General features: G+C 35.8%; 13 protein-coding genes and 1 pseudogene across 18 annotated transcripts; 7 read left to right on the top strand and 7 right to left on the bottom strand.

Annotated features, from left to right (window-relative positions):
• Window positions 1–6,411: 6,411 nt before the first annotated feature.
• Window positions 6,412–11,900, top strand: LOC106422226. Of its 2 annotated transcripts, XM_048756618.1 has the most exons (8): window positions 6,412–8,443; window positions 8,726–8,999; window positions 9,397–9,511; window positions 9,585–9,876; window positions 9,974–10,085; window positions 10,157–10,314; window positions 10,389–10,509; window positions 10,599–11,900. In XM_048756618.1, exons 4-8 carry the CDS (start codon window positions 9,815–9,817, stop codon window positions 10,935–10,937), a joined length of 792 nt encoding a protein of 263 aa, XP_048612575.1. In that variant the 5' UTR covers window positions 6,412–8,443; window positions 8,726–8,999; window positions 9,397–9,511; window positions 9,585–9,814; the 3' UTR covers window positions 10,938–11,900. The 2 variants fall into 2 exon arrangements, with proteins under 2 accessions (XP_048612575.1, XP_048612574.1); XM_048756617.1 differs by having other exon boundaries at window positions 8,726–9,511.
• Window positions 11,901–15,403: 3,503 nt separating this feature from the next.
• On the top strand, window positions 15,404–20,691 carry LOC106454010. Its single transcript, XM_048757565.1, has 5 exons — window positions 15,404–15,611; window positions 15,660–17,726; window positions 17,832–19,244; window positions 20,161–20,182; window positions 20,535–20,691. Exons 1-5 carry the CDS (start codon window positions 15,404–15,406, stop codon window positions 20,689–20,691), a joined length of 3,867 nt encoding a protein of 1,288 aa, XP_048613522.1.
• Window positions 20,692–28,994: 8,303 nt separating this feature from the next.
• On the top strand, window positions 28,995–32,247 carry LOC106452121 (jacalin-related lectin 34-like; the record flags this gene model as incomplete). The annotated part of the gene is given in 15 exon segments (NM_001316044.1): window positions 28,995–29,026; window positions 29,646–29,805; window positions 29,916–29,997; window positions 30,000–30,035; window positions 30,038–30,060; window position 30,063; window positions 30,066–30,071; window positions 30,074–30,078; window positions 30,081–30,638; window positions 30,727–30,912; window positions 30,915–30,942; window positions 30,945–30,953; window positions 30,956–31,185; window positions 31,290–31,745; window positions 31,833–32,247. Coding segments are annotated over 14 exon segments (2,016 nt in total). The 3' UTR covers window positions 32,085–32,247.
• Window positions 32,248–32,305: 58 nt separating this feature from the next.
• LOC106452123 (jacalin-related lectin 35-like) lies at window positions 32,306–34,508 on the bottom strand. Its single transcript, XM_048756616.1, has 5 exons — window positions 34,400–34,508; window positions 33,911–34,120; window positions 33,369–33,830; window positions 32,829–33,275; window positions 32,306–32,721 (listed from the first exon to the last, which is right to left on the bottom strand). The coding sequence occupies exons 2-5, from the start codon at window positions 34,103–34,105 to the stop codon at window positions 32,473–32,475; spliced, it is 1,353 nt and encodes a 450-aa protein (XP_048612573.1). The 5' UTR covers window positions 34,106–34,120; window positions 34,400–34,508; the 3' UTR covers window positions 32,306–32,472.
• Window positions 34,509–54,889: 20,381 nt separating this feature from the next.
• LOC106454008 lies at window positions 54,890–57,416 on the top strand. The gene is made up of 2 exons (XM_013896193.2): window positions 54,890–55,513; window positions 55,568–57,416. The coding sequence occupies exons 1-2, from the start codon at window positions 54,890–54,892 to the stop codon at window positions 57,365–57,367; spliced, it is 2,424 nt and encodes an 807-aa protein (XP_013751647.1). The 3' UTR covers window positions 57,368–57,416.
• Window positions 57,417–64,144: 6,728 nt separating this feature from the next.
• Window positions 64,145–67,666, top strand: LOC106452120 (probable mitochondrial-processing peptidase subunit alpha-2, chloroplastic/mitochondrial). Its single transcript, XM_013894144.3, has 13 exons — window positions 64,145–64,347; window positions 64,770–64,988; window positions 65,059–65,355; window positions 65,733–65,900; window positions 65,987–66,154; window positions 66,239–66,316; window positions 66,385–66,451; window positions 66,565–66,662; window positions 66,738–66,807; window positions 66,914–66,984; window positions 67,068–67,117; window positions 67,180–67,292; window positions 67,381–67,666. Exons 1-13 carry the CDS (start codon window positions 64,309–64,311, stop codon window positions 67,425–67,427), a joined length of 1,485 nt encoding a protein of 494 aa, XP_013749598.1. The 5' UTR covers window positions 64,145–64,308; the 3' UTR covers window positions 67,428–67,666.
• Window positions 67,667–75,017: 7,351 nt separating this feature from the next.
• Window positions 75,018–76,976, bottom strand: LOC106454007 (protein IQ-domain 26). Its single transcript, XM_048759119.1, has 3 exons — window positions 76,282–76,976; window positions 75,902–76,084; window positions 75,018–75,819 (listed from the first exon to the last, which is right to left on the bottom strand). The coding sequence occupies exons 1-3, from the start codon at window positions 76,660–76,662 to the stop codon at window positions 75,301–75,303; spliced, it is 1,083 nt and encodes a 360-aa protein (XP_048615076.1). The 5' UTR covers window positions 76,663–76,976; the 3' UTR covers window positions 75,018–75,300.
• A 14,207-nt stretch (window positions 76,977–91,183) lies between these two features.
• On the bottom strand, window positions 91,184–93,180 carry LOC106452119 (auxin-responsive protein IAA26). Its single transcript, XM_013894143.3, has 5 exons — window positions 92,577–93,180; window positions 92,089–92,354; window positions 91,865–91,997; window positions 91,609–91,676; window positions 91,184–91,524 (listed from the first exon to the last, which is right to left on the bottom strand). Exons 1-5 carry the CDS (start codon window positions 92,876–92,878, stop codon window positions 91,490–91,492), a joined length of 804 nt encoding a protein of 267 aa, XP_013749597.1. The 5' UTR covers window positions 92,879–93,180; the 3' UTR covers window positions 91,184–91,489.
• Window positions 93,181–95,659: 2,479 nt separating this feature from the next.
• LOC106452117 (UDP-glycosyltransferase 88A1) lies at window positions 95,660–100,151 on the bottom strand. Of its 4 annotated transcripts, none has more exons than XM_013894139.3 (6): window positions 99,894–100,151; window positions 99,498–99,657; window positions 99,035–99,176; window positions 98,866–98,951; window positions 97,634–98,291; window positions 95,660–96,819 (listed from the first exon to the last, which is right to left on the bottom strand). In XM_013894139.3, exons 4-6 carry the CDS (start codon window positions 98,907–98,909, stop codon window positions 95,989–95,991), a joined length of 1,533 nt encoding a protein of 510 aa, XP_013749593.1. In that variant the 5' UTR covers window positions 98,910–98,951; window positions 99,035–99,176; window positions 99,498–99,657; window positions 99,894–100,151; the 3' UTR covers window positions 95,660–95,988. The 4 variants fall into 4 exon arrangements, with proteins under 4 accessions (XP_013749593.1, XP_048615074.1, XP_048615073.1 ...); XM_048759117.1 differs by having other exon boundaries at window positions 99,574–99,657; XM_048759116.1 differs by having other exon boundaries at window positions 98,866–99,176.
• Window positions 100,152–101,446: 1,295 nt separating this feature from the next.
• On the bottom strand, window positions 101,447–104,168 carry LOC106452116 (probable protein phosphatase 2C 40). Of its 2 annotated transcripts, XM_013894137.3 has the most exons (5): window positions 103,920–104,167; window positions 103,743–103,799; window positions 102,199–103,297; window positions 101,866–102,130; window positions 101,447–101,784 (listed from the first exon to the last, which is right to left on the bottom strand). In XM_013894137.3, exons 3-5 carry the CDS (start codon window positions 103,276–103,278, stop codon window positions 101,657–101,659), a joined length of 1,473 nt encoding a protein of 490 aa, XP_013749591.1. In that variant the 5' UTR covers window positions 103,279–103,297; window positions 103,743–103,799; window positions 103,920–104,167; the 3' UTR covers window positions 101,447–101,656. The 2 variants fall into 2 exon arrangements, with proteins under 2 accessions (XP_013749591.1, XP_013749590.1); XM_013894136.3 differs by lacking the exon at window positions 103,743–103,799 and having other exon boundaries at window positions 103,920–104,168.
• A 3,386-nt stretch (window positions 104,169–107,554) lies between these two features.
• Window positions 107,555–110,327, bottom strand: LOC106452115 (alanine--tRNA ligase). The gene is made up of 9 exons (XM_013894135.3): window positions 110,080–110,327; window positions 109,863–110,009; window positions 109,667–109,770; window positions 109,328–109,420; window positions 109,130–109,232; window positions 108,947–109,021; window positions 108,357–108,452; window positions 108,182–108,268; window positions 107,555–107,811 (listed from the first exon to the last, which is right to left on the bottom strand). Exons 1-8 carry the CDS (start codon window positions 110,161–110,163, stop codon window positions 108,209–108,211), a joined length of 762 nt encoding a protein of 253 aa, XP_013749589.1. The 5' UTR covers window positions 110,164–110,327; the 3' UTR covers window positions 107,555–107,811; window positions 108,182–108,208.
• A 2,551-nt stretch (window positions 110,328–112,878) lies between these two features.
• LOC106452114 (rapid alkalinization factor 23) lies at window positions 112,879–113,511 on the top strand. The gene has a single exon (XM_013894134.3). It carries the CDS (start codon window positions 112,891–112,893, stop codon window positions 113,311–113,313), a length of 423 nt encoding a protein of 140 aa, XP_013749588.2. The 5' UTR covers window positions 112,879–112,890; the 3' UTR covers window positions 113,314–113,511.
• Window positions 113,512–115,155: 1,644 nt separating this feature from the next.
• Window positions 115,156–116,973, bottom strand: LOC111198269 (annotated as a pseudogene).
• A 3,288-nt stretch (window positions 116,974–120,261) lies between these two features.
• On the top strand, window positions 120,262–122,773 carry LOC106452113. Its single transcript, XM_013894132.3, has 2 exons — window positions 120,262–120,701; window positions 121,055–122,773. The coding sequence occupies exon 2, from the start codon at window positions 121,330–121,332 to the stop codon at window positions 122,293–122,295; it is 966 nt and encodes a 321-aa protein (XP_013749586.1). The 5' UTR covers window positions 120,262–120,701; window positions 121,055–121,329; the 3' UTR covers window positions 122,296–122,773.
• Window positions 122,774–143,583: the final 20,810 nt, after the last annotated feature.

The following is a 143,583-nucleotide window of genomic DNA, read 5'->3' as shown; positions in this document are numbered from 1 at the left end:
TGTCCTCTGGGATACCTAAGTAAGTTCTCATTCCACCTTCATTTTGTATTTCCAGTGCATCTTTAATCTCTTGTTTAGTGGCTGCATTGATCCGCTTACCAAAGAGTAAGGACGATTTATCAAAGTTGATGTATTGACCTGATGCTTTACCATATTTCCTGACTACTTTCATTACTTCTTCACATTCACGGGGCTCCGCCTTACAGAAGAAAATGCTATCATCAGCAAAGAGAAGGTGGGATACCGAAGGACACGTGCGGGTGACGCGCATCCCCGTTATCTTCCCTTGATTCTCTGCATGATTGAGAAGGCTAACGAGCGCTTCCGTGCATAGAATAAAAATGAAAGGAGACAAAAGATCTCCTTGGCGTAAGCCTCTTCCTGGAACAATGTTTCCTCGTGGCAGTCCATTCATGAGTACCTTATATGACACAGATGTAACACATCGCATTATCCAGGTGATCCAAATTTCCGAGAACCCCATTTTGCGCATGACAGCTTCAATAAACGACCATTCCATCATATCATATGTTTTACTCATGTCTGTCTTGATAGCCATCCTTTTATTTCTTCCGCTCGGCTTAGTTCTCAGAGTGTGGAACATCTCCTGAGCGATCATTATGTTGTCTGAGATCTGTCTTCCAGCAACGAAGGCTGACTGAGTTTTCGATATCAAGCCTGGGAGGACTTTCCTTAATCTCTGGCATAAGACCTTAGAGATTATCTTGTAGCTGACATTACAAACTAATGGGTCTGAACTGAGCCATTTCATTTGGCTTTGTTGTCTTTGGAATGAGGCATATATTAGTATCATTCAGGCCAGCCGCCACAGACCCCTCAAAAAGGAATTTATTAACCATATGAGTTAAATCTTCCTTCACAATATCCCAAAACTTCTGGTAAAAAAGCGCAGTCATCCCATCTGGTCCTGGAGCCTTCTCTGGATGCATAGAAAAAAGTGCTAGTTTGACTTCCCATTCAGAGACCAGGGCTGTAAGATTATCATTCATTGCTCCAGTTATCGTCGTAGGAACCTGAGCTAGTGCCTCTTCGTTGTCCTCTGGGTTAGATGATTCAAAGATCTGCCGAAAATAGCTATTAGCAATGGCTATTATTCCTTCTTCATCCTCAACTATATTTCCATTTGCATCGATCAGCTGCGTAATTTTATTCCTTGCTCTCATTTGCTTGGTTAAGGCATGAAAAAATTCCGTATTCATGTCCCCTTCTCTCAGCCAAAACACACGACTCTTCTGTTTCCAGAACATTTCCTCTGCCTTAAGAGCATCAGATAGTTCCTTCAACGCTGCTGCAATGTCCTCAGTTGTGGCATTATCATCTGCGTACAGACCTTCCACTTTTTCTTTTAGTTCCTCCACTAATTTGGCGGAGTTCACATTATTTTGTCTCCTCCATTCACTTAAGGCTTTCCGGCAGCTGGAAATATGTTCCATAATAGTTGCATTGGGAGGAAGATCAGGTGATTTCCATCCCTCAAGAATGACTTGTCTTAGCTCCTCATTATCCAGCCATCTTTTGTCAAACTTGAATTTTTTTTCCTCCGCACTGGCTTTGTCAGTATATTCGCGAGAACCGGACGATGATCTGATCCCCATAGCCTCATATACTTCACATTCGAGTGAGGAAACTTTTCGTGCCAATCCGCATTTCCAACTGCTCTGTCTAGGAGACATCGAACGGTTGTTCTTCCGGCTCTCTTCCCTACCCATGAGAGCATGTTTCCTCCTGTGAAAGGAAACTCAAGCATCCCACAATCACTAAGCATCTGCTTGAAAGGCAGGAAAGAACTATCAGTACGTTGTCTGCCCCCTTCTTTCTCATTATGATCCGTGATTTCATTAAAATATCCTATCATGAACCAAGGTCCAGTTCTTGTTGTTGAGAAACGCGTAAGACGTTCCCAAACTTGATCTCGTCTTTCTAGTACAGGATCCCCATTAACAAATATCATATAGATTTTTATTCCATCTATGACTGCCTCAATGTCAATCATACGATTATTCGAAAATAAAACATTAACTTGAAATTCATCAATAAAAAATAACGCTAAACCTCCGCTGAGTCCAAGTGGCTCAACAGTAAACAAATGATCAAATCCTAAGTTGACCTGAATGTTTTGCAACAGCAGTCTCCTGTTCTTTGTCTCAGAAAGGAACACAAGTCCTGGGTGATGCTTCTGACACATCTCCGCGTCGAACTGTGAGGTCGTTCCCAATCCCTCGACAGTTCCAACTGAGCGTCCTCATGGATGATGTTTGGATGGGTTTTTGGATCCCACCAAACCATCACTCGTGTTGTCTGTTGTCTTTACTTTCTTAGAGCTGTGCCAACGCTGATATGTCATCTCAGAAGCAGATGGCCCATGAGGCCTAGCAGATCGTGGCTTTGGAGATCCTCGACGAAGGAACTCTGCTTTTTTTGTTTGAATGCCCAAAGGGATAGACAATCTGTTACTGCTCCTAGCAGCCTTGCTTCCGTTTGTACGCTCCTTTATAGTTGAAGAACAACGATGGATGTGTTGGAAACTTAGAAAGCACGTGTACATTAGAGCGACATCAATCCTAATCCTTTATACCTACACTTTTTCAATAAGTCATGAAGAGTGGTCTACACGGATAGTTCATATATATACTATACTTTTTTCTTAATCCTTTAAAAGCCAATATATACATACTCCAATCTGAATAAATCTAACTGTTTGGCCTAATTAAACCTTGAACTGAATATGCCTTGTGTGGAGCCCCGCATCACACAATCATAGTACTGCTCGGGATCATGGTTCAAATATGATATGACCGGTTAGACAAAAAAATCTGTTTTTTTAAGAAAAATATGATATATATTTTAAAAATTGGAAAGAAATCAACAACCAACAAGAAAATAGAATAAGTACAAAATAATCACATGTTTATTGTAACTTAAATACAACACAAATTATAAATACATCTTGGTATTTCTATAATAAATACATACAAAAGAAACAAAAATGTAATGAGAAATTGTTACAAGAAAAATGTATTGAAAAGAATTTCAAGCCCTAATTTCAATTTTCAACTGACACGATGAATCATACAAATCACGTAGCGCTTTATTTCACTATAATCCTACATAAAAGAGTGATTCTATCAAATATCACCACACATTTATAAAAAAATACCAACAAGGTTTTGGAGGGGGGGGGTAAACGATCTATTTCGACACTAAAATTATCATATAGTAGTAACAGTTCCACACGATCTTTCAACTTCGACCTAATTCCACTTATTAGAAGTATTAAAACCTATTTCTCTCCAGTCCAAAAGATCAAAACCCGTATCTCCATAATGTATTAAGTATGAACTAAAATCCACACAATTTGATTTAGATCGGTTTACTATTCAAAAATTTAAAACTTAACCAGTGGCTAACCTAATTGAATCGATACAATCTGATTTTAAAAATTTACCAAAGTCTGATTGGGAAGTTGGGTCGGGATTGTATTTGGATCTCAGGTTGGGTCGGGTTTTAAATTCGGTGCAAAACATACTAACTTGGTATGGTTTACGTTCAAACCATTTAAACCAAGTCAACCCTTCATTTATGGGGGTATGAGTTTTGATCTTTCTGATTGGGCAGAAATAAGTTTTAATACTTCTAATATGTGGAAATAGGTCGAAGTTGAAAGAGTGTGTGAAATTCTTACTATATGATACTTTTGGTGTGGAAATAAGTCGTTTTACATTAAAGTTCATGTGTTGAAGGTTTGAAGAAATGCGATGTATTTTCCGTAAGATGCATACAGAAAAAATATCTCGATGCCTGTAGATTATCACAAATAAAAGAGCATGCATTATATAAAAGGCTTTATTGTGAACTAGCCATAGTTTCAATACAAATTAAGTAAATGTCATTGATTTTGACATAATGTAGTTTCTAACATTTATGCCACAAAGTACCCGGTTTTATCCTTTCTCTTTACATGTATCAGGCAAATGTGTGGGGGAAATAACGTGGCCAATAGAATATAAGATCATGAACACCTGAAAAACTATTCCAAATAAAAGGAAGAAGAGCCATCCACGTAGACATTTATTGACCAGATGCATATGCACCGAGTGTTCTATTCCATATCATTGATGTAGTGTTGGATTATAACCCCACTTACAACCTCTCAATACTAAACATAACTGAACCCCAATCCTTAGATACTAAACTTTATCTCAATCTCACCCCAACCCCAAAATACTAAACCCTAAACCCTAATCAGTAAACCCTAAACCCAAATATTAACCATAAGCCCAAGTATAAAACTCTATACTCAAATAGAATGGAACGAAATAAATAACATAGCACATATTGGTGAAATTATGAAATGTCTATGATTGTATGGAAGAAGTTAATACTGACCCCAACCAAACTTCCTCACTTTCTAAATACTAAACCCTAAACCCAAATATCAAAATCTAAAAAGTACATAATATTATGTAATATTAAATATTATGTAATATTAAACTATACAGTATAGATTATAGTACAGTTTTTACAGGTTCAAAAACATATAACGATAGTTAGAGTTTAAGAAAGTTACAAACTATATTTCAAAACAAAATAAAGCACTTTTAGTAATCGTCAAATGGAATGGAACATGACAAAATAATATAGTAACAAAATATATCGCATTACATAATATATATGTCCATATAGAATACAACAAGAATCTGTCAATGGAATAGTAACGCCACTTAATTTCACTTCATGCGTGACTTCCATGTCTGTTGCAATACTCTTAGTGGGATCTCAGATATGGTGCAAGCATGTCATTCATATTTTAATTTGTCACCATCAACTAAATCACCTACGCTATTAGGAAGAATCAGTTCTAAACTTGGTTTTCAAATATTTAATTTACTATACTATTTTTCTATCAACTAGTTATCATTTCCATATTATAGTATTCTAATACCAATGTATCATCAATACCACAAAACTATAAATCAAGCAGAGCACCAGAACTTACAGAATTTGAGAAGGATCTTCGTCGAATCGGTGGTGTGGAAGCGAATCGGCCTGGGTGATGCTCCTCGCCGCTTCGGTTGTAACTGCGGTGGCGCTTTGGCGGTTTCGGAAACGGAGAAGGTTAGGACTTTTAGAGAAGTTTTTTATCACAAAATACTCCCGGAATTCAGACGGTGGTGACGATATTGATCTACTCCATGAGTGAGACCATGGCAATCATAGGAAGTTTCCAAGAAAATTACAAAAGGGAGAATGTGAATATCGAGTGGCCATGAATTACTTTTGACAGGTAATAGTTATTAATTTTTATTTTTTGTCTGTAGGCTTCATCGGTTGCTGAAAAGAAAAAATATAATTATTATAGAAAAGCCACAGTGTGTATAGGTGTATTAGGGAAATTGGACATCTTGCTAATTAGTGTTTTTTTCAGCGTTATAGAGCCCAATTTCCCTTATATAAACCGCCATGGTTCCCTTAATTTTTTTACTTTTGACGCCATCAAATTTCACGTTAAAATTTAAAAGTTAAAACCATGCAATACAATATTTCTTTTTCTTATAATCATTGGACTGGTTATTCTTCTAGGGTTAAGCCTTTTGTCAAAAAAAAAAGAAAGAGTTATTCTTCTAGGGTTTTACTTCCAACAAAAATACCTATAATCCGGTTCAACTCAATAACATGTCCACTTCGTTTTGAGTTGGGTTCTTTGATAAATGGGCTTATGAGAAGACACGAAAGAAGAGACAAACTGGCCCTTCGTCGACAAAAAGCCCACAAAGAAGAGTTAGACCTAGGGGTGGGCAAAAAAACGAACCAAACCGAGTCAAACCGAACCAACCGAACCAAAACCGATTCAAACCGAACCAAAATCTATTTCAAACCATTTGGTTGAATATTTTCTCAACCCGAATGGTTCGGTTTAAACCGAACCGAACCGAGAAACTGATAGATTTTGTAATTATTTAAATTAAAAATATTAGTAATACCAATATACTAAAATTCTAATACTATATCACGTATTTTCTTTTTTTCATTCATTAACATATATTTTTCTAATATAATATGTAATCTTCAAAATATTTGATTTAAACAAAAAATAGAAAAGTTTGTATGTTTATATTTTTGTATATGTAAATGTGGATGTTAAATCTAAATCTAAAACCTAAAGCAAATTTTATTTAAAACAAAAGTTCTTCTCCACAGCGTCACATGGAAGATGATTCATTACAGGCTTTTTAATAATGATATAAGAGACATTACTAATGATGTTGGTTTTTTTATTTTAGTTAGCTTTCATTTGTTTTAATTCTTATATACTTTTGGTGACTTTTTTTTTTTTTTTTTTTGACATCATACTTTTTGTGACTTTTAAAAAATATATGTTTCAGTTTTATATTGAATTTAGTTCACATAATTTATGTTTACATTTTAGAACATATATAATTTCTCTTAAAATATTAAACTAAGAAGAACCTAATTAAACTGATCCAAAAAACAAACCGAACCGAATACAAACCGAACCAAATATAAACCGAACCGAACACAAAGCAAACCAAACCGAACTAGCTATGGTTTATTTCAGTTGAAAAAATACTAGAACCGAACTAACCAAATCAAACCAAACCCGAACCGAGAAAATAACCGAAGTGCTCACCCCTAGTTAGACCATGTACACATACAGAGTTCATAGAACATTCTCTAACAAATGGACGCAAAGACATGTGACCACTCCTACTATTCCAGTCACTAATAACCGAAGTGCTCACCCCTAGTTAGACCATGTACACATACAGAGTTCATAGAACACTCTCTAACAAATGGACGCAAAGACATGTGACCACTCCTACTATTCCAGTCACTAATTCGCCAAAAGTTGCAATCGCATTCTCCGACATATATACCTTCTCCAATAAAGTTATCTTGAAGTTACCAATTCTATGATCATATGATACCTCGTTAACAATGTGTTTCGTTGTAATATGATACACTAGTTTATTAGTAATTGTAGTAGTCAAAGATAGCCAACTACTATTTCCGTTCTCGAAAATAAGATGTTTTAGATTTTTTACTTATTACACAGAGATGGATTTTCTATATGTTTAAGGTATTTTTTTATACTTCTAAGAAACATTAAATGAAAATATTTGAATTGATTAAATTTCATTGGTGAAAAGTTATCGAAAGTGTATAATAAAGTAAAAGAAAAATTAAATTATAAACATTTATTAAATTCTTATTAACCGTGAACACTTTAGAAAATCTTACTTTTACTTTTGGAAATACACGGAGTATCTTTTATAGAGTTAAGAATCGTCAACACAACCCAAAAACTAACTTTTATCAGACTCAAGAAAGCAAACACCCAAGAGAAATACGTTCCTCCCTCGGCCCAACCCAATAACCAACTTCCAGCTGCGATAGTACGGTCATTGACACGGCGCAGAGGAGCTTCTTCGGTTTGTCCGTTCTTGACAGATTCCAACTTAACATATTGAACACCCCTGCCTCCTGCTGCGGCCTGGATCCTGGTCACTTGGCCTCCTTGTGTTTCCACCTTTTTGGCATTTCTTTTGCTCACGCAATTCTACTTTTAATTATGAATACGAATTGTTTGTAATCAAAGTCAAAGAAATAATTATCAGAGATTGAGAGTTGACGTTAGAAGTTATGCTGAGTTAGTGAACAACTGTATTAATTGATCTGCGTCAATATAAGCCCATAAATAATCTAATCAACTCTATACTAAAAAGAACAAATAGAGTGTTTTAAGCCTATCCACGTAGGCAAATATATTCCCCCAATCAAAACATTTGATTAATCCACGTAGGATACCGGAGGCTTTCTTTTTCGATTTTAAGGTCGCATCTTTAACCTTATTGGGTCGGCGGACAAAACCAAACACAAAATCAAATGCTTTGGACACAAAATCACAATGGATCTGATAAGATATTGTCTGGGCTTGGTTAGGTTTATTGGGCTTGGTCTCAGTATATTAAAAAAAAAACACCACGCGAGGCGGAAACCTCGATGCTCCGCGCCTCCATCTCTTCGTCTTCACCCTTTGTTCTTCATCGTAACAGATTTTCCGATCCACATCTCTACAATCAATACCCCACGACATCTCCATCCATCAATTTCTCCTTTATGAGTTCGTTTCGGTTTGCCCTTTTCCTGCTCCTTTATATACTGTTCATCTCTTTTGAGTGGAAACCAAATCTCGAACTTCTCTCCTTAATCTATGGCGATCAAACCGAATGGAAAATCCCCTGTTACCTCCGATCACGATGACAAAATCATGCTTTTCCGCGATGTCACACCGGGTCCCCACGAAACCCAGCTGCGTTTCCGCTTGATTCATTTTTGGGAGGCTTGGAACCCTCTAAAGAAGACGCTTATTGGGGTTGAGATGCTGTTAATTGACGAGCAGGTATTTGTTTTCACCCAACATAGTTTTTAGCTTCGTTGTTATTTAGGTCGTTGTTAGAGTTGTTATTTACATCGTGATTAATTTTTAGCTTCGTTGTTATTTAGGTCGTCGTTAGAGTTTTTTTTTTGCTCCTGATTTTATATCGATAAGGTTCTTCGTTTTATCATATTCGATCGTTCTTAAATTTGTTATTAGATCCTGATTTATATAGTTAATTTTTACACTGTCCTTAGTTTTTACAAAACAAAAACAACTATTTATTGGTACTTTATTTTCTCGCAGGGATCTGTTATCCAAGGATTCATTTCGCCAAGCCGTATTGAGAGACATTTGTCTAAAATGAAGCCTGGATCACTTTACAAGCTCAACAATTTTTATGGATCAAGCAACAAAACCATGTATCGGGTTTCTGATCATGCTGTGACGGTGTCGTTCTCATGGAACTCGGAGCTCTCTGTTCTTGAAGACAGTCCCACTCCTTTTGATGAAGACAGATTCCGTTTTCATTCCTTTGAGGAATTTCAAGCTGGCTGTGATCGCAAAGGAGACCTCTACGGTAATCTCTGTTATCACACACACCATCTATGAGTTGCAATGCTTGATGATTAATCTAGAATTTTGCTTACAGTGCTATGCGTGTTTGGTTTTGTTTGCTCATGAGAAAGTAGATTACTTAGTGAGCACTATTCTTACTTTCACGGTTAATCTCGAATTTTGGTTTGTGATCACAGAACATTACAAATAAGATTTACTAATTTCGTTTGTACCCTGAGGAGGACTTTTTTAACTACACTCAGGGTGTTGGTTTTTTTTTTTTTTTTTTTTTTGTAGGATAGTTTGGTTAGGATCTGTTAGCCGGTTAAGGTCTATGTCTGGTTATTTTCTATGAAATTGTTGAAATGCTTTTCCATATTTAGTCTTCTTACTTACACGCTTAATGATTAATGGTATAGATGTTCTTGGGCACATGAAGCTGGTTAATGGTCAGTGTCTCACTGGGACCCCAGTTCTTGATGAAGTGGAAATAGCTAGGGCGAGGCATGTGTTGGTTCATGTGCAGTCGTACGAGTAAGTGTTTTATTATTTCTTAAACACTTTGTCTGTCTATTTATATTAACCATTTAGTGACAATATTTTGCAGTGGACCTGTGGTGAAGCTCTACCTTTGGGACCAGGCTGCAAGAGACTTCTGCAAAAAATTCAGATCATACGAAGGCACCCCCACCGTGTTATTGGTGACGACCGTTAACACCAAGAGTCTCGGAAGTTCAGTTTCTAACTTTAGAAAACTTTCTTACAATTAGTTATCTGCTCTTGCTGGTCTTTGAATGGGTGTTGCTTAATACAACAGGTACTCTGGCACTGACTACAATGTCCTCCTCACGTGTCTTTATGGACTGCGACGTCCAACCTACGGTCGACTACATTAGCTGGTAAATCTATATATATTTTCATTTTTATATTTAATCTTTAGCTGCCTCATCCCGTATCAATGAATGAATGGATCAAAATGTTACTACTCTGTCTCAGGTTGGGCTCTAACCCACAGAGTGCTGAGTTGGTTAATGCAGAAGTGGTTACTAAAAGGGAGACACTGACCATAGGAGAAATATACTCCTACATCAGGGATGGATCTAATAAGGTACGAATTGGTCCAATTATTTCTTAGTCATTTATTAAAAACTTTGAGTCTTATAGAGCTTTCCTGTCTAGGAGGCTTTTTTTGAGTGCACGGCTACGATTGATGATGTGGTCCATGGTTCAACCTGGTATTACATATCATGCAGTGGTTGCCATACTAAGGCTACGAAAGGCCCAACTTCTTTGATGTGTTCAAAATGTGGGAAAGTCAACATATCAGGAGTACCACAGTATTTATTCTAACTCACTTCTCAATTCTCAATAACAATTTGAATGGTATTAGCTTATTAATTTTTCATGGCAGGTACCGTGCACAGCTATCTGTCTATGACAACAGTGAGCAAGCTGTTTTTGTTCTTCTTGGTGATGCTGGTTTTGAGTTAACCGGGAAGCATGCAGCCGAGTTAGTCAGCAGCTATGTTGAGGTAAGTTTCATCACTCGGAACTCTTAGTGTTGGTACTCTCAATATTGGTCTTCACGTAAGAATTGAATATTGATAATCTTGAATTTCAGGCTAATGGAGACCAAGGAGTTACTCAAGAGGTGCCTTTCCCGGAAGCTTTAATTAGCACTATCGGTCAGAAACATAACTTTTGTGTAAAAGTTACAAAGCACAACTTAGATGGCAAGTCTCGATCTTTGACTGTGACCAAGATTCTCCCTCTGGAATCTCCACCAGTCACAGAAGCTTCGGGAGGAAACTACAACCCGATAACCTCAGAGGTCGGATTTGAGACTGGAACGAAGGTGTGTGAAGCTTCCAAAATCAGAGTGGATTCGGCAGAGGGAAGTAAGAGCAATGGTGACCTTGATGAGATGGGCAAAGCAAAACGCCTCAAGCGTGGGGTGTAGATCTTACGTGTGTTGTATCATGTCTTGCATGGGATTACGTCTAAAGTTTTTTTTTTTTTTGTTCACTCTGTTATTGACTTATGCTTTCTTAGAAAGTATTAACTTAGGGATAATATTAAAAGGTTGAAATTTGGTGGGATGGGGTGTAGTGATCGCCTTATAGGCATGTGTGTCGCTAGATATATTAATTGTATTTCTTAGGCCATAAACCAAGATATACATACAAATTGACACAAAAGGTTAATCAAATGTTAAACGTAACTTAAAAATAAAAGTTTATATAATATATATATTTCGGTACATAGAATAATACTTCCCAAGTATTATTAAATTATCTTCCCAAGTATTATTAAATTATAAAGATTTATTGAAACACAAAAATATAGATAAACTTAGTGTATTATTGTAGTTAATTTTTTTCATTTCCTAACAGATTATTTTGGCAAACCCAAAATTACAATCGTTATTAAATCCAAAGAGATTTTTTTCATAATTTTATGTTCTCAAAATTATTATAAGAGGATGGAAAGATCCAAAGAGAGAAAATACAACTATACAATTTTTTGATTCCAGTCTCTACTTTTTTAAAAAAATCTTCTTCCTCCTATATTAAGCACTTGCAAAAGCATTATATAACTTATTTGGTTACGATCTTCTACAAAAAACGTTTTTTTTAATTCACAAATCGAATTCACTCACACCTTCACGTCGCACCATTTTAAATCCAATATCTCACATAACAATAACTTAGATACATTGTCTAAAAAACTTCCGCTAACATAGAAATTTCAACGAAACTGAAACACTTTTAATAAAAAGCTCATAAATTAACGTTCAGTAATAAATGCTCATTCACACCAAAAAAATCATATATTTAAACTCGAGAAATTCTTGGGTTCACCCCCTAGGTGAACCTCTAGATTCACCAACCAATAGTGTTTGAGTATTTGATATTTGATATCTTTTAAAAAAGGAAACAAAATTGAATTTCCAAATAAGATTATATTTTTGAAATAAAACAATAAAAATACATAAAAATAGTTACAAAAAATAAATAAATAAATATTGATAAACTTTTAGCAAAATACTAAATCCTATACCCTAAATCCTAAACTCCAAACTCTAAATTATAAACCTTAAATCTTGGATAAACCGTAAACCATTAGAAAATTTTAAATTCTAAATCATACATTAAAAACTAAATCTTAATAACACTAAACCCTAAACCCTAATCACTAAACCCTAAACCCTTGGATAAACCCTGAACCCTTGGATAAATCATAAACTCTAAATCAAAAATATTTAAAATTAAACCCTAGAGTTTATGATTTATCCAAGGGTTCAGAGTTTACCCAAGGGTTTAGGGTTTACCCAAGGGTTTAGGGTTTACCCAAGGGTTTAGGGTTTAGTGATTAGGATTTAGGGTTTAGTGTTAGTAAAATTTAGTTTTTAATGTATGATTTAGGGTTTAAGATTTTCCAACGGTTTAGAGTTTATCCAAAGTTTAAGGTTTAACGTTTAGGGTTTAGGGTTTAGGATTTAGGGTATAGGGTTTAGTATTTTGCTGAAGATTTAACAATATTAATTAATTTATTTTTTGTAGCTATTTTTATGTATTTTTATTATTTTATTTTAAAAATATAATCTAATTTGGATATTCAATTTTATTTCTTTTTTTAAAAGATATCAAATATCAAATACTCAAACACTATTGGTTGGTGAACCTAAAGGTTCACCCTAGGGGGTGAACCCAAGAATTTCTCTTTAAACTCACTATATTTACCACATTTGACAAAGACTTCACCCCACACAATTACCTCAACAATGAGTGACATACCACTTATATCTCATCGAATCTCACATCAAAGAAGATCTACAGGTGGAAACCCGAAGCAAACCCTCCAAGTTTATTTGAATAAAAATTATTATATTTGAAATCACATGTTATTACACACTTAATATTTTTTAACATAAAATTCAATATTCTAATTTAAATTTTTAAATAAGAGATAAATTAATTTATTTTTGAACTGGAGACCAAATCCGTACAATAATGTTTCTATATTTTCTGTATTTATAATATATCATTAACCATATTTTGACTATTTCAAAAAAAGGCGCTGTCTAGATGTGATTGAGCAAGAAAAAGGAATAATGAAAGATGAAATTTCAAATATATGGAAAAATATAATTATATTTTTTAATTCCATAATAATTTTGTAAAGAAATAGTTAGTGTACAAATAAAACTAAATCAAATATGCTCAACACAAACACACATGAAAATAAGACATCATATTTGGATATATTTAAATAAATACTTTCAAATATATTATATTCTTGATAATTTGAAAATTAATTCAACAGAAACTAAATTATTAAAAAATAATATACAAATAAAACTAAATCAATGTTTTGTAACATCAAAATAATAATTGGATAAAAAATATATTATGTTAATAAATAGATCAAAGATTTTAAAGATTTCTAATTTATGTAATATTACAAAACTCCAAATTTGCTTATTACAATTAATATTCTACCATTAGATAGATTAAATTAATGTTCTATAACGTTATTCAACTGTCAGTTCTCAACTATTACACGTTAAAAAAATAGATTTTATAATTAGGAAAAATTAAGACCCACCTATATTTTATTTTAGTACGGAATTTTTTTAAAAATACTTGCTATTATGATTCCTATTATAGCTGGAAATATTAACTTCCCAAATCAATTTATTTTAAATACTACAAATACAACAGTAATTGTAAACCAATAATAAAAATTAAAATATATTAACATCACCATCACTATTAAGCCCATTTCCAAAATCGATTTATTTTGGGAACCATATTACCATTTCCTAGCTATTTATTCTACCCATTACTATTGTTATTAGTTTATTTAGATCATAGTTACATTGAGAGTAGAACATAAGAATATAGAAGTACATATATTAATACGTATAAATAAAAACGTGTATCACATAAAGATATCAAATTAGATTAATACTATACACGAAACAGTGTATTATGTTTTCATTATGAAATTGGATTAATACTATATTTAAAGGGATACTAATATTTTCAAATTTTAATCATAACTATAATATATAACTTAATATAACCAAGGAAATAACATAATCAAAACTACAGGAGGATCCACGCAAAAGCGGAAGCGAGGCCGACCACGTGGATCATTTAATAAACCAAAAGGTATATATTTACTACCCAAAATATCTAATCCTAAGACAAATTGTCTTATCCCAATGATTAAACTGTGTACATTTTCAGTTCATCTGGTAAATGACCGACCATCATTCAAACCAACATATTACGACTGTAAGTATATATGGATCATATTATTATATCTTAAACCAAACTTATTCATCAAACAAACTAACTTCCCAGACTTAATTTAACAGGTGGTTGTGATAACTGCGACTCTTACAGTAAGAAATAATCCTAAAATGTGTATCTATTATGCTATATTCTTTTAACCTAACCACTATTAATCTTAATAGTTAAGCAGAAAAATGCACGTAATATGAGAAATACCATTTTGCTATCCAAACGAACGTCGGCATCGTCACGAGGTACGCATAATGGCTGATAAAATCTATTACGATTTATTACATTTCTAATTCAAATTTACGTTGTTTCTATATAGATACAAACGCTCCACCAAATCCACAAGGAACGCGTCGCACTCAACCAAAAAAGAAAGGTGCATACTACTTAAGCCCCTATAGTTTCCCAGAAAAATATATATATATATATATATATATATATATATAGATATTTAATTTCTAAAATATATTTTTCAGCGTAATGGTGTTTCTAAAAATCAACTAAAATCAAATTTCGAAACTAATTCATTTTAACAAATAATTTTTTTTTAAAAAACAAAAAATACCGAAAAAAAAAAAAAACTTTTTTACCAAAATATAAAAAATAATAATTCCCAACCCTCTGTTAAACTCTTAAGATTTCAATAAACTATAATTTAACAATTCGTAATAAACATTTTCCAGAAAAAGGTTCAACATCCCGACTAGATGAAAACCGAATCGTACCATGCTCAAAATGTGGTGCATTAATGTGGACTTCTGAAAGCCCTGCTACAGACCCACGAACAGGTGAACCAACTTTCACCCTTTGCTGTAACCATGGCCAAATCAAGCTTCCACCGATCAACCAGCCGCCAGCCCTATTAGAAAAACTTCTTCAAACCAGATGGTTTCGAGATACTATCCGAGTCTATAATTCTGTCCTTGCTTTTACATCCGTTGGAATGAAAATGGATTATAGTGTCGTCCACGCACCTGGTCCTTATACTATACGGATCCAAGGTCAAACCCACCACAGAATTGGCTCGCTCATACCGCGACAAGGCTGTCTCCCAGAATATCTCCAGCTTTACATATTTGACACGGCCAACGAACTCAAAAACCGCCTAAACGCGATGGGGCAAACCTCAGCAGAAGGTAACCTCGATGAGCCAACGTTAGCCCTCCTCATCGAGATGATTGACGAGAACAATTGTCTAGCAAAGATCTTTCGTCGTGCACGAGACCACTACGAAAGCGTCGGGTCAGAGTTTACTATTAGGTTAGTCCAAGATAAAGGGAAGGGGAAAGAATATGATCTCCCAACTACAAGCGAGGTGGCAGGTCTTATCGTGGGGGATATAACATCAACAATTGGAGAATGAGATATAGTGGTTCAGTTTCAATCTGACACTTTGCAGCAGATACGTGACGATCACCCTCTATATATGAGCCTCCAATACCCTCTTTTGTTTCCATATGGTGAATACGGGTTTCACCCAGAAATTCCCCTGCATCTTGAGACAGGCACTTCAAGAACAAGGCAATTCGTGACCATCCGTCAATACTACGCTTCTCTAATCCAAACACGTCCTAACCAAGGAATGACGTTGATTAAAGGCGGTCGTCTCCTCCATCAGTTTATTGTGGACGTTTATACAGCAATTGAGGAAGACCGACTGAGGTGGGCGAGAAATAACCAAGAAATCTTGCGGGCTGAGCTATACAGCAATGTTCTTGATGCTGTAAGTAAAGGTGACACTGACGCTAAAATTATTGGCCAGAGATTTATACTGCCGCCAAGTTTCACCGGAGGCCCCCGGTACTTAGTTGAGAAATACCACGATGCTATGGCTATTTGCAGAGAATTCGGCAATCCAGATTTGTTTATCACGATGACGGCCAATCCAAACTGGAGCGAGATTAAAGAACATCTTCAGAAATGCGGTGGAGATTCTCCTAATGATAGACCGGACATTGAATGTCGGGTTTTTAAGATGAAGCTAGATCAACTGCTCAAGGATTTCAAAGCAGGAACTTTTTTCAAGCCATATAAGGCAGCTCTCCACCGAATAGAGTTTCAAAAAAGAGGTCTCCCTCATGCACATATATTATTGTGGTTAGGAAATTCTACCAGAACACCGAGTGCAGAAGAAGTGGATGAAATAATTTCGGCCGAGCTCCCCAACAAAGAGGAAGACCCAGCTGCTTACGACTTAGTCACGAAACACATGATCCACGGTCCATGTGGACACTTCAATCCGAAGTCACCATGTATGGAAAACAATGTGTGCACGAAAAAGTATCCTCGGCCGAATAACGACAACACTTCGATTGACAAATCCGGGTATGTGTTATATCGTCGACGCCGAAACAAAGATACGTGTACAGTAAAGGCTGGAGCTGTACTAGACAACACTTTCGTCGTACCTCATAACATTAAGCTTCTGAAGAAGTACGAAGCTCATATTATTGTTGAATGGTGTAATCGGACAAGCGCGGTGAAATACTTATTCAAGTACATAACCAAGGGCGTTGACCGAGCAACCGCTGTAATTGAGAAAGGAAATACAGCAACTACATCCGACGCGACAGGATCCGGAGGATCAAAGGAGAAAGTCCTAATGCAACGCAATGAGATCCAAGACTACATCGAAGCCCGATATTTATCAGCTTGTGAGTCCATGTGGCGGACTTTCGCCTTCCACATACACAAAAGAAAGCCATCAGTTGAAAAGCTTATCATTCACTTGGAAGGCAAACATAATATTACGGTTAAATCAACAGACAACCTCGGTCGTGTAATCCACAAACCGGGTATCGAGAAGACGATGTTCACAGAGTGGATGGTTTTATGCAGAAGGTCAGCGTTTGCCCGGACACTGACATATGTGCAGATTCCTGAATATTTTGTCTGGAACAACAGTGCTAAAATGTGGACTGAGCGTAAGAGAGGAAAAACCATTGGCCGAGTCGTAGCTGTCCATCCTTCAGCAGGCGATCGATACTACCTGAGGGTCCTCATTAATAAGATTAAGGGTCCTAGAAGTTACGACGAGCTAAAAACATACAACGGCGTGAAATACCCGGACTTTAAATCAGTTTGCCACGCACGAGGCCTTTTGGACAACGATGTTGAATGGCTCGAGAGTATGTCGGAGGGTGCTCGAACGGCCAGCCCATACCAGCTTCGTGATTTGTTCGTCACATTCCTAAACAACTGCTTCGTCGCAAGCCCTAAAGGACTATGGGAACACTCATGGAAATCAATGAGCGACGACATACTTCACAAGAGGCAAAGGATCTTAGGCCACGCGAATCTGGAACTGGACGATAATACCCTCGAGCAATACACATTGATAGAAGTTGAAAAGTTGATGCGCATGCAAGATCGCTCCTTAAACGATTTTAAGGATATGCCGAAGATCAATCCTGTTTTGCTCAAGGAATTGGGGAACAGTTTGTGGAACCAAGAAATGGATTACGATGTTGCGGAGTAAACACTAAGACATGACAAGCAATACAAATTGCTCAATGTTGAGCAACTTGCAATCTATGAATCAGTCTTACACTCGGTTGATAAGAAAGAAGGAAAACTTTTCTTTGTATATGGCGCAGGGGGCACAGGAAAAACATTCCTATACCAGACTATTATATCCAGACTTCGGTCAAGAAAACAAATTGTTCTACCAGTTGCTTCTTCGGGAATAGCCGCATTGCTACTACCAAACGGGAGAACAGCTCACTCTCGCTTCAACATTCCATTGAAGCTCGAGGAAGATAAGCTTTGCAACATCAAACCAGGTACAATGCTTGCTGAGTTAATTGAGGAAACAGACCTCATAATATGGGATGAGGCACCGATGACACACAAACATGCTTTCGAAGCATTAGACAAGTCGTTGAAGGATATTATGTCTATCAAAAATCCACCCGCAAAGAATCAGCCTTTTGGTGGCAAAACAGTTATGTTAGGTGGTGATTTCAGACAGATCCTACCAGTCATTCCGCAAGGTAGAAGAGCTGATACTGTACTAGCTTCGATAAGCCATTCATATCTATGGAATAGCTGCCACAAGTTCTCTTTAAAAACAAATATGCGAGTCAATCAGGATGAGAAAGAGTTTTCTGAATGGCTTCTCAGAGTCGGGGAAGGTCGTCTAGGAGAAGAACAAGAATATGAGGAGGATGGGTACCATGACCAACTCATACATATCGATGACTCATTGATTTGTCAGAGTTTTGTTGACCCATTGAAAGAAGTTGTTGATGCTGCATATGGACAAATCAGCAGCCATATGAATTCCAAGACTTCCTACACCGATAAAGCTATCCTCACACCCCGTAACGAAACCGTTGATGAAATCAATGCTTATACCATCTCACGGACCTACGGGGTATCAAGAGATTACTACAGCTCAGACAGCTTTGAATTATCAGATACTACATCAGATCTAAATGATACACTATACTCCATTGAGTATCTTAACTCATTGGAATTCTCGGGTTTGCCTTCGCACAAACTTACTCTGAAAGTTGGTGCCCCAGTTATGCTTCTCAGAAACATAAATCAGAAAAAAGGATTATGCAACGGTACTCGGATGATCCTAACCCACGTTGGTGAACGCGTTCTGAAGGCAGAGATCATCACTGGATCCCACATTGGAGAAGAGGTCTTGATCCCAAGAATTGTGCTTTTGTATGATGAAACGAAATTACCGTTCACATTACGTCGGCGGCAATTTCCTATCAGATTGTGCTACGCAATGACAATCAACAAAAGCCAAGGCCAAAGTTTAAAAGAGGTCATCTTATACCTGCCTAAGCCAGTCTTTTCTCATGGTCAACTTTACGTGGCCCTCTCCCGTGTCACAAGCAAAGCAGGATTAACGATCATCAAAACTGAAGATCCACACCAGCTGAAAGTGAAGAACATAGTCTACAAAGAAATATTCAAAGGCCTTCATCCCGAGACAGGTAATTTAAATAATTATTTTTTACTCTCATCTTTTTCAGAAATCTGATAACATATTATATTCACAGATTAACAACCTCGAAAATATCGACCAAGCGATGATACAAGCCAATAAAGAAGAGACTTACACATAGGTTTACCCCACCTACGCCAGGTACAAAACTTTTAATATAAAGAGCAATACCACTATATTCAACTAAACGTATGCTGACTAACTATTCTTATCCAATTTCAGGTCCTTTCTTTCTCATGACCCTCAAAAAATTCTGATCTGCGAAAGACTTAATCTGCTTCCTCCATTATCTACTTTACTTACAGCTTTTTTGGCTTTTAAACATTTGCGTAAACTCGATATACACAAATTTTCACACATATTATAACACACAATCCTTCCATCTCAAACAAAAATATTGATTACCAACAAACTTTTTGTGTTCAAACAAACAATACCTACATCTAATATGATATTTTGGATCAAAATTTTATTAGAAAATAACCCGGGCTAACTGACCTAGTAATACTAAAAACACAATAAGCTCAAAATCTAAAGTGTCCACCTAGAATTATTAATTCCAGCCAATGATATAGCTTCATCTCTCTACATCAGCATCATCAGTTCTGAAATCCTAGACGTATCGCTTCCCCTTCCCCCCCACTTCCGACTAAGAAACGTCTGTCGTTATGTCATTTAAGCTTCAAAACCCACTACTTCCTCTTTATTGCTTCTTAACTGCCTCTTCAAGGACGCGCACGACTTATGAAGAACGGGCACGGCATAGAGTATATAAATAGACAGCCTGAGAGTCTTCACAAGCATTCATATGCCCCTTCCATCATAGAACCCTAAATATCTCTCAGCACTCTCCAAGACGAGATCCATTTCTCTGAGCTACAGGTTTTTGTATCATGATGTTGAAGTACAATGGTGGAAAGCCGAGAGGTAGGTGAGAGTTTCAAGCTTTTCTGTCATCCACTTTTATGTCTTGATTAATTAATCTATTCTCAATTTTTTTTATTTTTTGCAGACCTAGCTTAAAAGTGCAGTCTAGATGCAATACCTATTTTAGATGCCAGAAGAATCTTTAGCTCCCCGTAAAGGTAGAACCCAAAACTCAACTCTTTTTTAATTGTCTAGCTATTCCTAAGTGTTGTTTAGCATCATAGTTTTTCATTAATGCACAGAGCCAAGAGAAATAAGGATTTCAAATGTGAATTGTAAACATTATTTATTGAAAAAAATTATGTTGACTTAACTCTTTACATCTTCTATACATGTCTGCCTAATATGCCAGGGGCTGGGGCTGTTGTTCCACAAATCATTCTGATAGTGTTGATGTTAGTGTACCTGTCAACAGCACTGGACTCGGTGCTGACATTGAACCTCCTGTAACCAGTACCGGTCTCTCTGGTGTGGCCATGGACGAAGGCATCCGACTCAAACACAATTGAGGAAGGTAGCCCCTCCGCAAAGAAGCCACGCAATGTCTAAAAACTCAACCATCAGACATCATTACGCTTCCGTGTAGTGTCACAACTACTCTTACTAACTTTTTTTCTTTAATTCCTCCAAATGAATTAAGTTTTCCTGCAGCACTGTGTTTCTGTGTTTTTGATGATCAAGTTTTAAAATTATTATATGAAGATTTTTGCAAGAAAATTTTGTTCTCTAATTCCATAGTATTCCTATGGACCTATGATTTAGAATGTATCTTATTAAGATTACTCCCAAAATTTTGAGTGGATGCCTTCACTACATAGTGAGCTAAACCGAGTAAATTAGAAGCCCACTTAGCAACAGTTAAATCGTCCTAGACTTTATAAAAGTTGCGGATTGTAAACATATAACATATACACATTGATAGTCTCACCCCCTGTTCGAAACTACGCTAGTCGGGCGGCAACCCCGGGTCTAGCGAGTTATCAAAAAATCGGAGATTAATCGGGGCCTAGTTTTTAATAGGATTTAATATATTTATAATATGTTTATGTAACAAATATGATAGTAAAAGTTTTATACATACTTATATATATACACATATACGAGACAAACAAATGTCGAAACATCATAGTCCAGTGGCTTGAGATGGTTATGTTATTCTAGGAGGTAGCGGGTTCGATTTCCCTAATTTGTGTCTTTGCCTTCTTTTTTATCAGTGCGAATATTTAAAAAAAAATTAAAAAACGCTTACATTTTGTCCCACATCGGTTAACAACGAGGAATAGTGGTCTTGGAGTCCCTTATAAATAGAAGAACAAAGTCTCAATAATTCTCAGACAAGCGGGCTTTGTTTTAAGGCCCACAATTTGTCAGTGCAAGACCAATTATTATGCGGAACTAATCGGTTAAATCCGATTTTTAAGCGCCTAGTCGGGTTTCTTACCGTTTAAACGGTTTTCCGATTTGTAGAGCCGATTTGGCTAAAATCGTGGCGGTTGGCTCTCGCCTAGCGCCTACTCGGACGAGTACTCGGCTAGGCGTCCGAGTTTTCGAACAGGGGTCTCACCCACTTATTTTAAAACGTATAGCGAATATTCTCTGTACCGCAATGGACTTATTTTAAAACGTATAGCGAATATTATTTCTGTACAACAATGGTCTATGATGCAAGGCATAACTAATGTATCATTGGAATTCAAATTACTATAAATTTTGTAGTATTCACTTTGTATGGAAGATGAAAACGCAAAATTAAGAACCACAATTTTTAAGACAAATTTTGGAATTCTAAGAATCTGAAAACATATAACACAAACTTAAAGAGTATAAAGTAATAGTCACAAACATAGACTATAAAGTAATAGTCTTTATAGGAATTTTAAGAAATGTGAATTTAATCCAAGGAAAGGAAAAAACAAACAAACCGAGGGAACCATTGTGCAAAATGGTCCCAGACCACAACCCAGAGCTAAAATTTTCTTAAGAAAAGCAACGATCCAACATAGTTCTCTAAAGCATTACTCTGTACTACCAAGTCCAACCATTCTGTCGCTATCAGGTCGCTCATATCGCCAGCGATCTTAAAATTAGCCAAACCATCACTAAGAATAGACGTTACTGGCAAAGATATCAAAGAAAATACCATCAGACATGTGTTTATATGAGCGTATTAATATACTTCAAAATCTTTACACTGGTTTTCTTATGCTAATTAAAATTTTAATGTCACGTCCTTGAACAACTGCAGTAGTGTTCATCAATGGTGGGCAGGAAACCTCTTGGAGAAGATCGACGCACCACAACACCTCATCATTCATCATCCATCATCCATCATAGCTCAAGACAAGAAACGTTCTTTCGACATCCTATGTTGCTTATCGTTGTATTCTAGAAACTCAACTTTTTAACTTACGAAATAACTATGCAGCTACTCTGGAAACACGGCCATGGTTACACTTTAGCTAGCTAGCCCTTAGGATGCAGCTGCGCCATCTCAAAGACGTTTCACCGCCAGAAGTCAGGCAAGTTATTCGGAACTAAACGTCCACCACCGCTCTGCTACCACGTTTTCACTCCTACATTTACTGCAATCTACATTTTACTTATCTTTCAGCTGCTGCCCAAAACACAATTACTAGAGTCTGGAAATGGACAAAGTAGCTAGTACTGGATGTCCACCAGAGTGGCACCTCAATCTCGATCTTCAATCCGTTAAAATTAAAATAATAGAGGGTGTTTCAAAAATGGACGTAAGATCAATGCTTATGCAATTATTTTGATTCAATAAGTCAACTGAAAAAAATTATCATGAAAAGAAAATTTAGTTAAGATCAAATAATTTTTTTATGTAAAGAAAAATAATTTTTTTCCTCATAACTAGCCAACGAAAATCTATGTAAAGAAGAATAATATTTTTCTCAAGTTGTATTGAATAAAGCACAAGAAAAAATGAAAAAGGAGTCAATTCTATTTTTTTTTCTTTTTGGATTACTAAACTCAAAAAATTGACAAAGTGATGGATAGCCAACTCTAAAAATAAATAAATAAATAATCAATTTATTCACCCGCCGTAGATCGGGTCAAACCCTAGTTTATATAACTACTATATAATCTCGTTATTCACGTGTCAGTAAAATATTAAAATGTTATGTTCTCAATAGTTGATATTAATGATCTAGTTTTAGTAGTAGTAGTAGTACACATCTCTTAATAGATAGTGATATTCTTTAAAGATGTAATAATCGTGCATACTACGTGGTGTACCGTGTAACCGTTTAACAATGATTATTCGTTACTGGTATTATTGACCGATGGCTTGTAATGTTTCAGCGTTTTAAGTCTTGTCCAGGATTTTGTGCTCCATTTTGTTTGAAATAAGTTTTGGGTACTTAACCCTACCGTCTTACTCTTATAGTTAGGAATGTTAGATTGTATATTTTGCTTCGTCTTTTACAAATCCAGCGGTGTGAGATAGTCCATTCCCGATGTGAGTAGTTATGTGTTACAAGGGTGGATTTAAAAAAAAAACGAGTTCCGTATCGTACGATAAAAGATAAACTTTTCATCACAATATATTAACTACCTCCATCACGTCGATTGAGTTTACAATATTAATCTTGGATCAGCCGCGTATAAGGAAGTGGAGATCTGATCCTAGCATACACGTTCCACGAGTTTAGACTTCGACGTGCCCTACTCAGAGTGCGATAGTATATTTTATTTGTAAAGCTTAACCAGTTATCATTATTGTCATGATAATATAAATAAATAATGACCACGAGAACCACGAGTGGCCATTTCTTTTATTTTAATTTCATGCCTTGATGAAAGAACAAAAAAAGTTAGCACAAAAAAAAAAAAAAAAAAAAAAGGTGTTTTCACGTTTTCGCCGGGAACCCAAGCAATGTAAATAGTCATTCCCAGCACGAATCGAATCCGGGTGGCGGAAGTTACAGCCGCAACCCCTTTTACCACCAGAGCTGACTCGTTCTGGTAAGTTAGCATTTCTTGAAAAATTAAGAAGATTCCCGAATATTTCCAACTCCAGTAAAAATTTTGTTTTAAAATAAATATCGTTTTATAATTCAATGTAAAATTTATTGGCAACTATTCTCTGATTTATTTTTCTAATGGTTGAAATATGGTTAGGTGTATAAGTAATGATATTTTTATTTTGAAAATATGCAAAATTAAACATTTTCTTAACATGCGTGCATGAACCTAAAATAACAAATAAAATGAAAAGGAGAAAATACTAAATTAAAAACTCAAGTTATTACGAGGGTTAGACTAGACATATCAGTAATTTTAGTACATATTGCTACAACAAAAACCGATTTCAAATGGAAAAAAATAATACAAAATACGATAAGAATCGATCGGTTACAACGATATGGGTATCAGGGAAATAAATAAACACAGGTGACAGGCTGACAGCCAAGCACTGTATTATATACTCCGTATTATTCAGGCATGCGATGCACGATCAATTCACGAGATAGTTAAGGAAATGATTGATCAAAAAGGTTCCATTGAATTTTAGTACCCAGTGTACTAAACAGAGGCCCGATAAGTATTCAATTCAAAAACATAATTTGGCTAATTTTACGTGTATAATCTAATTTAGGTAACGAAATAATTAAAGAGTTATACTTGGTTCACCCTCCCTCTAGGTGAACCTTCACCAACCAATAGGATTTCGTTATTTTAAATTTGATATCTTTTAAAAAATAAAACAAAATATTGGTAAGTTATATTATGTTTTTAAAATAAAAAAATAGTAGTTACAGAAAAAAGAATTAAAAAAAAAAATTTTAACGTCGTCAGCAAAACACTAAACCCTAAATCCTAATCCCTAAACCTTAAACCCTTGGGTAAATCCTAAACACTTGGGTAAACTCTAAACCCTTAGGTAAACCCTAAACCCTTGGATAAATCCTAAACTCTAAATAAAAACACTAAACCCTAAAACTCTAAACCCTAAACCCTAAATCCTAAACCCTAAACCCTTGAGTGATTTAGTGTTTAGTGATTTTGATTTAAAGTTTAAGATTTCCTAGAGTTTAGGGTTTACCCAAGGGTTTAGGGTTTAGGGTTTAGGGTTTCGGATTTAAGGTTTAGGGATTAGGATTCAGGGTTTAATGTTTTGCTGACGACGTTAAAAATATTTCTTTTTGTAATTACTACTATTTTTTATTTATTTATTTTTACATTTTAATTTTAAAAAAATAATATAATTTGACAATATTTTGTTTCCTTTTTTAAAAGATATCAAATTTGAAATAATGAAATCTTATTGGTTGGTGAACCTAGAGGTTCACCCTAGGGAGTGAACCCAAGAATAAGTCTTGATCCATGAGTTTAGAAACCACCAGGATTAGGTTAGGTGGAATTTCTAATGGTGTGAACTGATGTGCCCTGGTTCGTGGATCAGTCTATTGGACCCAACCAGCATGGAGATCAGGACGTTCTGAACAATTTGACCGAGGTTCGTTCATTCGACCGTACTGATCAGACTGACCGAGCCGTCCCGCGTGCGTCCCGATTGGAGCTTCGGCTGGAACCACGTCCAGACGACCTAACCGACCGAACCACAGCCCGTCTTCCCCGACCAACTCGACATTCTAAAACCCACGGTCGAGCCAGAATTAGCTTGGATCGTGAAGAAACCAAAGACGGACATGCATTCTTATCTGGCGGACCATCCGGACAGTCCCGCAAGCGTCCTTATCTTTACCCCGTGCATCCATCTGGTTCGGATGAACCTGGACAGTAGCCGAAGGGTTTCCTTGACCAGAACGTGGACCGAATTGTCATCTTTGACTAATCTGCATGGAAGACTGAGTCTTTGACTCATTAATAATATTCTAGTCAATGTTTCTATTTTCTATGCCTTGTTTTCCCACAATTCTCTTTAATTCTCTTTGACTACAAGTAGTATAAATATGTAGTCCCTTTGATGAATAAAATCAGTTCATTTTGGTTGTTTATTTTCGATTCTTCTTTTCTCTGAGTGAGAGAGAGAGTTCTTAGCTAGTTCATCGGTTTGAACCAGCTTGTTGATTTGGTGGTCAGCCAATCATCTTTTGTGTCGTTTGGTGGTTAGCCAACACACCTTCATCGTTTCTTAGGTGGTTAGCCTTAGATCGTGGTATATCAAGAGTCATTCCGCATCTCTTGACGATCCATTCATTCCATTCCAGTTCCAGAAGTGCCATCGCCTTCTCGGTTCATATCAAACACCCGGCCAAAGCCATCCTTCCCGTTTTGGGCGTATCAACTTGGTATCAGAGCCACTTTGGCTGGTTTGTTTTCTTTCATCTCTCATCTTCTCATCTCTCCACGTTTTTTTCTTTTCTTATTTCTTGGATCCGGGCTGTTCCTTTACTCCCTTGTGATCGCCTATTATAAAAAAAAAAAAAAAAATCGATAAAAAAAAAAAAAGTTTTGGCGTGAATCACTTCTGAAGAGAAATCCAGGGGGAGTGGTGGAAGAGAAACCCTGCTGGCTGAAGAGAAATCCAGCCTTAGGACAGTTAAGGCGGATCCATATCAAAAATCTCTTCATCTTACCTACTCTTTTCTTTTTCTCACAAAAGTTTGTTTTGGGTTTTGATTGCTGAATTTTGAGTGCCTATCATCCTTTGAACCAGTGAAAGAACTCTGAGTGACCATCTAAAAATCGTGAGCTAAACACTTTGAGAGTGTGAGGATTTTTATTTGCTAACTTTGTTAAGTGTTTCAGGATGTTTGGACTTCTCAAGAAATCAAAACCACTACAAGATGATGTCTACTTTCCTTTTAAAACTATTGTTGAAAAGAAGCAATTGATTTTTGACAAGAGACAGTTTGCTTCTAATGAATTTGATTTTGTGCAGAAACAAAGGAAGAGAGAAAACAGGTCCAATGATGAGAAGTGGGTCAGAAGTGGTGATCGTCTCTTCACCAAAACCAAGAGAAGCAACCGTGTAGTGCTTGATCAAAACGAGCTTCAAACTTATGCTAGTTTGGAGAAGATGTTGCATAAGGCAATTCATGCTATCCGACAGCTCAAAAGGAAGGGAAACACCAACACTTCTTCGGCACCAAAACAGCAATGTAAGTCTTCTTATCTTTCAAATTCTAATTTGAAAACTAATGAGATTTCTTTTGATAAAAGCAAAGCTGTGAAACCCACAAGCAAAGCTCATTCCACCAGGTGCTTCAAATGCCATAGGATCGGTCATTATGCTAACAAGTGTCAAAAGCAAAAACCGTTGGTGACTTTGGAGAATGAGAACCTTGAAACCGAGCCAGAAAAGGAAGAGCCTTTGCCAATTCAAATACCGGACCAAACTCAAGGTGAGCATTGTGCTGATTATGGTTTTTTTGCTTATAATCCTTTTCCTTTTAATGTTTCAGATTTGAGGACAAATCTTTTTGAAGAGGAAGGGAATGATGTGCCCTGGTTCGTGGATCAGTCCATTGGACCCAACCAGCATGGAGATCAGGACGTTCTGAACAATTTGACCGAGGTTCGTTCATTCGACCGTACTGATCAGACTGACCGAGCCGTCCCGCGTGCGTCCCGATTGGAGCTTCGGCTGGAACCACGTCCAGACGACCTAACCGACCGAACCACAGCCCGTCTTCCCCGACCAACTCGACATTCTAAAACCCACGGTCGAGCCAGAATTAGCTTGGATCGTGAAGAAACCAAAGACGGACATGCATTCTTATCTGGCGGACCATCCGGACAGTCCCGCAAGCGTCCTTATCTTTACCCCGTGCATCCATCTGGTTCGGATGAACCTGGACAGTAGCCGAAGAGTTTCCTTGCCAGAACGTGGACCGAATGGTCATCTTTGACTAATCTGCATGGAAGACTGAGTCTTTGACTCATTAATAATATTCTAGTCAATGTTTCTATTTTCTATGCCTTGTTTTCCCACAATTCTCTTTAATTCTCTTTGACTACAAGTAGTATAAATATGTAGTCCCTTTGATGAATAAAATCAGTTCATTTTGGTTGTTTATTTTCGATTCTTCTTTTCTCTGAGTGAGAGAGAGAGTTCTTAGCTAGTTCATCGGTTTGAACCAGCTTGTTGATTTGGTGGTCAGCCAATCATCTTTTGTGTCGTTTGGTGGTTAGCCAACACACCTTCATCGTTTCTTAGGTGGTTAGCCTTAGATCGTGGTATATCAAGAGTCATTCCGCATCTCTTGACGATCCATTCATTCCATTCCAGTTCCAGAAGTGCCATCGCCTTCTCGGTTCATATCAAACACCCGGCCAAAGCCATCCTTCCCGTTTTGGGCGTATCATGAACGTTATCATCAATTTGGGAGAACATCCGCGATGATGTTACCCAAAAAGGAGTTTTTAGAAAAAGTGTATTTTAATTTTTTAAGTATTATTTTTTTTTCTTTTTCAGATATAAAAAAAAAATATCAACCAATCGCGGGTCGCTACATGTCATGGAGACTCGCAAATAGTGCAAAGATTCACTAAAAAAAATCTTTATTTAAGAATTTTAAAAATTGAATCGTTAACTTTTGGGAAAATCCATTGATTATTTAATTATTTTTTTTAAGTACTCTCGTTGCATTGCAGATGCTTACATATCAACAAGGAAAAATGAGTCAACAAAATGGTTTATCTTTTCATGAGAAGGAAAGTTACAACTATTACATACTTGTGGACCCACGTTAATATTTTCGTAAAGGGCCCATGTGATGCGTATTATTGTTGTAATTAAATACACTAAATTATAACAAAGCTCGTTGTATATAAATCCTAGCATTTAGGCTCTCTTCTCCCACACCAAACCTTCATCCTCATCATCAGTTTCATAATCACTACAATCAGGTAATCCCTCTCTCACTGACTTCTCTCTCTCTTTGTATGTATTATATATGTTTTTACGAACAGAAGTATATATTAAAAAAAAAGTATATATAATACAGTGCTTGGCTGTATGTACTATACGTACCTGCTGTGCGAAAATAATCAGTTGATTCTTTTTATTTCTATCTCAGTCGCTTCTTTTTGAAAAAGAAAAACTAAGAGACCTATTTGACTTTTGATTAACCAATTCTCGAGATTATTATCATTTTGTAAAGACTTAGACATAGGCCGGTTTCATCACATGAGTTAGATGTTGAAGCTTCTCCGGAGGTTGACATGAATTTCTTATTTTAATATAAATGGTGGAAAGAAGGTGGGAAATTTTTGAGAATTTTATAGTACAAAAAGATTTACATGCCACTTGTGTCTTTGTTATTTGATTCACTTTTATTCTTAATTATATAATTTAATATTTTTTCTCAAAAGATACAGTATTATATTGGTGAGAGATGCGTTTAGATTAAGGAACCGGATTTATTAGCTTTGACTTGAGACTTTCATCTACACTACGGAGCAGTTCATTACATTTAGTCAAGAACAACAAAATTAAAATCTGTATTACTGTATAATATACGAACAGGTAATCGAAAGCGACAATGTCTTGGGACGATGGTAAGCACGCAAAGGTGAACAAAGTTCAGATTACTTACGATGACGTCATCTACTCAATCCAGGTCACGTACGCCGGAACCGCTCTTCAATCTCAGCGTCGTGGCTCCGATGGGCCCAAAACTGCCGAGGTTAGTTGAAAACAAACAAGTCTTTTATAGTTTCAGTTTTAATAGTAAAGCGTAATAATATAATGTTATGTAACACAATAGATTGAACTTTTTGTTTTGTTATGTAATAGTTCACTTTGGGTCCGGACGAGTACATAACGGCCCTGACTGCTTACGGCAAAACGCTGAGCACGCAAGACGTTATAACGTCGTTGACTTTCAAAACGAACAAGGGAACTTATGGTCCCTACGGAAACAAAACTGGTTACCAGATTTCTGCTCCGGAGGGTACCGGTAAACAGATCGCCGGTTTCCTTGGTACTAGCGGCAATGTTCTCAACTCCATAGACGTTCACTACGCTCCCATACCCACTGGAACCGGAACAGGAACCGGCGGGACTGGAACCGGTACAGGAGGAACCGAAACCGGAGGAACTGGTACGGGCGGAACCGGAACCGGAGGAACTGGTACGGGCGGAACCGGAACCGGAGGAACTGGTACGGGTGGAACCGGAACCGGTGGAACCGGTGGAACTGGTGGAACCGGAACAGGTGGAACCGGAACTGGGGGAACCGGAACCGGTGGTACTGGCACGGGAGGAACAGGAACTGGCACGGGAGGAACCGGAACCGGCGGATCAGGGACCGGTTCAGGGGTTGAAAAGTTGGATGCACAAGGTGGTACAGGAGGAACCGCATGGGACGACGGATCCGATCACGATGGCGTGGCAAAGATAACCGTAAGAACCGGTGGGGCAGGCGTTCAATACGTTCAGTTCGGTTATGTGAAAGCCGGACAACCGAAACAAGGAGCCCTCGGCGGTGTGCAAGGTAGTAGAGGTTCAACAAAAGAGGTAAGAAGCTAAGAAAAGGTTTAATAGAGTTTTTCACTTTGACCCACTAGGAGGATTTTTTTGGTACTGACATTATGAATCACTGCAGATTTTGATTAACCACCCGGACGAGCATCTAATTTCCGTGGAGGGTTGGTATGATTCCTCCAATATAATCATAGGAATCCAGTTCAAGACTAATCAAAAGACGTCTGATTACATGGGCTATGATTTCGATGGTAGTGGTACTAAGTTTACTCTCCAAGTTCAAGGCAAGAAGATCATCGGGTTTCACGGTTTCGCCAGCGACCATCTCAATTCAATTGGAGCGTATTTCGTTCCCGTGTCCACCTCCACCGACCCTTCTACCGTTCCCCCAAAGAAGCTTGAAGCTAAGGGTGGTGAGTCTGGAGCTGTATGGGACGATGGTGCTCACGACAATGTTAAAAAGGTCTCTGTTGGACAAGGCACAGATGGTATAGCAGCTGTCAAGTTTGAATACAGAAATGGTTCTTCAGTTGTTATTGGAGCTGAACGTGGGACACCAACATTGCTTGGTTACGAAGAGGTACGTTAAAACCGATATGTACTAGAGTTTCCCTTCTTTTATTTTTGAAAAAGCTATGTGAAAAAACTAGTTTCAATATTTTGTTATGCCTTTCTCTTGTGCAGTTTGAGCTTGCATCTGATGAATACATAACCATCGTGGAAGGCTACTACGACAAAATCTTAGGAAGTGATGGCCTGACGAGTCTCACTTTCCATACTAACAAGGGTACATATGGTCCGTATGGTCTCGAAGGTAGCACACACTTTGAATTCAAGGAGGACGGTCACAAGATTACAGGGTTCCATGGACGAGCTGGTGCGACTATTAGTGCTATTGGAGTTTACTTAGCTCCAGTAGGCACCATCCCCTTGACTCCTGCAACACAAACCAAGAAGCTAGAAGCTAAGGGTGGTGATGGAGGAACAACATGGGATGATGGTGCTTTCGACGGAATACGGAAAGTGTCTGTAGGACAAACCTATGATGGTATAGGAGCGGTTAAGTTTGTGTACAACAAAGGTTCTTCAGAAATCATAGGAGATGAACATGGAAAGAGTACTCTACTCGGATTCGAAGAGGTACTAGCTTAGTTCTTGCTTTCTTTTTCTTTCCATTTTTTAATATATGGACTAATTTCAGTTTGGTTTTGGTTACTTTGATTCCAGTTTGAGCTTAACTATCCAAGTGAGTACATCACGGAAGTACATGGCACATACGATAAAATCTCAGCGAGCAACTCTGCGATCGTTAACATGCTTACGTTCAAGACTAATAAGCCCGCAACATATGGTCCCTTCGGTCTTAACGCTGGCACACCGTTCGATCTCAAAGAGGAAGGCCACAAGATCGTTGGGTTCCATGGAAGTTCTGGTGATCTGCTTCACAAATTTGGAGTCCATGTTCTTCCCATCAACTAATCCTGGAGATGCTTTTGTGGTCTTTTCACGTTGAACTTTGAATAAGCTGATTGTGCTGTTTCTGTTTGTTTCATCTCTTCAGTGGTTTGAAGTGTTTTATTTGTGTTATTGTTCTGTCTTTGATGGTTTTATGATCCATTTTAATAAAAGAAGCTTGTTCCAATTGTTAATTTCTCTAGTTCCTTGAATCATACATTTGGCGCAAATAGATTTTATTGAAATAACAGTAGAAGAGTCCTCCTTTATTCAGATAGCCAAGAAACAACACACACATACATTAAGCTTGAGACAAACCAAATACAACAATAGACAATAGACCATACGACTCCAGATATACCCATAATAAACCTTATTCAAGCTCCTGGCATATTATAAGACTGGTTCTGCATCAGTTGGTTATGGGCGCCACTTTAACTCCAATCTTGTAAAGAAAGTTACCAGCTTGTCCATAGAAGCCAACGATCTTGTGGTCTTTCTTCTCCAACACGAATTCAGTTCCTGAGTCCATTCCATACGGGTCAGACGTTCTCTTGTTTGTCTTGAATTTAAGACAAAGGATCGCCGGTGCATCTACTCCATAAACCTTGTCATGGTAGCCTATCACACTTGTGATATATTCACCATCTTCAAGCACAAACTGCACGTTTTGCAACCAATTCAATACTCAAAAACTCAATGGTTGTAAATTAACAAAAAAAAAAAAAAAAAAAAAAAAACTAGTTTTGAAGAAACCAAGAAAACAACCTCTTCTGGGTCAAGCAATGTCTTCTTCCCATGATCACTTCCAAGGACAGGCTTTGAATCCTTTACATACTCAGCCTTGAAATAAGTCACACAAGAGTCACCTTGGCCTACATATATCTTCCTCACACCGTCATGAACACCATCGTCCCATGCAACTCCAGCATCTCCACCTTGTGCTGGAATAATATCGGAGGGAGTCACTGGTGTTGAAGTAGGAGCAATATAAACTCCAAGAGAATGGATCACGTCGCTTGCGCTTCCATGGAAGCCAACGATTTTGCCACCTCCTAGCTCAGCTTCTTGTCCAGAGGCCATTCCAAATGGCTGAGAAACTTTCCCCTTGAATGTGGTGAAAATAAGAGCCGTGATGATCTCTGTTGGTGTTCCAAAGAGTTTCTCGTAGTAAACTTTCACAGATGTTATGTAATCATCTGAATCAACCTCAAACTGCAAAACCATACAACAACTACTTCAATATTAGGAAAAGAGAGAGATATATACCTTTCTTGATCAAAATCAAGAATACAAATATCTATTTACCTCCTCTGGGTCAAGAAGTGTCTTCTTCCCATGTTCAAGTGATACAGTCTTCCCATCTTTTTCATAATCAAACTTGACATAAACCACACCAGAGTCACCTTGTCCAACATACACTTTCTTGACATTCTCGTAAACACCACCATCGTCCCAAAGCTCTCCTCCACGACCACCTTGAGCTTCCAGTTTGGTCGGACCACCTGACGCTGGTGGAGTCACCGGAGTAGTTGACGGAGATATATACGCTCCAAGAGAATGAATAGCATCACTCGCACTTCCATGGAATCCAACGATCTTGCCACCTCCAAGCTCAGCTTCTGTTCCAGAAGCTAATCCAAAAGGCTGAGAAACTTTGCCTTTGAATGTTTTGAAGATAAGAGCCGTGATGATCTCTACTGGTGTTCCAAAGAGTTTCTCGTAGTACACTTTCACGGATGTGATGTAATCTTCTGGATCAAGTTGAAACTAGCAAAAAAAAAAAAAAAAAAAAATCAAGAAAACTCTCTTGGTCATTTTGTGGAACGTATATAAAGAAAATGTTTTACCTCCTCTGGGTCAAGAATTGTCTTCTTCCCATGTTCAAGTGATACGATCTTGCCGTCTTTCTCGTAATCAAACTTGACGTAAACCACACCAGAGTCACCTTGACCGACATACACTTTCTTGACGTTCTCATAAACACCACCATCGTCCCATACCTCTCCTCCACGGCCACCTTGAGCATCCAACTTTTTCGCCATTGTTCTTTCTTAAACCTAAATTTAATCAGAAACGCTACGAAAATTATAGAAGAGTCATGAACATTCATGCATCGTTTACACTGGCCACACTGAAAAAGGGACAATGATGAAACTAATCTAAGTGGAGAACTACAATACTTCCACTAGATCGTTACTTTTAAATAATATTATCATATTCTCGAGATTCATGTTCCTTTACAGATATTCATAAAAATTAAAAAAAAAACTTGTAAAATAACGGACATTACGTTTTACAAAGATAAAAAGGAGTAAGAGGGAAGAGAGAAAGATAACCTTTAAGTGTGAGAAATGGAGATGAAGGTGGAATGTGTGGCTTCAGGCTAGGTACCTTTTGTGTATATATATAAAACAGTTTCGAATACGACATTACGTTTTACAAACACAAAAAAAAATCAATACTAACTACTTTCCTTTTTCTTAGGCTTCGAGTTAAACAACTCGTGCTCCACGAGGAGCGAAGTTTCGATTAGTTAGGAATGTGTACCAAACAAAACAGTACACTCGACACACCTTTATTGCGCGAGGAAAATTATAATAGCACTCCCTCAATTTCGTAATAATATTTTTAGGCACAAATTAATAAAGTAATTAAATTTTGTATTTTATCTCTATTTAACATAATTTTTGTTTGGTTATATTAATTAATGAATTATAAATAAGAGTAAATTTTGAAAAAAATGTTTCAAATATGCGTTTGACTTATTATGAAACAAAATTTAAAAGCTAAACACTTAAGGCATTTGAGTTATTAGAGCATCTTTAACGGGAAGTCCTAAATCTAGAGTTTAAGGAATATATAAAGTATAACTCACTTTATTAATGCTTAAAAAAACTAACTCAAAAACTTAAGCTCTCAATCTCTAAACTCATAAGCTATGCCACATCTTGACATCTTCTTATATAGAGATTGATATTTCATAATCCTTATAGGTAATACATTTAGATAACTCCTAAATATGTTAGTATTCCTATTTTTATAACTCGGTATGATTAGGTTAAAAACTTATAACTCAAGTTTCCTTTTCTTTCAAGCTTACTCCAACAACCTCCCTCTTAAGCTTGAAATCTCTTTTTGATATGTCTTGCATCCCAATGAGGTCTCTCATTTCTCTGGACTTGATCTTTCCAAGAGCTTTGGTCATAATATCAGCCTTTTGCATATCACCCGAAACATGATCGACATCGACTTGTCCCTTCTCAATGCACTCACTACAAGAAAACACATGCTTAACTACGAAAATTAACGAGGAAAAACAATCCTCGTAAATTTGCGGCGAGTTTACGACAAATTTACGTGAAAAACTAAAGTCATCGTTATTTCCTCGTAACGTAACGACAAAACTGTTTCGTCATAAAGTGGATGTAATTTTACGAGTATTTTACGAGGAAAAACTATTTCCTCGTAAATACGACGTAAACTTTGCGTGGTATTTACGAGGTAATAGTTTACGTGTATTTAGCGAGAAAATTTTTGAATCCACCAACTTTATAGGTGTTACACGTTTTTTTTGCCCACCTAATTAATTTTCGTCGTAAATTCATAGCAAAATTACAACTACCAAATTCGAATTTTCCTATAAATATGGATGTTTGAACATCATTTTAAACACACCAACAACAAAAAACGTGAAAGAAAAAAATGGCTGGCTCCGGGACTATTTACGAGTTGCGGAAGTGGATGTATATGCATAGAGATGCTAACGGGAGAGTGACGAAAGAATACCTTGCGGGTCTGGAGACATTTATGCATCAAGCAGATTCAACACCGCTCGCCCAAGAAAGTGGTAAGATGTTCTGTCCTTGTCGGAAATGCAACAATTCGAAACTGGCAAATCGTGAAAATGTTTGGAAGCATTTAATAAATAGAGGTTTCACGGCAAATTACTATATCTGGTTTCAACATGGAGAAGGTTTTAATTATGATCAGAATGAAGCAAGTAGTAGTAATAGCAATTTTCAGGAAAAAGAACCGGTTGATCATCATTTGCATAATGAACATAGTTACCATCAGGAGGAGATGGTAGATTATGATAGGGTTCATGATATGGTAGCTGATGCATTCGTAGCTCATGATGAAGATGAAGAACCTAATATAGATGCAAAAAAGTTTTACGAAATGTTAAACGCGGCGAATCAACCACTTTACAGTGGTTGTAGAGAAGGTCTCTCTAAATTGTCGTTAGCTGCTAGAATGATGAATATTAAAACTGATCACAATCTACCTGAAAGTTGCATGAACGAATGGGCGGACTTGTTTAAAGAGTACTTGCCGGAAGACAATGTGTCTGCTGATTCTTATTATGAGATTCAGAAACTGGTTTATAGTCTTGGGTTGCCTTCGGAGATGATAGATGTTTGCATCGACAACTGCATGATCTATTGGGGAGATGATGAGAAGCTAGAAGAATGTCGATTCTGCAAGAAGCCACGATTCAAGCCGCAAGGACGGGGACGTAATAGGGTACCGTACCAAAGGATGTGGTACCTACCAATTACAGATAGATTGAAAAGATTGTATCAATCAGAGCAGACTGCTGGAAAGATGAGATGGCATGCCGAGCATACTCAGACGGATGGTGAGATGACTCATCCATCAGATGCAAGAGCCTGGAAACATTTCAACAAAGTACATCCAGATTTCGCTAGCAATATCCGGAATGTGTATCTCGGATTATGCACAGATGGATTTAGTCCGTTCGGAATGTCAGGGAGACAATATTCATTGTGGCCAGTCTTTCTTACTCCATACAACCTGCCACCGGAGATGTGCATGCAACGGGAGTTACTATTCTTGACCATATTAATACCTGGTCCGAACCATCCAAAAAGGTCCCTGGATGTTTTCCTACAACCACTGATAAAAGAGTTGAAGGATTTGTGGTCAACAGGGGTGAGGACGTATGACTGTTCAACGAAGACGAATTTTACGATGCGAGCGATGCTTTTGTGGACCATAAGTGATTTTCCTGCCTATGGGATGTTGTCTGGATGGACTACACATGGGAGATTAGCTTGTCCATATTGTAATGGAACGACAGATGCGTTTCAACTGAAGAATGGTAGGAAGACAAGTTGGTTTGATTGTCACCGTCGATTTCTTCCCATTGGCCATCCTTACCGAAGAAACAAGAATTTGTTTAGGCACAAAAGGGTTGTGAGAGACACTCCTCCTCCATATCTAACTGGAGAACAAATTGAAGCGCAAATCGACTACTACGGAGCTAACGAAACAGTTCGTTGGGGTGGTAATTGGCATGTCCCTCGTAATATGCCAGATTCTTACGGTGTTCATCACAACTGGCACAAGAAGAGTATATTTTGGGAGTTGCCATATTGGAAGGATCTTCTTCTGCGCCACAACCTCGATGTGATGCATATAGAGAAGAATTTCTTTGAGAACATCATGAATACAATATTGAATGTCCCAGGGAAGACAAAAGACAACATAAAATCGAGGTTGGACTTGCCGGATATTTGCTCAAGAAGCGAGTTACATATTAAAAGCAATGGACAAGTTCCCGTTCCGATATTCAGATTATCTTCAGAAAAAAAGTCGGTGTTGTTCAACTGGGTGGCATCAGAAGTGAAGTTCCCCGATGGGTATGTTTCGAATCTCTCTAGATGTGTTGAAAAGGGTCAAAAGTTCTCCGGGATGAAGAGTCATGATTGTCATGTATTTATGCAACGACTACTGCCCTTTGCATTTGCGGAGCTACTTCCAACAAACGTACATGAAGCACTTGCAGGTACGTAGTGTATTATATCACAATAATTTACAAAATAATATATGACTAACAATGTGTTTAATTTTTTTTTGAATATAAAAGGCATTGGAGCATTTTTCAGGGATCTGAGCACACGCACTCTTAAAGAAGAAGTTGTGGAACAGCTTCAGGAGAACATTCCCATCTTATTGTGCAACTTGGAGAAGATATTTCCTCCCGGATTTTTTGACGTCATGGAGCATCTAGCTGTCCACCTCCCATATGAGGCATTGCTTCGTGGACCTGTACATTACGGATGGATGTATCAGTATGAGCGAGCCATGAAATATTTGAAGGGAAAAGCAAAGAACCTCGCCAAAGTTGAAGGTTCTATAATTGCTGGAAGTTTGACGGAAGAAGTTTCTCACTTCACATCGTACTACTTTGCGTCAAAAGTACGTACACGGAGAAGAGCTCCAAGAAGATATGATGATGGTGGTGTTGCGCCAACATATGCAGTTGCTGGTGTTCCAGACATCTTTAGCCAGATTGGGCGACTCGGTGGGAAGTCTAAAGAGGTTTGGTGGTCGAGTGAACAAGACGCTCATAGTGCACACACCTATATTCTACTCAATTGCGAAGATCCATTGATTCGTTATTTTGAAAGGTAACATATATTGACACTTCGAAACACATATAAGTATAATTAATTGTATAATTGCGAGAGATTCATTCCTATAAAATGTGATTTTACAGCCTATTTGTTTCTCAAGTCGAAGAAACATTTCCTGGTATATCCACAAGTGACGTAGACAAAAGGAAAGATCAACACTTCATTAAGTGGTTGCGGAATCAGGTATTAACTAAAAAAAATTTCATACATTATCTGTATTTCATTAACATTCTCTTTATTTTTGCAGGTTGATTATGACGACGACGATGCAGATTATCCTAAGTGGTTACACGAAGTAATTCAATCTCCACTTGTAAAGGTCACCACATCACAGATGTATTTCACACGAGGCTATACTTTTCATACATATGACTATGGTAGACAACGGGCGACCAGTAACTATGGAATATGTGTGAAAGGGGAAACAGATTTCTACGGGATCTTGACGGAGATTATTGAAGTCGAATTTCCAGGGATACTGAAGCTGAAATGCGTCCTCTTCAAATGTGAATGGTTCGACCCCGTCGTCAACAGAGGTGTTCGGTCTAACAAATTCGGTGTAGTTGATGTCAACGGTGGACGAAGGTACAACAAATTCGAGCCTTTCATCTTAGCTTCACAAGCAGACCAAGTTAGCTTCCTTCCATACCCTCGGATGAGAGATTCAGGTATAAATTGGTTAGCAGTAATCAAAGTTACACCTCGAGGACGAATCATCAGTGGAGAAGAACCACCATTGCAAGAAGAACAGATAAATGAAGTTGAGGAACCTGAACAAGAAATTGATGATATCCTTCTCATTGATCCGCATAATCACGAGTACGAAGATCTTACCGATGATGCCACAGACGAAGCTGTTGAAGACGAGTTTAATGAAAATGATGATGTTTCTAGTGATGACGAGAATGTCGATGTATCCGATTGATGTATTTGTTTTATGAATAAGATGAGGGAGTTTGTTTTATGAATAAGATAATGTGGGGTTTGTTTTATGAATAAGGTAATGTGGGAGTTTGTTTTATGAATAAGCAAATGTGGGAATTGTGGTTTGGAATGGAAATAAAGATGGGGTTTGAAATATATGAAGTAGAAAATAAGGAATATGGGGTTTCGGGTTTCGGGTTTCGGGTTTTGGATTCTAGGGATTTAAACATAACACTCGTTAAGTCCACGTAAGCTTAAATCGTCGTAAAGTCCTCGTATTCCAACGAGTAAATAACGACGAAGGACTCGTTTATTCCATGTAGGACTAAATCGTCGTAAATACCACGTAGGATGAATTCGTCGTAAAAACCACGTAGGATGAAATCGTCGTAAATATAACGTAATACAACGAGGAAATAACGACGAAACCTAAAAATAAATATGGGGTTTGGAATATATGAAGTAGAAAATAAGGAATATGGGGTTTGGGGTTAGGGGTTTCGGGTTTCGGGTTTGGGGTTTGGGGTTTCGGGTTTTGGGGTTCCGGGTTTTGGATTTCGGGTTTCGGGTTTCGGGTTTTTGGTTTCGGGTTTGGGTTTTCGGGTTTAGGTGTTCGGGGTTTGGGGTTTCGGGTTTTGGATTTCGGGTTTCGGGTTTCGGGTTCTAGGGATTTAACCATAACACTCGTTAAAAATAACGACGAAACTTAAAATTAAATATGGGGTTTGGAATATATGAAGTAGAAAATTAAAGATGGGGGTTTGGGTTTCGGGTTTCGGGTTTGGGGGTTGGGGTTTGGGGTTTCGGGTATGGGGTTTCGGGTTTCGGGTTTCGGGTTTCGGATTCTAGGGATTTAAACATAACACTCGTTAATTCCACGTAAGCACAAATCATCGTAAAGTCCTCGTAGGATGAAATCGTCGTAACTACCACGTAAAATGATTTAAACAAAACACTCGTTAATTCCACGTAAGCAGAAATCGTCGTAAAGACCACGTAAACGGATTTATACATAAACCCGTTAATTCCACGTAAGTACAAATCGTCGTAAATATCTCGTAGTGTACAAACTTGAAAAAAAAAAGGAAAAGGAGAGAAATACCAGATTAACATGTGGCAAGACTTCCAGCAATTATAATACGTAAGTCTCGCCCACATGAATTCTAATATCTTCTCCTTTTCCTATTTTTTTCAAATATTTATAATTTGAATAGGATTTTTTTGAGGATTGTGATTTGAGATAAGGTGTGATTTGGGAGTTTGTGTGTGGTTTGAGAGTGAGAGTTGTGGGTATATTTATAGGAAAGCAAGCCTCGTTAATTCCTCGTAAGGTAAATCGTCGTTAATACCTCGTATAAAAAAACACGGGCCTTTGTGATTCCTCGCAATTTCCTCGTAAAAAAAAAGACGGGCCTTTGTAACTGCTCGCTATTTCGTCGTAAACTTACGAGGAATTTGCGACGATATGTAATCTTATATATACACCCGAGCGCTCACTCTTTCTTTCCTCTCTACTTCCTCTCTACTTCCTCTCCATTTCGTAGCAATGGTTAGCCTCTCTGATTCCTCTCTAATTTGGTTAGTTTATGATAGATTAGGTGGTTAGTATAGGGAATTTAGATAGGTTTGCGGATTTTATGTTGTTTAGTGTTGATTATGTGGATAATGTTGGGAAATATATTGTTGATGTTAATTTTAAAAATTTCATTTTTTTCCAGGTTCGAAAAGAAGACTTACTGCCCATTACAGAGAGATCTTCGGTGAGCCGGGTAGTCGTTTAGACCCGGCCTCTTCTTCCGCTCCCAGTTCTTCGGGCCAGGAGACTGTCCCCGAGACTCAGTACACTCAGAGAGTCTCTGGGTCTACTTCTTCTACTGCACCATCGGCTCCTCATGTGCCTCCTCCGATGCCTCCTCCTGTGCCTCCTCCGATGGCACCTCCGATGGCCGCCGATATTCATCCTGATTTGATGGTGCCTCCGAGTGCTCCTTACTCGCAGTACACTGTAGAGGACATTCTCAGTCTGCCAGGCAGAGAAGGTTTACCAGTCATCGACCCAGACCGACCGGACGGAACTTTGTGGTATGTTGCATTAATTTTTTTTTAATTCGTTTAAATTTCTTTTATAACATTAAAAAATAATTTATATTTTAAATTTGTATTTTCCAGGTGGGGGGTTGACGGATGTCTTGCATCGGACGTAACCGACACGATCAAGGGTTACTTCTCCATGCCACATCCAAACTGGAGTAAGACGCCTCACTACGTCAGAAAGACGTGGTTCAAAATTTACGCTGTAAGTTTCTATTAATTAATTATATATACTTTAATTTTTTCATGATTTATATATATACTTTCTAAAAAACTAATTGTTAATTTATTTTTCCAACAGCAAAAATATACTTGGGCCTTGGGGATCACTGAGAGGGTGAGGAAGAAGTTTAACGCGAAGGCGAAAGTTCGCTTGTTGGACACGGTCTCCAACTGGAAGGGTGACTGGATCGTGAAGGGGTATGAGCGTGGCAAACCCGCTGAGCTCACCACGGATGTGTGGGATGGCCTCATCCGTTATTGGCGCCTTCCTGATTCCATTAGAATCGCCCAGGCTTGCTCTAACTCCCGTAACACGGTCGATGAGCACGGGAACGGGCCGATGCTTCACACTACGGGCCAAAAACCCCACGCCGGTGTCCGTTTGGAAATGGTAATTAAATATTTTATTAAATAATTTTTTTAATATATATATTAATTTATTCTAACTTTCTTAACTGTTTTTTAGGCCAAAGAGACGGGACATCTCCCTTCTCTTATGGAACTTTACGAGAGGACCCACAAGAACAAGGCGGGCGTATTTGTAGATGGCAAGTCCGAGCAAATCTACAACGACGTAGTTGCTCGGGTTGAAGACCGCCAGACTCAGCTGACCGAGCAGTCTACCGACGGATTACCCGTCACCTTATCCACACTTGACGTGGATAAGATTTACGAGGAGGTAAATTTTCAAAAAAATTAATTTTTTATTATTCATTTAATTTAACTTTAAATTTTTACTTACAATATTTATTTTTTGTTTTTAAGGTTGTCCCTAAAAAAAAGGTTCCGTCAACGATGTTCCGAGAGCGACATCGTCTTATGGTCAGCGACGGGATGATGAAGTCACTGAGCTGTGTAGAGAGTCCGCTCAGCTGCGTAACGAGTTGACCGCGACAAAATCTCGTATGGGTGGAGTCGAGGGTTTCTTAGACGTTATTGCGGCCACAAATCCGGAATGGGAGTCCATGTTGAGGAACATGCGACAACAACATCCCATTCAAGGCGAGTCATCCGACGTACATAACGAGGCGGATGTTACGAGGAGGAGTGATGAATTCTACCGGGCGATGAACGACCCTTAGTTTTTTTTTTGGTTGTTGTATTATATAAATTCAAAACTTATTTATATATAAAATATTTTCATTTTGATTTATTTTTATTTTAAATTTTAATTTATTATTAAATTAAATAATTTTAATTATTTTTTAATTATATTTTTAAATTCTGTAAAATAATAAAAACGAAGTAAATTCGTAGCTAATGTACGACCTCTTTACGTGGAAACCTTACGAGGAAATGACGAGAAACAATTAACGACTATTTTACGAGGAAACATTTGCGAGGAAATAACGAAGAAAAGTTTACGAGTATTTTACGAGGAAATCGTTTCGTGGTTGTTACGTGTATTTTGCGAGGAAACTCTTTCAAGGTATTTACGTGTAGGTTACGAGGAACTCATTTCGAGGTATTTACGAGGAATTGTAGCGACGTCTTTGCGTGGAATATTGACGTGGTCTTTACGACGAATCGCCCTACTTCGTCTTTACGACGAAATATATTCCTCGCTAAGTTACGACGAATTAGCGAGGAAATATGTGTTACGACGGACGAGTAACGAGCAAACGCGCTTCCTCGCTATTTCGTCGTAAAGCCTCTTTTACGACGAAATAGCGAGGAAAACCGCCCTCGTTAAGGTGATGTTTTCTTGTAGTGACTCCCTTATGAAGTGATAACGTCGGTGTATATGTTTGCTTCTGCCGTGGAAAACAGGGTTCCTAGTAAGAGCAATTGCGGACTGATTGTCAATTCTGATGAGTACTTTCTCGATAGGTTGCTTGGTGACTTCACTTAGTAGCTCTTGTAGCCATATAGCTTGCTTAGCAGCCTCTGTTCCAGCCATGAATTCTGCCTCACAGGAAGAGAGAGCACTGTGTCCTGCTTACTAGAGCACTATGTAATCATGCTTTCACCCAAGTAGAAGATGTGACCTGCAGTGCTTCTTTCATCATCTATGTCCACATTGTGACTGCTATCGCTGTACCCACAAGCTTAGGGATCCCTAGTGATGATCTAGCAAACGTGAGACCAAGTGATGTAGTTCCTCGAAGATACCTAAGGCAATGCTTCATTGCTGCTTCGTGAGACACCTTCGAAGATGTCATATATCGGCTTAGGACTCCCACCGTGTATGAGAGATCAGGCCTTGTATGTATAAGATACCTTAGGCATCTGATGACTCTTCTACACCTTGTAGCATCGATATCTTCTTCTTCTCTATATTTTGACAACTTCAAACCATTCTCCATTGGGGTATGCGACATATTGCAGTTCTCCATCCCATTCTCTTCTAAGATTTTGAATGCATACCTTCTTTGGTTTAGACTTATATATCCTTCCTCTTGATGAACTTCAATCCCAAGATAGTAACTTAGTTTACCCAAGTCACTCATATCGAACTTTGACCCCATCTCTCTTTTAAAATCTCCAATGATCTTCTCGCTTGCTCCACACACGAACAAGTCATCTACATAAACATCCACAACGAGAATGCTCTGTCCCACGGTTTTCCTGTACACAGAGTGTTCCTTGGAGCACTTTTCAAACCCAAACTCGAGTAGTATCCGATTCAACTTGTTATTCCAAGCCCTCGGTGCCTGTCGCAGTCCGTACAATGCTTTGTTGAGCTTATATACCTTTCTCTCACTTCCCTTAACCTCGAAACCTTTAGGCTGTGTAACATAAACGATTTCTTTTAATTCTCCATGAAGGAAGGCCGTCTTAACGTCGAGGTGATGAACTTCCCATCCGTTCGTAGCTTCAATACCGATAAGTAGTCTAATGGTTTCAAGGCGTGCTACGGGAGCAAAGACCTCATCAAAATCGATCCCTTGTTGTTGCACATACCCTTTTGCCACTAGACGAACTTTACACTTATTGATCGACCCATCAGAATTGCGCTTTATCTTAAATATCCATCTGAGACCAATGGGTTTAGCTCCAATCGGTAAGTCAACTAGTGTCCATACCTCATTCTTCTCGATAGACTGTATCTCATCCTTGCACGCGTCTATCCATTCCTTTAGCATACTAGCCTCCACAAAATTTCTTGGTTCGTTGTTTATACACAACAGTAGCAACTCTCCTTCTTCTTCAGCTATCATCACGTAATCTTTAAGGTATTTTGGTCTGGAATTTTGTCTCTCACTTCTTCTCAACACTCTGTTTTCTTTTTCTCCTTCGCTGACTGGTCCAAAAATATATGTTCCCGAGTTTTGAGCTTCATCATCATCGTAATCTTTGTTTTCTTCCTCATCGTGTGACGCTGGAATCTATGCAAGCTTTTCGGCGTCGTGGTTTGAGTTCTTAGTGATCCCATGGTTACCGAACTCACCCATCGTGACCGTGAAGTCACCATAGCTTTCTACCTTTGCATCGTATTTCTTCCAGTTCAAGCTTTTTGTCTCGTAAAATACGACGTCGCGACTTACTACAATTCTCCGTGTTTCAGCATCAAACCATCTGTAGGCCTTGGATCCCGGCTCTGTTCTAAGATGAACTAGTATTCTTGACCTATCGTCGAGCTTTCTTAGGTGCACCTTATCGACCTTAGCATAGCTCAAACATCCAAATATCCGTAGGTGACTTATGTTTGGCTTTCTCCCTCGGAGCACTTCGTATGGCGTCTGATTACGCAAGGATCGTGTGACTATCTTGTTTATCAAGTAAGTTGCATGTCGTATTGCTTCACCCCACAAATAATTAGGCATGTGCATATGCTTAAGTAAGCTTCTCGTCATCTCCATTAACGTTCGATTTCTTCTATCCACCACTCCGTTCTGTTGTGGAGTATACGGAGCTGTTAGATGCCTTGTGATTCCTTCTTCATCGCAATACGCATTGAATTCGTTTGACACGAACTCGCCACCTCGATCCGTTCTAAACGTTCCCACATATCTATAAATGATATAGCTCCTTTTCCCTTAATATCAATCCTGGAATCATCACCAAATCTTACTTTCCTTGTGATCGTCTTGTCCATGCTTGAGAAGTATCTTTGATCTCCTGTCATATGATTGCTAGCTCCATTATCCAAGTACCAGATGTCCTCAGCATTATTCGTTTCATACTTCTCTGGATTACAATTCTTCTCATTAAGATAGACTACCTCGTTCATCATTAACTCATCCGCATTCTGTGTGTCCAAGTTGTCATTCTCTTGTGTCTCTTGTAGTTTGAAGAGGCGGTCAAGACAATCTGAGGCGTAATGTCCTAGCTTATCACATCGATAACACATTATCCTTGATGTGTCTACTGCTCCGTTGAAGCGCCCTCTTCCACGTCCTCTGTAATATGATCGTCCCCCACGTCCTCTGCCTCGGTAGTTTCTGTTATAATCTCGGTACGGTTGATTTGTTTGTGACTCTGAGCTCTCGTACATCAGTTTAGATTGATCTTCTTGTGGGTCTTCTTCTTCATGTACTCTTTCCTCATACGCCTTTAGTCTTCCTACTACATCTTCAAATCTCGCCGTCTTTAAGTCAAGCATCTTCTCAAGTGCTGCTACCATAAGTATGTATTTCTTCCTTGGCAAGCAATCAAGGAATTTCTCCACAAGTTTTGTTTCTTCAATGGTCTCTCCTAGGGCTGTTGATTTCGATGATAATTCTCCAAGTTTGTCGACAAATTCATCAATTGAATCAGTCTCCTTCATCTTCAAACGATTAAAATCCGCCATTAGAGTTTGCAGCCGCGCTTCTTTGACTCGATCAGCACCAACATGTCTTGTTTTTATAGCCTCCCATATCTCTTTTGCGGTGTCTAGGTTTCCAACCTGCAGTGTCATCGATTCTGGTATCGACTGGAACAAAAGTGCATTTGCCATAACGTTCTTTTCTCCTTCGGTTTCGCCTAGGTCTATAGCTTCCCATGCCTTATGAACTTGTAAAGCAACCTTCATTTGTATCGTCCAAACCGTATAATTTGTATGACTCAGAATCGGACACTTTATGCTTGAAGAACCTCCCTTCATATTGCTTGTCGTAGCAACGATCTCTCCCATGATTTGATTTAGCTCTGATACCAAATCTAGAGTTTAAAGAATATATAAAGTATAACTCACTTTATTAATGATTAAGGGTCCGATTGGTAATGGCTGTAGCTTTAAAAATTTTGCTGTAGAAAAAAATCTGTAGACTTTTTGCTGTGGCTTTAGATTTTATTGCTGTAAAATTTTATGGAAAGCACTAAAAAATTGCTTTGGATATTTGGCTCTGCAGAGCACTTGTACAGCTGTAGGTTATTTTAAGAGCTGTGGTTTCAAAAAAAAATTTAAAGCTTGATTGCTCTGAATTTGGTGCTGTAAAAATAAATATAACCGTGGACAACACCTACAGCAACTACCAATCACCTCCTAAGAAAACTAACTCAAAAACTTAAGCTCTCAATCTCTAAACTCATAAGCTTTGTAACATCTTGACATCTTCTTATATAGAGATTGATATTTCCTAATCCTTATAGGTAATACATTTAGATAACTCCTAAATATGTTAGTATTTCTATTTCCATAACCCAGTAGGATTAGGTTAAAAACTTATAACTCAAGTTTCCTTTTCTTTCGAGCTTACTCCAACACTTAACACAAATTCATAAGATTAAGACAATTAAAATAATAGAAAATTAAAAAAGAGAAAATTGAAAGGTTCTTAATTAGCCATTTAAAAAAAAACAGTTTCAATACTGACACATATGTGTTTTTTATCTATTGATTCTATTTTACAAAAAAAATAAAAAATAAATACATTAGTATAATATTAATATTTTTTAAAAAAAATCTTTCATGGGTTTGGTTTTTATCGATGGACATGCTCTTATATGTTTTAATGAAAGTTGTAACTAGAACCCCCAAAATTGAAACTAGTAAAACGCTCACATAAAATAAAAAGTAAAAACGGATGAGAAAGCTTCATTGATCAAGAGATAAGTATTTTTTATATCGATCTAAAGATTACGATATAACATTTCAGTATAATGAATTTGTACGTGGACTACAGAATTTCATAAGATATCCTAGACTATGTTGTTCGTGTATTTTTTTAACATGTCTTAAAAATTCGGTTACCTTACTACCTAAACACTCAGTGTTTTAAAATTTTCATTTCTTTTATAAAACAGTGATCTTTTCATAACTTCTGATTTTCCTAAAGATGAATGAGAGTAATTAGAGACGAAAGAGATATGGCTAGGGTTCGTGGCATTAGAATTAGCAGTGCACTGAGCACGGCCCACGACTCCATTAATCATGTTTTACAAAAGTCGGACGACCATTTCTCTCTTTTTCTCTCCAGTTATAACAACGAAACTGTTACACTCGTTATTCACGTGAGCTATATATATTTCCAAGTTTGGTACTCTCTCAAATCTCAATAATCCACAAATCATGTGAATATAAAAACTCCAATGCCATTTTCTTATAATCTTACAGCTTTCGTTTTCATATAAAATTGATTTTATCATCCAAACATGCAACATTTTTTCTGTTATTTGATGTACTTTGGTTTAGGATTATTATATGTATCTTACCCGTAAATAGTAGAAGTATAAGGTTGTGATCAAACCATAACTCTTTAGCTCTATAAAAAAAATCAAAAAAAAATTTGGTATAAATGTTAAATTTTATACCAATTTTTTTAATTTTGACAGAAGATACACAGATAACTAGAAGCAGAAAAACAAAAAAGAAAACTAAACAATGTAGAAGAGGGAGAAGGAAAGCAACATGAAGATCTAGGAGACAATGGACAATTAGAAATACTAGCTAATAGGATAGACAAGAAGCAAAAGCTGGAATGAGAGAAGAACATTGCCAAGTGTGAAGAGTATCTTTGATATAAGATGAGATCACGCTCAGTAATTTGTGGATTCCCCAAAGCGCTGTTCCAAATGATTGATACCGACACCACACAGCTTTGCTAATCACCATTCAACTGAAAACCCGAGCATCCAAACCACCACCAGAAGTAGGAGATTTGGAACCAGAAGCTACAAACCACATATCGCACCAGAGAGCTATGCGCGCTGTCAAGCTTGTCATAACAAGATCGCCGGAGTCACATTTATTCGGATCGACTTCAGAAGTAATGCGACCCACATGGGTTGCGGTGAGGCCACATAAAGACGAAGCTCCTCCAACCTGCAAGCAAGACTATAAATTAGTCCACCAGTGAGGACCAAGTGACCCGCCAAAGGTACTGGGATAACCAATCTAAACCTGAGTCTTCTTCGAAGAACCAGCACTCCAATGACCCAAAGGAGAGCCTAGATCATCGCCTCATGCTAACCACGAGAACCGTAAGCTAGCTCCTACTTGCTCCCCTGGAATCACAGCAGTGAAGGAGAACCACATAGGATTCCAAAGAAACGGAGAGGAAGAAAAGCTATCAACACAGACTAAGCAAAAACATCCAAAGCGGCGTGAACGGTGAGGTAGAAGGCATGGCCGCTGCTGGTGCAGAACAGAAACAAGGTCATAGACTGTTCGTTTTAAACTAAGACCAAAAGCAGCACACGATGAACGTCGGAGCTACAACTACTACACAGCAGCTTTCACCGCGACGCACGCGCCTCTGGAACAGACCCCAAAGCCCAACTTGATCGAAAACAGAGGAAACATCCACCACTCGACGCCAAGAGAAAGACACCATCCTCCACGCTAGACTGCTCCTCTCCAAGACCAGATCTGGAGAGAGAAGCCACCCACACTCAGCGACGCGCCTGCACCGCTAACGGATGAGTAGATCGAGAAACTTGAAAACACTGATCCACTCCACCAGAGACCCAAAACACCGACTTTCCGATAGTTCACACCATCTACACTCGTTACGACACCAAATCTCCACCGAGCAGCAGCCGGAGACAAACCTACGGAAGTAGATCTAAACCCCAATATGCTTTGCTTCATCGTTTCAGGGCTGCCAACATATCATATAGAGGAGATGAGTCCGCCGAAGAGCAAAGGAGAGAAGCAGAAGAAAAAACAAAGCCTCCGACGGTGGAGACCGTCAGAGCGTTTTTTTTTAGAGAGGATATTAAAACTTTTGTGGGTAAATTTTTTATAGTGACTGGTCCACCCTGAAAGGTCTCATATCTAGGAAAATCTCATTAGTGCCGTAGAAACTTGTGAACCATCTGCGACGAGATTTTTTTGGAAAGGTTTCAATATCACCCTGCTGACAAAGAATCGAACTTGCGACCTGTAACAGTTGTGTGTGGGAATCTCATTGAAACCACTAGGCTATTAATGATATCTCATAAATCAAAATATTACTAGGTTGTTTTTCTTAATACATGTAGGTGAAATTTTATGCGGTTTCTTCAGAAAAAAAAAGAAAAATTTTTCTACGGACAAAATGTTTAGAATGGCGTTCTCGATTTATTTTGGAGAAAATTGCATTTCTTACATTATTGAAGCTATATTTAATCTGTTATCGTATAGCCCACCCGGTGTAATGCCATATGCTGCATTTCCACTGATCACCATTAAGATGAGACCCATCTGTTATAGAATACTACTAGTCTACTATACTCATTCAATAAATGAGAAAAAGTCTTGAGCGTAGTTGGTGAGTTACTATTACTTCCTTAGATATCTTATCCATATAAATAATTAACAATTTAAATTTACTTTAACAATGCTATTAATTAAGGAAAAAATAAACTATGCATAAAATTTATTATTTATAGTTTTACTAGAGTTTCTATTAATTTAAAATTTTATAAATATAAACATAAAATTATATTTTATTTTATTTATGAATCTTTTTATAATTTGAAAATTTTACAAAAATATTTCTCATATAAAAAATTTCAACCCAAATTTTAGATATTATCAATAAAATATAATATAACTTTATATAATATTTATACACATTTAAAATTAATATAAATATAAATTTGTGTTACCTACTTACCTATATAATCCTTCAGATTTTGTAGGTCTTTTATTAATTCTAGTTCCTTACTTTTAAGTATACAGTTCTCAATCTTATATTTACCTGGAATACATTTATTCCATAAGTCTCTATCATTTTCTAAAATAAGTATGTTCATAAGTATAAAAAAGAGAGAGGATGGAATCTTTTTGCTCTTTTTTTTCACTTAAAAAGATTAGCTTGGTCTCGAAACTTGGAGAATTAATTAAATGTTTATTAGGAATTATATTGTGGTAAAATTGAAATTTATCTTTATGTTATAAATCATATTGTGAATGTCCATAACCGGCCCGGTTCATAACCGGTCCAATGCTAGAGAGAGAGACGACCTTGAGGAGAGAGACAGAGAGAATCGACATCTTGTATTTTCCTTATTAGATTATGATTTGTACTCTTTCCATATTTGTATTTCATTTCTTTAGTCTTTCCATTATTCTATGACGGTGTAATTCCCTATATATAAAGGGCTCCTGATGTTTATGAATAATACATAAACATACAGATTATATTCTCTTGTTTCACAACACGTTATCAGCACGATAGAATCTAAATCCCTAAGCTAAATAAAACTGCCTAAAACCCTAACCCTAATCGGCGAACATCCTTACCGGCGAACAATCCTAATCCCGATCGCGAAACCTTACATCCCGATCCTTGTTTGCAATCTGTTCCCGATCAGCTTTAGCTCAAGGCGTTCCTGATCCTAGCTCAGACGATCTCGGCTTGTTCAACCTCAGCTCGCAAACAAGACGATCTCAGACAGCTCGCGGACAGCTCGCGACCCGATCAACACGTTGGACAGCTCGCGTTCCCGATCTCAGCAATCAGACAGCTCGCGACAACATCAGCTCGCGTTCCGATCAGTTCCAGCTCGCGGTTCATCTCTTTGGCGGTCCATTCAACCCTACTTGAGGTTAAGGTAATTTGAAACCTTAAAGAGAACCGATAATCGAATTTGATTGTTTGATAAGAATCGAAACCATAAAAACTACAAATCCTAATAGTATGATCTAATATTGAAATCAAAACCATAGGGTAATAGATCAAAACCCAAATGAGTAAATCGAAGCTCATAATCATAAGGTCGATACCCCAAACCCTAATTGAGATTGATTGTTTGATCAATTAAAATCGAAACCTTAATGGTTTTGAATCTCAAAACCCCAATGATCTAAGATCAACCCTACTTGAGGTTAAGGTAATTCGAAACCTTAAAGAGAACCCATAATCGAATTTGATTGTTTGATAAGAATCGAAACCATAAAAACTACAAATCCTAATAGTATGATCTAATATTGAAATCAAAACCATAGGGTAATAGATCAAAACCCCAATGAGTAAATCGAAGCTCATAATCATAAGGTCGATACCCCAAACCCTAATTGAGATTGATTGTTTGATCAATTAAAATCGAAACCTTAATGGTTTTGAATCTCAAAACCCCAATGATCTAAGATCAAAATAGAAACCCTAATATCCATGATCCTAGCCGCATACATGCTTATTGCATGAATGCATGAAATCGATTTTATTTAAAACCCTAATACTAAAATACATTTGATTTTATAAACCCTAATTCGAAATCAAATTGATAGATTGAATGAATTAAAATCGAAACCCTAATCTAATGCTTTGAATCGAAATTGATTGTTTGAATGATTGTATGTTTGGATATAGTATGCTAGCCTTGATTAATTAAAACCGTATTGAATTTGATAACATATAAATCGATTGCTAGGATTGATAATCTCATTCTTGAATTTGGTTGTTTGAATTGATAAAACCGATTGAATGATTTTCAAATTGAAGTCGTATTGATTGTTTGATCGAAACCCTAATGTCTTGAAATTAAAATCGAATACTATCTTGTTTGATTGATTAAAACCGAATGCTTGAATTGAAATAAAAATCGCTTGCTAGGTTAAATGATTTATGCATTCTCGTCTTGATAATGATCCGGCTAGTATTGATAGTTTTCATACATTCTCGAATGAACCCTAATTGTTGCATTGCTCGACAGTTTGATTGCAATTACACATTGAACTCTTAGAAAACCGTTTGCTAAGATTGAAAACGAATAATCATTGTATTGATTGCATTGAAACTGTTTGCTAAGATTGTAGCCGTGCGGCTTGTTTGCATCATGCATTCATAATAGTATGAAGTGATTGCATATAGAATCTGAATGCTAAGATTGAACATGTATGCATCATATACGAATGACCTATTTGCATCATACCTAGAATTCGGATTGCTTGAGCATATTGATTGCATTCGCTTGAACACTTTTAAATCTAAATTATGAAACATATGATTTCAAATGTCGAAAATCAACAATTTGGATTTTGCTTCCCTAAGTCTCTCTGGAGATAATTACTTGCAATGGGCACTTGATGCTAAGATCATCTTAAAAACCAAGGGACTCGGTGAATTTATCACCGAGGGCAATAATGCAAGTGAGAAAGATAGATACAGTGTGATATTGATTATACGCCATCATCTTATTGAGAGTCTCAAATATCAGTATTTGACTATTGAGAATCCTCTAGACCTTTTGACAGAGTTGAAAACGAGATATGATCACCAGAGAACGGTGTTATTACCAAAGGCTATGTATGATTGGAGGAATCTCAGAATCCAGGACTTCAAGTCTGTGGACGAGTATAACTAGGCCCTGTTTAAAATAGTTTCAAAATTGAAACTGTGTGGTGAGGATATAACAGATAAGGATATGCTTGAGAAAACCTTTTCCACCTTCCACACAAGCAATGTGTTGTTACAACAACAGTACCGTGAGAAGGGCTTCATAACTTATGCTAATCTGATCTCTTGTCTCTTGCTCGCTGAGCAGAACAATGAACTATTGATGAGAAACAGTGAATTGAGACCTCCTGGAACAAACCCATTACATGAGGCACATGCGACCGTAGAGGCTAAGAAAGAGTCGAACCATGTCCAGAGTGATAGCCAACACAACCGTGGTCGTGGAAAATGGCATGGACGTGGTGGTCGAGACCAAAACTCGTTTGGTCGAGGCCAAGGCAACTCATATGGCCGTGGCTCCTATGGAAGCCGTGGACATGGCCGAGGCTATGGTACATCTTTCAAGCCACAAAATTCGACCAAATTTGTGTGCCATAGATGTGGTATGGATAATCATTGGGATAAGACATGTAGGACTCCCAAACATCTCGTTGACCTCTACCAAAAGAGTTTGAAAGGGAAGAATCATGAAGCTCATATGACTTATCAAGATGGTGAAGATGATTCCAATCATGAACGAGACGATCTTATGGATTATGAAACTTTAGATTGTTTAAAATAATGAAGTTGAATTCGACATCTATGTTTTCGAGTTCTTTGCTTTATGTTTTCTATGTTTTGATTGCTTTGAACTTATTTTATTAATGAACGAAAATTTTCAAATGAAGTCTCTAAAGTATCATTCCGGGTATAGCCAGTCTCATAGAGGGCTACGGCCAGGCTAACATCCTGTTGCCCAAGGGTACGCATCTAGAGATATCTGATGCATTGTATTCACCTAGCTCTAAGAGAAGCCTATTGAGCTTTAAAGACATTCGAATGAATGGCTTTCATATTGAGACTAAGGGCGAAGGAAACAAAGAGTTCCTTCAGATCGTAGAGATCGGCCAAGGCTATAAGAAAGTCCTAGAGTCTATACATGCGCTCTCTACTGGCCTTTTACTATGCTAAGGTCGGAATGATAGAGACCAATTCTGGTGAGTTCATTATGCAGCATCATGATACCTTCACCACCAAGCAACTACTTTTCTATTTTCGGCTTTTTTTTTAAGATTTTTTTTTCTATCTATGATTTCCTTTTCTTAGATTTGCTATTTTTAAGAGGATTAGGATATTATAAACCGTCTCTAAGACCTATATAAGGTATTGTAAGTTGGCTTTAATATTTAGTTTTTTGGAAGATAATAAACTAGAGTTTTTCTCTAAAGCCTTGTATTGATTCGATTATGTCATCAATCCGAGAGCCTTGTATCGAATTTGATTAAGTTCTTCGATTCAAGAAGTCAGGTCTCTAAAGATTTAATCTAAATCTTTAGATTTGAGCTGAGTTACCGTTGATACGCTGCGCCAGGTTAGTATCAGAGCTTTGCTACGCTCCTAATTTTTTTTTCCATTCAACATGGCAAGACCTCGAAGAATACCAGTCCGAACCGAAGCAGAAATCACCCGTGATGCAATCGCTGAGCTTCAAGCTCAGATGCAACCTATCACCGCCGCCATCCACAACCTCAACGTTCAACATCCACCACCACCAGCTCGCAATAATGAAGAACAAGACGACAATGATGACGAAGAGGACGATGAAAACGTCAATTTGTTTGCCGCAGCCGCAGCAGCCCATGACGCTAATCCCTTTGCTCCTCTCTGCAACAACCGTGTCGTCGCTCCAGCTAACGTTCAAGCAGAAGATGTTCCATGGGAAAGAGGGTTTAAAACAGAGATTCCTGAATTTCATGGAAACGCCTCCGCTGAAGAACTCCTTGATTGGTTAGTGACGGTTGAAGAAATTCTCGAGTTTAAACAAGTCCCAATGGAACGATGTGTTCCTGTTCTGTCTATGCGCTTTCGTGGACGAGCAGCCCCATGGTGGTCACAATTGAAGGCTACTCGAGCTCGTCTCGGAAAACCTAAAATCTTGTCTTGGGATAAGCTTAAGTCGAAACTTAAGAAAACATTCCTGCCTTACAATTATGATCAGCTTATGTTCCAACGTCTCCATACCATCCGCCAGGGCACCCGTTCTGTGGCTGATTATTCCACATAATTTTTCTTGCTTCTCAACCGTGTGGATATTCAGGACTCCGAGCGCCAGTTAGTCGCACAATTCACAGCAGGGTTACGGCAACAAATTCAACACACACTAAATCTCTTCAATCCGTTGACATTGTCTGAAGCTCATCAACAAGCTTTAACCATTGAAGCTCGGACAAAGTCATCTTTCTCTTCCTGGACCAATGCTCTTTCTTCTCGCCCTAATCAAACACAACCTACGGCAGAAGATACAGTACCTGTCCAAAAAGACGCAGCCATCGTCCCTGTCATCGATAATCGCCAAGCTCGACCAAGTTCGCTACGATGTTTCTCTTGTGGAGAGATAGGTCACAGACAGGCTAACTGTCCCACGAGAAACCGGCGAGGCCTACTCCTTGATACAGCTGGTAATGACGTCGAAGTAATCTATGATGAAGAACCTGTCGAGACTCCAGACGAGATGGAGATGCTTACTGCAGATACCAGAACAGCTTTAATGCTACGACGCGTCTGTCTTGCACCCCGTGTTCCTGATGAGAATCCACAGCGTAAAAACCTTTTTCATTCAAAATGTACAATTGGAGGAAAGGTTTGCAAGTTCATCATTGATTCCGGGAGTAGTGAGAACGTTATCGCAGAGGAAGCTGTCACTAAGCTTCAACTACCAACAGAGGATCACCCGTATCCATATAAGCTCGCGTGGTTAGATCAAAAAACAGATTTATTAATAACGCGCCGTGCCTTAATCACTTTCTCGGTTGGAGATGCCTACAAAGATCAAATTCATTGCGACGTTGCTCCTATGGATGCTTGTCATCTTCTTCTAGGTCGTCCATGGATATATGATCGTCGAATTCTACATGATGGCTACAAAAATACTTACAGTTTTCGGTTTCAAAACCGCAACTTTACTCTTCAGCCGTCTGTACCGGAAAAACACCAGCCCCCAACGTCTCCAGTTCTGTTTCTCCAACGTAAACAATTTGAGGAAACGTTTCGTGAGGAAGGGATCGTCTTTGCTATCATCAACTCACAAACACCTGCGACATCTCCTGCAATTCCTCCAGAATTCTCTAATATTCTCCAGGAATTCCGTGATGTTTTTCCCGATGACTTGCCACCAGGACTTCCACCTCTTCGCGATATACAACATCGGATAGACCTGGTGCCAGACGCCATTCTTCCCAATAGAGCTCATTATCGTATGAGTCCCAGCGAACATGAAGAACTTAGGCGTCAAGTTGAGGATCTCGTGGCGAAAGGCTATTTGCGTGAGAGCCTTAGTCCGTGTGCAGTGCCAGCTTTGCTTATTCCAAAGAAGGATGGGTCTTGGAGAATGTGTGTTGACAGTCGTGCTATAAATAAAATTACGGTGCGCTATAGATTTCCAATACCACGTCTAGACGACCTCTTAGACCAAATTGGTGCTGCGACGGTTTTCTCTAAACTGGATCTTCGAAGTGGATATCATCAGATACGAATTCGTCCAGGAGATGAGTGGAAGACAGCTTTTAAAACGCGAGAAGGACTTTTCGAATGGTTGGTTATGCCTTTCGGCTTATCCAATGCACCAAGCACCTTTATGAGGGTCATGAATCAATCTCTACGACCATTTATTGGCAAATTCGTAGTAGTTTATTTTGACGATATTCTGATCTTCAGTATGACCTTATCAGAGCATATTGACCATCTGAAAGAAGTACTTCACGTTCTTCGTCGCGATCAGCTTTTTGCCACCCTCAAAAAGTGTGAGTTTGGTTCTCCACAAGTGAACTTCCTTGGATACATTGTCTCAGCGCAAGGACTCGCAGTTGATCCAGGCAAAGTTGAAGCAATCAAATCTTGACCTACTCCAACTACATTGTCAGCAACAAGAAGTTTTCATGGTCTTGCATCGTTTTATCGCCGTTTTGTGCCACAGTTCAGTGGTTTAATGGCGCCTCTAACTGATTGCATTCGTCGGGATGGTCTCTTTTCATGGACCCCTGAAGCATCTACAGCTTTCGAGATCATCAAAACAAAGTTGATTTCGGCCCCCGTCCTAGCTCTCCCCGATTTTACTCAAGTCTTTGAGCTCCATTATGATGCTTCTAAGCTCGGAATTGGTGCTGTCTTAAGTCAACGTGGCCGACCAATTGCCTTCTTCAGCGAAAAATTAGCGGGAGCTCGTATGCGATATAGTACTTATGATGTGGAGTTTTATGCGGTGATTCAAGCAATCAAACACTGGAGACATTATGTTTTTCATAAAGAATTTGTTCTCTTTACCGACCACGACGCCTTAAAACATCTGAGTAGTCAAGACAAAGTGTCAGCTCGTCATGCATCATGGGTATCGTACCTGCAGCAGTTCACATTTGTTATCAAACACACGTCGGGAGTATCCAATCGTGTGGCCGATGCGTTGAGTCGTCGACATTCCTTCCTGTCTGTTCTGCACGTCTCTGTCCCTGGCTTTGTTGCTTTTGCCGATATGTATGAATCGGATGACTTCTTTGGTCGAGTTCTTCTAGACGTTCAGGCTGGTCGTTCTCGTGATTTTACTCTTCATGATGGGTTCCTTTTTCGTGGTGATCGTCTCTGTATACCGGATTGTAGCCTTCGGCTTCAACTTGTTACAGAAACACATAATGAAGGACATATTGGGCGTGATAGGACTTTGCACTTGCTCTCTCAATCGTATTTCTGGCCAACGTTACGGCGTGACGTTGAGCGTTTTGTTGAGCGATGCACGACTTGCCAAAAGTCGAAAGGCCATGCCACTAATGTTGGTCTCTACCTTCCCCTCCCTATTCCGACCCAGCCGTGGTCCGATATTAGTATGGATTTTGTTAAGGGACTTCCGCGCACACAAAAGGGATTTGATTCTATCTTCGTCATTGTCGACCGTTTCTCTAAAATGGTGCACTTCGTCCCGTGTAAAAAGACCACGGATGCTGTTCAAGTTGCCATACTTTTCTTTCGTGAGGTGTATAGACTCCATGGGTTGCCAACTTCTATCGTTTCTGATCATGATTCTCGGTTCTTAGGACATTTTTGGCGTTCCTTGTGGAAGATGTTGGGTACTAGTCTCGACATGAGTACGGCTTATCATCCTCAAACGGATGGACAAACCGAGGTGACTAATCGGTCATTGGGGAACTTGCTGCGTTGTCTTGTGGGGGATTCAATTACAAAATGGGATTCTAAGCTTCCTCAAGCAGAGTTCGCTCATAATCATGCCCTCAATCGAAGTTCCGGATACAGTCCATTTCAGGTTGTTTATGGATTTCTGCCTCGTGGACCACTTGATCTTACTTCTCTTCCGGATCGCACACGTATTCATGGAGTGGCTGATGATTTTATTGACAATATTCATACCGTTCATGAAAAGGTTGTTGCCAATCTCGAGTCATCGTCAACAAAGTACAAAGCGGCTTCTGATTCGCATCGTCGTCGTGTTCTTTTCGAAGTTGGTGATCAGGTGTGGGCATTTCTTACCAAGGATCGGATGCATGCGTATGCTTACAATAAACTTAAGGCCAAGAAGATAGGACCTCTTACAGTCCTCGAGAAGATAAATGATAATGCATATCGCTTGCAACTTCCCGCCAACATCAACACTTCTGATGTCTTCAATGTGAGGTATCTCTCGCGTTTTGTTCCACCAGACCCAGCGCCAGATTCGCGGTCGAATCCTTCGCACCCGGGAGGACCTGATGCAGCATCATGATACCTTCACCACCAAGCAACTACTTTTCTATTTTCGGCTTTTTTTTTAAGATTTCATTTTCTATCTATGATTTCCTTTTCTTAGATTTGCTATTTTTAAGAGGATTAGGTTATTATAAACCGTCTCTAAGACCTATATAAGGTATTGTAAGTTGGCTTTAATATTTAGTTTTTTGGAAGATAAAAAGTAGAGTTTTTCTCTAAAGCCTTGTATTGATTCGATTCTGTCATCAATCCGAGAGCCTTGTATCGAATTTGATTAAGTTCTTCGATTCAAGAAGTCAGGTCTCTAAAGATTTAATCTAAATCTTTAGATTTGAGCTGAGTTACCGTTGATACGCTGCGCCAGTTCACGTCCCAAGCATTTAATGATTACTGTATGTCCATGGGGGTAAGTGTGGAACACTCCGTGGCACATGTACATACACAGAACGGCTTGACTGGATCATTCATAAAACGAATTCAGCTAATAGCTAGACCATTGCTTATGAGGTCTAAGCTTCCGGCCACAGCTTGGGGACACACGGTCTTGCACGCGGCTGAACTGATTCGTATCAGACCGTCAAGTGAACATAAATATTCTCCATCACAATTGCTTACGGGTCATGAGCCAGACATATCCCATCTTAAGACATTTGGTTGTGCCGTCTATGTACCAATTGCTCCACCACAGAGAACAAAGATGGGACCTCAAAGGAGGATGGGGATATATGTTGGATATGATTTCCCCACGATTATAAAATACCTTGAGCCAACTACGGATGATTTATTTAAGGCCAGGTATGCGGATTGTCACTTTGATGAATCCGAACATCCAACATTAGGGGAGATAGCAATAAGCTGGTAAAAAAAGATTACATGGAATCAAACATCCTTATCTTGGCAAGATCCTCGGACTCAAGAATGTGATTTAGAAGTCCAAAAGATTATACATTTACAAAAGCTAGCTAATCAATTGCCAGATTCCTTTTCTGACCCGAAAAGAGTGACTAAGTCATATATACCAGCTGCTAATGCACCAATCAGAATCGATGTTCAAGAGGGACACAATCAAGTTGCTACAGAGTCTAGACAACGTTTGAAACGTGGTAGACCAATAGGTTCCAAAGATAAGAACCCTCGGAAAACTAAGAAAGGTGCAGAGAATGAAACCTAGGTTGTTGAAACCCTAGACACGACCGCGGCCGTTCCTAATTCCCGGGACTTAACTGCGCCCGATCCCAAAACCTAATAGCGATCACGGCCGATCATGAATGCTTAGATGCGGCCGGCCCTGATGTATCTAATACTGATTCTTGGGACGCCAAGATTCAAGGTACTGAAGGTTCTGATAATAATGAGATCTCAATAAACTATGTCTTGTATGGGATACAATGGAACATAAAGAATGTCGACATTGATGATATATTTGCATACAAGGTAGCACTTGAACTTATGGATTTGAATGAGGATCATGAACCCACGTCTATTTATGAGTGCACTCAACGATCAGATTGGATCAAATGGAAAGAAGCTATAAACGTGGAGTTAAACTCTTTAAAGAAGAGAGATGTCTTTGGACCAATAGTCCGGACACCATATGATGTTAACCAAGTCGGCTATAAGTGGGTCTTTGTGAGAAAAAGAAATGAACACGGCAAGGTCGTGAGATATTAAGCACGGCTTGTTGCACAAGGATTCTCACAGAGACCAGAAATCGATTATGAGGAGATATACTCCCCTGTGGTGGATGCTACTACTTTTAGATTCCTGATAAGTTTGGCTATAAGAGAGAAATTAGACTTTCGGTTAATGGATGTTGTAACTGCATACTTATATGGGCCACTGGATAATGAGATTTATATGAAAGTACCAGAGGGTATAGAATTGAAAAACAAATCGAGTACTCGAGAACAACACTGTATAAAGTTGAATTAGTCACTTTATGGATTGAAACAATCAGGCCGAATGTGGTACAATAGGTTAAGTGAGCACCTAGAGAGAGAAGGATACAAGAATGATCCGATCAGCCCTTGTATCTTTATAAAGAAATTCGGCCAAAGCTTTGTGATTATAGCAGTGTATGTTGATGATTTAAATATCATAGGAACCTCTAGAGAGATTTCCCAAACAGTTGAATATCTTAAGAAAGAATTCGAGATGAAAGATCTTGAAAAAAACAAAGTTTTGTTTGGGATTACAGCTTGAGTACATAAGAGATGGAATCCTTGTGCATCAAATGGCATATACAGAAAAGTACTCAAGAGATTCAACATGGCCGAGTCTCACCCATTATCTAGCCCCATGGTCGTGAGGTCCCACGCCCTGGACACTGATCCGTTCCGTCCTAAGATGGACGATAAAGATGTCCTTGGTCCCGAAGTGCCATATCTCAGTGCCATAGGAGCTTTGATGTATCTGGCTAGTCACACGACCAGATATATGTTTTGCCGTGAATCTATTGTCTATATTAAGCTCTTGTCCAATCCAAAGGCACTGGAACGAGATTAAACATGTTTTTCGTTACCTGCAAGGAACGAAAGACTTGAGTTTATTTTATACTAACCAAAACAAAGAAGGTTTAGTTGATTTTGCTGATGCAGATTATCTTTCGGATCCACATAATGCTCGATCACAGACAGACTATGTTTTCACACATGGTGGAACGGCCATATCATGGCGTTCCATGAAGCAGACGATCGCGGCCACATCTTCAAACCATTCGGAGATCTTGGCTGTTCATGAGGCCAGCCGCGAGTTGTTCAGAACAGGGAGAGTAATACGTGTTATACTCTTTTTCCTTCACCATGGTTTTGTCCCACTGGATTTTCCTGGTAAAGTTTTAATGATACAACATCTAAAGCGTGTTACAATCCTTGTATGGTTATGGCATCCAAGGAGGAGTATTATAAATCATATTGTGGATGTCCATAACCGGCTCGGTTCATAATCGACCCAATGCTAGAGAAAGAGAGAGTCGACCGTGAGGAGAGAGAGAGCATCGGCATCTTGCATTTTCCTTATTAGATTATGATTTGTATTTTTTCCATATTTGTATTTTCTTTCTTTAGTCTTCGTTATTCTATGACAGTGTAATTCCATATATATAAAAGGTTCATTACGTTTATGAATAATACATAAACATAGAGATTATATTCTCTTGTTTCACAAGATTTTATTATTTATTACATTTTATTATACATTGCGTGGTTATAAAAAATTTAAAAACACTTTGGTACTTGAAAACGTGTTGTAATTTGAACCTAGAGACTGTTGAACATGATGCTACGTGGATGAATTAAAGACCATCATCCTCTACGAAATTGTTATTGTGACCACATGTTTTACGTAACAAATTTATTTGACAATGGACTAATTTCGGGATTACTTAGGATTCTACAAGGTTTAAACTTTTAATATATATAAGACTGTAATTGGGAAAGGAAAATCTGTTTTTTTAAACACTAAAAGATTAGATTAACATTAACCAAAGATTACACAAGGATTAAACACTAAAGCTGGCGAGTCACTAAACTCCCGGAGACTAGGCCAGTGGAATAAAGAACGTTCCCAGGAAACATAAGCCGACGGACAAACAAGTCTTCAGAGACAGACAAAGACTAAAGCTATGGTTTTACATATAACAAAATAGATCAAATCACAATACAGTGAACCAGAGAAGCTAAATCAGAAAGAAGAGGATTAGAAGGAAGAATACACCCGAGGACAAACATTATTCAGGAAGATCAAGCCATCACTCATTATATTGCTCCAACCATTTGAGGAGCCACGAGCAGGAAAGCGTTGATGCAACCAAGGAAGACGCAGTGAAGAGAGTGGTTTACCTAACGACTTCCCATGTCCTGGTGCTAAGAGAAGAAGCTCCAAATCCTTAATCGAACTGTTGCAAAGGAACCAAGGATAAGCAATCCTCTTTAACCCGACATCTTCTCCATCAGAGTGACCACTAAAGCTCTAAAATCCATCGAAGACAGAACCCAAAACTTCAAACGGTAAGATCCAAATGGCTTAGAGCACCAGCGAAGCAAAGTAAGAGCATAGATCAACAACAGAAGCGAAGACATGAGCCAAAACGACACGATCAATAGTCCAACAACATGGTTTTTTATCTAGATCTAGATCGGAAAACATGCAAAACCATAGCTAACTCAAAACACAGCCTAAAACAACAAGAGACTACACCGACCGACGCTGTGGCTGTGGAAGCCCACCGACGTCGGTCGGAGACATACGATTTGGTTGGAGAGAACAATAAAACGAGAGAGTTTGCGTTTAGAGAGAGAATGATTCGGCTAAAAGGAAAATCTCTTATATAGTTGAAAAATCCACAGAATAGTAATAATTAAAATATATTATCCTGATAAAATTATCCCCAATGTTAACCAGTCATCTCGGTTGGGGTGGAAGGCGTTTGCAAGAACAGATCAATGTGTCCGATGTTGTATCTTGAGTAAAAGGAGGATTTGTTGGCGGAGCTGCGGCATCAGAGTCCTCTCTTTGCACGGCGGCGCGTTTCCAAACGCGTGAACTGAGTTTGCTACATGCAGAAGCATTGGATGACACGTCAATTGCTTCTTTGAATGTTGGAACGCGTGGAATTGCTGTGTCACCCGATACAGGAAGACAAATCAATGTCGGTTATTTGGTTTCTTTGGGTTTATTTTGTATACGGGTTGAAATAAAAAGTTGACAAAAACAAAGTAATAATTAAAATATAAAATAATTAAATTAAACTTTAAATTTTTGTCCTAACTGCAGCTTAGAAATACTTTAAATCTTAAACATTAATCATTAAACTTAAATCCAAATACAAAATAAAATCTTTATTTAGTTTTAATAAATAATTTAAAAAACTTTCTATCTATTTCTATCGTATTTTTCAAATAAATATGGTCACACTTTTACGTTATCATGGGCTTTATTATGTAAATACAAATTTGGGAAGCAATTCGCACGATCCAATAAACTTGCAAAATATTAAGGAAAGCCTTTTAATCCTTCTCTCTCTCTTCTCTTCTCTGCTGTCGCCAGCCACCACCGGGACTCGTCAGACCGTTCTAGGGTTTCGCAGTAGTCATGTACCGCACGGCAGCTTTACGAGCCAAGGCACTTACGGTCAATGTCCCACTCCACCTTCTCCATTAACTTTTTCTTGTAGTGCAAAACCATTGGAACACACTAGTGTCTTCATTGATCTAGATTCGATCTTATCGTTTTCTAGCAAAAAGTTGTTTGTCTTTTTCCAATATCTATCGCAAATTTCTGGTTTTAGATTTTCGTAACCAAGTTGTAGTTTTTTTCCCCCAACATTTTGAAGAAAGTAGCCCAGTGTTGTCTTGTTGACAGGGGCGAGGAGCCTCTGAGATTTTGGGGCCGTAGACTATTTAGTAAAGATTTCAATAATTTGAAACCTAAATTCTTTTTTTCTTTCAAAAATTTCGAGGACTTGAATTGAATGTTTCATCAGGCAGGCTTGGCCATGTGTTGAGCATCATTGTGTAATGGCGCATGATAAAGATTTATGTTTTTGTTTATAGGGCTGTCTTAGCCGCAGTTTCAGGGCATCACGCTATGCAAGCTCCACTGCTGCTGCTGCAACGGCTTCACCAGTTTTCTCCGGTAGCTCGCTTCCTTCGTTGAACATTCCCTTGGACGGTATCTCTCTTCCACCATCACTCCCTGACAATGTCGGGCCTAGCAAAGTTCAGACCACTACTCTTCCCAATGGTCTTAAAATAGCCTCTGAGATGTCTCCGGTGAGACCTTCTTTTTCTATTGACTTTAGATTCAATTTCTCTTCGGTTTTTGTAACGAATTCATGTTCAGAATCCAGCAGCTTCCGTTGGCTTATACGTAGACTGTGGCTCTATTTACGAGACACCTTTATCCCGTGGAGCTACGCACTTGCTTGAGAGGATGGCTTTCAAGAGTACGCTGAACAGATCCCATGTTCGTCTTGTGAGGGAGATAGAGTCTATGGGAGCCAGTACTTCAGCCTCTGCTTCCCGAGAGCAGATGGGTTACACCATCGATGCTCTGAAAACTTATGTTCCTCAAATGGTGGAAGTGCTTGTCGACAGTGTGAGGAACCCTGCTTTCGTGGATTGGCAAGTCAATGAAGAGGTAAACTTGTTATGTTCCTGAAATGGTTGAAGTGCTTATTTAAACGATTTTCTTACGACTCAAAATCGGTTTAAACTGTTGTAAAATAATCTAAAATCTGTTAAATTAAGCAATAATGTTAGTACAAATTCAAAAAAAAATTCTAATTTCTTTTGTTTTTGTATATCTAATTTTGATAATTCTTAAACATTTTACTATATAAATGTAAAATATATATAAAATAATCAATAGTTCGTTAACGTCTAGAATCTGATAATCCTCTACAAAGCGACTAATTACCGTATATTTCCTGAACATTGGTTTGCTTTTCTCTCGCAAACATGAAAGCAAAACATCTGTTTTGACATTCGGTTTCTGTTGTTTTCTTCTCCCGACAGCTCCGGAAAGTGAAAATGGAGATAGGAGAACTTGCAAAGAACCCTATGGGTTATCTCTTGGAGGCGGTTCATTCTGCTGGTTACTCTGGCGCAATGGCAAATCCTTTTTATGCACCTGAATCTGCAATTAGCGGCTTGACTGGAGACGTCTTGGAGAAGTTTGTTTCCGTAAGATCACCTACAACTCAAGATCATTTGCAGTTATGTTTCTTCTTTTTTTGTCTTACTTATTTGGTACTTTGAAATATTATTAGGAGAACTACACTGCTCCACGAATGGTATTAGCAGCTAGTGGAGTTGAACACGAGGAGCTTTTAAAAGTGGTTGAGCCATTACTATCTGACCTTCCTAATGTAACTCGACCAGTGGAGCCTAAGTCTCAATATGTTGGTGGAGATTTTCGTCAACATACTGGTGATGAGGTAGGTACTCATCATTATTTATAAATCCAGTTCAATAGGGTTTATTTTTCCTTATATTTTTTTTTTGTTCCGGGCCATGGTCAGGCAACACATTTTGCGCTTTCTTTTGGAGTGCCAGGATGGGATAAGGAGAAGGAAGCTGTTATGGCCACTGTTCTTCAGGTGCCTATCTCAAATACTGATCTTTCACATGTAAAGATTTAATTGTGTACAAATCTTATTCTTATTAGATGCTTATGGGAGGAGGTGGCTCATTCTCTGCGGGTGGTCCTGGCAAGGGAATGCACTCTTGGCTCTGTAAGTTTCTCTCTGTGTTGTTTTTTTTTTCAACTCTCTTATCTTTTGGATCTAAGTTCTTTAGTCAGCGATGATTATGATGATAACGATGGATTACTTATTTGCCGATGCAGATCTCCGCATTTTGAACCAATACCAGGAGTTTCAATCATGCACTGCATTCACTGGCATCTTTAACAATTCCGGGTTGTTTGGGATCTATGGTTGCACTGTGAGTTTTTTTTTACACTAATTTCTAATTGTTGATCATTATGGTGGTTAAGTTACATTTCACTTTGGGTTGCAGAGTCCTGAGTATGCTGCAAAGGGAATTGAATTAGTAGCTGATGAAATGAAAGCTGTTGCTGAAGGAAAAGGTTTTTGTAAATTTACTTCCCCCTTCCTTTGTTGTTTTCAATCATTTGTTAATGTGTATACATTAAAAAACACATATTGTTTCATTTGGTTTATATGTTTTGTCAGTCAACCAAAAACATCTTGATCGCGCCAAGGCAGCAACTAAATCTGCAATTTTGATGAATCTTGAATCTCGGGTAGATCATTCATAACTTCCACTCTTTTCTTTTTTAAAGCCATGAGATAAAATCTTATCTAATTGTTTTGGTGTGATTTGCAGATGATTGTAGCAGAAGACATTGGTAGACAGATACTTACATACGGGGAGAGGTACATAACTACATATACACATTCCACATTTAAACCAGTTATAACCGGGTTCATATTTGCAGGAAGCCAGTGGATGCATTCTTAAAGACAGTGGACCAACTCACCTTAAAGGACATTGCAGATTTCACCAGCAAGATTATTGCAAAACCTTTGACGATGGGATCTTTAGGAGCAGGTAAAAGAAAAATAAGCATTTATTTTTCCTTTTGATTTGATCCAGTTTATTTATATTGTTACATCATTGTGTTACTTTTTGGTTGCAGTGTTGAATGTTCCAAGCTACGACTCCGTAAGCAGTATATTTTCTTGAAGCTCTCTGTTCAAACCAAGAGATCTTTTCTTGCATCATAAGAACGAGTTGGAGACTTGTAAAATAAAAAGAAAGCATTTTTTAGGAAGATCCAACCACTTCTCTTTTTGTTTTTCTTTTATTGTTTTATCTCATAGTTTTTTGAATTCTGAGAGAGGATAAGTCCACCAAAATGGCGACAATATACGACCATGTTTCCAACTTGGGTTCGTGAATAATACCATTGATACGTTTACCAACTTCTTGTTTTATCTTCAGTTTCTATTTTCTTTCTTTTCTTTTTTTTTTTGTTCAACAGTTTCTATTTTCTTTCATGGACTATATTGGGAAACTGAGACATAGATATGATAGATCGAGTATACTTTAAAGTTTACACACTTTAGTTAACCAATAGTCTTAACATTATCAAGTGATCAGTACTTTTATGAGCTCTTAATGCTCTTAAGACATTACTGGTAGTTTTAGATGTCTCTCAATATTAAATAATAACATATGTAGTATTGAAAAGAAAGAAAGATGACTTTCGAGAAATTATCCATATAACAACGAGATTCTTATAACAATTGTGTTTTTTTTTAACGTCTATTGTGTTTTTATTCTAGTTTAATTTTCATAACTAAAAGATAATTTTAATTTTAAACTAAATTAATATTCTATACATTAAATATTTTGTAAAAATATACCAGTTCTGATGATTTAATATTTTAGCTAACTTGGATCAAAATAATGAAAGCAGCTCATCAATCAATTAAATGCTTTACTGGTAGTATATCTTCAATAATGTTATGTGATCGTTGACAACAACGACAACAACAAGGAAAACAGTGTCATGTGATCAAGGACGAATTTACTTCGACTTTTTTGAAAAGTAAAAGCATATTCGTCAAGAGCCTAAACTAAACTATACTATACTAGTAATTAAGGTTGTATACAAACCTGTGCTCAAAATATAGAGTTTCCTTATATAGGAGATTACACCGTGACAGATAAATGGAAAGATTACAAATCATAATCCAACTAGAAAAATGAAAACATAAAGACATAAGGAAAATGAAAAACTGACCGACTCTCTATTTCTTGGGCCGCTGATGGTATAATCTCTTGGTTATGAGCCATCCACAATCTGGTTCATAACATTCTTCCTTGGATGTCATAACCATTTAGAGCTTGTAATGTGCTTTAATGTTGCCTCATTAAAACTTTAACAGGAAAACTCAATTGGGACAAAACCATGGTGAAGGAAAAAGAGTACAACACACATTACTCCCCCTGATTTGGACAAAACTGAAGGTCCCTTGGACCTCTCCAATTTTCTGCAATTTGTGGATGATGAAGATCTTGGGCAGAATATGCTTCGTCCTCGAACATGATAGTTGGTCCTTCTTTACCATCGGCCATGCCACAATCTGATCGAACATATTGAGTCATCGACCTCAAATACACACACACTAAATCTTGGATGATGTTGCTGTGATATGCGTGTACCACCACGTGTAAAACATAATCTGTCTGAAAAACAAATCAACAAAACCAAATAACTCATCTTTGGGCTCGTTAGTATAAAATAAACCAAAATCAAAGGCTTCTTCATCGTCCTTCTTATGGACCAAACAGATCAGTGTCTAAAACAAGACTTCTGCATCGTCCATCTCATGACTAAATGGACTTCTTTATCGTCCACCTTTGGACTGAATGGATCAGTGACCAAAAGAAGAGATCTCACGCCCATGTACTAGATAATGGGTGAGACTGGTCCATATTAAATATTTTGAGTACCCTTTTCTGTATATACTATTTGATGCACAAGGATTTCATTGTTAATGTACTCAAGCTGTAATCCCAAACAAAACTTTGTTTTCCAAGATCTTTCATCTCAAACTCTTTCTTGAGATATTCAACTGTTTGGGAAATTGTATTCAGAGGTTCCTAGGATATTCAGATCATATACTTTGATGATTATCAATATTGTTCTCGAGAACTTGTTGTTCTTTCAGCTCAATACTCTCTAGTACTTTCATTATCCAGTGGACCATATAAATATGCAGTCACTACATCAATTTGCTGCAAGTCTAATTTTCTCTCTTATATACCCAGACTTATGAGAAATCTAAAAGTAGTTGCATCCACCACATGGGAGTATGTCTCCTCATAATCTATTACTGGTCTTTGTGAGAATCCTTGTGCAACGTCAGCTTTATATCTCACGATTTCTATTCCTCACAAGACCCATTTATATCCACTGGTTTTAACATCATATGGCGTATTAATCATATGGCCAAATACGTCTTTCTTCTTTAAACTATTTAACCCCACATTTCCATTCAATCCAATATGTTCTATGAGTGCGTACTCTTATATTGACGTGGGTTCATGATCCTCGCTTATATTCATAAATTCAAGTGCTACCTTGTATGCAAATAAATCATCTTATGTCGACATTTCTTATTGATTCCATTATGTTCCAGACATTATATAATCGATTGAGATTCATTATTATCAGGACCTTTAATACTTTGCAGCTTGGCATCCCAAGCTACATTGTTTGGCACCTGTACCTTAGAGCCCGCCGGCCTTATCTCCATGTCTGGGATGGTTTCCTTAGTAACCTCAGATTTGGATTTTGATTATCATTCTCTGCACCTTTCTTTTGTTTCCGAGGATTCTTATCTTTTGGAACCTATTGGTCTACCACGTTTCATACGTTGTCTAGACTCTGTAGCAACTTGAATGTGTCTCTTCTTGGACATCAAATTCGTTGGTGCTTTACAACCTGGTTTATATATGACTTAGTCATTCTTTTTCGGGTCAGCAAATATGTCTGCCATTTGATTAGCTAGCTTTGTAAATGTATAATCTTTGGACGTCTATTTCACATTTTTTAGTCCGAGGATCTTGCCAAGACATTGATGGTTGATTTCATTCTATTTCTTTTACCATTCTTTTACCAGCTTTATTATTTTTTATCCTCCTGGTCTTAAAATAATCTGTGTACCTGGCCTCAAATATAATAACACATAGTTGGCTCAAAGTACTTTAGTATTGTGGGAGAATCATATCCAACATATATCTCCATCCTCCTTTTGAGGTCTCATCTTAGTTCTCTGTGGTGGAGCAATTAGTACATAGACAGCACATCCAAATGTCTTATGATGGGGTATGTCTGGCTCTTGACCCGTTAATAATTGTGATAGGGGATATCTATGCTCATTAAATGGCCTGATACGTATTAACTTAGGTGCATGCAAATTTCGTGTGGCCCAAGCTGTAAATGGGAGTTTTGACCTCATAAGTTATGGTCTATCAATCAGCTATTTTAGTTTTAAAAGATTTCGGCCAAGCCGTTTTTGGTATGGACATGTATCACAGAATTGTCCACACTTACCCCAATGGACATACCACAATTATTTAAACGCTTGGGACATGTATTCACCAGTATTATCTAGACATATAGTCTTTATTATGAAAAAGGGGCTCGTAGCCGTTTTACTGTTGATGGCCTAATGAGTTTCTCTTGTGTTCATGCTACACACGTGAGATTCTTTGGGATAACTCTTCTTATGTTTTAATGTGTGCCTTTTGAATATCAACTTTCGCATCATGTTTGGACCAGGATGGCTAATCTGGTCGTGCCATAAAGTGTATATTTTTGCAGGCTTTTAGCCTCTATCATACTGATCTATGCATAGTCTAGGTCAGTAGAGAATGCAGGTATAGTCTTTAGGACTTATTATGGCCTTGGGCGATTTTATACATATATCTAAAGGAACTTTTTGTTTCCTTCGGCCATTGTTTCAATATGGAAACCAGTCATTCTTATATCTTTAAAACTCAATAGGCTGCTCTTGCTCTTAGAGTTGGGTGAATATAAGGCATCATTGATTTCTAGATGCATACCCTTAGGCAATAATATATTAGCCTAGCCATAGTCTTCTTTCAGACTGGCGATACCTGCTTTAGTACTTATATTGGTGTTTTTCAGTGTACTCATATAGAAAAATCATTCATTCATTTAATCTAAGCAGATAATGTAATAGAAATAAATTCAAGGAGATAAAAATCAGAGAAAGCATACAAGCAAAGCAATCACACAAGTTTGATATCGAAATCAGATGATCAACTTGATTCTTTTAGGCAATCATAAGTCTCATATTCTATAAGATCATCTTGATCATGTTCGAAATTATTTTCACTATCTTTATAGACCAAGTGGGTTTCAGGATTCTTCCATTTCAGACTCTCTTTGATAGAGGTCACAAAAATGTTTGGGAGTCCTTCATATCTTCGCCCAATGGTTCCCCATTCCACATCTATAGCACACTGATTTGGTCGAGTTTTGTGGTTTAACGGATATACCACGGCCACTTCCTTGACCATGACTCAAATTGGGTTGATACCCACGGCCTCTGCCATAGTGATTCCCACGGCCAAATGTGTTATAGTGGCCATGGCCACGTCCTTTCCACCCTCCACGGCCATGGCCGTGTGGTCTATCATTCTGGATGTGGTTACCTTTTTTTTTTCTTCTGCGGCCTTATTGGTATCAGGTAATGGGGTTAATCCAGGAGGTCTCAAATCATTGTTTCTCATCAGTAATCCATTATTTTTCCCAGCTATCAATAGACTCATCCATGGACTTATAGTCCTGGATTTTGGGATTCTTCCAATCAAATAGGGCATTTGGTAATAACACCGTTCTTTGGTGATCATATCTCGATTTTTAACTATGTCCAAAGGTCTAGAGGATTCTCTATAGTCAGATACTAATCTTTGAGACTCTTAATAAGATGATGGCTAATAATTAATATTGTCTTGTATCAATCTTTCTTATTTGGCATTATCGCCTTTTGTGATTCATTCACCAAGTCCTTGACTTTAGGATAAACTCAGTATCCAGTGTCCATTTCAAATAATTATCTCCTGAGAGATTTAGGACAACAAAATTCAAGTTGATTTTCGACATCTCAAATCATATATTAATCAATTTTAGATCTCATAAAATATTTAACATACCGCCATAAACAAGACATGTTATCAAGTCAATACATTTCTAATAAGCAAACAAGCCACACGACCAAAGGTGATATAATGCAATAAGGCCACACGTCCAAAGTGATATATGATGCATAATAAGTCACACAGATTGATCAAGCAAGGGTATCGACCAAACAAGCAATTTCTATATGTTTTCATGCGGCCATATGGTTATAATGCAAACCTAGCATACTGATTCTATATGTACAGGAGTGGAATTATGGAACCTCAATTTAAAACAATCAGATCATGCAAAGGTGATAATAATCAGATCATGTGCATAATATAAACATGTTGGTCAGGATGATATATGATGCAAACTAGGCACACGGCCAAGTAGATATGATGCACTCAATCTTAGCAATCAGATTCTATATGTGCAATGGTAATATTAAAACATTCAATCAAGGTTTAAAAATTAATCAATCAGTTTCAGGTATGAGATTTAGCTAGACTAACAATCATATTCAATTAGATTTTATCAAGACTAGCAATTGGATCAATAATCAAAAATAATCAAACGGATTCAAGCATTACACAATTTAGGGTTTCGATCCAAAAATAGGTTTCAATCATGAAAAACCAAAACAATTAGTTTCAAGACTGATTCTATCAATTTTATTAATCAGTTTCAAGGCTGATATTTATCAGTTTCAAAGCTGATATTAGCAAGATGGAATCAAGCAATCTGATTTTAGGAATACGCAAATTACGGTTTAGGGTTTCAATTCGAAATTAGGGTTTTATCAATCAATCAGCTTCTAGAAAATAATCTTAAACCTCAGAACAGTTGATTATATCATGAAACTATCAACCTAGTATAATATGAAACCTCAAAACATTCAGTTCGGATTATGCAATACACGGATTCTATTTTAGGGTTTATCAATTCGAATTAGGGTTTATATTATAACAGATTCTAACATGCAATATTAAACCTCAAATCATTCAATCAGGTTATAAAAACTATCAATCCTAACTCACACGGATTTAAACCTCAAAGAAACATTCAATCAATCAAATAAAACAATCCATGCATACGTAATTTAGGATTTACAGATTTTAGGGTTTCACTTTGAACATTAGTTCATTCGATTCTGGGTTCTTAGAGTTTAGGTATACCTTAAACCTTTGATGGGTTGAATGGACCACCAAGAGAATGAGCTTACGTGGACTGGTACAAAATGGAACCTTACGCGGATTGGTCCAAACTGTTTCCTTGCAGTCCGCGAGCTGAGATCGGGTACAAGTTGAGATCGAAAGTGATTAGGGTTTATCGATAGAGAGAGAGAGAGATCGATGGAGATTCAGATAGAGATCGAAAACTTAGCTTAGGTTGAGCTGATCGGGATCGTTGGTACGCGAGCTGGTACTTGCAGTCAAAGAACTCGTAGATCTGGAACAGTTTGATCACGGACTGGAACAGGCTGATCGTACAATCTGGAATAGTTGAGGCGTACTGAAACTTGCAGAGATCAGTCCACAGATCGATCTTGTTGAGATCAGTGGTCGAATACAGATCAGGGTCATGATCAAAGAGAGGTGATCGATAGAGATTAGGGTTTTAGCAATGGAGAGAGATTTAGGGTTTATGATCGATATTTTACCTTAGGGTTTTAGAGATCAATCGTGTTGATAACGTGTTGTGAAAGTAATGAAAAGTCTATCTTTATTCAAAACATAGAGGTTCCTTATATAGGAGATTACACCGTCACAGATAAATGGAAAGAGTACAAATCATAATCCAATTAGGAAAAGGAAAACATAAAACATAAGGAAAAGGAAAAGCTGGCCGACTCTCTATTTCTTGGGCCGCCGATGGTATAATCTCTTGGTTATGAGTCATCCACAATCTGGTTCATAATAAAACTTTAATTAAAAGGCTATTAGGGAATCTTTTTGGCAGATTACGAGGTAAATGTAGCTCTTACCTGCTTCTTTATCTTGGACATGGTAAACAGAGCTTATTAAAAGCCGTAGAATATTTTTTTTCTTTTTGGGGTTTCAGAAGAGCGAATATGATGACGTAAACACGTATCGGTCTCCGCCAATCATATTCCCTGGTGGTTTTAATAATGATTAGATACAGAAACATTACAAAAGATTTTGAAAATTTCGTTGCAAACGTCATATCGTACTTGTCTGACGCTACATGGATACTGAATTCATTGCAAATTTCAACCTCATTTCGTCATCATAGTTAGTTGATAATAATATCTTCTCGATCACTCCTATCTTTGAAATTTCAAATTTCTCCTAAACAGATAACCACAAGTTCAATTAACCTTGAGTACTCAAAAAGTAGTTCAATTAACCAAGAAAAAAAAGTTCAGTAGACCTTTTAATATACTATATTTTATAAGATATCTTAACTTCATACTGTTTGTTGTACATGAATTGAAACAGCTTATTTTTCTAACATGTAACCTTAACTAATTCATCATAAAAAAAACACATTTCAACATGAAAGAGGTCGTGTGTAGTAATGGTAACTAGTAATTGTCTAGTAGTAATTAACTAGAAACATCATTAGAGAAAACATCTATAAGCAAATTTGACAATTTAAAAACTCGCTTGGAGTGGTCAAAGTGACTTTTTGAAATTTAGAAACAAATTTTAACATTTTTTCCAAACCAAACATTTACAAAATAAGAGCCCGAAGATAAAGGGGGAAAATAAAAGACCCAAAGTAGTAGTCCTTGACGAAAAGTCAAATCTATGACGTACTCTTCTCAAGGACGAAAAATAGAAACGTTTCTTTCTAATTATAGAATCTAAAACCAGCCGGTTCTTGAGGAAACTGACGATCATAATTACAAGAAGAACGTTTCTCTTGTTGCTGTTACAGTAACGGCGGTTGCGGTTGTACCATCCTCACGCCGCTAACGCTACTCCTAGCCGCCATAATCTCATCAAGCGACAACCTCTTCCTATCAGGACGCTGTCTCGGCGCACTATGCGAACGTGCCTTCGCTCTAAACGACAGCGTATTAGCCATATAGCTAGGTGTCATCAAACCAGGATAACTCGGCTTATAACAAGCGTCTCTGCAAACGCTTTTTGCCGGCGAAGGCGGTGTGTAGTAATAATTATTATTCATTGCCGCCGATGAAGAGAATCTTGGCGTGTTTTGAGCTGTGGGAAATTTACATTTCTCTCCACGAAAACTCCATTCGAAATCTTCATCTCCACATTCGGATACAGCAACATTCATTCTCCTCGATCTTGACTTAGTCTTGTAAGTGTCAATCTCAACAATCTTGGGACTGGTCTCATCATAAATGTTGTTGTTGATATGTTTCTCGACAGAGATTGACATTCTCTTGCTATGGATCTCGCTTCTTGAATCATCAAACCTCTCCTATAATATATCAAAAACATAAGTTTAGACCATAGAGATTACTGCTAGGACAGAGAAATAATAAATATATGGTTCTTCTTACAAGAGAATGTCGAGGGTGGAACATGTGGTTACGGTTTATGCGTTGAGACCGAGCGTTCGTTTGTGCTCTGATGAGAGCTTGCATGCTATGAAGCGTTTCGGCTGCGCGTTTGCGAACTAAGTATCCTCTCACTAGAGCTTGTAGCTTCACTAGACCTTTCAAAGCTCTTAACGCTTTCCTCGCCTAGAAAAAGATTCAAATTAATATTAAAAAAATTGAGAAAAAAAACATAATAATATTGTAACTAGCACAGACGTGTACTGTTTCATTAAGGAAGATGTGTAAGAAGCAAGCAATGTACAGACATGCTTTACTTTACAAATCCGAATCTAGAACGTTAGCCACATGGCAAAAGGTTTTGGAGATATTTAAGAATTTACCAAATAGCCCTTGAAGACACTTTGAATCTTCACAGCGGCCCACCGCTCCATTGTGATCCCGTAAACTACGTTCCCACCGGAATATCCTCCGGTTTTCGCGTTACTTGTTAGCCTGACCACCGCGACGGCAGCTTGAGCCGCTGCAACTGCTGCGTCTGCGGCTGCGGCAGTGGCGGCAGCAACCGCAATGGCGTGTTTGTTCTGTTCTTTGTCTGTTTCCGCCAAGTATGTTCTGAGCCAGAGGTTGTCTGCTTGGAGAACTTTCCGGTGGATGAGAGACTCACCGGCTTCTCCTCCTCCGTCGCCGGAAACTCGGTACTCTTTCTCTTTGCTCTTCTTCATACCGAAAATGCCCTTGAACCATCTCGCTGCTCTACCCATCTTTGCTTCAGTTCAAGTTTTCAAGAACGGTCAAAGATGTCTCCTCCACGCTTTAAAGAGAAGAAATAATCAGAGATGACAAATCACAAATACCAAGACGAACTTTTCGTATGCAAGAAATGGAGAGGAAAACAAAAGTTATGGCACTGAAACTGAAGACACAAGTATGATATGTTTAGTGAAAGAACCCCTTTAAACAAAAGAGGAGATAAGAACTTCAGTGAGAGAGAGGGGGAGCGATGGAAATAGATTCTTGAAAATATAAAGATCAGGTTCACATTCTTATATATATGTATTATTTGAATTTAAACTCGAGCAATGACAAATTGGTTAACTAAAAATAACTATTTCTGTACATTTGTTATGGAGAATTTTTGTTTTAAAATGCACCGATCGGTAAAGAGCTAGCTAACCTTTTGTTTATTTATTACTATATAATACGATCTAGCTTTGGATATAAGTTAACTTATTTTGATTCAAAACATTAACAAAGTATTACTCCATCCGTTCCAAAAAGTAAGATTTTTTAGATTTTTTTTTGTTCCACAAAGATAGATTTTCTATATTGTTAAAGTATTTTTTATATATTTTTGAAAAACATTAATTGAAAATATTTGAATTGATTAAATTTTATTGATGTAAAGTTATTGGAAAGTGTATAATAAAATAAAAAATAAATTAAATTATAAATATTTATTAAATTCTTAATAATTGTACATACTCTAAAAAATTTTACTTTCGGAAATAGAAGAGTAAAACTTAATCAAATATATAATGTCTTACCTTTAAATTTATTGGTTGGTAAGAAATAAATACTCTGGACCAGAAAAGTAGAAGAAAATTTTATTTTTCTAGTTTGTTGTTGTAAGACAAACTGTTACTTCATTTGACAATACCTTGAACTCAGTTTCAATGAGCAGACAACAACTGTAATCATCCTTTCTGAAAACGCGAAAAGTAGGAATCATTACTCAGGATTTTTTGTTTTTTTTTTAGCTACCCATAATTTTTTAATTTTTACAAAATTACTCAGAAATTTTAAAACGATCTTTTTTTATGTCATCGAAAACTACCCATAAAGAGCATTAAAAAAATATGGATTTAATAATATTTTTACACAGTGTGGGCAGTGAATAATTTTTGTTTGAAAAGGATAGAAAAAAAGAAATATGATACTACTATATAAGTAATAAAGAAAATAATCTGACACAACCTCGTGAAGAACTGAATTACAAGACAAATGATGTCATGGGGAGACAAAAGATGGAGCGCTCTAATTATTTTTACTAATCGATTTATTTGAATTATTTAAAATGAGCAAAAACAGAAAGAAATACAGAAAATCAAACACAACGGACCACGGATCTGCAGAGAAACTAGGCCTGGGATTTTTATCCATAACCGAATACCCGAACCGGAACCGATCCGAAATGGACCGGTTCGGTTCGGTTTCGGTTCTAGGCAATTTATCTGATGGGTATTAGTGTTAATTATCCATGGATATCGGTTCGGTTCCGGTTTTTACCCGAAACCGAACGGGTACCCGTTTAACCCGAATTCTATGCTTAAAAAACATAGATTTGTATCTTTCGAGGGTTGAACCCGGGTTGGATAGGCAAAGCAACAACTGCAATACCACTAGACTAGTTCAACTTCGTTGTATTTAATACATATTACTAATATATATACGATTTCTATTAACTTTTTTTTTTTAAAATAAAATAAATAAATAAAAAACTGGTATATAATTATTTTATTTTGTAAATATTTATATAATTCACATAAGAAGTGGGTACCCGGAACCGACCCGAAACCGGTAGTACCCGATCCGAAACCCGAACCGAAATTTACTAAGTACCCATTGGGTATAGAATTCATTTATCCGAAAAACCCGGACCCGATCGGATCTTATCCGAACCCGAACCGAATATCCGAAGTCCCAGCTCTAAGAGAAACGATGAAGACGAACAGAGGAAAGTATGATTTTATATTATTTTTTAAATTAAAACTGAAAATAAACACACCTTCAAAGATTCAAAAGTGGTGTGTCTGCCTTCAACATTTTGCCATACTAGTTAATTTATGGAGCATTGTGTTCTTACTCGATTTTAGAGATACCCTTCTCGTAATTCCCATTTTTAGTTAATTTAATTACCATTTTCCCTTCCTGAACCCATAATCCCATTTAGGCATTTATTTTTAAATGCCTACTAAAATATACTCCTTTTACTCAAGTTAAAAGATCTAATGAATTTTGAAACATAACCTAATCAATCAGGTTGGCGTTCGGATACCCGTTCGGGTTTGGATCGGGTATTTTAGATTTTCGGGTATTTCGGTATACAGATATAAAACATGTTTGGTATTTTTACATTTCGGGTCGGGTTCGAATATTTTAAGTTCGGGTTCAATTATTTCGGATCGGGTTCAGATATTTAGATTTTGAAAAGAAAAAAGCAATTTCTTCATTTTTAAGTTTTTTGTAATTAAAATATATACTTTTAACTTGACTGGTTTTCTAATTTTTAATAGATTAAACTATTAATAGGTTTAAACATAAAATTTAAAAATAGAAAGACACTAATTTATGTGTTATTTTAAAATTTTGGATGTAACTTTTGTTAAACAAGAATTTGATATGTATTTTAAGTGAGTATCAAATGATTTTGTCCATAATTATATATATATTATATGATTTTGAGTCATGTGCAACATCAATATAATATTTTGAATAAAATTAGAGAAGTAAACTAGAAATATATAGTCAAGTATTTATATGTTCGGTTATTTTCGGACATTCATTTGGATTTGGATATTACCTGTTCGGGTTCAGATATCCAATCTCTCCTAATTTAATACCCATTCGGATATTTTACTATTTCTGTTCAGATTTCAGGTTGGATTCGGATACGTGTTCAGATATCGGGTAAAATATTTTGTATGAAGCATGCATTTAAGCTAATTGCATTGATTATAGAATCATACTATTGACTTGTTGCTAAATCAAGTCTGGTATAAGAGTTTATGATTTGACGATTTGTAGTTCCAAAATATTTATTGATAGTAATTCAAAACCAATCTGTAAATATAGTCGTGGTTGACGATCGTTGACCAAGACATTTACATTATTATGGCTAAGGATTACGATGAAGTGTGGCTTACAAAAAGTTGAAACTTTATGACAATGATGAGTTTATGTTACCAATCAAAGAAGGTAGTCGCATTAGGTTTGTCTACCTCGTGAATGAAATTAAGGAACCCCCTTGAGGATATCTACCTCAAAAAAACCGAACTGAACCGAGTCAAACCGAACCAACCGAACCAAAATTGATTCAAACCGAACCAAAGTCTATTTCAAACCATTCGGTTGAAGATTTTCCCAATCCGAATGGTTCGGTTCAGTTCTAAACCGAATCAAAAACCGATGTGTTTTGTAATTATTTAAATTAAAAATATTAGTAATACCAATATACTAAAATTCTAATAATACACCACATATTTTCCATTTTCTATTCATTAACGTATATTCTTCTAACCTAATATGTAATCATCAAAATATTTAACTTAAAAAACATAGAAAAATATATATTTCTCAATTCTTATATATATGTAAACCTAAAACCTAAAACCTAAAGCAAATTTTATTGAAAACAAAAATTATTTTCTAGCGTCTCTTTCCTCTATGTCTCCTGCATATTTTTCTTACATCCAGATCTTTTTTGTGATGTCAATTCTAATAAATTCAGGTGAGATTTTTAATATCAAGTTCTAAAAATTTGTTACGATATACTTATACAACAATAAAGTAAATCGATCCAAAAAATAAACCGAACCGAATATAAACCGAACTGAACACAAACCGAACCAAACTAATTATGGTTTACTTCAGTTGGAAAAATATTAGAACCAAACTGACCAACCCGAACCGAACCGAGAAAATAACCGAAGTGCCCACCCCTACTGAAAATATCTAAAAGTACATTTATATTTATGTGTATGTTATAGTATTATATATATGTAATTGCAGGATTTTAAGTTTTACTAAAACGTAACCCAAAATATCTGAAGCTCTAACTGTGAAATAGTGTCGTTTTAACGTTCTTCTTTGTACTCTTAATGTGGTTTATTTGGTTTTGGGTATAGATTCTAGAATCTAGAGTCGTTATGGGAGTGTTCCAAAAAAAAAAAAAAAAAGAGTCGTTATGGGAGTTTCACGGTAGCGGAATGCGTACATTCATAAAAAACTGATCAATAACTTTTTTATACTAATTGATTTTCCATTTAAAAGACCCATAAATGAGAAATTACAAGGCAATTACAGATCCAATCAAATAAAATTGGTAATTATGAGCATGTGTTTAGAGTCCGAAAGACTTCGTAGACAAGTCGCTGAAACAACTTAGGATCTGACATCTTCTTCACCACGCAACTTGGTTAATCTGGATCGGAAGTTGAAAGCATTATGTTTCTCATCGACAAGTAATTGCACCGCACATTAATGTCGAAATGGATTCATCAAGGAACAAGGAAACCGAACCTGAGATTACCAAATCTTTGACGAGAAGACAGTTGAGATGGGAAACTGATCAATAACTTCAATTAACGGGACAAACATAAAAAAAAAAAATCAAGAGATTCTTTTTCATCCAAAATAAACAATGCATGGCTGCAAAAGTGAAGAGCTAGATTTGTGACAAGACCATTTTTAAGTTGGATCCAAATAGGTGATATTTAGACTTGATATTTTCAAATAACTCTTTCGGGAGTTTAGTTGGTGGACGATATACCATGCTTTGACGATTTGTTAATCAGTATATACATATAAGAGTTGTTATTTGCAAACATCATAACTTTTTGTTAATATATATCTCTTGTATATGTTGTATTTGATCAATGATAATTTTTAAAATATATAATATAATGTTTTGTAATCATGCTGCATATGTGTCATTTTACACGATTTCAAATTTGACAGAATATATGTCGAGAAATAGGAAATATATATACATATATATATCGTTTTAGTTCATGACAATTTGTGAAAAAGGATATTGGAAACAATTTAGTCTGTGAAACAATAAATAATTTAACTACTCATATTTTAAAATATTTTTAAAACTATTATGATGAGCAATATATTAAAAATTATATAAAACTAGAATAATAAATACTACTTTTATGTTGTGAAAATTGCAATATAATTGATATTTAGATCACGAGGATAATAACATATTGGGATATTCACCTTGCGTACTAGGTTGTGCGAATGCCCCACCGATATTTTCTTAAATGTCACAGTTTCATCCTTCCTAATTCCTGAAGTACAAAATAAATGAACTAAATAAATATCATAAGCATTACTAGAACCATTATCGGTGAGCAAGGGTGAACCTCCATGCTTAAGCCATTAGGGCAACTAAATAAATATCATAAGTGTCTTAAAAAGAGGATATCACTATGTTTATTTTAATTTTTTTATGCAGATTATTTATGTGATTAAAAGTTAATGTTTCTTAAATACTTAAACCAATTATACTAAAACAGCTGGCAAATAAATGGTTTGATCGGTTCTTAATCTCTGCTCCACAAGATACTTGCTCCTTCTCTCTCCTATTATCATAATTTATTTGATTTATTTTTTTTATCTAAGAACTCCCTTAAACACTACCGTTGGAGCTACTCTTAGGTTGTCCAACCAAAGCCCAACAAAACGTTTTTTTGATAGATGAGTCCCATCTGATGGGACGGACCTACTTACATGATATATTTAAATTAGAAATGTTTGAGTGCGTTTACCATTAGTTTCACACATTACATAATCATGTTAATTTCCTTCATTGGGATGCGGTAAAAGGAAAAATAAGTAAGTTCCTAACTGGTTCGAGCTCTTTTTTCTGGATTGTGTCTCAGTCTCTCAGAGCTTTTTTTTTTTGTGCAAACCGACTCGACGATGCGAATATGCTTCATTTTATATACAAGACGTTAGTTTAGGTTTTCCTATATCTTTTTTTCTTTTCTAAGTACCATGATCAGGCTTTGGAACGAAGCTCGTACCTCCTCCAAACTGTAACTACCATCATTAGATAATGTGACTTTTAAATTTTGTAGTTTTTTTTTGCAGTTGAGTGATCGTTAGAAACCAACATTTGAAATCAGTCATCTATCATCTCTAAATGAACGCAATATAAATTCAATCTTCTCTTCTCACTCGCATCACTGACAAATCTATTCGAAATTGCATATTGGAACAACTTCTTCGCTATACGTTGTTCAGCTCAATAACATTCACCTAATCTAGCATCCGATCTTTTTTATTTCTTTACAAAATCTTGTTTCATTGTTTTTGCTAGTTGTAAACAACTTTTTTTTGTTAATCAACAATTTCTTTAAAATACACACGTTCAAAGTCGAACATGCATGATAAATCAATCCAAGTTACCAGCAGAGGTAATAATGAACAACTAACCAATACCCTTGTCTGAAACACTGCATTACAACATGGGTTGAATTGGATCGTTCTGAACATTAATGTTGCAAATTCATATTAATAGACGTGAGCTTCAAGCTCCATATTTATGCCAATATATACTTTACAAGAACCTCTCTATATCAACATCCTAGTTAACAAGAAAATACTTGAAAATTTACTTTATATATAAATATTTACCTTTTGTTTTAATTTCTTTCTTTTGCCTGACTTAACCCTGTGTGCCATAGGACCCCTTTTATGACATTGGCACTCTTTTAAGTTATCTTTTTCAGGCCATCTTTCAAGAACCTCTGCTTCTGCTGCTTCTTCCTCTTCCTTACCAAATCCAATACATTCACTTTGTCTCTTGCTTCGTTCTAAAGAAACAACAACAAGAAGGCATAGGTTTTGCTCATAAACTTCCCTAGCTCTTGATCGCTTAGATTTACAACACTATCCATCGTTAACCATATTTCTACTTATAAATATATATACAGATACATAAAGAAGGAGCATAGAGAAAAATTATTAATGTTTTAACTGATGAAGGGAATACGTCTTAACCTATAATATGCCAAATGATGTTTCTAGAAGCACTCGATTGCTTGGAGACCATTTTTCATATAACTCAATGATTAGACGTATACAATATGAGCACACACAAGCAATCCGATAGGTCCATCACAACGCGAAAGAGTTATCTTTTACTCTCTTTCTCCGTATAATTTTTGCAGTTTACGTATTTACACATTAGGGTTTAGTTTAGGCCAATATCGAAGTTCTTTTAATATATTCACTTCTAGAAACAAAGAAAATATATATGTTTCTGATTTGTTTCATTTGACTCGTGAGTGTCAAGAAGAACACTTCTCATTGTCTTATTGATTATAGCATTAATAGTGGTAAATGGCCGTCGTTGGCCGTGGATCTCGAGCAAAGCAAGGATGGGAATCTTTCGGGTTTCTCTGAGCTTTAGATTTTTTTCCCTTCCATTATATTTTTGTTTTTCTTTCCTAGTATCTGCAGTGGTATCTTCCATTATATTTTTGTTTTTCTTTAAAATTACAAAATATTAACAGTTAATTACTCATTACTTTTATTTGATTTTTAATCTCAAAACCGTTAAAAACTTTACATGTGGAATGAAGTCTCTTCAACTTTGTTTGTTCATCTCTTTGTAAAGAAACGATTAGCAATATTTGTAGACTCTCTGTCTTCTTTTTCCAATTTTTCTATTATATTAATCTAGAGAATATGGTGGAGAAACCACCAATGCGGATGCCTTTAGCGATAAGCTTAATCTATTTTCAAGCATCACTGTTTCCAACCAGAGATTTATGTTCGGGTTCTCTTTTTGGGATGTTTAAAATTAATACATAATTAAAATGAATATTAATAGTGGTATGTTTCACACATTTTAATAAAAATTATATTCCAATCGAACAAAATTACAAAAGATTTTCGAATAGTAAAATCAAGAAATACTGTCTATACTCCCTTGTTGGAAGACTGATCTCCGTGTCTGTGTTTTTTTTGTTTTGGCTTTTTGCTGTTGTATGATTTTGTATTGTCCAAAGATGTAAGATAAATATATCAACCTTTTCATACAACGACCGTGTCATATGCAATAAATAATATTCTATCCAATTTTATTCACATTCTAGGTTTTCTAATTTGGATTGTTTACTATCCAGAGAAATCGTCGTTTCCATTGATTTTTTTTCACACATACTTGCATCATTCCGCTGCGTTTTTCGTATACACGTTTTTAGAAGGAAAAAAAAAAGATTTGACACTATAGTATAAAGGGGTAGCTAGTTAAGTGGGATAGACACTGGTAAGGATTCAACCTTCAGTTTCATTATTAATGAGAAACAAATAATACATATTCAACAGTTATGGGCGCCTCCACTTGGTGAATTCTTTATATATTGGAGAATCTTGTCTCCTAGTCACAAAACCCATGATCACTGCCTTTGAGTTCCCATTCTTAATACTCTCTTGTTTTTTTTTTGCTAAAATTAATACTCTCTTGTTTCATGTTGTTTTAACTAACTAATATTATATAATCGCGAGAAAAAAATCAAAACTATATAATGCCAAATTTTATACATCAATCCATCTGACCAATATCGACGACAAAGTTAATAATTAATTGGGATCATGATGTATATTGAAACGTTTGTTGCGCTTATAGTCAGAGAGATGGTGCAAAAAAGATGTTGCATTATTGTAGATGAAATACATCGAAGAAATCTTTTACCGCTTTTCTCAAATGTGGGTCAAATCTTCCTACTGTCTTTCAAAATATATTCGTTAGTGTTCTCTATGTTTAAAGATTATGTCGGAGAAAGTTTCCGTTGCACTTTTTCAAAAAAAAAAAAAAAAAGTTTCCATTGTATATGCAGCGTTTTAGGTGTTACAGATAGGAGATGCATTAATATTTTATAAACATTGTAAAATAATGATTTTCTATATGCTACCAACTTGCCTAGTGGTTCAACTTTCCCCTTATAGATTTTAATTTTTGACTAAGAGAATCACAGAAGAGACTATTCATTGATGCCAAAAAAAAAAAAAAAGATTCAGGTAATTTAAGCGCGGGTTTGTTTTTTTCATTTATTGATCGAAAGATTTACAAACTACCATTATTTTTGTTTCGAACCATAACAATTTAGTTTTTAGGTTTTTATCATTTGTTTTTTTTCTTTACAAAATATGGTATTTGTTCGAAATATGGTAGTTGTTCTATAATAATGTTTGAGTTTTAAGATTTGTTTTCATATCCGACCTAGATTCATGGTTTAACCTATAGACCCGATACATTGTATATAATCCAGTTCATATTTAATGAAAAAATCGCTAATTAAAAATCCGATATAACCCGGTAAAAACCCAAAAACTCACTATTAACCTTCAATCTGATACCATTGATCCGATAAAACACAAAATATTTGATAGTATTTTTTAAAAAAAATTGATTAAATTACTCATATATTTTTTAATATTATATAAATTAGTGATTCCTTAGAATTTGATGAAATTTTATTATATTATCTAAATAAAAAAATGATAATATATTAGGATGACTAGAGCTAATATATTAGGATGACTCAAAACATATTAAAATGATAACGCAAAATTTTAGGATGACTCAAAACATATTAACAAATGAAAAGAAAATATTAACCAACTGTTATAATTTAATTTTTTTTGTAAATTTATATATATTCATGAGACTGTAGAACATTATCGTTATATTAATTTACGTAATTTGGAATCAGACACTTTAGTTTATTTTATATTTCATTCTAAGCACAATATATCTTAATTTATATATAATCTTCCTCAAAATATATCTACATATCTAAAACAACAACCAATGTAAATGAAAATAAGAAACTTAATCATAATTTTAATATATTTAAAATAAAAGAAAATATTATAGTTGAATTCAGTATTCTATAGTTTGTTAAAAATGTCATTTAGTATTGCAGAAAGATTAATGTATTAAGATAAGCTAACACATAGCCTAATTGAAGTAACTCACTATTAACCTTCAATCTGATACCATTGATCCGATAAAACACAAAATATTTGATAGTATGTTTTTAAATTTTTTTATTAAATTACTCATATATTTTTTAATATTACATAAATTAGTGATTCCTTAGAATTTGATGAAATTTTATTATATTATCCAAATAAAAAAATGATAATATAAAAAAACTTATTGATATGACAATATTAGTTTATTTTCGTTATTAATAACCTATTATAAGTTTGTGTTTTTATTTTATATTTAAAATTTTTATTTTAATATAATTTTAAAAATATTCTTGAACACTCGTAATTGTCATATCAATATTATGTATAAAATGACATTATACATGAAAAATGATATTCAAATATGTATATGATATATGGTGTAGGATATATGATTTGGTTTGTATTGACAATCTGTATAATATTCAAATGATCTATTTTGAATATTGATACATATATTTAAGAAAATGATATTTTCATGTTTGTTAATTTATTTAGAGTTCATAATATATTTATACTTATATTAAATTTAAAGTTAGTATATCTTTTAAATATATATAGGTCCATTATTTATAGATCAATTTAGGTATATTTTTAGGCCCAAAACCAAAAGACTTAAATACCGATTTTATTCATCATTTATAAAAATAAGAGTAATTTTGAGAGAACTATAATTTTTGTCGAGCGAATGATTACTAAAGATTTGGTTTAAAAAATTTAAATGAGTGTGTGTTCAAAAAAAAAAAAAAAAAAAAATTTAAATGAGTGTGTGGTTGGTTTGGTGAGTGTGCCGACCATTTAAAAGTGAAACGGCACACAGTCTGACAAAGAAACTCCAAAACGATACTCATTACATGCCTGTCGACACACACACACACACATTAAAGAGATTCAGTGATGAAACTAAACCAATAGTACTGAACCAATTATTTGACTACTATTATCAACAATCTAAAATCTGGAGACTATAGACCATTTAATAAGAGTTTATATAATTTATTTTTTTGCAAATTTGAGAGCCTATATAATGTAATTACAAAAAAAATCGGGAGTCATAAGCCAATACTTCATTACCATATACACATGATTGGTCTTAGTTACCACTCTACATGGTTAAGATCCGCATTTTTCGCCGAATAAACATTATATATAACCATTAAATATATTTCTATAAAAAATGCTAAAGTATTTTGTTCAATTATATATAACTAACTCATAAAAATAAAGAAATTGATAAAACATTTACATTCTTTCTCTAATTCTACAATAACTCATTATTTGTAATATCATTTGTGTTATTTGGTAATTTGTATTAATTAGTTCTAGAGTTACTTTTTTATTTTTAGATATGATTAAAATAATAACTAATAAATGTTAACAACCAATCAAATTATAATTATTTTTTAAAACTTAACCTATTAGGGTATGACTGGTTCAAATGCAGTGATTGCGGTTGCGGGAGTTTGCGGATGCGAGTGGTTACGGTTTCTAGCGGTTTTAAGAGATTTGTACGACTGGTTCTGCGCTTAGAATTGATGCGTTTGTGGGATACTTATAACTGGTTAACTACCAGATACGGTAGCGGTTAAATAATAAATTAACAATAATTACATTTTATTTAATTATAAAATATCAAAAATCATAATATTATAATAAATATGAAAATTATATTTAGAAAGTTATAGTTTTATTTTTTTTTTAATTATAGAAAATATTTTTATTTTAAAATATTATAATAGTAATTAAAATATAATAGATATATTTTAGTATTTTTATAATTCCAATTTTAAATTTTTATTGAATATTTTATTTTTGTATTTATATGTTTTTTTTAAAAGAAAAAAAATTATCCTTCCGCAACCGCAAACGCTAGCTGGAACCAACTTTTGATTTTAAGAGATTCGGAACGGTTTGAAGCGATTTGTAGCGGTTTGTATGATTGTTTCGAAACGCTGTCAACCGCTACCAACCGCAAAATCTGCGTTTGCGGGTGATAGCAGGAAAACCAGTCAGTCCCTTAACGACACATAATCAAAAGCCAATTAAGTGGTTTCTCAATTATTATATAGTAGGATTTATCTCTTTAAAACTAATGATAAATTTGGTTAAGGTAAACATAAAAACATTTATTAGGAAAATTGTAGTTTAAGAAATTTTTCTCATATTTTTTTCCAAATCACACTTTCTCACTCATTTTTTAATTTAATGTTAAACATAAAACTTAAATGGGTTAAGCAAACAAATTTTTCCTTAAATTATCTCTGATCCTCACACTATTTTATCAAACATTAACTCATTCAACCAAATGTTTTTAATTAAAACTAATCATAGTTTACATATCTTTTAAAATTATTGTTTTAATTTATTTTAAATTAAATTAAAACATAGCTATATTAATTAAATCTGATTAACTAATAAGAAAAAATAATATTTCAACTTTTAAATAACCAAATGTCGTTATTTTAGACATATATACTTAATATTAATGTAAGATCCAATATTATATGAAATAAACTGTTTTTATATTAATAGATGAATTAAATAAACTTTTTCTTGATTAATATACGTTTAAATAACTTACCATATAATTTTTATGTTTTAAAATATAAAAATATTTTAATCATTTCTAACAGTGATAACGCATATATGATATCACATTGTCATTGGAAAATGACTAGAATTTTTTAGAATTATATATTTGACTGTTTTGCATTCATTTGAGACATTTTTATACTATATATATAGTGAATGAGTGAATTTAATTAATATTATTAAGTTTAGATTAATTAGTTTTCTAAAATCTATGATCTATTCTATTCACTACTAATGTAAACATAATAAAAACTGTTTTTATAATTGTTTCTATAGTATCATATATATTTATATGTATCTTATCAATTTATATAATATAATCTAGATATTTAATTATTTCTATAAACAAATTATGTTAATTCATCTATATTTAAGAAGCTTAATTGTATGTTTGGAAATATAGATTAGATTAGATAATTCTATGAATAGTTTTATTTTAAAAACTTTAATTAAATAAATGAAAAATGAAAAATCATCAACAAATCAAATTATAACAATTAATTGTAGAGCTCTTCTAAGAGCGACACGTCAGTCCAAATCACTAAACTGACTTTTCAATTAATATATAGGAAGATAAAAATATCATATCAGTATTGTATTTAGAGATATGCGTAAACATGGTGGTTTTAGGGTTTTTAATATTGATTCACACAAATCACTAAAAGCCTTAAAAACGATATAATCCTTAATTCGTTTCTGTTTTGTTTAACGTTCTAAAAGTACTTCCGGAGTTTCTGTTTTGTTTAGCGTTCTAAAACGACATAACATGTGTTTTAAGTTCGATTTCTTCGCTTCTTTTCGTAGCATCACAATCATGGACATATTATCAAATGACCAATTCCTTTATTTGAATAGAGTAATAAGTCCATAATTGCTTTGAGTTAGGCATGTCTCAACGAAAATGACTATTCTAGTTCAATGTTTCTATCATATTTGGTTTTCATTTCCCCCAAAATCCCCCAACCACAAATTCTAACTCAACCACGAAAACGACTGCTCTAATTGGGGTCATCTCCTTGACCTTTAAATTTTGCGTATGTTAAATTAGAAAATTAAATTCTATATAGGTCCTCAACCCGATGAAAAGAAGAAAACAACTCTTGCTAATTTGGATAGTTTTTGGTGGGTTTCAATGTGTACATGCTCCTGCATATGGTTAATGTTAAGCTAGATGAGCTTTTAACCTAAAATTAATTGGTGATAAATGTAGTGATTTATCTATTTTTTATATTACTAAAGATCTTTTAATACGGTCCCTCGAGATGATGGTTCTTTGAGCGTCAATCTCAGAATGCTCGGGCAAGGATCGATGGGCCAACTTTGGACCAAATCGATGTAGATCAGGTTGGACTGCATAGATCAGGCTATGATACTATGTTAAGTTAGATGTGCTTCTAACCTAAAACCAATTGGTGATAAATAGAGTGGTTTATCTATCTTATATATTACTAAAAATCTCTTCTAACTATCGATGTGAGACACTCTTGTATCTAATAGTTAAACATCATAGACACGGCGAGATATTCGAATACTTTTTGCTACTAAAAGATTAGAAGGTTTTCTACTACTCTGTTATAAGTAACTTGGTTGTGCTCAAAGTTCTATCTCGAAATCGAAGCTGTACTTAATTTGAGATGATTCCTACGTCGGCCAGTTTTTTACTTAAACGTTCTGTAAAATAGTTAAACGAAAACAATATGCTAAATTAAACAATTTCCCTTTGCTAATTGTGATGTTTCAGTCGGTCCACCGAGACACGGCCGAATGGTGATAGATAATGCAATACAGTGTATAACAAAATATATGGTAGCCAACAAAATTATCGATATAGACTGATCATTCTGAAAATTCTTTTTTTGAGTTTTCAACTTTTAATCTTATGTACAGACTCAGATTAAAAAAAAAAACAGAAGATAAATAATGGAATTTTATTCTCAGCCTTTTACATTATTAAAGGAGCTATGTAGACATGATATGATCATTATGTTCGAAGTATCTTCCTAAAAGCATTTCTTAAATTAAATGCCTTTTACATACACATCGCTTCTATAATCTCATATAGTTGAGTGTCTTAAAGACATGGGAAGATTATATCAAGATCAGATCAAATGTCTCTCTGAACAAAGCCAATGATCATCTTTTATATATAACAAAAACCTGATGTACAAATTAAAAAACTGTGAGACCCTTCGACGCAGACAGAAGTTCCTGAAAGCCACTTCAGTTCCTCATTTTCTCTTGCTTACTGCATCCAACTGCAAATACAGATGAGAACTATTCTAGTTATGACTATAAAACATATTAACATAAAGCTAACACATACGAACATAGAAGCTTACATTTCAAGGCAGATGAAATCTCAGAGCTTTTAATCACACGCAGTCTCTTCACAGATGAAACGAACATTCTATGTTTAAAGCACATGTATAAGACTAGTTAATATCCATTCTTTCCATAAAGAATAATCCATTTGAGAAAGAAAATAACACTAACAAAAAGTAATACTGTATACTTTTTGTTTTTATATGATTTAAGAATATGATTCTGCAAAACACTGAATCAGATTCAGAGAAAAAAAGGAGAAAAGATTCTTACTGCCAAGGAACATCCCCAACAAGCATCTTGTCTCCTTCATTGTCTTCATACGTTAAAGTAAATTCTCCTTTACCATTCAATAAACCAATGATCGGTTTCTCCTCTCCTTCACCACCAGAGGCATCTCTTTGAGCTAAAACAAACAACATAAACAAAACACACTCAATAAAACGAGAATCATTCTCTAAAGAATACTAATAAAACAAAACACACTGAATTTTAACCTGCGAGTAGACCTCTGAAGAGTTTGTCAACGGCAAAAGAGAGCTGTTCGTAGGTACTGTAAGCATTGAGATCGACTTTTCTACCTATTGGAACACTATCCATGTTGATCTTTACAAACATTCCATCCCTCTTAGGTTCGACTTGCTTCTCTCCCTCACCACTCTTGTTGATTTGATCGTTTCCGAGCTTTGAAGAGCTTGAGCTCGCTAGATTCTTTCTGAACGAACGAACCGGAGGCCATCCCACCACTGGACCAGGAGCAGTCCTTTTTACCATACATTAAAAACAAATATATGTTAACACCATACCAAGAAACAGAGCAAAACAGAGCAAAGCAGACAGTAAATATTGTAAATTTTAACATGTGAGGGTAAAAAAGAAAGAAAAAAAAAAACAGGGAATTCAGGTGATGGGTCCCTAGTGTCTAGAGAATATGCTCTGTCAAAGTAAGAAAAGTTTTAACAGTGTAGGAAAGAAAAGGAGATACCTTTTATGAGAGATGTGAGGAGGAGCATAAGTGGTTTTGTTGGAAGGAGAGAAATGGTTTCCACTGAGATTGAAGATAGGTTTGTCTTCAGCTTCCTTCTTGATGTTGTTTCTTGTATCTAAGTTCGTCTTCTTCATAGCTGAAAGATCTTCTTCATCCCCACCGGGTGGTGCAAGCCTTAGCTCAAGTTTCTTTTCTTGATCTGAGTTGTTCTTCTCTTCATTATGGTACCATTTTCTTTCTTGAGGAATCAAATCAAGGAGCTTAGGACATGTTTCTCTGCTTCTTGGACAACCTTCCATTGTTTTTTTTTGGGTTACAACGCAAGAAGAGTCCTTATCTCGCTTATAAAACTTTGCTTACAAGGGGAGACGTATGACAGAGATTCTTCACCAAACACTACGAGACCTTTTAAATGAAAAATACCTAAGAAAACCCTAAGATAGAAACAGTCTCACAAAACCGAGAGCGAGAGAGAGAGAGAGATGTAATGAAGATATGGTAAGACAAGTGGTGGGTTTTATACAAGTGGTGCTCTTCTTTCTCTCTCTCGTGCACGCTTTGGTGGGTTCTCTCTCATACACACACCTTTTTTTTCAATTTGTTCTCTCTCTAGATTCTGAAAGGGATCTATTATTAATAGAGTCGATTATTAAACAAAACTACAAAAAAAGGAGAGCAAGAGAGTGACTCCACTTTTACTCGTAAACCCCAAAAGCTGAAGTAAAAAGGGACCATAAAAATGAGCAAACAGTAATTTTCTTGACATGAAAAAAAAAAGCAGTAAAAAGGGATCTAGGCTTTCGGAGATTTATTGGAGTAAAACACACGCAATCTTATCTTTTTCTGCCTCAAATATCGCTAATTATCTAGTGAAAGAAGCAAAGTATTAAAGAAATAATTAAATGCATAAATCCAGTAAACAACTTGACAAAAAAAGAAGAAGAAACATTTAAAATATGATAACAATAAGGAACCGGGGAAGATCCCATAATGCGTGGTCTGTTCTCTTATCCACTGTCCATAAGACGCATATCCCCATGCTTCTGTATGAAACTTTAATATAGTATAGTAGTATAACACTATCTACTAATATACATTAAATTTAATTTCCTTTTCTGTTCATCGTATAATAAATGAATCGCATGGGAAGATAAACTGAAAGAATCTAAGAAATGGGTGTACATACAAATCTGCATGTCGTCTCTATATAGGTGATTGTTTATTGAACTTTAACACACAATTAAAAAAAGGTCAAATTGTTAGGTAGCTAATCAATAATTTTGTCAAAAGCTAAAACATTGCGTACGTGTGGATAGCGATTGTAACCAAGTAACAGTCAACTGTTTGTTTCCTAATCCTTATTAGTTTTCTAGAGACATATAAATAGTAGCATCTTAATTCACAAAATCAACATATTTTAAGCTAAAACTTATTGATATCTGTTTTATTCAGGCGGAGAAACGGAATGTACATGTCTCTAGTCAAAATTAACTCTACCACGTGTGAGTGGAGAGTTCCGGTCAAGTAAGGGAGGGTATTTTTGTAAAAGAAAGAAGAGTGTGTCGCTAGTCATATCTTGTCTCCGTTTTACCCAACTCCGTGACTTTCTTCCCTCACTGTCCAGACAAACCTTAACCACGGTTAACCTCCTCCGGTTTATAACTAACCGCACTTCCTTATCTCTTACCGTCGGTAGTTCAAAGTGGCACGGCAAAGTATTTAATTAAATTTTAGAAAACTATTACTAGATCTGCGCAGACGAAGTAGACAGTGGACACATGCTGCACTTGCGCAAGATATTAAGATTCCATGCAGGTTTAAATCTTGGCCTTTAATCACCACCGTACAAGTTAATAGACACGAGATAAGGCTACGGCTTTGATTTAAAGATTACAAAGCAGCCGACTCAGGAGATAAGGAACAAAAACAACTCGTGAAATGAATGTCATATCAGGAAAGGAGAAAGAACAAGGAAAAAAAAAGATGAAGAGAATAGTGGTACCAATAATGTTCTTCCCACATTTTCACCAAGAAAATACAATCTAACACTTTAAAACCATATATAAAATTGTCTAAATCAGTGAATTATTTTATGCGCTAACTATATTAGTATGCAGAGTTTTTTGTAACTTTTAGGGTATTATTATCAGTTGTACACTCTGTCAGTCTATACTATTCTCTCATCGTCTGTAATAGATAAATAAACTAAATCTATTCTATTAAAAACTCAAATACGAAATAATACTTATCTATTTTAAATGATTTTTTACATCTTCTTTTTTTTTAACTAATTAAGTTTTCATTTATTTATTATATTTTTCAAATAATTTGACTTCATTTATTACATAGTATAAAATAGAACTTACCTATTTTAAGTGATTTTATTACATCTTTTACATTCTTTTTTTTATTCTTTCTAATTACTTAATTATATTTACCATAATAACTCGACAACATTTATTTTACGTGTCAACCAAAATAATTTCAAAAGTTTAAATGAAATTTACTCATTCAAGAAAATAATTCAACCGGTTCATAATTTTTTTATTTTTTTTTAGTTAGATATGGAATCTAGGTACCCGAATTAGTGACATAGCATTTAGGTACCTATTCGGGTACGGATCTGTTATTGGGGTATCGGACTTTTGGATTTAAAATTAAACTTTGTTCGGATATTATAAATTTTGTCCGGACTCGGATCCTTCCGGATCCGGATAGAATCGTATGAGTCTTAAAATATCTAAATAACTTATGTGTTTAGAAATGTCATTAAACAGTTTATACAAACGTAAAAAATAACATACAGACGAGCGTGCGACTCTAGTTTGTTTAAAATACATAAACTACATTATAGTTTCAAAAACCATACACAAACTTTAATAAAGCTCTCAGTCAAAAATAGTGTGTGTTGTTATAAATTAATCTAGTAATGTATTCTTATAATCCCCATCAAACTTCAAAACGCTTAGTAATCTCCATCAATCTTCAAAACGCTTAGTAATTGACAGATTCTCTTTTCACTCTTATGACAAACTCTAATACCATTTGTTGGTTTAACAAAGAACTACTAAAGAAAATAGTAATTGAAAGTCTTAGTTTATTGTTGAACTCAAAGTAAACTATCTCTTAAATAGGTCTCTCAACATTACAACTGAAATAGAAACTAACTCCCAAACAAACTCATACAACAAACACAAATAAAGACTTGTTCAACCTCCTATAACGAAGGGGGACTTATTCAAACTCAGACCAAGTTACAGTTGCTTGTCACAAAAGCATAGCCGTTTTATAATACAATCTTCACCATTGATTTCTACTACATATCAATCGGTCATAGTCTTCTTCAGTCACAATTCACCTTTCGCATCAATTGCCTCCTTATATCACAAAACTTAACCTGAAGCAGAGTCTAAGTTTGTTTTGGACTCCACGACTCGAGTAAAGCAGTCAACGCGTGCCTAGACGAACCGGTTTCAACCAAAGCTGATTCAGCTGCATTCTTCATAGCCTTGGTCCTCTCCCTAACCGGACCCTCCTCCACTACCTCCCGAACTCGTTTCTCCACCTCCATGAAACTCACGAAGCCTGTCTCCGTTTTATTCATCGAAATAGCAATCTTGATCTCCTCCACAATCACCGCTCTATTAAACCTCTGCTCAGCATATAACGGCCAAGCCACCATCGGTACACCCACGCAAACAGCTTCAAGAATAGAGTTCCATCCGCAATGAGTCACGAACCCACCGATTGCTTTATGATTCAGAACCGGAACTTGCGGAGCCCATGATTTAACCACCATTCCCCTGTTTCCGGTTCGGTTTAGAAACCCATCCGGTAATAGAGACTCCAAATCCGGTTCTGTTTGGTTTTGTAGCTCTGGTGGATTACGAACCACCCACAAGAACCTCTGCTCGCTTCTCTCTAAACCGATAGCAATCTCCTTAAGCTGTTCTTGCGAGAACAAACCCAAGCTCCCGAAACAGAGGAACACAACACTCTGTTCGGGTTGCGAATCTAGCCAGTTCAGACAAGAATCTGCGTTTTTATTATCTCCGGTTCTTGTCTTAACAATGAGGGGTCCGATCGGATAAATATTGCGAAAACAGAGCTCCTCTGTTATGGCCTTGATGGCTCTGTTCTCTAACGCCTCAAAGGTGTTGACAATGATCCCTGAAGAGTTCGAGAGCTGCTTAGAGAACGATATAAATGCATCGTAGACCTCATCGTTGCGGTCAAGTAGCTGTTAATAAATGAATGAAAGTCTTTGATCAACACAAAAACCAATGAAAGTCTTACATCGGCAATAAAGAAATAATTAATATATACCCCCTCTAGTTTCTTAAAAATAGATCTATGATATTTTCACGTATATTAAAAAAACACATTAATCATGTATATTTTTAAAAATTATCAAATTTTAATATTTTTTAGCCAATAATTTTTAATAAATCCAATTAATTTTATTGAAATTTATAATTTTTGTATAGAAAACATAAAAAATATATATTTTTTTGTTTTTTCTCTAAAACTTACTTCTTCCGTTCCAAAAAAATCTATATTTTAGAATTTCACACTTTTTAATAAAACATATTAAAACTTAACTATAAATGCATATTTTTTTTGTAATTTTATATTTTCTATATTTTTAAACCAATAAAATTTTTAAGAAATACAATTAATGTTTTTGAACTTCACAATTTCTCATTATTAATTGACAAAAATTATATTGGAAATATAAAATATGTATCTTTTAGTAACACAGGGAGGATATCTTAATGAAACGGATGAAACATATGTTTTCATTAATGTGATCTATTTAACTAATAACATTTTATATAAATATATTTATTTTATAAAATCAATGTATTTTACCATTAATATTGAGATGAAACTAATGAAACTAAGTATAAATTGCAATGAAATCGTAAAATGAAGATTTTTATATAATGAAAAAAATTGCCATTCAGAATGGAACCGAGGAAGTAAAAAGTTAGTGTCGATCTATTTATAGGTTTTAAATTGGAAGTTCATGACAAAACCGAATTTAACAGTACCCGGGTAGGCATATCGGAGCCTTTGATCGGAGGAACGCCGGGGATGTTGAGCAGCGTGTGGATGTCTTTGAGGTTTTTTCCGGCAGTTGTTTCGTCAAGAGTCGGGAGATGGAAGAAGGCGGCGAGACAGGCGGCTCCGGAGGTGAAGAAGTAGTAAACCGGGAAAGCGAAATCACCGGCGACGACGTCTAGCACGGCGGTGCAGAAGAAGTCGATGATCATGGCACGGAGGTTGAATGTTTGGGAGATGGAGAAGAGAGTACGGTGGACGTTCGGGTTGCTGAAGCAGATGATTTCTAAGATGAGTGCCTCGTGGCTTTGTGTGGTTGCTGAAGAGTAGGGTGTGACGGTTGGGAGGCGGTGGAAGGTGATTGAAGGGAAGGAGGAGGAGACGGAGGAGATGTAGGTGGTGGTTGATTCGGGCTGGTAAGGAGGTGGGACTAAGATGATGTGGATGGAGAGAGATGGGTTTTGGGAGAGGATGAGTTTGCCTAGCTCGACCATGGATACTAGGTGACCTATTGGTGGTGATGGATACAGAACTATTGCTTCTTGCTTCTCCATGGGGGGGTTTGTGAGGTTTGTTGCCAGGATGAATAGAAGAATGTGAAGTTGGAAAATGATGTTGATGATATGGTTAAGAGTCTCACACGGCTCTCTGATTGCGGAATATACATAGACCAATCAGTGGTGGTATATACATAGATAATGGATTCACTCTACGACAAAGAAAAGTCACCCCAAGTAAGAGCATCATTATCCTAGAAACCCTTTAAGGGTCTCTTAATTAATTTTTAATACTATTTAAATAGTAAATTTGGTTAAGAGACTTAATTAAGAACTTTCAACTTTTATATCCTCCATTTCAAGTTTTTTATTTAAGGGTTTTTAGAAAAAAAAAATTATTAAAATGATCATAGAGGTAGAAGTTTCTATAAGATGAAAATTTAGAGCTTATCCAAAACAAGTGAAGAGAAGTAAACAGATGCATGATTGAATCTATGGCAATGAAGAAGTAAGAGTGAGAAATTTCAGAACTGTCACTTAAAAGGACTTATTATAAAGAACCAAGTAATGAAATCAATTAACTAGAGAGATGGAAGGAGAAGGTTCTGCAACGAGAAAGAGTGTGTGAGTGAGATGAGAAAAGGGGAGAAGACACTACTTGAGTTTGAGGATGAGTAAACACAAAGGCATCAGAGATAAGGAGTAAGCTATGTTCAGCTCTGTACCTGAGCTTCTGCTGCTCTTCCTTTTCTTCATTGGCTGCGGTCATTAGCTCATCAAACTTCTCTGACTTCTCAAGCGTAATTTCAATCTGCAAGACCAAAAAAACAAAGAATCAAATTTTGATATCTCACGAAAAGTTCATCTATTTAGTCATTTATACTATCCACTTATCTTATCAATAATACAACTTCTTTGCTTGGTTTATTGTTTGTTTATGGACAAAAGCAGAAACCCAATCTGTTTTTAAAGATCTTTATCCCACTTCTCTTTTTCAACGATCAGCAAGATTCAAAGGTTACTCAAACCTCAGGACCTGTAACCAATAGATAGAGTTTGAACTAGAAGATGCCTTTTAATAGAAAACGATTGGCTGTATTCCAAGCCAAGCAAAGTACAAGTAACGTAACTCATATATCCTTTTACTGCAACATCAATGCTGGACTCTTGCGACATATATAGAACACAAATAATTTATGGATATATCCACTAGATATTCTTATGATTGATAAACATTAATGCACAAAGAAAAAAAAAAGATGAACACGATCAAAAACCTTAACATAGTTTTTCAAGCTAACAAAACATAAGTTGACCTTAAAGTAGAACACAAAAAAGGAACAAGAATCTCTCTTACTAGACTTGATTAATCTTCAGGATCAAAAGGTCTGTTGTCAAAATCTTCTCTGTCTTCAGCTATGTCAAGGCAATACCTTTGAGACAAAATCTCAACTTGTTCTGCAAACGTTTTGCTTCCAGGTAATCCGATATGATTCACCATCTGGTTCCACCGACTTCTACAAAAGTCAAAAACAAAACCCAGTTGCACAATCTCTGAAAATAGCCGTTTACAGATCCTATAACATAAGTAATCAACACACCAATCAAAGCTTCCACCTTTGTGATTCTCACAAGACAGCTAAAGTATAGAAATTTCCAGAAAGATTGAACCTTTTGATGGATAAGAGTCAGACAATGATCTCCTCGATCGAAACAGATCGTTGATTCCAGAAATAAATAGAAAAGTGTGTACCTTGGCGAGGTTGACGTAGAAGAACAATGGTTTCTTGGTGTTGGAAACTTGAATCCGGTTCTTCTTTTGGGAATCAACGGCCAAGTTCATGTTGTTCACTCCGTCTGTTATCTCTTCCATGGATGCTGATTCGGAATCTGTAAGGGAGAGTCAAGATGATTTGCGAAGAGAAGCCGAAAGAGGAGAGGAACCGAAAGCGTTGAAACACTAAACCTCTCCTCCGCACTCATTTTTGGACACCTGTCCACAAGAGACGTCCCTTGCTTTCCTTGATTTAGAGACGTATCTTCTTATTAATGTATTTTTCATTTTATTTTTAATTCCAATTAAGCTAAGATACACCCTTAAAGACTGGGATAATGATGCTCTAAGAATTTGAAAAGTCACCACAAGTAAGAATTTGAAAAGTCATAAAAGCTAGTAAAATTTTGACAGTTTACTCACTCTTATTAGTAGTTGTTTCTCTAGTGCTCCTGCTTAGTTTTTCACTGCTGTTGTAATTTTGTCTGTAATAGTGATGCTCTTTGGTCTGAAGCTTTTGTAATCAAACACATCTTTCATCTCTCTAGTCACTCTTGCAGCCTCCTTAAACATTCTAGCATATACGAAACAATAATAAAACATCCAAGAAGAGTATATTATAAGTGATACATACCATCAGGCTTAATCCCATAAAGCTTCACAGCTTCAAACATTTCTATAGCCTGCTTTGGCACACCTGCTCTAGCAAAGCCATTGAGGATGATAATAAGTGAATTTACAACCGGAATGCACCCATGCGTCCACGTCAAGACCCCACTTACAATGTATCTATTTCATAGCCTGTTTTTGACTTTTGAGCCTTGTCCAGTCCACTCTATTTATTTTACAATAGCCATCTTTAAGGACTAAGTAAGTGTATTCATTAGGGGAAACATTACCCTCTGCTCTCATCATATCAAACTAATAGCTCACTTCTAAATCAGGTGCATTGGACTCAAATAGAGTCCTAACCAAAGCATCGTAACGCAGCAACTCTTGGTATGAATTCCCCACACTCGCACGACCCTTGTTAACACCTCCACTCTAACCTATTTTTGCTTACAATAGTTATCAAGAAGACAAGATCAGGACTTCTCAACCCATCTCTAAGAATGTTCTCATATAAACATATGTTTCAAACCCCTCTATCAGTTCTGCGTTTTATCAATAACCAGAATTGTCAAAACACATGAGGTGCCTGAGGAGTTCCAAAATCTCCTTGCTGATTCACAAAATCTAATTTGGTGACCTGCCAAAACTTAAAACATTTTATATGGAGAAAGACTCTCAACAGTCACAAGCAAGACTAAAAACACAGAGTGTGACAAGATTGATGAAACATGTTAACCATGTTGCTCGGCACATACTTTGTTTCAATTTCATGCTCTTTTCATTTCCCATTTATTCCAACAGTCGTTAATCAGTTAGCATAACCGGTTTCTGTCTGTAGTGTTACAGACCAAACCATAAGGTCAAAAACAGAGCAAAAACCAACTTGGCTTGGCTGTGACAGACTGACCCAAGAAAAACAAAAAAAACAAAACAGCAAAAGCAAAACACCAAAAAACCCCAAACTAGGATACAGTATAGTACGGTACTATTGCTATACACTGAATAAAAATACGAACGTAGTAAATAAATAAATAAAAACTCAAGATCAGTTTCAAACGTATTTTTAAGTAGGGATCAAGAGTGACTGTATATACAATTTCACCAATCTAAAGATTTGTCGACATCATCATTCACACGAACGTAGAAGCCTTTGAGGTGCGTTGATCAGTACCGAGAGTGATTACCATCACTGTCACATCATCATGATATCTCCTTTTCCGACCAGCCGGAACATTCAGCAATTCTTCCAACGTGAATCCTAAAACTCAAACGAGTTGTTGTTATTGTTATTATAGATTAAAACTTCTAACTGAAGAAAAATATTTAAACATTCGCTTACCAACACGAGCAGCAGCTTTAGCTACAAGACGTTCAAGCAGATACTTTGCTGGATCACCACAAGGATTACTAGCAATGAAGCCATGAACCAGCTCTATGGCTTCCTCGTTGCTGAAGAAATCAAACAAACCATCGCTTGCAACTATAACGAAGTGATCTGACTCCGTGATCTTGTGAACTCTCATCGATGGTTCCACCGACACGTAAGGTGGGCTCAAAAGGTTACGAACTCGTAGAATCCCCATCAATGCATCGTTCAGTTTCTCCTGCAATAACAAAGTTAAAACGAGACCACAAAAGACAAAAAAGCTACTTTGATGCTATAAAACAATACCTTCTTCAAGTAACCAACTCCTAGCGCACGAGTGACTTTAAGCTTTCCTTTGATCTTCCCGCCAATAACGATCTTGGGATCATCAAGATGTTCGCTCAATAGCCTAGCTTCTTCGATTTCGTTATCAACAGTGTGATCCTCCGTGAGCTGAACAGCTTGCAGCTTCTTGTTACCACTGTACGTCGCCAGCACAGCTCTGCTATCCCCTAGATTCATGATATAAAGATCCTTCCCGACAAGGAGAGTGACCAGAACACAAGAGCCAACAGACACCAAATCCGGTCTTTCCTCCATCTCTTGCTCAACCATCCTCAAGAAATCGTTTTCCGCCTGGAGAAGCGCGCGGTTCAAGCAATCCAATACTCCTTGTCTGAACAAATCAGAGGAAGAAGAGTCTACTATTACACTTACGCCTCCATCATCAACATCGTGATGCGTCTTCATCTGGTGATCAAGCAGCTGGAGATGGAAAACAATGGACTCGTACAAAGTACAAGCCAAGAAATCAGCAGCATCTCTTCCGTTGAATCCGTCGTAGATAGCGCAGAAGAGCCAGCCGTTCTCCTCAGAGCAAACGGCCTGAACTCTATCTTCACCAGCAGCACCTCCGGCGACTTGAACTTCCATAGCAGAGAGAACAAACCCTTCGTTCAGAGAGGAAGGGGAACTCATGGAGGTCAAGAAGCAAGACTCCGGCTCGGGAGGACTAGGGCTGCAGCTGAGACTCGCCATGCTTCCGTGGAGAGAAGGAGAGAGTATGTCGAGCTTGGAAAGGGCGGGGGAAGATGGAACTTTCCTGAAGGATTTGGGAGAGTCTAGAGAGGGTAGAATCTCGGAGCCGATGACTCCGTTGCAGATGCTGGTGTTGGCTAGCGTAGGGTTGCCGCTTAAAGCAGCACCTGATAGACAAGAGAAGCTGCTTGTCTTTTGAAGCCTAAAGCCAGCGAGAACGCCGCGGCTATCAGGAACAATAGCATCTTCAGGGATTCCTATCTTCTTGTTATTGTTGTTGTTATTGCATTGATAGCCAAAGCTTATCTCAATCTCTCCATAAGGATCACTTAACGTCTCTTGCTGCATTTTGTTGAAAAAAAGGTTTCTGAAACAAACAAACAAACAAGATCCAGTTTAGTATTTGCTATTATCAATCAAAGGAGCCATTAACCAAGAAAAGTACAAAAAAGGACTTGTAATTATCAAAGTGTTTTTGATCCAAAAACCAGTCCTAATCAAATCTTAAACAGAGAACACTTAGCATTAGCATTAGCATTAGCATTAGTAGTGACCTTAGAGACAAGATACGTGGTGGTGAGTGTAAGCAGAGAGGGAAAGTGAAAGATAGATGGTGCCAAAATAACAAACATTTTCACAGTTAGCACAAGTTACATGTGGAGTTTAACAAACAATATTTTTACCATGGGACAATATTAAATGAAGACCACAGAAGCTGTTGTTGCTAAAGGATTCAGATAAAAATGTTTTACAGAGAAAAACAAAACAGAAACAGAGGAACGAACTATAAATGAATGAAAGAAAGAAAAAACCTTGAGAATATCGACTGAAGGAAATCTCCTAAACACTGATGTATGAATAATTCTCCACTGACAGAACAAAAGCAGTAACACGCAAACCGGATTTCAAAACCGTGAATCAAGAGTATCGAATTATAGGGAAGTCATTGGAGACTATACATGATGGGGATAACGTGTGTTTGTGTTTACCTTAACGTAAAAAGGATTAGTAACGCGGATGGAGAAAACTCAAAGAGGGATTCGAAGAATCGGAGAGAAGTCACAGGAGAAAGCGAATCGGAGGAGGAGGAGGAGGAGGAGGAAGCTAATAAGAAAAGAGTGAGAGAGAGAGAGAGAAGAGGAAATATAGAATGGATGGAGGAGAAGAGCTAACGAGTGAATGTTTTCTTTGCTAATTTTGGGTCTCTTTAAAAAAATCGATGCCTCCCTCTCTTTATAACCTTTCTCTCTCTCTCTCTCTCTGGGTTTTTGATTCGTCCTTACCTTTTCGCTTCTTTTTTATATATTTTTCATTCAAAGCTCAGTTTTACACGGAAAAATATGCTACTTTATTATCTTGGTTAAAAGAAATTATTATTGTATTTTAATATATAATTTTATTAAATATCTTATCTATTTATAAATCATTCATCATATATTTTAATGTCTGAGGTTATTTAATTAAGATATCAAATATTTTATGACAAAAGTATAATCACTAGCTTCATTAATTTGTGAAAAGATAAAATATATTTTTATTTATAAACTCACTTAATTATTTATTAAATTTATAAAATAAATAAATACTACATAATTGAAAATATAAAATTTAATTTTCTTTTTCAAAATGTTCAAAAGAAATTTTTTATTTTTTATTTTTATTTCAAAATTGTTTTTTTTTAAATTGTTTTTTAAAATGTTTTGTTTGGGATGTGATTTTTAAAAAAAAAATATTAAAAAAACATTGTTGAATGTGTATGAAATTTTCTGAATTTATAAACAAAAACAGTTTCTCAAATTCAAGAAGGACTTCGCAAACGTTTAGTTAAAAATTTTAAATTTAACTTGTATGTATATTTTGGAAAAACTTTTTTAAATGTGTATATGACGTTTTCGTGAATTTGAACTATGTGCATATCAAAAAAACAATATTAAATACATAATATCTTTATAAATTGTACAAGGATATTTTTAAATATTTATAATATTTTCATAAATTTAGATATTAAATTCAGGAATATCTTCTAACAACTTTAAGAAGATGTATACATATTCAAAAATATCTTACTAAATATATGTATAACTTAAATTCAGTAAGTTATTCATAAATATATATTCACAAAAGTCTTATTAAATACATATCTAAGAATACATTTTAAAATACATATTTATGATTTTTTCTTAAATTTATAAAGATATTATACATGTTATCATTATCTTCCTAAATTTAATAAGATATTATGTATATTTAGTAATGTTTTACTACATATGCATGTAATTCAAATTTATTTAAAAATATTTAAGAAAAAAAATCAAAAAGAAATTTCCAAAAAATCAAAATTTTAATTTAAATATTTATTTTAATATATTTTTGTCAGCAACTGAAACCGACTCATATAGGCTATGCCTAATTATTTATTTTGATATATCTGTAGAAAGCAGATATAATTTTTATTTTAGTTTTAATGTAACTTAATTTAGTTATATTGACCCTTTTGAACTAGTTTAAGAATAAAAACATGTTTTGAATTATTTTAAGCCATTTTAATATTTAATTACAATTTATGTGTTGTTTAAAATTAAAATGATTTTACTTTTTGTATATAGTTATTTAAAATACTATAAATTTAAATGAGTAAATTATTATATAAATAACGAAGATATGTTTGGTAGAAATCATACATACAAATTTTAGAAAATTATATCCAATATTAAATCTTAGACTTTTAAAGTAAAATTTTCTTGGTAGGATACTTTTCAGATCCTTCCGGTAAAAAAGATGTTAGAAATTTTTGGTGGGCTTGTTAAAACTACTTTTCGAAAAGGAAAAATTATAAGAAATTAATATAATTTTTTAATCTGTTAAATATGCATTGTTGTTGTTATAACGTATAACCTTCGTAAATAACCATAACCAAACAAATCTATAGACGAGATTGAAAAACTATAGTCAACAAATTGAAGGCAATAAGTGTGTTAGTTGACATTGTCTATGCTTATGTCATCCTCAGATCCCTACCTCTCTATTATTTTTCTTGGACTGCTCAATGTAACAATATAATATTAATAATATTATAAGATTAAGCAAATAACCTCCATTTTTTGTTTGTTGTCTAGTTTCCCACGATACATCATATTAAAATTACAAGAGGGCTTATGTATGCAATTTAAAATGGTAAATTTCTTGTCATCCATCCTATGACATAAACCCACATGTTCCTCCACTCTAGCACATTCTGATGCGAAGGATCGACTGTATATAACCTTCTCAGAGATAAAACAGCTTTCGTATTTTATTATTGTAGCGTAAATTATGTTAATCCATATTCAGGTAAATAATATATTTATAATATAAATATTGCAGTCTGGATGGGCAGCATAAAATAAAACCCCCAAAATACATAGTGACGTTATACAAAAGGGCTTATTTGCCAAATAACAAAAAAAAAATAATTAGATTTTTAGCAAGAGATTAGAGAGAGATAGGAAAAAAATAAAGAGAGAAAGGGTGTTTTTGGTTAAATAGTGGGTTTGTGTTTTTTTATGGTTATAGGGTTCAAATTCCCTATACAAAAATCATAAAATTTTGAGTACTAGGCTACTAGTCACTAGATATCAACGTGTCGTACATCATAGTTGCCGCAAACAGAGACGTAAGGAAGTAACTTATAAAATAAATAGTACACACATATAATACTATTCAAATGGTGAGCAAGAAAAAAAAAGTCGAGAATGTTTACAAGTTAGGTCGCGTGACGTAAGAAACGGGAGCGGTTCTTTACATTTTACATCTCTCAGAATATATTACAGGGCAAATGTCCAAAATAGCACATTTCTAAGTTTATATGACAAAAATAGCATTCAAAAACTAAAATGACCAAAATAGCACATTTCTAAGTTTATATCTTATCTCCAAAACCTTATTTCTCAATTCTAAACCCTAAACCCTAAACTCTAAACCCTAAACCCTAAACTCTTAACCCTAAATCCTAAACTCTAAACCCTAAACCCTAAATTCTAAACCCTAAACCCTAAACCCTAAACCCTAAACTCTAAATTCTAAATCCTAAACCCTAAATCCTAAACCCCACCTTTTAACTCTAAACCTGTGACTTTTGATAAAACATTAAGTTCTATTTTTGTGACTTTTGATTTTGAGTGCTAGTTTGGGAACAAAAACCTGATTTAGTGCTATTTTTGTCGATTAATCTATATTATACTAGTGTTTAATCAAAATTTGTTAAACCTGACGAAGAAGCCACACGAAAATTATTAAATAATCACAACGACGCAATGAAAAAGCTATATGAATTTCTATACGTTTATCGATTTTGACTTGGTTTATTTGGAGCTACTATTATCTAACTTATGAGGTCACACCTGAAAAAAAATCCATTCCGATTTCGATTTTCTACATATTGAAAAAGTCCCACAACCTCAGACCGGTCTCCGTATTGGACAACAAAGACTTGTTCAAGCTTGACCGGTTTCCTTGATCAGAGCTTAACAACCACTCAAATCTCTCAATATATTCGGTTTGGTAAACTAAAATTCCAGTTTACAGCTTGAGATCGCGTTCATGCACTAATTTTTTTTCATATACCTTAGCGATGCATCATTAAAAATTATCGGACCAAATGTTTGGTATGATTATAGAAACCAAGAGTCAATATTGTAATGCTAATAAGAGGCTGAGTGGAAGATCATATCACATCAATATCATATCAATATACGACTTATCAATGATAGAGAGAGTCGTTTAGTAGTTTTGATACATAAAAAACACCCACAGAATACTGATTCGTGGCTGTTGAGCACAGGAGAGGCTGCTTGCTGTTGAAGCCAACTGATTGAAACAGTCGTCATCACTTCAATTCCTTCCCTGAAAATGACATTCGATGACAATCCCATTTTAGCTTACGTACCTTTTCTTTTGGCAATTTCTAATGAACAGGAGAGGTTTCAGTTTTGTCTTTTATTGGAAAGCAATTTTCAACTATAGATTGTACAGTTTCTGCAAGCTGTTTGTCTTATGTGCATCTGAGTTGCAAGCTGTTGTGTTATGCGCATTTAGTTGCAAAGTTCTTCACTCCTACGTCTCTTTCTTAAACCACAGAACCTGAAGTTGCTTGTTTGTTGCTAATGTTTTATCAAGATAGTACTACTATGTCTAGAATCTAGGATTGTTCAGCTAATGCTATGTTATGTTTACGAATTCATAGTCTTAACAAGAAGTCTGATGCTGAGGTTACCTTGACTTGGTTTTTGGTAAACTGGAATTAAGATGCAATGGTGTAGAAAACTTTGGTCATTCCTTTCTTTGTTCTCATCTGTGTGATCTGAGAAACGACAAGGGGAGTACAGAGAATCATGTAAGCAACAAAAAGGAAAGATATCTACTTGAGACTGCGTATATTGGATGTGTACCTTCATGCTTATGATATCGGATATATCGGAGACATGGGTTCCACCACACGGACACCCAGGGTTTTCACCTAATCTTAAGACTCGGGGAGTGCTGCCCTGTAAGGTAAGTAAACATAAAAACTTGAGTTTGATAATACTTCAAGAGGCCCAGGTCAATCTACTGTGGATTCATTTGTTATCTATTTTCACCGCTTAACTACCTAGCTTACTCTAACTAGATACCCTATTAACCAGTAATGAAACAAGGTTTAAGTACTTTTGGTGCTACCAGAATCATCACTAACATAGATACCAAATAGATGATTTAACATTTTAGACAGAGAGTAAGAACTGATACAGAAACATATTTATCTATCCATCATGGTTACACTCACTTTAATTCAAAGCAAAAATGATCAATATATGAAAATCGACTGCCTCCATATAACCTAACTGCAAAAAATTTGATACAACCGAAGATAAACTTTGCCACTCCCATAAGATGTCGACGTCATTCAAGGAAAAATGCTACTCTGTAAGCTGGACACTCGAGGTTTATACCGAGAGAAAAATCATTGGAGATGGAGGAAAAAGATAATTGAAAAAAATACCTTGGGAATATAATCAGGAAGACTGCCACCACAGAGCAGGGATGCCTCTTCATAGGGTAATATATCAGCATAAACCTTATACAAGGAACAACAACCAGGAAGAAAAAAAAAACCACTATTAAGAAGTTTAACACAGAATCAAAGAATTCCCAAAAAGTGAATAAAGAGACTCTGAGGACTTACCTTTCCTCCTTTGGAAATCATTTCATTAGCCTCTGCCTCCAACTCTTTCTGCTTCACCTGCAGTTCAGCCTGTGGAACGACTCCTTTGAATTCCACAAAAGGACTGGATCATATATATATCCTATTGTCAGTTAAAATAGCCACTTTAAACTGGCAAAGACTCAAACGGATGACAAAAAAACTCAAATCTCTTAGTACCCGTCAGGGAAATGGTACCCTTTCCCAGGCTCCAAATGTCCCAACCCAACTTTCTGCATACACAAATCCAGCAAGTGTCCAGCTGAGTGCAACCTGGTCATTAATAATAAAATAATGTAAACTTCAACAACTCAGAACCTAGTTTTCAGAAACTTCTGTTGCCATCATAAACAATGAGAACAATCTTTAACAGACTAAATAACAACTCAGAAGATCTCCAAAAGCATTTTTTCACATCAATTAGAAGAGCATCAGCAACCAGTAACCACTATGCACAAAACTACAAGTCAAACAATCAACCTTCACACTAAGCTACAGCTTCTATTTAGCTTTCCTTGCCTGGAATTGAGTTTGCGCCTTGATTGATCAACAAGCAACTGAACGTCTTGCCCCTTTTCAATATCTTCAGGAACTGAACCTTGGAAAACTCCGTAATGGAGAACCTAAAGGAATGTAACACACAAAAAAATTATAACGATTTCACCAAACTAATCAAGCAGTGGGAACGATCGAGATAGATAATTCAAAATCTCACGATTCCATCTTTGGATCGAACATCTTGAACAGAGAACTTGAAATCCGAACCGGCGAATTCGATTAAACCGGTATCCGACGGCTGACCTCCACCTTGCGGATGAAAAACCGTCGAGTCTAATATAAGAGCCATACGTCCATCCTCCGCCTGATTCATATTAGGGATTCAGCATTGTATATAAAGAAGACGGCGAAGAGGTCGAGAATGGTGAACGTACCTTGAATAAGGAGAGAAACGTGGCTTGGGATTGAAGTTTAAACATGTCTACATGATAATCAAGCTTCGTCGGAGGAGAATCCATGGTGATTCCGATGGGTGAACCGAACCTCCGAGTTTTTTTTGATAAGTCTCCCCAGCAACGGGAAACAAAGAAGGAAGTGCCGTATTACAATTTACAACCAACACTTCCCCAAACTTTGACTAAAACCCCGCCTCTCGAAATTTCCACCAATTGCAATGTAATTAGGCCTTCATTATTATGGGCTTTTTATCTCCTTGTTGGGCTTCCAATATTCAATTTGTTTAGCACCATTTTTTGGGTTATGTACAATATAGAGTTTCTAAGACTGATAGAAGCTACTTCACCCACGTTTGTTTTTAAGTTTGACCACACACTCTCTCTCTCTCTCGCACCCGTGTATAAATAACCTTCAAGTTTGATAAAAAAATTCATGTGGTGAAGATTTCGTGGATGGAAAAGATGATTTCTTCGAGTGAAACTAAATGATGTTGAAAAATCAGCCGATGAATAATTTCGTTCTAATTTTACTGTAGATTTTAATGTTAATCTCGAAAAGTTAGAAAAAAACAACTTTGTTGGATTTTCTTGGTTTGTGATTATATTCTTTGTTAGAACTGAAGAAAACATACTCTACATCCTAGGGTGGGCACGAAACAAATACTATCAGAATTTTCAGAATTTGTGATTTGCTTCTTATATTACGAATATATAATTTTTCGATTTGCTTCTGAAAATAAGGATATCCACAAAAATGGATATCTAAAAATATATAGATATTTGCAGATATTTACGAATACTTACAGATATATATCTGTTTTGACTAATACAAATAGTCTAAAAATTTAGATACAAATTTCTGCTTTAAAATATTTTTTACATGAAATATAAATTAAAAATTAAAAATAACAGTAATAATAAAACAAATTTTTTTAAAAAGTTATCATTTTCATAGAAAACATTCTCTTTTTGTATGTAATAATTTTATAAGTAAAAATGTGAATAAAATTTATAAATACATATGTTAGAGTAATAATTATATAAACCTATATATTTGATAATTAAATATAATCAAAATATACATATAATTATATATTTGCCATATCGGAACGGATATCTGCTTTTCAAAATTTTAGTATTTGTGGTTAATTTGCTTCTCAAATACCATGATATTTAGTATTTGTTTTGTTTTAAAAGTTTAAGAATATCCAATTTGGATTCAATCGAAACGAATAGCCAGTTAAATCAAATTTGACTGATACAATGCCCAATCATGCGGCGCACCCTACCCTATGATTCTAATCTGAGATGGAAACGCGTAAATCGGTGAGAACAAAAAAAACTGCAGAGAAAAAATTGAATAAAATCCAAATAAAGCTCAATTCTCCGTAAATATAGGTCCAAATCATAAAATCTTCTGTTTGGTGGCGGCGTGGCGCTGCCGCATGATATGGCTTTAATAATAAAATCAGTTTCATTGATGTCAAAACAAAATATTCAATTAGATGAAATTACAATTACAAACTAGAGTTCGTGACAAAAAAAAAACAACTACAATAACTGTAGCACGGCCAGTAGCTCAAGGCCATTGACAGTCCCTCTTGGACCTTAGCATCAGGGGTTCAATCCCTTCCTGCCTCAAGAGGCTTTCATCTCTGTGAAAGTTTGTGCTATCGGGCCAGTCCGTTGTGGTCCGAAAGTCGACAAACAAAAAAAAAATAACTGTAGCAAAGTAAACCTCCTTAATTTCTTTTAAAATGTTGGCATTTTACTCGCTATGTTTTCAAAAAAATCTGAAATAATCACATATCATGGTAGAAAACCATTCATAATTGTACAAACTAAAAGTAAATGCGTTTTATAATTGTACAAACTAAAAGTAAATGCGTTTTGTAGTATTCTTATCTACCCTTGTACTCATTTTTTATTGTTAGTACTTTAAAACATTAGATTTTTCAAATGTATGTGCATAATGAGTTAATGACATAAGCCAAAACATGATCATAACTCTTATTGACATTTTGTAGTATAATTGTTCTACTTATGATTCTGATTAAAAACATTATGATATTTGCGAAAAATAAAAGACATTCAAGAGTGAATATAAGAAAGTAAAAAGAAGTTTCATTCAAATCACAAAACAGAGCATACAAGTTTATTAAAAGACAAATCTCCAAAATAGCACATTTCTAAGTTTATATCACAAAAATAGCACTCAAAAACTAAAAAGACCAAAATAGCACCTTTCTAAGTTTATCTTTTGAAAATTTTAATTTTTTTATTTTTCAAAATTTGAAATCTTATCCCCAAAACCTCATTTCTCAACTCTAAACCCTAAACCCTAAACCCTAAACCCTAAACCCTAAACTCTAAACCCTAAATCCTAAACCCCACCCTTTAACTATAAACCCTAAGTTTGTGACTTTTGATAAAACATTAAGTGCTATTTTTGTGACTTTTGACCTTGAATGCTAGTTTGGAAAAAAAAACTTGATTTAGTGCTATTTTTGTTTTTTTTTCTTTATTAAATTGGTTTATATAATTACAGTAAACTGTCGATAATACCAGTAAAGTGGCCAAGAAAGTTAAGAAAGAACATAAAAAGTAAGGTGGATGTCTCCATCAAAACACTTAGCGCATTATTAAACACCCTTAGATCTGAAGCTAACAAAAGAGCCCACTTGTAAAAGCTGTCTTAACATCACACGAAAGTCAAGTGGTAGTATCGTAATTACTCACATCTGTAGTGTCATTTCGACATGTTACTTCTCTTTTAACTAAACCTCGTCTATGTTTCTCTTTCATCAAAGTTCGTGCACTGAAAAAAATATGAGAGGACTCTCCAGAAACTCCGGCACCGCGGCGATTCTCGCGATCTTTGCAATCCTCGCCGTTCAGCACTTGACCGTAGCCGCTGATTTCCTTCCGTTGGAGACAGAGTGCCGCGGTACCATCGCCGAGTGCTCGGTTTCCGCCGCGCTCGGAGAAGAAGGAGATCTATTCTACGGCGGAGGAATGGGAGCAGAGTTCGAGATGGACTCGGAGATCAACCGGCGCATGTTAGCGAACAGGAGGTACATCAGCTACGGTGCGCTGAGGAGAAACAGTGTACCTTGCTCACGACGCGGCGCATCTTACTACAATTGCCGACGTGGCGCTCACGCCAACCCTTACTCTCGCGGCTGCAGTGTCATCACTCGCTGCCGGCGATAAATCTGTAACTTTTCTCAATATTCTTTTCTTTTTCTTATATATATTTTCAGATAATTTCTCAGTTTCATTGCAATATTCATACGCATATATAGCTATATATATATATATATGTAAATCTCTCTGGAAATAATCTCCGTCATTGATGTAAAAGTACCAAGAAAATAAGCATGGAATGGAATTAGATAATGAACGTTGTAATCGATAGTATCATCAGTGATATAGGAATGTGTTGAAGTAATATTGGATTTAAATGGAATATTTATAGGCAGGTTTTTTTTTTTGTCATGATTATAGGCAGGTAATGCGTACTATCCCTTATAATAAAATAGTGTACTATACGAGTGTTCATCGGTGCATCACGCATGTTCTAGAGAAATAACAGAACCTAAGAAATAAAATATGGTGCAAGTATGATCGCTAACTAGGTAAAAGAATAAAGTTTTTATTTTATGTAAATAATGATGGAAAAAAAGAGAGACGATAATATGATTTGGTTGGGTGCCAACTAAAGCCAGCTTCACCTGTACCCCTTTCGGCAGAGCCACACGTGCAGGATAATCTGTAATACTTTTTTTTTGGGTCGAATAATTAATCTGTAATACTAGAATTATTAAAAAGATCCATGAATTTCGATATGAAATATGTTAAGTCACGAGAACTCCAACGTGTAAGACCAAACACATAAGCTCTTCATCATTAATTGGAACTTGGAAGTGACCATTATTTGGAGGGCAAACTTGTCAAAGAAAATAAAAACTTTACATTAACTCATACTAGTTACAGATGGTTAAGGACCCAAACGTTAAATATCGCAACAACAATTCAATTGGAGTCAATATTTATTTATTGCACTTTCAAATCTAACGGGTCATGTCACATTTTGACATACAAATGTACAAAAAAGCGTGTCACCACATCTCTCTCCCCAAAACTAATGGAGAGCTCAGAGGCAAACCAAACTCATCACCGATTGTTTTGTTATATTCATTCGAATTATTATGTACATATTTGATCTAATGATGAAGAAACTCACTAGGTGGCCACGCGGATATGGGCTTGCTTTAGGGCCCATTTGAAAACCCGGAGAGAGGGTCCATCCGTGGGCTGCACCTCCCCTTGGGGATTAGTCTGGGCCTCGGCCTGGGATACCCCCAGGTTAACCAAAAAAAAAAAAAAAAAAAAAAAAAAAAAAAAAAAACTCAAATATTATACAGAAATTAGAAAGTATCTATTGTGTGCATACAAAACAACAAACGACAACTTCATCTTCCGGGTCCTTGTCACGCGGACTTAGCTTTCCCATATCCTTAATATACAAATCTCTCAATACAATAAACATATTGTTTTCAATATAATTCAATTTGGGCAGATTCGAATGTTACATCATATTCAGTAGCTGGCATTGATCTTTTATTTATTTTTCGGGATCAGTGAGTTAATTAGTGTATTTTAGATATTTAAAAAACACGAGTCCTCTACCTACCATTTTTTCAAATGTCAGTCACTCGGAAGCGATGGGACTCCGATGGAGTATCGATCAAACAACAACCCTTTTGAACCCACCAAGGATGGACTCAAACAGAAATAATTGTGCCTTTCAATCATTCACACCCAAATGTATTCGTGGATGCATGGTTCTAAGTTCCAACAAGGTTATTTTGTAAGTAGTTCCAAGTGTACTAGGACAGATTCTCTTACGTTATGTAAAATATTTATAAAGAGAGCTAACTCTAGCTGCAACAAAAACGATGAATTTATGAATGAAAAAAACAAACAAAATCAAAATCATTATTAGCTTCCTCAGCATCAAACGCCAATCTAAGAGAAAATAAAGTAATGAAACTAAACTTGTAATAATGCTTCTTCTCTTGGACTTCCAGGAACTGGGACCAAACTTGGAAAATAAGTACAATGCACAGGCCAAGGATCAACCACAGAATTTAGTTTGACTTTGCTGATCAACTTGTTTTCTTTCACAATATAGATCCAAGGATGGCCAGTTTCGTCGCAAGAACACATAACAAGCCTTTTATCATCGATGAAGTAACTTGGCTGAGAGCTGGAAAATATTCATTCGATACTAAACCTGGAAAGTTAGGTATAGACAAAGTCCTGAAGTTCATCCAAACCACATCATCACCATCCTCAACGTTAATCTTGTTCTTGGTCACCCAAATCTCAATCTTCTTTGTCTTGTTGTAGCATTGTTTCAACAACGAAAACCGATCTCCCTTGAAGACCCGAAGGACAAGAGCATTGCGAGGATGGTTCATCCCACATGGTAGATCACAAAAGAATGTATAGAATCTCTCGCTCGAAAAATCGAAGTTAATTAGATGGTACAAGAGATCAGTCTTGTCATAGAAAGCAATCCAATACAAATTTCCATGTAACGATACACCACATCTCGTGAATAAGGTAGTTACTTTATCTTCCAGACTTTTGTCTCCCCTTCTAGCCTTCAACTTGAGGTCTTTCCAACTCGAGCACTCGTTGCGAGAGGAACCCCAGTCACTCGACTGAAAATGAGAGGTTGTGAACACAAACTCGACTGAAAGGCGTTCATCGGCTTTCACCTTCCATTGCACTTCATGAGTCAACCATCACTCATACGAAATTGAGATTGCCAAATCAACCTTCTTCTCATACGAAATTGAGATTGCCGAGTCAACCTTCTTCTTTCAGGCTTTGGGGGTTCCACATGGAATGGTTCTTCAAGTAAGACTCAATAATGGTCTTGTAACGTCTTTCCTCAGCTCTCATTTTATTATTATTATTATTATTATTATTATTATTATTATAACCTATGCCATCGACTTCGAAACTACATTGGCTAACATCAGCTTTGATCCATCTACTTTGTTTCAACCACGGGTTCCAAACCGCGGCTTCTTTTTTCTTGCGACATAGCAAGAACTCATTGCAGTCAGCCAAATGTTTAATATCAGATTCTTTACCGGTAACATCCAATGTTAACTCACGCACCATTATCTTAGGGTCAATGCTTACCGAATAAATCTTGGACTTGGTTGCTAGAATGAATCGAAACGTCAACTTGTGGTTATCGATGAACGTCTTATCGTTGAAGAGATCGTCCCATCTTATGCAAACGGTTCTGAAGCGAACAAGAGATATTGGAGGGACATGAGTGAGTATTTCTTCAACCAACTCCCATGGAAGCTGTTCCTGATCTTGCACGCCTGTCTCTTTTATCGTTTTGGTTGAATCCATCGTCTATTTTCGTAGCTAGGGTTTGAACTTTGAACCGTATCTTTTCAAAGTAGAGGATCCGATGGACAAAACAATAAATACCTATTTCTCGAAAAAAAGAATGAATTTGCCAACTATGATTCAAAACTTGATTTTAAATACAAAACTATATCAAAACTTGAATCAAATGCAAAACTAACATAAAAGCCTTGTAAAATTACAGCCATTCACTTGTGACCAAACAAAAAAACAGAACTCATTTTTACGAATATAGCCCCAGAAAGTCGTCTGAGTCTTCTGAGATACTGTAAGTCATCTAGACGACTTCCAGGGAAGTTTTCTGGTGTAGTTGATCTTAAAAATAATTTAGATTTTTTTTTATAAATATTTTGAAAAATTAAAATCATGTAATTATAAACAATTTTAAGTAATATAAATTAAGATATAATAAAATTAAATAGTTTTCAATATAGATGAGTGAAAGTAGTTAATCATGATATTCTTTGGCCTAGGGTTTGACAATATATGTTGTAGTATTGTATGTATTTTTAGGGTTAGATTTTGGAAAGTTTAAATATTTTTTTGAAAAATTAAAATTTTACCTATATGTGTTTATTTTTGTGTATAGTAAACACTTTTTAAGTTTAATTTGATTTTATGAAGTGTTTAGTTAGTTAATTTAGTTTAGGGGTTATGCTTAGGGTCTAAACGACTAACAAGTAAGTCGTCTAGCGATTAGAAGACTTCTCTAAAAGTCTTCTAACTCCCGCTAAAAATATTTTAGTTTCCCGCTAAAAGTATTGAAGTCTTCTGGGCGACTTACAAGTAAGTCGTCTAGTAAGTCTTCTATTAGAAGATTTATTTGAAAGTCTTCTGAATCGAAAATATTTAACCTTATTGGAATTTTTGTCTCCATATATAAAGAAAAATTTACACATCCTCTCTCCTCCTCTCAAATGGCTGCAACAAAAATGGTATGTTCCTCATTATAAAACGCTCAAACCTCTCTCTAATCACTTTAAACATATAAACACCAAACTTTATATCAATTTATTGTTTTTGTCTCATGTCTTTCTCACTAGTTTATCTTGTTTTGCAGGTTATTTTGTGATTTGCATGTGTACTCTTTTAGTTATGATTTTTTTTTGTAAATTTGAAGAGATATTAATAAAAAAATTGGTAAATATGTTCATATTCCACAATATTCCACTCATAGCAAAAACCATCATTGATTCATATAACAATAATGATACTTAAGACATTGATACAACATATTAAGAATCATTTTAACCATTCTATTCACTCATAGCAAAAAAATCATTGATGCATATAACAATAATGATACTTAAGTCATTGATACAACTTCTTAAGAAACAAGTATTTTACCCACTCATTGTAATAATCATCATTGGTGCATACTTAAGATATGAAAACAAACAAACTAGTCAAAACATATCACAATTTTTACAAGTTTGTGTTGAAAAACTTAGTCAAATTTAGTAAAACTAAGGCATAAAACATATTTTGAAAATATGAGTTTTACATATCTTGAAGTTACTTAATACTCTTAAAAATACAAGTTATTCAAAAACTAACGTAGAAGACTTCCACATAAGTCTTCTCGGATCAGCTAGAAACTTTAATAAACATGAATGTTGGTAACCTCATAAATATCACTAATTATGTTATAAATTTCATTCAGTAGCTAAAATATTGATTAATAGACATGAATTAACAAGAAAATGTTAAAAATTCTTTATAGTTTTAGAGAAAATGAAAGTTTATTAAACATTGACGCAGACGACTTCCACAGAGGTTGTCTGGCAGACTTCTAGGAAGTCGTCCATTTAGGTTAGTTTTGCAATTGATTTTAAACCTAGACGACTTACATGGAAGTCTAGGGAAAACGAGTTAGTTTTACATTTGAGTGGATTGTATCAGAAATTTGACTTTTCCTGGACGACTTACACGTAAGTCGTCCAATAGAAAATTAAAAAAATTAATATTTTGTTATACGTAGACGACTTCCATGTAAGTCGTCTCAGGTTAGTTTTGCAATTGAAAAATAAAACAAAAAAAATTATTTTTGTTGACGACTTACACGGAAGTCGTCCGTCCGACCAGAAGACTTACATTTAAAATTCAATTGCAAAACTACCCTTTACATTGACCAGAAGACTTCCATGTAAGTCGTATGGACAAACAGATTTGGGAAAGAAACTGATTTCACAGGTTGAATAGTTTCAACCAGTAAGATAACTTGTTTAGCACACATAAGTCTTTTTCAAGCATCGAGAATCTCGAACAAAAGTGACCCACCAAGAATCGTAAGCTTCAATGGCTTTATGAACCATAAAAATTTTAGAATCAAAATCTTGGTGTTTTTTGGATGAATATGGAGAAAAAGTGAAAGATGTGTTGTCTTTAGCTCATAAGAATTGAGAAAGAAAGAGTGTAAATCAATTTTTAGGTGCATTAAGAGCTTCAAATTGGTTGCTCATGGTGGTTGGTGTATTGATGGCAATGACAATATTGTGAATACTTGAGAAAGATGAGGGTGATAGAGTAAAATATACATTTCCGGAAAGAAAAAAAGTGATGGCATTTTCGTGAATAATCTGAACTTTGGAGGTGAAAGAGGCAAGTCAAAGTTCCAAAAAAAACATGGGTTAGTTTTGTGTTTGGGTATGAATGGTGACCAAGGAACGATGATGAATAATGCATTCCCTAACATTCCTAAAAAATCACCATTCATAAGGAATAATTTTTCTTTCTTCTTCCCTACCATTCTTTTTTTTTTGTAGAGAAATAAAGAACAAAGTTATTCCTTGTTAAATATGGGATGAAACAATCATTCCTTTTCATTCCTGCAATTTTATTCCTCTACGTTCATTTCCTATTCGTTCATCTTGTTTTCAGAATGATCACCAGTTGAACCCTTTGACTACACGTTTTGAGTCATATTTGCAAAAAACCTAAAAAAAAAACAATAAATACTTAGGGTTTCACATGTGAGTAACGTGACAGCAGTTGATGAGTTTAGCAGGTTTAGTCTAGAGGAACATTGTGTATACAAATTATTTTATGAAATAATTAATTAATAAATATATATATGGAATAATTGAGAAACTAAAAACTATCATATATATAATTAAATTAGTTTACAAATAAATCAAAATAAGTATCATCATTTATTTACAATCATATTATGGTAAAATAAATTCAAATAGTCATTTTTATATATTTAATATGGTATATAATTAAGTTTAAATGATATTAACATAGATATATAGTATATTTTGATATGATTATTTGTTAAATGAGGCTTTATACTCAGATTTTTAAAAATCTTTTTATAACATTTAACCAAGATAAATTTTTTTATCAGTGTGAAACTATTAATAGTTTAAATAATTTATAACTGTTTTTTAAATAATTAAAAATTATTATAGTTTAATTATTTTTTGGATACAATAAAATTTTTATAAATTTTACTCGATAAATTAATACACTATAAATTACTAACAACTCAAAACTACGAATAAGTGAAAAAGATTTATTAAATAGATATTACGATATAGGTTTTGTAAATATATAAAATTTCAAAATATTTTTAGTTATATTCACTTGTGCAATTTTGGACTGACGATATTTTCCTATTTTCTTCCAAATTAACATTTATCAAATTATACATAATCTAAACAAAGGGTGTTATAAATCAAAGACACTGATCTAAACTAGATGAAAGTATAAAAAAAAGTTAAATCTAATTTCAGCTTATTTAGAACAATGAAACAAACATTGTCTAATTGAGAGGAATAATGCAATCCAATAGCAATAATCTTGGTTTATAAAATCTTGAAACGTATCTAAAAATTCTCTCGCTTTGGGCGACGGCGACGGCGATGGCGAAAAACTAGGGTTAAGATGTTTCGACAAGGATGGGATCCTGGGGAGCAAATGGTCTCAGGGGATAAAGGAAGAGTAGATCTTCATTATTACGATGTTTCGACAAGGATGGGATCCGAAATTGGCGAACGGAAGCAAAGATCTCCGAAGAAAGTTCAGGAAATTTGGAAAGTCTGAGTGGTCAAGGCAAATAGAATCGGAGAAATCTTTGGTTTTATTCCGGATTGGAGAGTTTTCTTCAATCTTCTTTCAATCACTCGATCTTGATGGTACGATTCTCGTTCTCATTAAAACGGAATCGAAAGATCTTGTCTTTTTATGTCTATAGTACAGCTAAGGCTCGATTAATTTTATTAAAGAGTTGGAAAGTATTGATTTGGGATTTGCGAGGTTTTTGGATAATCTGGTGGTCTAGGATTGGAAGAGGGTTAGTGAATAATCGTATCAATTATTTGAATCTGGAAATATCGGGAGTTAAGACGTGTGATAGGATCTCTACTTCATGGGATCACTATAAAACAGAGGAGTTGTTCGCAGTTTCAAAGCACATCTCTTTTTTCTTTATAACTATCTCTGAAGTTTATTGTGATTTTTTTTCTGGTGCTTGGTATCAATGGCTCAGGGACAACTTATTGAGAACTCGAGGAGTGTGGAAGGAAACAATAAAAGGTTGAATATCTCGGTGCCTCATTTTGACAACTCGGCGTTGATTCAAGGGTACGCAAAGACTTTGGTGGGCCGATGTATGAATCCTGATGAGCAAGACGTTGAAGGCTTTGGTGGTTACTTTGCCGAAAATTTGGAAATTGGAAACCCGGGTCACAGGGGACAGATCTGGGTTTGGGAAGGTTTCAGTTCGACTTTGAGAAAGATGAAGACATTGAGGCCGTTCTGAGGATGCAGCCTTTTCATTTTGACTACTGGATGCTCTCACTGGTCCGTTGGCAACCGAGGAAGGAGCGTAACTACCCTTCGGAGATTACATTTTGGGTTAAAGTCCTAGGTGTTCCTCTCGAATTTTGGGCTGCTCAGACGTTCGAGAGCATTGGTGAGGCTCTCGGGGAGTGGCTGGAAGTGGATATGGATCATGGGAGGATCAAAGTGAAGCTTGACGGCTACAAGGAGTTACGGTTTGAGATCACTGTTGATTTCAAGGGTGGAGAGTTTCATGATGGGGAAGAGGCTTTGATTTCACTCAGGTATGAGAAGCTGTTTGGCTACTGCCACATCTGCTTTAGTCTTTGCCATAAGACGGAGTTGTGCCTGTTGAATCCAAAGAGTTTGGAAAGAAAGAAAGAGAGCAGAGATGCGATCTCGGGTAAACAGGGTGATCGAGCAAGGAGCTATAAGGGAGTGGTGATAAATGGCAACTCTGGTTATCATGATAAGGAAAAGGAACACATAGACTATGTCGGGAAGGGGAAGGGCAAGATGTATGAAGAGCCGGAATCAAAATGGGTTAAGGTACCTGAGAGAGACAATACAAGAACTTCTAACAATCGCTATAGTGGCAGAGGGGATGAAGGAGGCTCTCGCAATAGAAATCTCATCTGGGAAACAGTTAGAAATCATCATCCAGAGGAACGTGGCAGAGCATCTCGCTGTAAGAACACTCCGGCTCTGGTAGGTACTCTAAAGGTATCTGTCGCTTCTGAGAATGTGGAGAAAGCTGTAGCGTTAGTTAATGATACAGTGGGACATAGGAATCAAAAGCTAGATGAGGATGTAATGGATTTTGATGAACATGGGGTTGACGTAGAGGGACAAGATGAGGTTCTCTGTGATGCTGGACGGGTTGAAGAAACTGAGGAAGAGATCGAGGAAACTGATACCTTTCCTGAGGATCTGAATGCGATCACATAGCTCGAATCTCTGACAGAGGAGATGGGAGATAAGGCGCTCGCAGTTGGGGAGGGATTGGGTGATGGCACAAAGAAGAAGGGAGTTCGCAAGGCGCTGTTCAATCAGACAATCATGAATGGTGGGAATCCTGAGAAGAAGTTTTTTCAGGCAGTCATTTCAACCCGTAAGCAAGCTCCAGCTAAGGCAGGTACCCGTCAGGGCGGTGGCTCCAAGCAATCAGAGGATAAGGGTCCCTCAAACCCTGATCCCAGCTCTTCAAAACCTTAAGAATTATGAATTGTCTCCGCTTTGAAGATCTGTGGTCCGAGTATGTGGTTGGTCTTCGTGTGTTTCTTTTTTATCGTTTAATAAGCTCTTTGAGCATCTATTTGTGTTTCTCCTTTGAGTTTTATTGCCAATATGTTGGCTTTTGTTTTATTGCAAGTTGTTGTCTTAAGGCTATTTGGAATAAAACTGGTTTACTTGGTGTTTGCTTCTATTGTGAAATGGTTTATTTGGGGAAGAATTTTTTATGGTTTCGTGATCAATGGGGTAAGTTATGTGTTGCAGGATCTCATAAGTTAACAAGTCTTTATGGTTTCTTTGGAAACACGTTGTTATCTGTATTCTTCACAACACATATGCTGCAATTGGTCTCATTAAACCAAATGCAGTGTCTTTCTAGATACTCGGTAATGACGGGTGTTAGATGGTTTTATGAAGTTTCTTAGTCTTTGTCTTTACCGTGGTGGAATTTTGAACTACGGCGGTGTAGCGTTAGAGGATGCGTCATATATTTACTCCCACCGGTTCTATATACTTATATATATTATTTCATACGTGCGAGTAAGCATGAGGGTATAGTTTGTGTGTTATGGTCAAGAGATGGTACTAGGAAAACAATGTGGCCAGTGAGTAGCTGGGTGGACGAGGTTTTAAAGAATTTCTTAAATTTTATGGTTTTGTTAAGAATTATGGGACATCAGGGACACATATTGGAAGGGGATTTAAGGTGGAGTGGTCACGGGACTTTAAGTGAATATGCGGGAGAACAAGTGACTCTATGTGTTTCATATTCTCAAACATTATTAATGTTTGGTACGTGCCTTCATGTAGGAGAAGGAGACATAACAGTATCCAAAGCTTTGGGATTTGACAGTGTTGGAAGTACATGGTATCATTACACCCGCGTTTTTAGCTCTTATGAGCACAATCAAGGCTTTTTAATATGAGAGTTCTAAGCTGGAATTGCAGCCGAATGAGAAGCCATTGGACTATTAGTTATCTTAGGGAAATATGACATAAACATAAACCAGTTTTTTTTATTTTTATCTGAAACAAAACAGGATTTTGGGTTTGTTCAGGGATTTCAAACACATTTCGGCTACGATAATGTGGTTACAGTGGACCCAATTGGGAGGAGTGGTGGTTTAGCTCTTTATTATAACAACGAGTATCAGTTTCAGATTTTATATTCAAGTAATCGTATGATAGACGTGGAGGCTGTGGCTCTTGGGAAAAGGGTTTTCCTAACCTTTGTTTAAGGACATACAGTTCGAAAATTGAGGGAACAAGTTTGGGAACGATTGACTAGGTATAGACTCTCACGATCTGAACCTGGTTTATTATTGGGGATCTAAATGAGATTACGGGCAATCATGAAAAGGAGGGAGGTTCGCTGCGCAACGCAGATTCATTTATCCCTTTTAATAAGATGATTAGAAATAGTGGACTATTAGAGTTTCCGACACGAGGTAACAAACTGTCATGGCAAGGAAGAAGAGGAAAAGAGAAAGGGACTATAACGGTTATATGTCGTCTAGACTGGGCTCTAGCAAACGAAGAGTGGCACACACTTTACCCATTTTTTTATACATAATATCTACGGCTGGTTGGGTCTGATTACCGGCCAGTGGTTGCCTATCTCGAGGACAAAGTTCCCATGAGAAGAGGGCAATTTCGGTTTGATAAACGATGGATCAGACAGGAAGGTCTTATGGAATCAATTGCTATGGGCTGGTCGGATTGTAATGAGGGTCAAACAGTGGATATTGTTACAAAAATTAGCAGTTGTCGCCATGAAATTGCTAAGTGGTGTAAAGACAATCCCCCATATGGAAAGGATAAAATTAACGATCTTCAAAAAGCTCTTGAAAAGGTACAAACAGATGATAACAGGTCTCAGGAGGAAACTTTAGAGGTATCCAGGAAATTGCAGGATGCCTACAAGGATGAAGAAGAATACTGGCATCAGAAAAATCAGAATATGTGGTACTCATCAGGGGACCTCAACACAACATTTTATCATAAATTAACAAAACAACGACGGGTTCGTAATAGGATTGTGGGACTACATGATGAAGCTGGAAATTAGATTACAGAGGAAACATGAGTCGAAAAAGTGGCAGTGGACTATTTCGAAGAATTATTTAGTACAACATCACCATCAGAGTTCGATAGTTTCCTCGCTGAGGTTACACCATCAATCAATTTTCAGATGAATCAAAGGCTGCTAAAGATTGCGACGGAAGATGAGGTTCGCCAGGATCTGTTTATGATGCATTCGGAGAAGGCTCCAGGACCGGATGGAATGACAGCTCTTTTCTTTCAGCTCTCTTGGCACATTATTAAAAACGATGTGGTTGAGATGGTAAATAATTTTCAGGTCTCTGGAGAAATGGACTCAAGGTTAAACATTACTAACATATGTATGATTCCAAAAACGGAGAGGCCCACAAGGATGACAGAGCTACGGTCAATAAGTTTGTGTAATGTAGGATACAAGATTATCTCAAAGGTTTTGTGTCAGAGATTGAAAATTTGTCTTCTCGTACTCATTTTGGAAACGCAATCGGCGTTTGTGCCAGGAATGTTGATATCGGATAATATCCTTATTGCTCAGGAGATGTTTCATGGATTGAGAACAAATAAAGCATGTCAAGGAAAGTATATGGCAATCAAGACGGATATGAGTAAGGCGTATGACAGGGTGGAATGAGATTTTATTCAGGCGCTCCTTCAGAAAATGGGTTTCGATCCTCACTGGATTAAACTAAAGATGGAGTGTATATCATCGGTTCAATATTGGGTTTTGCTGAATGGTCAACCACGTGGTCTTATAATTCCACATCGAGGTTTAAGGCAAGGAGATCCTCTATCTCCTTATTTATTCATTCTGTGCACTGAGGCTTTAATTGCAAACATCAATAAGGCTGAGAGAGAGAAACAATTAACGAGAATGAAGGTAGTCAGAGCCTGCCCATCGATATCCATCTGCTTTTTACAGATGACAGCCTTTTCTTTTGTAAGGCACAGAAGGACGAGTGTCAAACCATTTTCAGGATTTTAAAGAAATATGAGGCTGTCTCGGGGCAACTAATAAATTTTCAAAAATCTTCGATTCAATTTGGACACAGGATTGAGGAATCTAGGCGACAAGAACTGAGGGATATTTTGGGGATACAGAATCTAGGGGGTATGGGATCCTATCTGGGATTGCCGGAGAATCTTGGTGGCTCCAAGATACAAGTGTTTGGATTTGTTCAGGAACGCTTAAATAACCGGATCAATGGTTGGACTTTTAAGTTTTTTACTAAAGGAGGGAAGGAAGTGATCATTAAGTCAGTGGTTACGGCCTTACCAAATCATGTGATGTCATGCTATCGGTTACCAAAGGCAACAACTAAAAAACTGACGAGTGCGGTAGCACAATTCTGGTGGAGCCCCAGGGGTAGTACAAAAGGTATGCATTGGAAATCGTGGGATAAATTATGTACAAATAAGGATGAAGGAGGTTTGAGTTTTAAAGACATTACTGATTTTAACACATCGATGCTTGGTAAACAGTTATGGCGTTTGATAGAGAAGCCCCATACATTATTTTCTCGAGTTTTTAAAGGACGGTACTACAGGAATGCCTCACCCCTGGAACCGATTCGATCATACTCTCCGTCACATGGTTGGCGGAGTATTGTCTCTGCTAGATCTCTGGTTAGCAAATGACTAATCAAAAAGGTGGGATCATGATCATCTATATCTGTATGGAATGATCCATGGCTCCCAACCACTCGCCCGAGACCAGCAAATAAAAATCAACATGACAACTACACAGACCTCACCGTTGACTCTCTCATAGATCCCGCTTCGCGAACTTGGAATTTACAGGCAATTCAGGTTTTGGTGGACCCCCAGGATGTGAAAATCATAGAAAGTATACCACTAAGCAGAACTCAGATGGTGGATAGGGATGGATGGCATTTCACAAAAAATGGAAAATACACGGTCAAATCAGGATATCAAGTAGAACGAGTTTACCCAGATAAGGAAAAACCACCAGCAGTGTTTGGACCTACAGTTGATTTATTGAAAGATTTTTGCTGGAAAGTTCAGTGTCCACCGAAGATGAAGCATTTTTTATGGCAACTGGTGTCTGGATGTATAGCAGTTAAGAAGAATCTGCGAGCGAGAGGTTTACAAGGGGATATACGTTGTTCGAGATGCGGAGCCTCAGAGGAATCAATAAACCATGTGTTTTTTGAATGCCCTCCAGCACTTCAGGTTTGGGCGCTCTCAAAGATACCATCAAATCCAAATATTTTTCCAACTGGTTCTCTCTTCACAACTATGGACCACCTTTTTTGGAGGGTCTCTCCCCAAATGGACACTCATCAGTTTGCATGGATATTATGGTACATTTGGAAATGAAGAAATAATAAAGTCTTCAGTAATTTAGACATTGATCCCATGGAAACGCTCAAATTAGCAGAAACAGAATCAACACTTTGGGCAGAAGCACAAATGGTTAAAACACAGGGAGCAATACATCAGGCTGGGGTTCTGACCCTACCAATGATCTCGGGACGATGGTGTTTCACAGATAGGTCCTGGAAAGAAAATGACTTCTTCTCAGGCCAGAGTTGGTACAGTACTTTAGAAGGTTTTGATGGTTTAATGGGGGCACAAAATGTCAGGGCTAGTCTCTCTCTTCTTCATGCATAGATGGAAGCCTTACTGTGGGCAATGGAGTGTATGAGGAAGTTGCGTCAGTATCAAGTCACATTTGCAATGGATTGTTCTCAATTGGTGAAGATGGTTTCAGAACCTGATGAATGACTAGCATTTGCAATTTATTTGGAAGATATAAAGATCCTTAAAGAAAGCTTCATTAGCTCAGAGCTCATCCATGTATCAAGAACGCTAAACTCAAAGGCGGATAGTCTAGCACGCAGTGCCAGGAAATTACCGTCTTTCGTCGTTCATATGGATGGAGAGCTCCCGTTTTGGTTTACAGAGTCTGTATAAGTCTGTTTATGTTGATGACAAAAAAAAAATGCAATCCAATATTACAAAAGAATAATCAAACTGATAAGTTTTTTATAAGCAAGTCACACACACACACATATATATATATATTAAAAATATTTTATTTATTTTTATGCATATAAATCAAATGTAATTAATTATGTATTTTGTGAATATATATACATCTGTATGAGTATAAAATCACCTAGAAATATAATATGTATGAGTATGGAAAAATCACCTAGTAATATAATATTTATAAAGTGAGCTAACTCTAGCTGCAACAATGACAATGAATTTATGAATGAAAAAATAAACAAAATCGAAATAAACATTAGTTTCTTCAGTATCAAAACCAAACAAGAAGACAAAATAACGTAGTAAAACTAATCTTGTAATCATGCTTCTTCTCTTGGACCTCTAGGAACCGGGACCAAGCTTGGAAAATAGGTACAATGCAAAGGCCAAGGATCAAACACATCATTTAGCTTGACTTTACTGATCAACTTGTTTTCTTCTACAACATAGATCCAAGGATGGCCAATTTCGTCGCAAGAACACAAAACAAGCCTTTTATCGTCGATAAAGTAACTTGGCTGAGAGCAGGAATATTCATTCGATACTAAACGTGGAAAGTTAGGTATAGACAAAGTCATGAAGTTCATCCAAACCACATCATTACCATCCTCAAGGTTAATCTTGTTCTTGGTCACCCAATCTCAATCTTCTTTGTCTTGTAGCATTGTTTCAACAACGATAACCGATCTCCCTTAAAGACCCGATCGAACGACAAGAGCATTGCGAGGATGGTTCATCCCACATGGTAGATCACAAAAGTATGCATAGAATCTCTCGCTCGAAAAATCAAAGTTAAGAAGATGGTACAAGGTATCAGTCTTGTCATAGAAAGCAATCCAATACACATTTCCATGTAAAGATACACCACATCTAGTGAAGAAGATAGCTACTTTATCTTTCAGACTTTTGTCTCCCTGTCTAGGTGTCAACTTGGGGTCTTTCCACACTTCGGAAGAAAAGTCTTGGGTTTCCCACTCGGAATGCTCCGTCCAATAAGGCCATCGGTATCGGGAGCCCTTAGGCCCGTCCCGTAGATATAAATGGGTCGAGAATAAATGAAAAGGAAATTAAAAAAGAGTGGGATGGGCCTTTAGTAAGGGCTGTTCGGGCTCGTCCCGTAGGCGACGTGGCAGCACGGGAGTGGCCGATGGAATCGGTGACTTGTTCGGCTGTTGTTCTCCTCGAGAATTTCGAAATCGAAATCAAAAACAAAAATCAAAAGCTCGATGGCGATGGCGATGGCGATGGCGAAGCCTTGATCTCCAAATCCATCTCTTCAAATCGAAAGGCAACCCTGCGTCTTCTCTCTTTCACTGGAGTGGAAGATCTCTTTATCTCCGTTGGCGAGGTCGCAGCTTCCGTCGTCGTTTGATCCCCAGATCCTCCTCCAAAGCTCAATCCACATCGGTTCGCTTCCGTTCCAATACGACGAGAACCAATCCTCCCCAAAACCTTTGAGAATCGTCCCAATCTTAACAAGGTTTGTTTTTCAAGTCCGATCTGATTTCGAATTTTTTTTTAGGGTTTTGTCGAAATTCGGCGAATAAAATGGTATTTATCCGATGTTGTTTGATTGATTCGAGTGCAAAAGATATATATTCATTGGTTTGAGAACAATTGTATAGATTCTAGGGTTCAGCAATTTATGATAGTTCGTATAGATTTCAAAAGCTTTCTATGGTTCGATTGTATGATTGTTTCGTTGTAGCTTGTGTGATTGTTTCGTTTTGATTGTATGATTGTTTAGTTGGTAAAAAACATCCTTGTTCGGTTCAAATTTCTATGTTCGATTGTTTAGTATAGATTTGAACAACTGTATGATAGTTTCGTATAGATTTCTATGGTTCGAGATCAATTTTTTAACTGGTTTAGAGTTTGATATGTGTGCAAATTCCAATCTGTGAAAATAAGCTCATGTCATTTGTATAGATTTGATTCGTATAGACTAATAGTTTAGAGTTTGATTCGTATAGATTTAAATATCTCATGTCATTTGTCTTGATTAGCTTTCTTCATGAGACTTTGCATTTTCCATAGTTCGTAGTTTATAGATTAATGTTTTTTTTAATCTTGCAATAGTAATGCATTCAACTGATTGTTTCTCTGTCTTGTGTTAGACATTTTGTGGTTGGAAATATTAAATGTTAGATATATATTTAAGCCACTGATGTTTTAAAAGAAAGTTGATAGCTCTTTAGCTATGTAATAAGTTGAGATTAGACATTTCTTGTTTGGAGTTTGCCATTAAGACGGTGATGTACTTTGTATTCTTCACTTCCTCCTATTTAAATCTCTTATCTTTTCTCTCTTCTATCATCTCATTAGTCTTTCTCCAAGAAATCTCTTATATTTTCTTACTGTTATGGATCCAAGCAATCTTCGTAGCCAGTCCTCTAGCTACGTAGCACAGTCAACAAGGCAGCGTTTTCCATGAAAACTTTCCTTATGAAAGTTTTCATTCTAGTGTTAACTTTGGAGAATCACAGACTTTTCCGGCTTTCAGTTCACAACAATCTCAAGATGCACCAGTAGAGACACTAGTAGAGACACCAGCAGCCCGTGTTGTAAGACGTCTAACACTAGGTATGTGCTAGTTAGTTACTGACTTGCTTATGTGCTAGTTTGTGTATGTGCTTAGCTAGTTTTGCGTATGTGAAACAGGGAGAAGATATTACACTTGTGCGAAGAAAGACGACGGCGAATGCCATGTCTACAAATGGTGGGATGAGGCGCTGATGGAGGAGATGAGAGCCAGAGATATACACATGCTTCAGCTGGGTGAAGAGGTAGAAAGCCTAACCCTTTTGACTGACTATGACACAGAGCAGAAGATACGAAACCTAGAGAAGATTGTGGATGATATGGCTAAGGAGAAATCTTCTTTTAGTTATGGGTTTGAGTGATTTGTAATAGGCATAGTTGTTCTTTTTGTTGTAATAGGCTTGGTGGTTATGTTTGGATAATTTTAACTATGTAATCGATGTATTTTCTCGGATGTAACCGACATGGTTTTGTATTTTCTCGGATGTAACTGATATGGTTTTGTACTCTTTTATTTGTGCTCGTGACCAAATAGAATGGCTGACCATAAGTCACATGATCACAAGTTAGATTCTTTATACACATGTTTAACCATAATAAGTTAGATTGTTTATACACATGTTTATTTCATTTATAACCATAAGTCACAAGTTGAGTTTCTTTGTACCAATAAGTCACATGATCCAAAGCCACATGTTTATTTTGCTTTATACCAATAAGTCACAAGATGTACTAAAGAGTTTATACCAATATTCATTCACGGGAGAATTCGTAGAGACTTCTTCTTTATCATATAAGTATTGAGACTTCTTCTCTCATTACAAATGTGCAAAGTCTCATCTTCTCTTAAATTTCTAAACATTTTTTTTCTCTTGTAAAAATTGTCAATGGCTTCTTCTTCCCATTATCATTACCACAAAGATGATGATGATGAATTAGATGACGTATTTGAAGATTTATTTGAAGAAATTGATTTCAATCCAAAACCAAAAGAGCGAAAAACATGAGTTTTTATCGAGAGACACCGGGAAGAAGGCCATTAGAAGCTCTGGAATGATTATTTTAGCAAAACTCCAACATACCCGCACAATGTATTCCGGCGACGGTTTCGAATGAACAAGGCATTATTCTTGCGTATTGTGCATCGTCTCTCTACAGAAGTTGAGTATTTTCATCCCAGAGTAGATGCAACCGGACAGTGGAGTCTAACTCCGCTCCAAAAATGTACCGCAGCAATTCGTCAATTGGCGTATGGTGGTGGGTCTGACACAGTTGACGAATATGTCCGAATTGGTGAAACAACAGCTCGAAGAAGTTTGCACAATTTTGCCACGGGAATAATCCACTTGTTTGGCGATGAATACCTAAGACGTCCCATACCGGAGGATCTGCAAAGACTACTATATATTGGAGAACAACGTGGGTTTCCAGGGATGATTGGAAGCATCGACTGTATGCATTGGGAGTGGAAGAATTGCCCCATGGCTTGGAAAGAAATGTATTCACGAGGAACCGGAAAACCAACGATTGTCTTGGAGGCGGTAGCTTCATATGACCTCTGGATATGGCACGCGTTTTTTGGAGCTCCAGGTACTATGAACGATCTTAATATTCTCGATCGATCACCCATTTTTGATGACATTATTAACGGAATAGCGCCACAAGTTAACTTCTATGTTAATGGTAATCCATACCATTTGGCATATTATCTCACGGATGATATTTATCCGAAATGGGCTACTTTTATTCAATCTATCCGACTACCACAAGGTCAGAAGCATTCATTATTTGCTCAAACCCAAGAAGCTGTGCGAAAAGATGTCGAGCGTGCCTTCAGAGTCCTACAAGCTAGGTTTGCCGTTGTTAGAAATCCATCTAATATATGGGATAAAAAAAATAGGAAATATTATGAGAGCATGTATCATACTCCATAATATGATTGTCGAAGATGAACGATCATCAGGAACTGAGGACAACGTTCATGAATTTGAAGAAAGAGAAGAGTTGGCTACATTTTCCGTCAATATGCCTTCACCTATCGTGAGTACAATTGATCGTCGAACGAGCGTTCAGAATAGACAAGTCCATCAACATTTAAAAAATGATTTGATTGAAAATATATGGGCTAAATTTGGACATCTTACACATAACATATAATTTATAAGTTTCTATTTGTATTGGAATAAATATTTGTGTGGTTTTTTTATTATGATGTTTGGTATTTTTTTTTTCAACTTTGTAATTTTCTTAAGATTTCAATTTTAATGTTAAACTTCTCTTTTATATGTTTTATTTAAAACTTTTTTTTATATGTTATTCATTATTAAAATAATAAATTAATTAAATAATAACCTAAGGGACCAGCAAAGTCCCACTAATAATCTAACAAATTTTTCAATGTCCTTAGCTTAGGTCCCTTAACATATAATCTTATTAAAAAATGCTAAGGGCTTCTGGGTTGAGTCCCACCAAATACCAATGCCCTAAGACCCAATGGTCCTGTAACGTTTTTCATCAGCTCTCATGTTGTTATCCCCTATATATTATTTGAGAAGCATTACAACTTCTTTTTGTAGCCACGTGTCATCACTAGAATGATTCTTAGAATCATTAGAGAAATATGTTGCTCCATCTAATTATATAATAAGCTTTTTTATTAAATTAACAATAAATTCATCATTAATGTACTTTATTATTTCCTTAAATAAAATTTACGGAATTTCCTAATGTGGCTAAAGTATATATGGCAATTAATGATTTTGAATAATAAAGATTTGATAAAAAATAGTGTATCTTCTATCATATTTGTTTAATTTTAAGCTATTAAATAAATTAAATAACCACAATAACCATATAATAAAAATATAGATTTTTATGTATATGTTATATTTTGAATTTTTACAAACGGGTATAAATTACTAAAACTGTTAAAAGTCTTACATTCAAATTTTATGATCCATGGTTTAAAATTTTTGTTATGACAAAATACAAACGATTACAAAAATTATATAAGTAAAAAGTCTAATTTAATTAATTAATAAGATTAATATATATATCGTTTTAAATTAAACTATAAACCTTATAAAAAACAATATTTTAGTTTCAAAATTTGCTTTGAACAATTTTTTTGAACGATCATTGACAACTTATTTTTTTTAATTATAAATTACTAAAACTATTAATCCCACAATGAAAATTTTGTTATCAGTAATTTAAATTTTTTACTATAAAAGATACATATGATCAAAAAACTATATGAGTATAAATCAGTATTTAATAGACATTAATATTAAAAATATAAAATATATTATCTATGTTAGTATCATTTAAATTTAATAACATATCCTATCAAATAAAAAAAAAATTTGGATTAATACAATTGATTTATATGTTTGCACCAATTTAATTATATTTTTAATAGTTACTGACTTTTAATTATTTAATATATATTTATTATTTTATAATATGTAAAAATATTTAATACATAAAATAATTTATATATATAATGTTGATCCCGCGCAAGGCGCGGATCTTAACCTAGTTATTATTATTAACATAACCTACGCCAACGACTTGGGAACTAGGTTGGCTAGCATTGACTTTGATCCATCTGCTTTGTTTAAACCACGGGTTCCAAACCGCGGCTCCTTTATCCATACCACATAGCAAGAACTCATTGCAATCAACAAAATGTTTAATGTGGAATTCTATACCGGGAACTTCCAATGTTAATTACCTCACACACCAATATCTTAGGGCCAATGCTTACCGAGTAAATCTTGGATTTGGTTGTTAAGATGAATCGAAACGTAAACTTGTGGTTGTTTAGGAACGTCTTGTCGTTGAGGAGAGCGTTCCATCGTTTGCAAACGGTTCTGAAGCGTACAAGAGATATTGGAGGGACATGAGAGAGTATTTCTTCAATCATCTCCCATGGAAGCTCGTCCTGATCATGTGCAGCTATAGCCTTTTTTGTTTTGGTTGAATCCATCATCTATGTTAGGGTTTGAACCTAATGTCCGTCAAACACGTCTTCAAAATAAAGGATGCGATTATCATCAAAACAATAAATATAATTTGGGTTTCACATCTGATCACGTACTATTGCAGAGAGAGAAAGAGAGATCTGTTTTCCGGCCGATGGAGGGGCTTCCACAGCCACCATCGGTCCGGCGTTGTGTTTCTTTGTCCATTTTGGATTCTTTACTCGGTTTGATGTGCTTGGTTTTGAGAAGTAGGGAGCGTATTTCTCTTTTTAGCTTGGTTTCCGGGAGGTGGAGGCTTATATAGCTCCGCTGTTACCGGCTTTTGTCCCCGGGGGGGGGGGGGGGGGTGGAGCTCTCTTAGCTCTGCGTCGTCGGCATATGTGGCCTTTGTCTATGAAGGCGTTTGGTGGGTTTGGCTCTGCGGGAGTCGTTGTAGTCGGCTCGGGGTGTCTCGAGAGATGGAGGCGGTGGTTCTAGGGCTTCCGGTTTTATTTCTCTTTTCTTGTGTGCCTGGTGGTCAGATGAGATCTCAATTCATTTGATGACGCTCTCCGACGGACTGAAGATGGATCTGAGTGTGGTGGCTTCGTTTGTGTTAAGGATGAGATCTCGATCAAGATCGATTGATGCTCTCCGTTGGAAGAAACGAGAATGATGAAGTAGTATGCGGCGGATGAGATCTCGATTCGTTCGATGAAGGCTCTCCGTGGTACGATGATCGGAAGATTAAGAGGTCGCGATGTGGTTCTAGGTCCGGTGGGATCCGGTAAAGTTGCAGAGTTTGCGTGGCCGTGTCGGTGGCGGCATGCCGGCATGCGGCTGCTAGGGTTTTCGTTTTGTTGGGCTTTAGGCCCGTAGTGTGGTTTGTTAGCTGCCCCGTCTGTTTGGACCTTTTTGCTTTTGTTGTTGTTCTGGTTGGTGGGCTTTGTCCGTGGGCTTGGCCCTTTAATTAATAAAAATATCGAGGAAAAAAAAAATTTGGGTTTCACAAGTGAGTAACGTGACCATAGTTGATGAGTATAACACATGTAATCTCCCTTTTTCTTCCTTAATTTGAACTCTTTATTCTATTTAATATTTACTAGAACTTGACCCGCACGTCTGTACGGATATTTTTTTACTTTAGTTATTCAAAATACGTTTGTATATGATTGATTGTATAAGTAAAACCTTTATAAATTAATAATGTTGGGACTTTGAAATTTTATTAATTTATAAAGATATTCATTAACATAAGTTTCCTTATTTAGATTTCTTATAAGATATATTTATTCTAAGATAAAAAAATATATTTGATTTTAGTGTATAGACATTAATTGTTATTTTTGAAATTTGACATTTATATTAATTTTATTATATTATTTGGTGTATATAATATATATTGCATAAAACTTAAATGTGGTTTTAAGTATAATATTACTAAATCTCATCAAAAATATATTAAGTGTTAAAAAAATATAAAGATAATTTTATTGTGCATATAAAACAAATAGTATAATAATAGGTTTTTACTTATATAAAATATGTACACATATAAATTATTAACTTATAATTTTAATGGGACCATATATATACATATAAATTTCTAAAAGATTATTATTTTATTATTTTATCGATTTGTGTCAAATTTTAAACTGATTTAAGTTGGGACCGGTAAAATTTATTAATTTATAGAAATTATTAATTTATCGAGTATTAATTTATAGAGGTTCTGTTGTATTCAATATTTGTTATATACGATTGAGTTTCTTGTCAATATATGATTGGTTGTATATTAGTTCATTTTTGCATAAATTTTCTTTTATAATTATTCTTTATTTATATGTGGATTATTAAATTTTAGTTAATAGTAAGAAAACTTTAGGTATTAGATTAGATAAACACATATGTTATTTATTTTATTGATAAAATTTTATAAAAATGTAGAAGTAATATACATAGATCAAAATAATAGATAAAATAAATGGGCAAATATAATAGATAACAATAGTTGTAATCTAAATTATAGGAATTTGTTTGGAATTTTTTATAGGGGTTCTTTCAAAAATGACTCAAAATTTCAAGTCGAACACAAAAATAATCTATGTTTTTTTTGAAACTTTGTTTTGTCCTATTCAGCCTATAAGTTCTAGTTATTCACGAAAAATGCCTTTACTTTTTTTCAAAAATAAGGCTTTTACCTTACCATCATCGTCTTCACCAAATATTTACAACTTTGCCGTTGACATCAATACCTCAACCACCATGAACTACCAAATTGAGAGTGTTAATGCTCTAAAGTTTTGTTTTTTTTCTCATATTTTCTCATTTCCTATCCACACAAACTACATATCTTACACTTTCTCTCAAAATTCATCAAAAAAAAAAATTAAGATTTTGATTACAAATTATGTAAGGTTCATAAACTCACGATTCTTGGTGATTAACGAGTAGGTAGCTGTTGTGGTGAAGTTCTGGGTGATTGGAGAAACCACCCAAGTCACTCACGAGTTCAAGGTATGAAATCGCGAACTACATTTTATTTTTCAGATCTGTTCGACGAAGAAGAAGTCTTCTCGGATAAACATGTTACTTTTAAATTTGACCGAAGTTGGTCAAAAATTTGACTTTTTGTAGAAAACTTCTTAGGAAGTCTTCCTGGAGAAAACTTCTACAGAATTCTTCTGAAAGTCTTCCCTAAGTCTTCTCAATGCCGGAAGATGTCTGCGTGGGTTACTTTTGCAATTAAAAAATAATAGTAAAACATTTAATATCAATGAGAAGAGAAGTAAGAAGACTTCTATAAGAAGACTTCTTTAGAAGTCTCCTCGAGTTTAATTTTGGGTTTTGGTCAAACCTTTGCCCGCGAGAGAAGACTTCTAGAGAAGTTATTCGACGAAATACTTCTAAAGAAGTCTCCTCTCGAAAAATCAAATATAGTCAATTGCAAAAGTAACCCAACAGACTTCTTGCGACATTGAGAAGACTTCCGGAAGACTTAGAGAAGACTTCTTTTGAAGTATTCTCCAGGTTTCCCTTCTACAAAAAGTCAAAATTCGGACTAACTTCGGTCAAATTCAAAAGAAACATGTTTATCCGAGAAGACTTCTTCTCTAGGAATTTCGAAAAAATTTCAATTTCAAAAGTAAGCCAATATTTACAAAGGAAGACTTCCGAAGATGTATTCTGTAGAGTAGACTTCTTAAGAAGTCTTCTTTCGTAAATTTGCAATTGAAAAAATGACCTAAATATAAGACTTCTTTTGAAGTCTACACAGAGTAGACTTCTTTTGAAGTCTTCCGTGGATGACTTCTTTTGAAGTCTTCCGTGGATGACTTCAAAAGAAGTCTTCTACGTAAATCTTTATTAAACTTCAAATTTATCCAAAATTAAATTGAATTTTTAATATCTTCTTGATAATTCATGTTTATTAGTCAATATTGAGACTACTGAGTCGAATTTATAACTTAATTGGTGATAATTATGAAGTTACAAACATTGATGTTTAATAATGTTTCTAGTTAAACGGAGAAGTCTTCTGTAAACCTTCCTCATAGAAGACTTGTAGATGACTTCATAAGAAGTCTTCTCTGATGATTTTGTTTTATTAAGTTAATGTTTTGTATTTGTGTTGTCTTCCTCATAAGATACAATTTTTAACTTCCACGAGATTTAAAATTTTAACTTTCACTTAAAATTCAATTTTGATCTTTTGTGAATTTGACTAAGGTTTCTTGAGAAGTCTTTCTCTTAGTTTTAGCAAATTTTACTAAGTTTTTGTGCTATTGTGTTTTGTTATGCGTGGGTAGAATGATTAAAATATTTTTTGCTATGTTGCATCAATAACTTTAATGAAGTCAAGTACTTTTGGCAAAACATGAACATATTTATCATTCTTTTGATTAACATCTCTTAAAGTTTACAAAATAATCCACAACTAAAATATTACACATACAAATCATTAAAAGACCATAAACAAAATTATTACACAGCTAGATATTATTCCTCAACATAGATAACCTTGGACTCCACTTCACATCATCTCTTTGTACCACTTTGGGCAGTAGACTTTGGAAGACTTTCTGAAGACTTCGTGGGAAGTCTTCTAGCATAAAATACATTAGAAGATTTCCCAAGAAGTCTTCTGAGAGTCTTTCGAGAGTCTTCCAAGAATTATCCCAGAAGTCTTCCAAAATCTGTCTCGGATCTGAAAAATCTGCATATTCAAAAGCATTCAAATGACTTCAAAATAGAGAAGACTTCAAAAATAAATTTTTAGATGATAAACAAAACAGTCATGTAATGAAAAACCTGCAAAAAGAAGATAAATTAGTGAGAAATGGATATAAAGTTTGATGTTTTGTTGTTCAAAGAGATTAGAGAGAGGTTGGAGTGTTTTAGAGTGAGAAACATTATTTTTGTTGCAGTCATATGAGAGGAAGAAAGGGAAAGTGTAAATATTCTTTATATATGGAGACAAAAATTCTAATTAGGTTAAATATTTTTGACCCAGCAGACTTATGTAAGACTCATGGAAGACTTATGTAAGACTCATGGAAGACTTATGGAATACTTATGAAAGACTTTGATTTAGGCGGGAAACCTAAATTACTAAAATCAAATAACTATGCAAAAAAAACTTTTTTAAACTTAAAAAAACTTAGAAAGTGTTTAAATCAAATTATTAGATAGTTACTAAACATATATAGGTCAATTTGAAAAAAAAAATGAAGATAAGATTTCAAATCTAACCCTAAAGATACAAACAATACTATAACATATGTTACCAAACTTTAAACCAATGACTCATGAACCAATCTACATTCACTCATCTATGTTGAAAACAATTCAATTTCAGATAAACTAAATTTACATCATTGAAAAATATTTCTTATTACATGATTTCAAATTTTAACCCATGAAAATATTTTTTATAAAAAATTTAAATTATTTTTAAGATCTAATCCATGAGAAGACTTTTTCTGGAAGACTTCTGGAAGACTTATGGAAGACTCCTGCAAGACTTAGAGAAAGTCTTCTGGAAGACTTATGGAAGACTTCTGGAAGACTTATGGAAGACTTCTGGAAGACTTATGGAAGACTTCTAGAAGACTTATGGAAGACTCCTGCAAGACTTATGGAAGACTACTGGAAGGCTTATGGAAGACTTTGATTTATGCGGAAAACCTAAATTATTCCAAAATTTAGGTGAGAACCATAAATTCTACTAAAATTTAGGCGGGATGTGTCTGAAAACTTCTTTTTAAGTCTTCTGTGAGTCTTCCAGACCATAAAATCAATTAACTATGCAAAAAACACTTTCTTAAACTTAAAAAATATAATTAGAAAGTGTTTAAATCAAGTTATTAGATAGTTACTAAACATATATGAGTCAATTTGAAAAAGAAAAAAAAATGAAGGTAAGATTTCAGAATCTAACCTTAAAGATACATACAATACTATAACATATGTTACCAAACCCTAAACCAATGACTCATGAGTCAATATAATCCACTCATCTATGTTGAAAATAATTCAATTTCAGATGAACTAAATTTACATCACTGAGATATTTATATACCAGCCCATATAATTGTATCATATTGTTAATGGGCTTCACTAGATGTATTTTTTTTTTAAACGCAGAAGTATATATCTTACTAGGGGTATTCCGGCACTACGCATCGCTTTCATATGTTTTATTCTCTAATGAGTTCAGTTTGTTTATTTGTTTCATTTGGTAGTTGTTAGTACATGCAGTGTAAGTGGTTTTTACCTTTCGGTTCAATAAAAAATAGTATAAGTATCTAATAGTCTAGGGGTGGGCAGTTCGGTTATTTTCTCGGTTCGGTTCGGGTTCGGTTCAGTTTGGTTAGTTCAGTTCTTGTATTTTTTCACCTGAACTAAACCGTAGTTAGTTTGGTTCGGTTTGCATGTGTTCGGTTCGGTTTGTATTCGGGTCAGTTTGTATTCGGGTCAGTTTGTATTCGGTTCGGTTTGTTTTTTGGATTGGTTTAATTAGATTCTTCTTAGTTTAATTTTTCTAAGAGAAATTATGTTTTACAACGTAAATTATGTAAACATAAACTATGCGAACTAAATTCAATATAAAACTGAAACAAAAATATTTAAAAAGGCACAAAAAGTATATAAGAATTAAAACATCATTAGTAATATTTCTTTTATCATTAAAATTAAAAAGCATGCAATGAATGAAATATTTTAAATCAAATATTTTGATGATTACATAATAGGTTAGAAGAATATATGTTAATGAATAAAAAATAAAGAATATGTGGTTTAGTATTAGAATTTTAGTATATTGGTATTACTAATATTTTTAATTTAAATAATTACATAAACATATCGGTTTTTTGGTTCGGTTCGGTTTTAAACCGAACCATTGGGTTGGGGAAATCTTTAACCGAATGGTTTGAAATAGACTTTGGTTCGGTTTGAATCGGTTTCGGTTCGGTTGGTTCGGTTTGACGCGGTTTGGTTCGGTTTTTTGCCCACCCCTATAATAGTTGCACCAAAGTAAATATAATTGAACTTTAAACATAAAGTAAAGTTGATGTTCCGAAAGAAAAAAAATATATATACTGATATCTTGCATATTTCCATTGTTTTATCCATTCACCCATATGCATTTTGATCACATAGATTAGGATTTAGCCATGTTTAGGCTGCATTTTGCATACATGAGTCTTTATCAGGTATTGGAGTATCACATGGAGTTCTTGGAGACATTTGAGTGCATTTGGAGCTCAAAAGAGGTGATAAATATGATCATTGGACGAGCAGTGCATGGGAGCGACGTCACCGGAGCGACACCGTGAAGTCGTTGTGACACCCCTTCAGAGCGACTTGGCCAGAGCGACACCCCGATGTCGCTCGCGTTTTCATCGCTCGGAGGCACAAGAGCGACCTTACCAGAGCGACGCGGAGAAGTCGCTAGCGTTTTCATCGCTCGGAGACACGAGAGCGACGTCTCGAAGCGACCCCTCCAGGTCGCTCCCGAAGCTTGGAGCGACCTCTCGGAGCGACTACTGGAGGTCGCTGCGCGCCTTTTGTTTGCTCGACTTCATGTTTACTCAAGGGCATTTTGGTCATTTCATTATGCACGTTTTTACTTTCTAAACCTATGTTTTAAGTATCTTTTGTAAGCCATCAGGGGCAGATTATCTTTTATCTTTGAGAAAACCACCAAAAACCTGTTGAAAAAGTTCATCTCTTTGATTCATTTGATCATATGTTATCCTGTTGATTTCTAATCTATTATCTGTATTTCTCTACATGATTAATCTGAAATCCAATATGGGTTTAAGATGAATCATGAAGAGTAGTGAGTAATCCACTCTTGAATTCATGGGTTAGGGAGATTAAGGGTGATTAGGCTAGATCTAGGATGTTATAGTGTAGATCCTTCTTATTCTCTGCTAATAGAGTATTCATAATGCATCTTCTGAGTTGGTCTCTCAACAGTTGATCTTTAGGCATTTCCCACCCACAAGGTGTTTGATGAAATGCTTGAGACAACTCTCCTAAGCTTTTAACATACTTTACCAAAGACATTTGTTGTTAAAGGTGTTAAGATAGCAATAGACTTGTTAGTAATGATTGCTTTCATATTATTCAACCAAAGACATTTGATGTTTGAAATATGTTAGTAAATGAACATTCATCTAGACATAGAGTTTGTTTAAGATTGTGTCTAAGCTTAAGGTTGATAGTTTGATTGATCATTTGCCATCTTTAGTTCGAAACTTGATCACCCAAGGTCTAATTCCTATACCCATGAGTTCTCTTTTATCATAACCAAAGAAAGTCACTTCTTTTATTGTTTTATTGTTCTGTTCTTGCATTCTATTATTAGTAGTAGTTTAAAACCATCCAAATTATTGATTGCACTTAGATTAAGTATGTACTTGCATTGTCGGTGCTTTGAAATCCCTTAGAATTGGTTCGACAATCTTTTATACTACATCATTTGTCTTATGAGCCTTGAAAACTCCTAACATCATATACATGTGTTTGTTTTGTGAGTATCTTGTTTGAAGGGAGATAATGAAGCTATCTTTTATTGATGGTGAGTTTTAGTTATTGATTTTCCTGACTTTTTGGTAACAATTTGTTCTAAGGACCAATTTTAGAGGAACCTTTGTGTTTTTGAGTAAAAAGTGGGTGAATAATTGTCTTTTTGTTTTCGTCAGATTGTTAATTGTTATGTAGATTATCTGTAATATTTTATATTGTGTGTAGATTAGTGACTAAGCATCTTAATATTTGTTATTTATATTAATGTTGCATTTTATTAATTATTTAATGATTATTTTTATTAATATGTTATGATTTTTTTTTCTAATTAAGGGAAGCTATTTGTATTTTTTTAATTTTATATTTTTCTTAGGGTGCTCAGTTTGTAAACAGTCGACATATAATTAAGTTTCTTGCTAATTTAGAATTTAGAGACCTGACTATTAAATGGATTTTATGAATACATGTTAGGAGAACCCAGACTTGGAGACCTTAGAGTTGCCGGTCATGTAGATGCATTTTTGACTCTTGCTGAGTTTAATTGTAAAGGTTATTACAAATGGAAGCAATGCAATAATTCTTTTGATAGTAGAACTCAATACATAAGAGAGAAATAATCATTTTAAAAACTTAAGTAAACAATGAAATTAACTTTAAATGGGTAGCTGAGTGAAAAAAAAAACAATGAAATTAACTTAAAAAATAAAAGCCAATAATACAATTGATCTCTAACAACCTGAAGATGATTGTTTATTAATAATAAAAAGACAATGAAATCAAGACGTGGATCAAAGAGTCGGACTGTAGCATGAAGGCAGACTTTGTTTGTCAAAGGAGTAGTCAACAACTTCAGGCTTTTCGGCATGCAATCTTGCATTGGTGCAGTTTGCATCAGGACTGTAGCATGAAGGCAGACTTTGTTCATCAAAGGAGTAGTCAACAACTTCAGGCTTTTCGGCATGCAATCTTGCATTGGTGCAGTTTGCATCAGGACAGATATTGTTGCTGGCGAAATCTTTATAATCGTTGAAATTGGTCATTCCAATTATTATTTCTTACGGTTGAATAAATACACTGGATTCTGAACCGAAAAATATTAATAGATCTAAATTGGAATGAAACCAATGTAATACAACAAAGAGAACTGATATTCCAAATGCGACAAAGATTTCAAGTTCGCAAGAAACTCTCTCATCGTTTTAGTTATTTTATTTGGTATTTTTCATTATTGTATATGTATTTATGTAATTTGTTTACAATCTAATTAATAAATAAGTTTTAGTTGTTAAAAAAAAAGAGTTGATGCAGCTTAAATATCATTGGCATAGTTTGTGATCTTCAGGAGACAACAATGCCATTTGAATATCTTATTAGAAACTAAGCATAC

The sequence above is a fragment of the Brassica napus genome, chromosome C5 (genome assembly GCF_020379485.1).
Source record: "Brassica napus cultivar Da-Ae chromosome C5, Da-Ae, whole genome shotgun sequence".
Lineage (NCBI taxonomy): Eukaryota > Viridiplantae > Streptophyta > Magnoliopsida > Brassicales > Brassicaceae > Brassica > Brassica napus.
Note: the sequence above shows the minus strand (reverse complement) of the source record. Positions and strands in the feature narration are given on the sequence as shown.

Excerpts from the sequence above, each read along its gene's own strand:
- LOC106452117 (XM_048759116.1), bottom strand. The coding sequence starts at position 98,909 with ATGACCGCAGCCAATGAAGAAAAGGAAGAGCAGCAGAAGCTCAG. Across the intron at positions 98,292-98,865 it reads GAAGAGCAGCAGAAGCTCAG|AGAGCCGTGTGAGACTCTTA; the intron begins GTACAGAGCTGA and ends TTCCGCAATCAG. Across the intron at positions 96,820-97,633 it reads GCTCCGATATGCCTACCCGG|CTACTTGACCGCAACGATGA; the intron begins GTACTGTTAAAT and ends ATTTATTAACAG.
- LOC106454010 (XM_048757565.1), top strand. The coding sequence starts at position 15,404 with ATGGGGCAAACCTCAGCAGAAGGTAACCTCGATGAGCCAACGTTAGCC. Across the intron at positions 15,612-15,659 it reads AACTACAAGCGAGGTGGCAG|TGGTTCAGTTTCAATCTGAC; the intron begins GTCTTATCGTGG and ends AATGAGATATAG. Across the intron at positions 19,245-20,160 it reads AGGCCTTCATCCCGAGACAG|TACAATGGTGGAAAGCCGAG; the intron begins GTAATTTAAATA and ends ATGATGTTGAAG.
- LOC106452116 (XM_013894136.3), bottom strand. The coding sequence starts at position 103,278 with ATGCAGCAAGAGACGTTAAGTGATCCTTATGGAGAGATTGAGATAAGC. Across the intron at positions 102,131-102,198 it reads GAGTTGGTTACTTGAAGAAG|GAGAAACTGAACGATGCATT; the intron begins GTATTGTTTTAT and ends TTGTTATTGCAG. Across the intron at positions 101,785-101,865 it reads TAAAGCTGCTGCTCGTGTTG|GATTCACGTTGGAAGAATTG; the intron begins GTAAGCGAATGT and ends TTTGAGTTTTAG.
- LOC106452115 (XM_013894135.3), bottom strand. The coding sequence starts at position 110,163 with ATGGATTCTCCTCCGACGAAGCTTGATTATCATGTAGACATGTTTAAA. Across the intron at positions 109,771-109,862 it reads TTCGATCCAAAGATGGAATC|GTTCTCCATTACGGAGTTTT; the intron begins GTGAGATTTTGA and ends ACATTCCTTTAG. Across the intron at positions 108,269-108,356 it reads CCGATATCATAAGCATGAAG|ATCACACAGATGAGAACAAA; the intron begins GTACACATCCAA and ends GTCGTTTCTCAG.
- LOC106422226 (XM_048756618.1), top strand. The coding sequence starts at position 9,815 with ATGTCCTCCTCACGTGTCTTTATGGACTGCGACGTCCAACCTACGGTC. Across the intron at positions 10,086-10,156 it reads TCAGGGATGGATCTAATAAG|GAGGCTTTTTTTGAGTGCAC; the intron begins GTACGAATTGGT and ends TTTCCTGTCTAG. Across the intron at positions 10,510-10,598 it reads TAGTCAGCAGCTATGTTGAG|GCTAATGGAGACCAAGGAGT; the intron begins GTAAGTTTCATC and ends CTTGAATTTCAG.
- LOC106452119 (XM_013894143.3), bottom strand. The coding sequence starts at position 92,878 with ATGGAAGGTTGTCCAAGAAGCAGAGAAACATGTCCTAAGCTCCTTGAT. Across the intron at positions 91,998-92,088 it reads CTTCAGAGGTCTACTCGCAG|CTCAAAGAGATGCCTCTGGT; the intron begins GTTAAAATTCAG and ends TGTTTGTTTTAG. Across the intron at positions 91,525-91,608 it reads GATTTCATCTGCCTTGAAAT|TTGGATGCAGTAAGCAAGAG; the intron begins GTAAGCTTCTAT and ends CTGTATTTGCAG.
- LOC106452120 (XM_013894144.3), top strand. The coding sequence starts at position 64,309 with ATGTACCGCACGGCAGCTTTACGAGCCAAGGCACTTACG. Across the intron at positions 64,348-64,769 it reads TACGAGCCAAGGCACTTACG|GGCTGTCTTAGCCGCAGTTT; the intron begins GTCAATGTCCCA and ends TTTTGTTTATAG. Across the intron at positions 66,663-66,737 it reads TTGGGATCTATGGTTGCACT|AGTCCTGAGTATGCTGCAAA; the intron begins GTGAGTTTTTTT and ends TTTGGGTTGCAG.
- LOC106452123 (XM_048756616.1), bottom strand. The coding sequence starts at position 34,105 with ATGGCGAAAAAGTTGGATGCTCAAGGTGGCCGTGGAGGAGAGGTATGG. Across the intron at positions 33,831-33,910 it reads CAATTCTTGACCCAGAGGAG|TTTCAACTTGATCCAGAAGA; the intron begins GTAAAACATTTT and ends TTTTTTTGCTAG. Across the intron at positions 33,276-33,368 it reads CACTTCTTGACCCAGAGGAG|TTTGAGGTTGATTCAGATGA; the intron begins GTAAATAGATAT and ends ATGGTTTTGCAG.
- LOC106452113 (XM_013894132.3), top strand. The coding sequence starts at position 121,330 with ATGCAGCCTTTTCATTTTGACTACTGGATGCTCTCACTGGTCCGTTGG.
- LOC106454007 (XM_048759119.1), bottom strand. The coding sequence starts at position 76,662 with ATGGGTAGAGCAGCGAGATGGTTCAAGGGCATTTTCGGTATGAAGAAG. Across the intron at positions 76,085-76,281 it reads GTGTCTTCAAGGGCTATTTG|GCGAGGAAAGCGTTAAGAGC; the intron begins GTAAATTCTTAA and ends ATCTTTTTCTAG. Across the intron at positions 75,820-75,901 it reads TCCACCCTCGACATTCTCTT|GAGAGGTTTGATGATTCAAG; the intron begins GTAAGAAGAACC and ends GATATATTATAG.
- LOC106452114 (XM_013894134.3), top strand. The coding sequence starts at position 112,891 with ATGTTTCTCTTTCATCAAAGTTCGTGCACTGAAAAAAATATGAGAGGA.
- LOC106454008 (XM_013896193.2), top strand. The coding sequence starts at position 54,890 with ATGGCAAGACCTCGAAGAATACCAGTCCGAACCGAAGCAGAAATCACC. Across the intron at positions 55,514-55,567 it reads TCCGCCAGGGCACCCGTTCT|GACTCCGAGCGCCAGTTAGT; the intron begins GTGGCTGATTAT and ends GTGGATATTCAG.